The 144,179-nt window shown below is 44.9% G+C and overlaps 1 protein-coding gene across 1 annotated transcript; it reads right to left on the bottom strand.

Annotated features, from left to right (window-relative positions):
- Positions 1–10,485: 10,485 nt before the first annotated feature.
- LOC147882952 (uncharacterized) lies at positions 10,486–119,077 on the bottom strand. Its single transcript, XM_087400765.1, has 9 exons — positions 118,520–119,077; positions 93,406–93,467; positions 92,730–92,784; positions 88,399–88,497; positions 48,757–48,843; positions 41,045–41,161; positions 22,681–22,773; positions 22,539–22,569; positions 10,486–10,804 (listed from the first exon to the last, which is right to left on the bottom strand). Exons 1-9 carry the CDS (start codon positions 118,826–118,828, stop codon positions 10,599–10,601), a joined length of 1,059 nt encoding a protein of 352 aa, XP_087256891.1. The 5' UTR covers positions 118,829–119,077; the 3' UTR covers positions 10,486–10,598.
- Positions 119,078–144,179: the final 25,102 nt, after the last annotated feature.

Below are 144,179 nucleotides of genomic sequence, written 5' to 3' on the forward strand. Positions count from 1 at the left end.
GCCCTAGCCATGGGATACTTTTGCACTTTTGAGCCAAGGCTTGCCTAAAGATAGGCATTTTCCTCCATGTCAATGACAATCATGCTCGTTGTGTAATGGAATCTCCTACTATGATCACAACATCAAGAGCATTCCTTAGGGATCCATAGATGTTGATATGTCAGTCTTTTCCAAAAGGGATTTGGATTCAAATTTCTTATTTTCAATTTTTTTATCAGCCTTTTCAAATCTTGATCCCCCATCTACTATGATGCCCTAGATGTTTTTCTTCTTTATCTTGATGGTGAGAACCGTTGTCTACCATTTGCATCTCAACCATTAGGAAGGTGGCTAGTGAGTCAACCATTGGTGTGTGTGGATTAGATCTTGGTGCAAAATTCCTTTCAAAGAAATTGTGAGACAATATGGGGCTAGCTATAATAATAGTTTCTCTACTATTATGCTAACATTCAAGTCTCAGAAGGTCTACGTGCTTGTGTTGCTTTTTTCCTTGGATCTTTCCTTGACTTAGCTTTACATTTTGTGTAAACCTTGGTGATGTGGTCATGGCTTGTTGTTTCTTAGATTAGGTTGGATTTGCTTAGATCTTCACAAGTCCTTCAAAAATTATCCTTGCAAAGAACTTGCCAGGCAGTATGGGTCTAGCTATAATAATAGTTCCTTCCCCATGCTTGTGTTGCTTTTTAACTTGGCTCTTTGCCTTGACTTTGGCTTTAGTAATTGTGGAAAGCTTCATAATGTGCTCATGGCTTTTTGTTACTCATCCAAGGTTGGATTTGCTCAAAGTTTTTAAAAGCGCTTGGGACTACCTTGTTTTTCAAACTCCACTACAAAGATTTGCCCTTTAGTTTTTTCTCTATCTTGGTTGCAAATTCTATTTAGTCCTTCTAATTTATGTCCTTTCCTCCATGTTGTGCCTTATCTTGTTGAGGGGTCTGTCCTTTGGAACGAGTCACCACATTGGCATCTTTTGTGAATATTGTGTGGTACTCCACATCAGGGTCCACTTTTCTCCTTTTAGATTTGTTATGGAGAAGCTTGGTATTTCTTGCTAGAGCTTGCACATGGCCCTCTTGATCATAGAAGAAGCATTTGACCCTTGCTTTTCCTTTTGTCTTAGTGAGGCTCTTAGTCTGGATCACTACTCAATGAGGCTCTTAGTTTGGATCACCACAGTTCCTTGGGCATGGGCCCCTTCCTTCTAATGGTGGCCCATCATCTCTTGGCCTAGATGAATCCTGTGTGACTTGATTAGCATTAACCTTGCACTTGTTGTAGTACCAACACTCACATGTGTCACATTACTTTGTATGGCATTTTGCTTCTATGTAGCCACCACATGAAGTTTTTTGGATCTCATTGGTTCTAGGTCTTCCTTAGATGTGCTTAACTCTTGTAATACTTTCTTGACCTATGTGGTTATCACTTCTTTACTTGATATGGGAGATGGGTTGCCTTCTTCTTGCTTTCCTTGGACTTCTTCTTTGGGTTTTGATTGAGTGAACCACTCCTCTTTAGAGAAATATCTTGCTCAAGTATCTCTTCATAGGTCCTTGTTGGATTCACAAGCTCCAATTATTGGAGATCCATCAACATCCTGCTTAATAGCCAGATATGCATTGTCTTATCATCTAGTAGCATACTCAATTGGTTTATCAGAGCCCTCATTTGTCAAAAATGTCCTAAATTGACTCTCCCTTCTTTTTCTTTAGATCATTGAGTTTGGTCCTGGCATCTTTTCACTTGCCTCTTAGAAAAGCTGCCTTAAGAGGACTTATATCAAGTGTTGCCAATCCTAGAAGTAGCCAATGGGATATTGGTTCTGTATGTTGCTTTGCATAGGGCTATAGGGGTCTTTGTCTTCTACCCCTCGAAGACTTGGAGATTTCTTTTGAGGGTACCTTTGGTCTTTTTGTTTTTCCATTCCATCCCACCTCATCTTAAGTGATCCTCTTGTTAGGTATCATACCTTTGACATAACTTAAAACTCATTTCTAACATTCCTTTGCCTTCAACAAATACTCTCACAACTAGTTGTTTGCACTTGTATATTTGTAGTCAATCACGCTCTAAGAAGTCACACGTCCTCACTTGATACTAGTGTCTATTGCTTGAAGTAGGACACACATCTCAACAATATGCACAACTTGTGCCTTGGCAACATGAACCATCATGAACTCAACTCATAATTATGCTCTCAACCCACAACCATCATGCACTCAACTGACAACTCACAACTATGCTCTCATGCATTCATTTCATGATTGTACTCTTGTGGCTAAATGATTCTATGCTCACTCCACTCAAGTTACACTATTCTTTTATAGTAGTCCCACCAAGATTGCCAAATGTTGATGGTCTTTTTTCCTCAATCACTTAGACAATTGTATGGCATACTACCTATTCTATATGCTAAGTGCTACTAAGGTTACAAAGGGGAAGTGGGGGAGCTGAGTGTCAATGTATTATAAAGGTTGCTATAATATGGTCATAGATGTTATATGGAATGAACACTTAAGAAATAGACATGTCACCTAAGGAAGTGCGGAGTCCTATTATGAATAGGGGGCTTTGGGCCCAAGTACAAACAACCAATTGCTACATGAATAGTGCTTCCACTTGATGAGTGTGAGGACACCAACCTCTCAATCTCATGCAACAACACAAACTAAAACTAAGAAAAACTCTCTACTCATACTATGGGCTTCATCAAAGACTTTTGCATCTCCTTAGCTATTAGGGAGGCTTTAATCTCCTTTGTGGTCAAATTCCTTAGAATGTAGCTTCTTCTCTCTATTCTAGCCTCCTTCTAAAGGGCTCACCTATGCATTCACCACCTTAGCCACAGTTCATCCTCCATTATTGTGCCACTTTGATTGCACTTTCTTCTTGAATATCTTTCATGCTAAGAGTTCTTGCATGCTCAAGTCTGGTGCACTAATTGCTTTCCACCTTAACCACGTTTGCATATCTTGACATGCAAGTCTTTACATGTGGTTACTAAAGATCAACACCCAAATAATATGAGGGAAGAATTATTTTAAATTGCTCTTAGTAGGACTTTGTTGGTGATTCGTCTGATTTAGTAATGTGGCTTAGAATTTGCTGGTGCTATTTCTTTTATTATGACATCCATGATTAGGAGGAAGAGCTTATATATGACATGTTCTTTCATTGAATTTGCTCCTTGAGAAGAAAATGATGGTAAGATTTGATAGGATGCATTATATCCTAGTTTGCCCTAACGTGAGCTAGGGATGACATATGTGATTTTAAATTAAGAAATAAACTTAAATGCATACAGATATTGCGTATGCTATAATAATGAATTTTTCTCAAATGCATATGTATAGGCATATGCAACTATGTAAATAGGGGTGCAACCTAAAAGTATTAGCTGATATTTTTATTATTGTAGCAATTATGTGTTCTCTTACAATGAATTGATGATATACTACTTTTGGGAGCTAATGGGCTTTGGGCAAATATAGTGACATGGATGAAGGATCGAGCAAACTCTCTATCACTATTGGGTAATTAGATGGGGTAATTAGATGCTAATCTCCATCCCTAGTGGATACTAGGATGCTAACTTATGCATTATTTTCTAAATCAAAAGGTATGCCATACATATTGCCATTGGCTTCAAAATACTACAAAAACTTGTAAGTTCTCGCAGAAAACTATATAACGCTACCATAAAAGGATAATCAAATTAGGTGAAAAGCTCATTTTCAAGGAAACATAGACACAGTATTAATGTTGGTAAGTATGCCAAGACAATAGGTACCATTGATGTGTGTGTGTGTGTATGGATGCATGCATGTATGTATGTATGTATGTATGTATGAGTAGAGTATTAATGTGTGAGAGAGAGTATTAATGTGAGTAAATATACTATGATAATAGGCAAGCACCAACATTATTATAGAATTGTGATATAGACTTGAAATGTTAATGTAATTCTTTCAATAATTATTGAATATAATACAATATCTTATTGAAATGTACTAGAATAATGGGTATCATTGAAGTGACACCAAAATTTTTATAGTAACATTATCTACAAAGAATTTAGAAATTAGTGATGCTAGGATAATAGGTGTCTTCTTTGTCATGGAAATAAACTTGTACTTTTTTTAAACCTTGGCTTGTATTTTTCCTTGTTACCTTATTCAAAATTAAGTGTACGTAGCATTTTATGTTTATTTAGTACATGGTCTATAATTTCTTCGTGCTATCTTATGAACATGTCAATGTAATTTAGTTAATAATTGAATGTATTGAACTTAATTTTCTATTAAGAAATTAAGAGCTAAACATTAGATTTTTATCACTCAAAATGATAAGGATTGCAACAATGGTGAATTAATACAATAATATAATAAAGGAAGTTACAAATTGCATGAAAATTTATTTTGCAAAAATTTTAGAGGTGTTGGCATAAGAATCAAGGATTGTCTATGTTTTGGTAAGTACATGCATACTCGACTCTTTGTTTTCATATGTACAAGTGTCTATGGTGGGGCAAATTATGTCATAGATCTACCATGGTATTCAATTAACTTGCTTGGGAGATTAAATGGTAGCTTTATAACCATGTAAGGTCCTTGATTGGACAATGTTTAACAAAGCTAGGTCCATAAATGCCGTAAGCAAGAACATGACTACTTATAAGCTCATAGAAAGAGTAGTACATATTAAGCAAGCAAGAGTCAAGGGGAAAAAAAGAAGTCAATATGAAAATGCATGTTGGTTTAAGGAGGAATTAGCCAAGTAAAAACAAGATTGCATATACAAGAAGATGCTACTAGGTGATCCAAATGCATCAAATTTATGTCTATCAACTTCCTAGAAGGTGGTTTCAGGGTACAAGGCGTGAATGGTTTCATTTACAAAGTTTTTGTATGTATCATCACCGTACTTCTACTAGAGCTTTATGGGATTTTGATGACCTCTGCTGCCTTCTCTTAGAGGATGAATCTATTTGTCTATCTTAAGGTAAGCTATGGATCGCCTCGGACGGTGTTGAAGCACGTACAATAGTGCAAAAGAAAGCACAATGATAGTGCTATGCTTGTGGGAAGAGATATCACCTAGGTAGTTAAAGGAAAAATGCATATCAAAAGACAAAGATGAGATTGATGACAAGTACAATGATCCTAGGGTAGCACATACTCAAGATACTCAGATTCTTCTTACTTTCTAGCACTGAGGAATGGGTGCCCCCTATGCACCACACCTAGAGAGGGTTATGGACAAGAGAGCGGGATGACTACAGCTCCACAAATTGCTATCTGGTAGGCAAGGAAGGCTCAAGTTACACAACTATGAAAACGAGATATGTCCACCAGTTCATTGCTTATTAGTTTTGCTAGAGACTAAGGATAGGATGCATTTCGAGTTCATCGATTACGGTTCCTAGACATGATTTGTTACCTAAGGGATATTGGGCATGGTTTGTTCCCCCGCTCATCATTTCTTCAATTGGAATTCACTACCAATTGGCATGGGAAATCAAAGGCATATAGATCTCTTTCTTGTTCATGGTGACATTCTACATTGAGGACCCCAATTATTAGTTGTTGTCACCAAGATGAATCCAATAATTTGTGGTGCCAAAGGGTCCATGGTTGTATCTTCATCAGCTTTCTTCTTTGGAAAATGTGCTCACTATGAATTGCAGAGAGGGTGTTAGAAGTTAGGGCCTCTCATGAATGAGGGCTTCAATGTGGGTGTGCCTGCCTAAATAGGAGTAATATTTTTGATTAGTTGAGGGTCTGATTTTGGTTGGATTTGGGGCATGTTTCCCAAGGAATAGGGCCAGATATTAGAAAACCTTGCATCTGAACTAGCTGGGTCAACAAAGAATGGGTTGACATACAAAACACTTCAATGGCAGAATAAACAGCTATAATGATTTTTCCACAAGAAATTTAAGGTCTAGCCAAAAGTCCAACCAACAACATCAACATGGAACCTAGCTATTCCATGGCTACAACAATAGAAATATGTGCACCTAGTTCTTCAATAATTGAATATAGATCCTTACCTTCACACTATGAAGAGATCACTTAGAACCCCATTTATGAGCTTAGACATCCTCTACCTAAATGAAACAAAACCCATGGCCCATTAATTTACACTGACCAATCACATTACAAAACACCAATAACATATAACTCCATGGCACCCTCATCAAAGGAGTACAAATCAAGATCTGTGGTAGCAGTGGGGTAGAGGAAACATAAATCATGAGGTATAATTTAAATGGCCTTCTTTATTTGTTGGGCCATGTTTTAAAATAATTAAATACTACTTTAGATAATTATCATGTAAAAGAGTACTTGTTCATATTTTCCTTTGAAGGTATTAGTGTAAAAGTGCTCAGAACTCTCAAGCTGGTACAATCATCATGCAAATCCAATGGTAACTCATATCTATGGGTCTTCCACCTTCTGTGATACTAGAGTACATAAAATGTATACATTAACTAATGTAGTCCTCATAACTACATTATCCTTACATGTATGGCATCCAAAATGAACTCCTTTTTTACACCCATTTTGCACTCTTGAAATTTTCCCATGGGGCAAAGGATCTCCTGATTTCTAATCTATAGGTTTGCACAACCAAGTATCTTTATCCTATGCATTTTAAATTACAAAAGCAACAAAAAACAAACATCTAGTGGCATGAACCAAGACAAGCTAGCTAATTTAAAATGTTAATTTTCATGGCAATCAAAAGATCTCTCATCAAATTATCTAAATAACACTCTAGTGGCATGCAACATGTTTTCCAAGTGGATGCCCAAAACATCTTTTCATGATAGCAACATATAGGTAATATTGCCCCAATGTAATGGCATGCAACATATTTTGCAAGTGGATTCCAAAAACATGTTTTCTCCATAGCAGCAATGTACCTTCATCTTTACTAGTGGCGATGATGCCATTAACAAAAGGAAAAAACTACTACAATCACCCATTCCAATAAACTCTAGAAACAAAAACTACCGAAGGGATTAAAATCTACAAAATGAGAGAACCTTTCAACTAGAACACATATAATTGTACGGTCTCCTTCAGTGATTCAAAGATGGAAGAGGCACATCCTTTGCAACAAGCTCACACTATACCCATGCAACCTCTTTATCAATCTAGAAACCTAGATTTTCATTATTTTGAGTCTATTTTGTCTACAAAGAAAAACTATATAGGTGTGCGAGGACTCATCACAAGAAGTTATTGATGACCTTTCTCTATGCAAGTTGGGATCTCAGTAATTTAAGGGGTTGTGATTAGATGCTAGAATGTGTCTGGCATCTTCTAAACAACTATGGGCATGGACTTCCTTCGCATGTGATGTTGTTCCATATATACATTGACATAATGAAACGCATGGTTCATGGTGATTTTCAAGGCCTTTAAGCAACATATTGCTACATTTTAAAGAACATCGGAGGAAACTTGCTCATTATTTTGGAATTCGTATTTACATTGAAGAAAAAGTTGGAATTCATATTTACATTGAACAACAAGATGGTGGACAAATTATTATATGGCAACACTGCATTAGGAACATTGTAAATTACATGAAGCTTTCCATTATCTAAAAAGCCCCAATAATGTCAAATGCAACAAATTGATTACATATATTGATACTAAGTAAATCTATTAAGTACATTTAGTCAATCACATATGTTCCATTGATCACATACGTGCTAAGTATATCCAACAAATTGATTACATATATTGATACATGCTAAGTATATCCATTAAGTACATTTAGTCAATCCCATACATTCCTTTCATGAATTATTATGCTTGCTAAAAGTTTAATTACTATTGATTCATTAACATGCTAAGACGTAAGCCCCCTTGAGTCTTAGAGCTTTATTTCATGTTTACATTGATGTTACATTTGCCACATTTACACTTCTTTTCTCCAAATTGCCTACATCCCCCTTATATGAAGTTGTGAACCAAGAGATAGATCTACCACATACCATGTAAAAGACTTATCCCAAAGTATGAACATGACTATAGTGTTGTGTGTGCAAGATATGCATCATAACACAAAGCCTATTTAGATTTGAGAATGATAGGAGAAAGAGTGGTCTATAAAGAAAGTACACCAATAGTTGATCTTTTGTTATGAAAAGAATATAGACGAATCAATTTACTTTTTACTTTGGTTTAGAATCTTGTTTTGATAACCTAATGCCTTTATTGCAATAAACTTGCAATGGAAATAGAGATATTGTTTAACAAGAGGGGCATGATAGAAGTAGCCATGGTTATGCATTCATCAATATCTGATTGCATTGGAGAGTTGTAAAATCCCAAAAAAGTATGCATGCACCCAACCTATTCACCTAATGGAAAAATAGAGCTTGTGAATAGCACCCTCCTCTAAGCCACTTTTTCGACATGCATTTTGTTAAGGTAGGAAGAAACTCTTGTTATGCTTGGCCAAGCATTTGTAAGACTTTAGTTAGCAATGGTAGTGATGGGTGGTTGGTGCTAGCATGAATGTACCATTGTGCATGAATCCTCTAAACTTGAGGTTTGAGGGAGAAGTTTGGAAGATGCAAAGAAACACAAACTAATATGATTGTAGATTAACATTACATATGCATAACGCCACATCTAAATTGATATTATGGTTTTCCATTACTAAATACGTATAGATATCTATGCATTTAAGATGAAATTATGTTTTCCAGAATCTTCATGTTTAACATTTTATATGTACATCATGACAATGAATAAAAAAGTATACTTTACAAGAATGTTGCACTTTATTTTTTATGCATAATTGAATCATCTCACAAGCATGTCTAGCTAGCTAATGCCCTTATAAGCATGGTTGCAATAAAAACAGTACAAGGACACACCTTTGAGACCTTGAGCCCAAATGTGTGCAAAACTGATTGCAAGACACCTGTGCTAAAGGCACTATACATGGTTTTATATTCTGATTAGTGGCACAAAAAGTAAAATCTTAACATACATGGTAGCCTAAATGTTTCAATTCTCACAAATTGGAGTGTTAAAATATAGATTCACGGATCCTTGAAGCAAATGCATTTCCATAATTGACTACTCACAGTTCAATATCTCCCACATATTGTACAAACATGATAGTTTTTGTGATGTAGCTTATGCAAGTGTCCAAAGATCCAAGGGTAGAGGTCACTAACACTTTATAGATCAATATGCTTGCTCATAGAGTTACTATATGCATCCTCATCCTAGACCTTGCTACCACGCTTAGTGCATGCATGCACAAATGTGCACATGTGTGTGTGTGCACATATGTGCATGCATGCACTAAGCGTGGTAGCAAGGTCTAGGATGAGGATGCATATACTAACTCTATGAGCAAGCATATTGATCTATGAAGTGTGTGTGCACATATGTACTTGCATGATAATCCTGTAGGGGATGGTGTGAGGTGCGCTCTACTATATTTTAGTATATTTGGGGGAAAAACTTTTCAAAGTGAAATAGTGGACACTTTTTTGGCGGTAGTGGAGAAAACATAACACTACTTTTTTGGGAGGGGTGGGGAGGGCTAGCCTCGTTAGTCCTTGACCAATTCCCTGTAAACATCTTTTTTAGTCAATATCTCTTGTACTGTGTGCCTTTCAAAACCAAGATAAGCTTCAAAGTCAAGCAACGAAGTGTGGTCTAGGTTGCAAAATTAATATTTCATTGATTTTCATAATGCATCTACATATATTCAATGGCAAGACTTTGATTAGTACTTGTTAATGTACTTGTAGATCAAAGATAGTAGGACTTAACTTCTTGGGAGGAAAGCTCTATGAAGGTCTTGTGGGTGAACAATGAAAATGATGGACAACAATAAAAACATGCAATTATTTGGTGGTAATGTGCATGCCGATAATTACAATAGATTGGAGCGTTTCACCACGTTTGCAATCAAAAAACGTCTCCCTTATGTTCTTGGATTCAAGAAATGCTCAAAAGCTTAGTAAAGCAAGCGTGACTGGTGGGGGTCACAAGGGTGGTGTGGACGGGACTAACCACCATTGCTCAATTTAAGGCTGATGACCCTGCACATAGGGTGTGCCATAAATTGTAAAGCATTCACATTCTTTTTAATGTCAAGGCCGATTCACTCCTACGAATGCCCTTCCTTGTGATGGCAAAAGGGGTGCATAAAGGACACTCGCTCATAAAAATTCCATTGACATTGTACATTTTTTGTCATAGAGGCACATAAACAACACAATTCTCACCACCCACCCATTCCAACACAATAACATTATCACAAATAAATTTTGCAATTCATCAAGGGGATTTTTTCCCCCCCCAAAGAATTACATACGATGTTATGTTCATGTCCTTCTGCATGACTTTGACGTGATGCATACTATAGAAACTTAAAAAGATAATCAAATGAAAGGCAATATTAGAAAAGAACAAAAGAAGGAAAAGAAACCGTAACTTTGAACTTTATATATAAATATGCACAAATTCCATCTGGTATGAAGACAATATATAAATTCTATGTACATGCTTTGTATACAAGGATAGGAAAAGACTGCTTGGCCAAGAGTTTCTTCAATTCAATAAAGGATGTTCCAAATTTTTACTGTTGCTACAGTGTACAGGATCTATTCTGATCATCAATGGCTGACGCACATCTGAGGCATCCCCGTTTACAGACGGCGTCTCTACGAGAAGACTTGTACTTTCAGCTTCAATCTCAAGCATGGCTTTATCCAAAGATTTCCTAGCTAATCGGGAGGCCAGTACTATCAGCACCACTGCATACAAAGTAGGCACTCCGTAAGACTTCATAAAATTACGACAGTACCATGCAGGTTTTTCGCGATCAAAGCCACATAAAGTACAGCATCCTTGAAAATTAAGTTCTCTACTCGCAATGGGAGCACCTTACACGAGCAACACAGACATAAATACCTGCATCCGTGACAAACAAAATGCATGCAACCTTACCTATTCTGATATTGATGCCGACTATACATGCTACAATATCCACACAGCATCACTTGTCTTAAACAGGGATTGTTTGCTTGGCTTTACCATACTTGCTGAGCTCTAATCAGCTCTGCAGGGTCTTGTCGAATGGAAATTGCAAATGTCTACAAAAACGACATGCTTACAAAATGCCATTATGCACACATACACATGAGTATGTGCACAATTACATGTCTCACACAATCTGCATGTGACAAGCAAATCAAGATGTTCCACATGTTTTTAACCTATAGAGAACCAAGTCAATCTTTAGAATCAATGTGGAGATATAAATCGAACAAAAGCTTGAACCATGGTAGCAACTAACCAGTGTTGGCTTGATAAAGCCCTCACTTTGATTAAAAAAGCAGACCACTGTGGGGGAGGGCCGTGTATAGTGTAGGGCTATGAAAGGATCTCAGGTTGGATGCTCAGGAGTTTCAATGCTGTGACTTTTTTACTCTCGCAATTACTTTCCATGCAACCTGATTACATTTTTCACATGCTCGTGCAATTCTGTAGTTGAAAAGATGCTTAAAATGTGTGTTCCCATGCTTAAATCCGTCTACTCGTCTATGTTCTGTCTGCTCTATGCTATAGCTGTTTGCCTTCAATTTCTTCTTCAGCTCAGTTGTGTGCTTCAGCATTACCTAAATCATTTAGAATACAGCAATAGGGAAGACTGTATCATTGTTATTCCTCTTTGCCAGGCTGCTGTTGCATAGATGAATATATAAATATAATATAAATAACTAAATACTAAATTAAAAAATATATAAGTATGTCCCTTGGAAAGTGAAGTGCCATTTTCGTGACATGCACTACATATGCATATGTATATGTATACACGCATGCACAGTACATATGTATATGTCTACACACGCGCGTGCGCACATACACACACATGTTACACACACACAAAATTTCTCCTATGAAGAACCCCTTTTAAGGTGAGCCAATAAAAGTATTCTAGCTAAGATAGTGCGCATATATATCTATGTATGTATGTATGTAGACAATATGTGTGTGTGCAATACAAGCGCTCTTATTTTATATGGTCCAGGGGGATTCATCTTGTGGAGGATGTATTGGATGACACAGGTTTGGTGATGCCCTTTCCAATGGTGGCTCGTTGTTTTGATCTTGGGATGCATTATCGCCCCTACTAGCGTTTGCTTGCTCAAATGCTTCAAGAATTTCAGCCAGTACCCCACTTCAGCTTCAAGATCGCCTTTGGGACTGGGTGTTTGTTTCAGACTTCATTGCTTGACGTCCTCTACCTTTGGCTTCTCTCAAAGTTGCCAATATATAGGGTTCTCTTGTCTCTCCCCTGGATTACAGCATGGTCAAATCATGTGTGGTCTATGAGGTGCAATGCAAGGTGGTGGAGGGCTAGACTGCGTCACCTCTATTGCAAACTCCCTCTGCGCCAACAGGTTATTCTTTGGAGGATAGTTGTGGGTGTTTTTCCTTCTGGCGTACTTCTGGCTTGAAGGCATATTGGGCCACCTACGTGTCATCGATGCTTAGCTGCCAGAGAATCAGTGTCTCATATATTTTGGCATTGTCAGAAGTCACAAGATTTTCTTATATTTTTGGAAAGGATCTTGCAGGCTCGCTTTTCACCGGCTGTCTTTGTCAGGCTCTTTTGGCTGTTTGGATTGCATCCTGACTGGCAGGGATATGATATTTTCTTTTCTTGGGTTCGCTATTGGGCTTTATGGACTCTTTGGAAGGACAGAAACTATTGGCCCTCCTCTAAATAAGTTCTCTTTCTTCAGAGCGTCCATCAGGCAGTCCTTTTATGACTGCCTGCATGCAGTACCTGGCATATATGCAAGTTTTCTGAAGATGTCATTGCTCTCCTTCTTGGAGACAATTTTGGCTAATATAATTATCTAGATTTCACCCCCAAAAAAAAGCATGTGCACAATACAAATGGCTTTCACAAAAGAAAAATGAGTGTGTGCATGCCGATGGCTGATGTGGTGGATGATCGAGGCCTCACACTGTCTTTTCCTCAAGCCAGGAGACAATTTTGCTAGGGAATGCATAATTGGCCCATTTGGCATATTCTCATCACTAGCTGTCCCCCGCCTGTTTTCTACGCTTTCATTCATGGATTGGAGATTTGACCGAGGCATTGCAGGTTATTTGACCTTTTGATTTGTAGATCTTACTGCCACAAATGCTTATCTTCTATTACTCCCACAGCCATGGATTCGGAAGCGTGGGCTTCTTATTTGGCATCTTGACAAACCTCTAACTTGATGGACCTCTCTTTGCCGCATTTGTCATAACAAACTTCCTCTCTGACAATTATGGTGTAGTTTGGTCGGCACATTACTGGTAGGCTCTTTCTTGGCTGCCAAGCGTATAGCACCATCGGCTTGCCCTTCTTGTTCCCATCCCAGGGAGACTGTTCTACACCTGCTTTGGACTTGCCCAGTTGGTAGAGATTTTCTTCCTAGATTGGGGTTTTATCTTCATACTCGCTTTCCTGGCGTCTCTTTTGGCAGGAGGTTCTCATTGTTTGGGAGATATGCCTCTATACCGGATTATGATTACTTTTTTGCATGGTGTCGCTATTGGGCTTTATGATCATTGTATGATGCCCGGAGCTCTCACCTTATGGATTTTCCTCTGTAGATCTTTATGGTTTTTTTCAATCCACCCTGCATTGCTCCCTTCAGGATGCACATGCACAAGGATATCTTCCTATGGCCCAGTTAGAGGCTTTTCACTATTTTTAGTTCGAAGTAGAAGCTGCTCCTCTTTGGCACAACATTTTCCTTGGTTTTTCTTTTCATCTTTTTCAACTTTATGAGTAGTAGTTGTCTCCATATACCAACGATCTAATATGCGGACTGCGCATTATGTTGGAATGTATACCCAAGAAGCAAGGAGCGTGTCTCTTTCCAAAGGTCAACAAGACCAAACTGGGCATGTAAAAGACTCCATTGTGATCTCTCAAAGGCAAGCATATGCGTATGACCAGATGTGTTGTCATTTCGCTGTGGTGCATTATTGAAGTCTCCACAGAGAAAGGCATTTTGCCTCCAAGGATGTTGCGCCAAAGCAAAGCTATGTGATGCATTGTGGGGCGTAAACCAAAGCAAATTCAAATCTCTCTCCTTGCACTAAGGGTTGCACAATAACCCAACGACCATCCCGATCATTCAAAGCTACAACTGGCTGAAGGGCATGTTTCACAAGAAGAACTACCCCCGAGAAGGAGTTATCTCCCGCATAAAATTTATTATATCCTGCAAAATGCCCTATCTGGCCAACATAAGCATGCTGGTTGTGCTCCTGCAAGGCCACTATATCAGGCTAAAATCTCTTGACATAAGCTGAGACAGTCCTCCATTTTCCCAAATCACATAACCCTGTACATTGTATGTCCCCACACTGAATTTTTGGCAGCATATTCACATATTTACAAGTATGTACAGATCCTCACACACCAAGATAGTAATCAAGACTGCTTGTCTGCCTCAGGATCCAGAAGACCAGAAGACCCAGGGGTATCCTCATTTGGTACAGGAGCCAGCATAGCTTCATCAGGAGGCATTTTGTGTAAGGTCAGAGGGCATTGCAAAGCCTTATGACCGAATTTCTTGCAATCAAAACAAGCTCCTGCAAAGAAACCCCATTTGAGCTTGTATATTCACCATGACCGAATACAAATCTAGCATGGGGACATCTGTGTCCCACAAGATGCAAAACCTGTTTGAGTTTTCATTCTGCTTGGGTGGACACCATTTGCTGCCCATAATAAAGAGGGAATATTCTAGAAGCATTTGCTCATGTTGTTCATATGCCATTATCACTTCAAAGAACCCCCTGGGCTGCATAATGAACTTTTTGAAACAAAGCATCCACCCAAAGTACGAGTCAGCCAGTTTCCCACATCCGCAGCAACTGGCATCCGTTCCAGCAAAAAGATTATCACTTGCATTCTTAGCATATGTCCCGACTGGATCAACTATATCATCCACCTCCATGGTGATACCAACCGAGGGAATAGGGTCTTTCCAATCCTTTTGGGTATATTCAAACCCTACATGCATGACTTCATAAACTAACTGTGCCTCATGAGAGGCATTAAGAGGGTCATCCTGACCCATAGCCTGCTTCATCTTCTTTTCCAGAGCTAATCTCTCTTTGTTGTAGTTTGTGTCGTACTGATAGACAGCCATCTTTACACAGCCAAAGATCTCCAAAACTGAGCTTAAATCCTCATAGCAAGGTTTATCAACAGCAGGCAGAAAAGCCCCACAGGGGTGGGGAAAAAGCCAGTAAAAAACAGCAAAAAAAGGCCCTTGAAGAGGTGAGACCCGAAGGGATAAAACATGCATGGGAAAAAGAGAGGGCCAAATGGCACAAAAACACACAACCAAACAGACTGTATAGACAAGGGAATAGAGGTAATTATATAGCAGCAAGGGGAGGATCTATGAGCAGAGAAAGGAACAGAAGAGCAAGCATCGTGCATTGGCGATGAATACATTGGAGAGAATGGGTGCAAAAGGCTGAGAGAAGTCTTCAGGAACACACACATACACAACCCATGCAGAGGGCACAAGAAATTGAGGGTTAGAGGGTCTTAATTTCCCTCCACGATAGCCGTCAGAGCAAGGTGAAGTGGTGCAGAGGTTCTCACGAGCAGAGAGAACCTCCAGCCAGGCCACTTGCAAGGAAAACGGACCAGGATTGAGGTAAAAAATCTGACATGAGGCCTGCAACAAAGCTTAGGAGAGGTCACAGGAACAGAGCTGGCAGCAGCTGGCAGGAAATGCAGAGAGCCCTAGAGGGGGACACAATGCAGATTCTGCTTGAGAAATTCCACTACAAAGGGCGTGGGATATGAGGAAAGGTGCGCAGCAGCCCTAGAGCACAAAACTTTTTTTTTTTTGGTGAAATAAACTTTTATTGAGAAGAATGTACATTCATAGCTGTCAATATGACGCCTTCACTTTTAATATGTGAGCTGATTATGCTTTTCCACATTCAAATCATGCTCCAGTCAGCTATAACTTTATGATATACAACAGGATATATGCTAGATAACAGGCTGCTCTTGATTAACAATAGCTATTTGTAGCATGAGCTATACAAAAAAATGGTGCAGGATGCTATTGCTCCCCTTTGGGCACAATGTCAAGTAGTTGCCGATTATGCATGGACAGCCTTTGTGATCCATATGCAACATGTCATTCGTGACTATGGCAATAATTTTATAGATAATCTCAAAGAGGCTGTTGCCTCAGCTAAAAGTACATGTCAATGATTGGCTGAAATTAGCCATTTTTGAAAGCTATCTCAAGACGAGGCTGTTTGTCTTTGTCGTGCTACTCATTTCCTTAAAAGCAATGACCGTTGGAAGGTGAAGAAATAGAACCCACGGTCAAACGGAGAAAGAAAGAAAGAAAGATATATTAATGTCCACGGGACACCTCGCGGGCCTATAGGACAAAGTGCACAGAAAAGCGAACTCATACAAGCCTCAGTGGGCTGAAGCAAAGGGTACGCTAGGACCCTTGCTGAGTACTAATCTATGCCAATAGAATCATAATCATATCAATCAATCTATCTAGGCACTGGGACGAAACCAAAGCCTGGTACAGTGATGGCTCTCTGGTGGGCTGCGAAAATATCTTGTATCTGCGTCTGTCGAGTTGTCTCGCGCTGCGGTGGGGGGCGCGGTCTCCTCGCTCTCTGGACTCTCTGGGCTATGTCTAGAGTGACCCCTCGTCTGTGTCGGTCTCCCCTGAGGAAAGCTGTGATAGGTCAGACCTCAATAGAGTGTACTCTGGGGACTCTTTGTCGCACATGTAGTTTCTGCGCCCCTCTTGACGGTACTGTGCCGGCTGCTCATCCAAACTGATCTCATATCGGCTAGCTCCTCTTCCTCCACTCCACTATGTCCAGGGGCTGGCTCAAATGTATAGAAGTTTGTGACGTGCCCTATGCCCAGTCACCCTCTATGTCCTGTAGTGGTCTGACCATCCCCTGCTGCTCTCTGATCTGTCGTAGAAGCGCCTCATTGTGTCGCCGCATCTCCATCAGATAAAGCCCGATACAAACTTGGTCATGAAAATGGATCAGTCGTGACAAAGGACCAAAGCCATTCCCCTCTAGGTAGAGACAGTGGTAGCGCCCCCGAATCTCGTAGTAGGCTGGGCAAACACAAAGAAAATGCTCCTTTGTCTCAACCGCCCCCAACGTACATTGCGTGCAGACCCGTTGCTCTCTAGGTATACCCGCTACTCTCCCTGCCTCAATCCTCAACTAATGGGATGAAACCCACATTTGACCAATGGCGATCCTCAGTGCATGAGATACTCCTCTATCCTCGAGATACTGGGGTCTGATAATGAATCCCTCCTCTGATACTCTCAGGAAGTGGTCGTGATAAAACTAGGTCTTGGTGGGGAGTTCCTGGTCCTCCCCCCAAGTCTGGGATGTGTGAAGCTGGAGGAGGTCTAACAATATAATACGGTTGATCTCATCTCGCGGGATCGATTTAGGAGGTGCATCCATGCTGTATTGAAAGGGGGGAAGCCTATCCATCTGGATACCGTGTCTGACAAGCCATGTAGATATGCGTGCATACCATGTGTTTGCCCCACTCTCTGCAAGTCGACAGGACGACTCTAGGGCCAACCTCTGAAGTCTCCAATGGGTTAAGTCTCACACTATGTGGATGAAAGTCACTGTCTGAAAGATGGCATCAACCTAGAGAGGTGTCATGGCGAACTCTGCCTGTACTCTCTCATGTGAAACTGAGGGCTTGCATCGGATCATCTTGGATCCCATCATCACCTGTAGACGCTCGAAGCTCCTCCAATCTATCCTCGGAAGATCGCACCCCTAGAAAGGTGCTGCATACATGACAGTCAGCCGCACTAGTGTGTTGAAAAGCCAGCCCTTCGTTGGTGGATCCTGGAAGTGCGCCTAGAAACACTGCCGCTCTAGTCTAGCCAAAGCACTACGCCCTCGTGTGAGTCGTGCCTGGGCTGCATGTTTCATCATGAAGATGGGTCCTATGAAGACTACTCCCAAATATGTGTATGACTGCACTATCTCCACTGGTTCACCACGATAGGTGAAAGTGAGTCGGTTAGTCACTGCTCGGGAGGTGTTGAAGATCATAATCTTAGTTTTCCCAAGGTTGACCGTCAGATCTCTCTCTCTCTGCAAAACACCTCTAAAGCCTCCAGATCTCTCTGCAGCCCCTCCGCTGAAGAGGATATAAGGACTATATCATCAGCATATAACAATATCTGTATGAGGAGATTCCCTAGTAATGAGCCCTCGCCACCTAGGTGATCTATGAAAGATGTGATCTCATCAATGTGGAGTCCAAAGAGAGTCGGTGAGAGAGGGCAGCCCCACTTCACCCCAATGGTGCTCTCGACCCAATCCAATAAGCCGTCTGGGGCACAGACACTGCCTCTGACTGACTCATATAAACTCATCACACCCCAAATCAACATCTCTGAGATCTACATCTCCTGTAGTCTCTTAATCATGCGGGATCGTGGAACAGTGTCAAAGGCCTTTCGAAAGTCTACGAAGCATGTGTAGACTCTCTGATGTCTGGACCTCGCCTCCTCAATGATAGCCCTCAAAGTAAAAATGTGGTCTAGAGTAGAGTGCTGCCTCCTAAATCCTGCTTGCCCTAGTGCTCGTTGTTCCCGTGCCTCTAGATTACTACTGATCTCTCTCTCTAGTACCGATCCATAGGTCTTGGCCAGTGTGTGGCCAATCATGAGGGTACGATAGTTCCCGGTGTCCATGGGGTCTCCTGCTTTGTGTATCGGTACGATAGTAGTGGTGCTCCACGTTGGTGGGAAGCCGTGACAAACTGCAAGGTTAAACATATGTGCAAGGACCTCCTGCCCATGTGCGAAGTGCTCTGTCCGAAGGGTGTTCTCTCAATTATCGTCTACTCCCTTGCATTCCATCCCCATTCCATTGCTCCTGCACCCAATAGTGGTATCAGAGCAGGTTTTTGCTCCTTCCTCTCTTCCCCCAACTCAGTTTTGCAAAATGTTTTGACCAACTTCAACTTGGTATTATCTTAGCTGCCTTCAGTCACCATTTGCTCTAGCCTTTACTCTTGTATTGCTCTTGTACAAGTGCGTCAAAATCTGACGTACATCGTTTTGCAAATCTGCACTGTACGCGACTGTTACCAGTCGTTACCAGCCCATAGTTTGCTGTACAGTTCCCTACAGTGCTGGTCCATATGCAATCTGTACAATCGTCTACTCCAATACTTTACACTTCCATACAACACTGTACAATTCCTGTTTACAGCTCCGTACATACATCCGTATAGCATGGAGATTCAACCGTACATCCTTCCAAAATATGCCATACAACTTGCATGCACTGTCCGTATACAATTGCATCGATAGGTTTCTTTCTTGTTTGCAGGATGTACGACTTGTTATCACGCAGGCACATTTGATTGCAGCTTGATGGTATTAAGTAACAAAGGGGACAGCATGGATGCCTACCTCACACAAATTAAGGGTGATCCTGTGCTTTCCGGTTGTGGAGCCGGCGAACTGCAGCCCGCACATTCTGCGTAGTGAATAGATGACAAGTAGTGGGCCTAGGCATAGTGGACATGTCTGGCGTTGTCTGCCTTGGGACATCATATAAGGAGCATGCATAAGTGTGCCACACGCTCGGATCAATGATGGGGATAGGTGGCTTTCCCTCCACAAGGAATCCCCACCCAGTGGTTGGGTCTCCTCCGCGAAATAATCTGATAATCTCATCCATCCTATGTGTGAGGAAGGCTCGTCTCTTGTGGTGTGTCAACCGCTAAAAGATCCTACGTGCCTCATGTGACATCAACTGACCCAAGGCTCGATCCCGTGTGAGGTGGGCTCGCATTTCTCTGCACTCATCATCAAACCAAGGGTTTTGAGACATCTTCCCATCTCGTACCCATGACGATCAGGTCGTAGGAAAGGATCTGGTGGCAGCATCCTGTATCACTGTGACAAGGGTGGCTGAGGCGTGGGCAAGGTCTAGATCAGCCTCCAATAAGGCCGGAAGCTCTCTGGCTAAGTGGCACACATACACTGGATCAAAGGCACGGTCAAAGTGGATCTAGGTACGGGTAGTAGTAGGAACTCTCCCTATGCTTGGTGTAGTAGCAAGAACATCAAAGGCCAGATATGAGTGGTCGGCTCCAAGTGGGGAGGGGGATATGGTGAGGTCATGTATCCGTGAGACAAAAGCCAATGGGCTTAGTAGGGAGTCCAATGTGCTAGTCCCGCCTCCATGTGGGAAGCATGTGAATCCCTCAGATGATGGCCATCTCTGAAGGCCATTGTAGATGATGAGGTCATGGACAGCTCCCAACTCAAGCAGGTGTTGCCCGTATGCTGTCACATGTGAAGTATCTGCAGAAAGTCTCTGAATCCCAAGTTCTACTACATCTAACTCTAGCATCATGTGGGGATCTCTCTCATATGTGAAGTCAAGTGAGCCCACTTGCCTGTCCCTCATCCTTGCATTAAAATCCCCCAGAAGGAGGGTGTCTCCCTGTTCAGGAGAACTCTTATGATATCCTCATGTATCGCCTCATAAGGGCTGTGCCCCTCTGTAGTGACATCATGGGCATATGATGACGTGTGTGGAGGGAAATAGCATACTGCAATGAAGATCCATCGGGCATCTAGTGGCTGCACTCTTATCCACATGTGACGTGCATGTTCCTCTCTCCGTACCACAGATATGAGTGGTCTCAAGTGTGTTTTGAAAAGGACAGCTACACCTCCACAGCCTCGTACTCCACTATCTCTCCTCATTTCTCTCCTACGTGCAGACTCCTAGGTGTACCCTGTCACTGTGGACAGCCCTCTCTCTGGGCTCTCATGTGTCTAAGTGTAGAAGATGATGTCTCTGCCTGTGTATGTCTCCGAGAAGCCACCTGGGTCGGACCAAAGTGTGCAATTACAGTTCCATACAGTCATACTCAGCTTGTTTTGTGCACTCTTCTCCCGGCTCTGGCACCGTCATAGTTCACCCTCTTCCTTCTCCCCTTCTCCCTTGTCACCTCTGTCTACTCTTTCTTAAATAATCACTTTGCCATCCCTGTAGGCAGCCCATAAGGGGATGCTCCTCAAAGGAATTCTTTAAGGGCTTGCATTGTAAGAGGCCAATGGGAAATATTTTCCAGGTTAAAAATTTGGATGGTACTTGGAACGCAGCTTGCTAAGGCATATGTTACCCATTTTTCTCAGCATTTTGGACTGGCTGAGTCACCATCACGTGCAGTTACGTCTACTAGACAGGAGCTTCTGCAGCATGTAAGTCCAATTTTGTCTCCGCAATATGCTATGCAGGTTTAAGTTCCTTTTCAAGAGAGAGAATTGAAAGATGCCATCAGAGCATGTGGGAGATGGAAGAGTCCGGGTTGGGATGGTTTGACAGTAGAGCTCTTTCTGCAGTATTGAGATGCCATTTCACCTGCATTGCTATATATGTTAAACCATGCATAAGTTGGAAAAAAGGATTAGTGAAGCTTTTCCCCAAAAAACATTTATGTGAGTAATTTGTCGATTGGCAACCTGTCATCTATAAGCTCATTGCTAAGATGATAGTGACTCGTATCAAAGGTTATATGATGATGGATTGCACCCTACTCAATATGGTTTTATTCCCCGTAGACGTATCACACATAATATTGCCAATGGCTATGTGGGAATTGAATATGCAAAATATATAGAGCAGGATGTTCTCTATTGCTAAAGCCTTTGATACTATACAACGGGATTTCATCTCATAAACCATGAAATCTCTTGGAAGTCGGGGAAAAAATGCAGCATGATCTATTGACTATATAAAGACAACAAACAAAGTTGTATATTGATAGGTGATGTCACTGACCAATGGACCCTTTTTTAATTTGTAGAGTAGGGCTGTCCTCTCAATGCTTTGTTTAATGCCAAAGCTACTCACCCTATGCTTCGACATATGGATCATTTAGTAGCTTCTAGAGCTTTGCATGGCTTGGAGATACATGGCAAATGATCAAACTTTATACCACTTTCTATATAACATCATTCTTGAAACTTATAATACAGTCACATTTGAGTTTTGAATTCTAACACAAATATAAGGCTAGATCACATGCTTCATTGCCTTTCAAAGCTTAATACAACAATAATGGGCCTGAAACAGAGAACTCAAGCTTTCTAAAGCATAAGCAAACAAGATGCCCTCTTTTTCTCCTGAAAGTTCAGTTTTGCATGCAGGGAATTGTTTCCAATATCACGTGTAGGCAGCTATTAGTCTTTCATGATCAAACTTTTTACCACTTTCTATATAAAATCATTCTTGAAACTTATAAAACAGTCACGTTCGTGTTTTGAATTCTAACACAAAGATAAAGCTAGATGACACGCTTATCATCGCCTTTCAAAGGTTAATATCTTTTTTTCCAGAGAAATTTCAAAGGTTAATATATGGAAATCAAATTACACTTACCAGAAGCTGCCAGTCCGATTGTTAGAAGAACCTGTTCAAGCCCAAAAGAAAAATGAGCTGATATGGGTATGCTCTTCAGTTCCAAGATCGCTTGTGATAGAAACCTGTGAGCTTTAAATAGCATAGCGTTCATGGGACTCACCCATTCAAAAGTAGTAAAATGACCCCAATGATGTGTAATATCAGATATATCCTTGATAGTAGTTCCCACATATACAAGCGCAAAAGTAATTGGCTACAAAGAACACAAAAGATTCAGGACAGTCCTGGGTAAACACGTCTAGCAAGAATCTTGAAATCATTACTTAATCATAACTGTAAGAAGAACATAATTTACAGGAAGGTCAAAACCAATTAGCAACAGTTCTCATAGCCTAAACTGTTAGAAACATTGTGGGGAGAGAGAGAGAGAGAGAGAGAGAGAGAGAGAGAGAGAGAGAGAAGGTTATGGTGTGAGGAAATGATGCTCAAATGAAGACATGAAGAAGGCTTTCATTCCTTCATCAAGTATGACATGATAAGTGAAAGACAAGCCTAATATAGGCTAAGCACACACACACACATGTACCAATTGTATATGGGATAACTCCAAGAGTGACATGTGGCACTCACACATGAGACACACACATGGACTAGTACTAGAACTCCTAGTACTACACACCAACACATCACATCTCACACACACTCTTTGGCTAAGATATCCCCAACACTCCCCTTCAGAGCAAAGAGTGTGAGACCCAACACACAAAGAGCAGATTGATCCCCCTCCACCGCAATACTGCAAAGAGCAAGTCCAACTATCCAACACGTCCCATGTGATAGTGACTTCTTACTCAGCTTGCGATTGGCAAGAGAAAACCACCACTCGTCACCCCCCCTTACTCTGAACTGGGTGGTCAATATCATCAAGTCAAAGTAAAACACAATACATTCATTTTTGGGGGAAAACCCAGGGGAGAGTACCTCTTATTGACTCCAAATACATTCAATTTAGAGGGAGCACTCAAGGCTGAGAACCTTTATTGACTCAAAATAAACACACATGGCATAGGGGGCCTAGAAAGCCCAATCCTGGTCGTAAGGATCCTCATCCTCAAGAGAGAGGCTGTGAACCTCTACTATAGCTGCATGTATCTCCTCTGGGGGCTCTTCAGGTTCAGCTTGTTCTTCAGCAAGGAGATTGACATGGTGCTTCTCTTGTTCCTGTTCCTTCTTCTTGAAGCAATAAGCTTCAATATGTCCTTTCCTCTTGCAAAACCTGCAAATAATGTTCTTGTTGGTCTTCTATTTGCTTGTGGAAGCAAATGCTTGATCACCAAGAGAGGCAAGAGAGGCTTCCTTATTGCGACGGTCCTTCTCAATGAGTAGTGCCACCATATCATCAAACGTAGTAGTGGCAAGACAAAGGACTTCAAGAGTTTGCTCAAAGCAAGAGATTCCATAAATACTCTTCATAAGGACATCCGTCTTATCTTCATCATTTGGCGCGCTTTTCAAACTTGAGAGTTGTTGACCAAGAGATTGAAACCATGGTAGATGATGACTCAACTCATCACTCTCTATCATAAAACTCGAGCTTCAGAAAGACTTTAGGGTTGGTAATTTTATTACCAAACAATGTCTCAGGCGATCCCAAATCTCCTTAGCTGTTGACTTGAAGTCCACATGATGAATAAGAGTCTCAGCCAAGTAAAGACCAATGAAAGCAATGGCCTTAGCATTCTGCTCTTCCAAATCCTTTGGTGTTGCTGATTAAGTTACTCATTCTTGTCATCCTCGACAACATCCCAAACACCTTTGCGCATAAGAAGCAGTTGCATCTTGGTTTGCCATGTGGGAAAACCTTCCTCTTTGAATTTTTCCACGAGCAAAGAGCTAGAGGACAATGGAGTCATGATGACAAGGAGCTTGATGAAAGGGGACAGCAAGTCCAAGATGCAAGAAGGAGGCTAAAGAGACCAAAGGAGTACTCCAAAATGCAAAGTAGTGACCTAGAGCAGCCCCAGGATGAATGAGAGGCTAAGAGCAGCTCCGAAAATGATTGTGAAGGAGGTGGCTCTCCAACAACCCTAAAACAGCTCGCAAATGCAAGAAGCTGCTCCAAAATATGTCAGGGAGGCTTCCAAATCACCCGAGAATCTGCAACCGACATGCATGAATGAACAGCTCTGCTGCAGTGGCCTGGAAACCCTAAATACGGGACTGAAGCTGCTATGAAATAGCTTGGAATTTCATAGGTGCAAACCTGGTATGCTCCGCAATGCACACAGCCCTTGGAAAATAAATGTTCCGAAATGTGGAGGATCGCCTCTACGCACTACTAGCAGGGCTGGAACGGCTCGAAAACACCTCCAAAAGTTAGAAAAGGTGGCCAGAAGTGTGCAATGCCACAGGGCGGCTATGTAGCAGCAGCAAGGTAGCAGGAGGAGGTGCTCAACATGGGTGCAGACAGCAGGGAAAAGGAGGCGAAATGAGCACAAAAGGAGATGGCTATGGAGGTAGGCTTTGGTGGAGCTGAATGGGCACAAAGGAGGGCAAATGGCTGCAGGATAGAGGCGAAAATGAGCAGGGCTGAGGTGAAAAAGAGCAGGGCTGAGGCGGCTGCAGAAATAAAATCTAGAACATAATTAGGGTTTTGGATTAGGGTTAGGTCTAGGATGACGTGGCAGCTCTGGCAGGGTGAACCTGCTCTGATACCATGTTAGAAACATGGTGGAGAAAGAAAGAAAGAAAGAAAGAAATTTTATTAAAGGTCCACGGAAGGCCATACATGGCCTATGGGACACAAAATCATCCGAAAGGAAAATACATCATCAACGATGCGCCAACTAGGTGGCCTCATCGTAATACCGCTAAGATGCCAAAAATGGCTACAAAAATCCTAGATACAAAATGAAATGAAATAGAGTACCAAAAATGCCTAGATACAAAATGTAAAATATGAAATATGAGGAACATCGTCTTCCCTAAGGGGTCTGTGATCCAAAGAAATGATGGAAGTCATGGCCATCGACCATGCCTCCTGCCATGAGTGTGAAGATCTGGGCAAGTGTCAAATGGGCTGCTGGCGGTGCCAAGTCTCCATGGAGCAATCTCCTCCGAAAATCTGCCATCATCCTCCGTCGTCTAGAAATAAAGCGACGGGTACGGCCTCTGTGTAAGATCATCCTGCGGTGCTGCCGGATCATGTCATATGTACATCCTCGGGGTGGAACCATCGGTGCTCTCTGACAAGATGGGCTATCTCTGTGCTCATGGTCCTGCGCCTCGTCCTGCTCCTCATGAATAACCAGGTCTCTGGCAGGGATGCGACGGTGCTCTCTGAGGAATCTCTCTCTGTATCTGGTGATCTCCCTGATGAACAACGCTAAGCAATACTGATCCTCATACTCCATAATCCGAGAGAGAGGTCCAAATCCGTGCCCAAATAAACAGTGAAATCTGCCACGGATCTCATAATATAAAGGGCATCTGCAAACAAAGTGCTCCTCAGTCTCCACCTCCCCCATAGTGCAACAAGGGCATATCCTAGTCTCTCGCCTGGGTCTATGTCCGGTAGCTATACGACGCATCCTGCCGGCCTCAATGTCTAATCTGTGGGAAGATACCCTGAGCTGGCCCAAGGCAATCCTGAGTGAGTGCGACATATGAACGCCGATATATCCTGGGGATATGATGAAGCCATCCTCTGAAATCCTGAGAAAATGGTCACGATATGTGGCCATCTTTGTAGGAAGCTCCGTGGGATGAACCCAAGTGCGAAACGTGTGTAGCTGCAACAAATCTGCCTTGATAACCTGGCTGAGCTCATGTCGAGTGAGAGGGAGGCGAGGGGCATCTATGCTGTATCGAAATGGTGGCAGCCTATCCATATCCAAGCCCAGCGAGGTGAGCCATGTGGAGAGTGTGTGGTACCAACAAAAAGTATGACCTCTCTCCGCTAACATCTGCGAGGATGTCAGTGCTAGCCACGGTAATCGTGCTCTGCCTGCTGCTGAGTCTCCGAGCGCCCTGATCCTATGCAAGTATGTAACTGACTGAAATGCTGCATCTAGCGCTAGGGGTGTAGCTCCGAACTCTGCGAACGTAATCTGATGCGGTACCGTGGGCTTCGCTCTGATCAATCTGGAGAACACGATGATCTGTAACCTCTCTACTCGTCTCCAATCTGCAACACTGAGATCTCCTGCCCAAAAGGGGCTAGCATACATGACTGCAGGTCTCACCAGCGTATCGAAAAGTAAGGACTTCGTGTCGGGATGCTGAAAATGTGACTGTGCACACTGCCTCTCGAGAAGAGCCAAGGCGGCATACCCTCTACTGATCCTATCTCGTGCTGCATGCGTCATGGTGAAGACTGGACCTCTAAATGTGGCACCCAAATATGTATACTCCCTGACTAGCTCCACCTCCTGCCCATCAAATGTGAAAGAGAACTCGCCTCTCCTATAAACCTGGTATGACGTGTTGAAGACCATGACTTTGGTCTTCCCAAGGTTTACAGACAACCCTCTGTCCTGACAAAAGCTGTGGAGTGCATGGAGATGTGCCTGTAAACCCTGCTGGGAGGAAGAAATAAGAACCACGTCATCTGCATAGAGGAGAATCGGTATCGTGGATCCTGCCAGTAAAGAACCTGTACCACCCATCGTCTGTATGTACATCTCTAACTCATCGATATAGAGACCAAAGAGTGTCGGAGACAAAGGACACCCCTGCTTCACCCCTATCGTACTGCGTACTTCCGCCGACAGCCCCGCCCGTGTCCTGACTCTACCTGTGACTCTCTCATACAAGGCCATGATCGCCCATTGAATCTCCCCATTGAATCCCAAGTCACGAAGTCGCTGGAAGAGTCTGAAACGCGGCACAATGTCAAATGCCTTTCTGAAGTCCACGAAGCAACAATAGAGCCGTTGCTTACGTGACTTCGCCTCCTCAATCAAAGCCCTGAGTGTGAAGATATGATCTAGAGTCGAGTGCTCTGCACGAAATCCTGCCTGCCCTCTAGCTCTCATGCCTGTCGCCTCGGCATGGTCATTTATATGTCCTTCTAGAATGGTCGCATAAATCTTGGCCATGACATGGCCAATCATAATGGTCCTGTAGTTCGACGCCTCCAAAGGATCCCCCGACTTGTGTATGGGTACTATAGTATTTTCTAGCCAACTAGGTGGAAGACCTGTACAAATGGACTCGTTAAAAAGACGGGAGAGGACTGTAGCTAAGGCATCAATCCCATGGATTACATACTCCGCTTGCAATCCATCATGGTCCTTAGCTCTCCCAGTCTTCAAACGATGAGCTGCTGCTCGGACACTATTGGATGAGAATAAGGCAGAGGAGGTGGGTCTAGGCACATGGGATAAGTCGATCTGTGGCTGGTCTGGAATATCATATAAAGTGGAAGTATAGGCAAGCCAAACCTGCGGGTCTGTAAGAGGAGTTTGAGATTTCAAGCGAAGGAATTTCTTCCAGAATTCCTTGGAATCACAGCTGAAAAGTAAACTTCTCAGCTCCTCCTCATTCCGGGCTAGAAATTGGCACTTTTTGCGTCGCACCAAACGCTTGTAACTCTTCTTGGTCTCAATGAGGAGGGAAGACTTATCCTGTGTCTCATGGCGAAGCTTCCTGCGGAGTTCTTTACACTCCTCATCATACCAACCATTACAAGGCACAAGACCGACTGGTGGAGGACTGGATGTGTGGCAAGTGACGGGGAAGGACTTGTGGGCTGCCGAGATGATGGAGGTATGTACAAGGTCCCACCGATCCTGTGTGGAGGGTAGGGCATCGAGAAGGTGCGGACAGAGAAGACCACTCAGGTGCTGGCTATAAATATCATCAAACTAGTGGTCAAAATGAACCTCATAGTATTGCTGACGCTCATGATGTCTAGAAGGGGGGGCATGAGGAATCTGGGTAAGAATAAAGTGCAGACGTGCATGATCGGCTGAAGGCATAAAAGGATCGACTGTGAGGTTATGTACAAAAGGGATTAAAGTCGGGGGACCCAAGACGTAATCAATGACGCTCGTACCACCACCCGCGAAGGGAAAACATGTGGCTGTGGATGAATGCGGCCACTGTCGAAGTCCATTATAAATGACCATGCCGTGCGATGAGAGAAGCTCCAATAGGCGATGTCCCTGATCTGTCACCTCTACCCCTCTATCTGAAGATAAGCGTGGAAAACTCTCATCTGGGGCAGCTGGAACTAAGACTGGATCCTCAGCAAAGTCCAAAATCTCTGCCTGTCTGTCTGATGTCCTCGCGTTGAAGTCTCCTAAAAGGATGACCTCTCCGCGGCGTGAGTACTCCAATACATCGGCTGACAAATCCTCAAAAGGTGACTGTCCTGGTCCATCTGAGGCATAACGAGACTGTCTCGGGGGAAAGTAGCATACTGCAATAAACAAGTCTCTCAGGGGGGGTCTCCTGATCCGTACCTAAAGATATCTGGCCCGATGGTCTCTCCTCATGACTGTGAGTATCGATCTGAGATGCTCTCTATAAAGAACTGCCACACCGCCAGATCCTCTGACTCCTCCTGATCGTCTAGTCTGCTGTCGAAAGACAGACTCCCAGGCATACCCTGTCACCTGCCGCAAGCCTCTCTCTGGGCTCTCATGGGTCTCTGTAAAGAAGACGATGTCCTGATCAAAAAAGGCCTCTCGTAAGTTGCCCGGCTGAGCTGTGAGGGAACCATTACAGTTCCAAACTGCGAAACTCAAGCTATCTGGCAGACTACGTGTCCCATAGGCCTCGTGTCGTCAACTGTGGGCTCCAGCCGGTCTAGATCGCATAGCTCCTATCAAAAGTCTGCCCTCTCTGATCACGGCCCACTTGCCCTCACGACGGGCAACATCCCTCTGTGCAATGAGACGTCTATGCTCCTCCCACTGAAGAGCTGTAAGGTCCTCATCCATGTGAATCTGTGGATGGTCCCTCAATCTGGATCTCCTTCGTAATACTGCGAGACGGGCCTCAGCATCTCTGAATCTGATGATAAGTGGCTGGTGCCGTGCTGGATCCCGGCCCACTCGATATGCAGCTACTATGCCATGATCCTGAACTCCGAGTGTCCCAGATATGAAATCTGTCGCCTGATCCATGGCTGATCTCGTATCTGATCGCTCAACTCCGCGGATGCGGATGTTGAGGGCCTTCTGAGCTCGCCGCTGACTCTCGGCAATAGTCTCAGAGACTGTGGTCTGCTGGGCCTGTGGGGCTCTACGCACAACGTCCACCCACTCTGAGGTCTTCTGTACCTCTGTCTGCAGTGTGGCCAACCTCTCCTCAACTGCTGCACTAGCTGGAGGAGCTACATGCAGCTGCTGGAGGCGATCATCGCATGCCACAACATGCTCCTGAATGCGTGCCTCCAGCTGCACTATGCGCTCAGCATGTGTCCGTAACTGGATGTCCCGATCAATATCTCTGGTATGAAGCTGGCAAATATGGGAGTCCTGATCAGATCTATGACTCTCAACTGTCGATAGCTGATCAGTCAGTGTGTGTATCTGTGCTGTGAGAGACTGAATCGCAGCGCCCTGAAGTCTGCAAGTCTCCATGCACTGCATATCTAAATCTCTCAATCGCAGATTATCTGCCAGGACTGCTTCCGCTGTGGAGGGTGAAGGGGAGAGGGGGTACAAGGATGAGGGGGTAAGAGGGTAAGAAGGTGAGTAAAGGAGAGGTGCAGAAAATGGAGGTCCTGAAGAGAGAGATCCAGTAGAAGGAAGTAGGGAGTCAGGGACCGAAGAAGAGCCTACACTAGGGGAGGAAGGGGCTGAAAGGGAGGCTCGGTGGGGAGAGGTGGGAAGAAGCTGGGTAGGGACTAGGGGAGGGGAAGAAGAGGAGGGAGGAGGCTGGGTAGGGAATAGGGAAGGGAAGGAAGAGGAAGGAAGAGGATGGGTAGGGACTAGGGGAGGGGAGGAAGAGGAAGGAAGAGGATGGGTAGGGACTAGGGGAGGGGAGGAAGAGGAAGGAAGAGGATGGGTAGGGACTAGGAGAGGGGAGGAATAAGCAAGGGAAAGGGCTAGGGAGGAATGAACGGGAGCAAGAGGAGGAGGTGAAACTGAAGGAGGGAGAGGAGGAGGATTGAGTAGAGGAGGTGGGTAGGAAAGGGTTGGGATTGAGGCAAGGGAGGTAACCGGAAGTGATGGGGGAGAGAGAGAGAGAGAGAGAGAGAGAGAGAGAGAGAGAGAGAGAAGGTTAGGGTGTGAGGAAATGATGCTCAAATGAAGACATGAAGGAAGTATGACATGATAAGTGAAGTACAAGCCTTATATAGGCTGAGCACACACATACATGTACCAAGTGTATATGGGATAACTCCCAAAGTGACATGTGGCACTCACACATGACTCACACAAATGAATTAGTACTAGAACTCCTAGTACTACACACCAACACCACATCTCACACACACTCTTTGGCTATGATATCCCCAACATAAACCAATAAAGATGACTACGCACACACCTTAAAACGTTGCCCCTATACAAACAGCCAACCTCTTAAAACAATCTTAAAAAAGCAAGGCTGACCTTAAAGAAACAAAAAACGATCTTTATAAAAGCAAGGCTGATATGCAAAAAGAAATCCTCTTACAGAAACGCAGATGTCATAGTTAGAATTGGAAGCAATAACTAGACTTATAAATACAAGCAGAGGGCTCTTGGGAGAGAGAGTTTCCCAATGTGTAGACTTGTCAGTTGGGAGTAGTAAACTGATGGAAGGTTCATGTAACATCAAGCAGACTAGCTACCTCAAGGGGCATGTTGTTCAAGACATCTTGGGAGAGGTAGTTTCCAAGAGTATAGACATGTTGGTCGGGAGTAGTGATGCTATGCTCAAGTTGAGATAACATGACCTCAGAAGGATCAGTGGACATTTTCCTTTAGGGGACCAACTTTCGGATTATATTTCATTGTACTTCAAGTATATGGTTAAAGGAATCATTGTCAAGGTCCTTGGTGAGGGCGAATTGGCACTGACAAAATGGTTCTAAAGGTCAAGCATCTAGGTGCACCAAAATGTGTAATTGCCAAGGGGGAAACGGAATTAAAGGGTACTCCAAGACAGGGAATTAAAGGGTACTCCAAGAGAGGGGTAAATGAAACGTATGTTGTTGAGCGTACATTTGATAGTCCCTATTAGAGGAGTCGCACTAAACAAGGTGTCTCCACGAAAGTTTGCAGGGCGAAGTCTTCACGCAGCGTATCCATTGCCTGTTAGAGATGTCGATGAAGACTTCTAGTTTAGCTACCAGCCACACTAACAATGACAACTGTGCAATCGTGATGGAAGATCACGAATCTGCAAATGAGCTGAAGATCTCACGGCGACTCTGGAACATGCCAAGCAAGTCTAGCGTGGGAGCAAGAGTTAATGTTTGTGAAGACTACCATAGCATTGGATTATCGGTAGGAGATGATTTTGTTGGTGATCGTTTCATTTGGTATCAATCAATCGCAACGATCATTTGTTCAGTAGCAAATTGACCACGAGGGTTTCATAGTTGAGGTCAAAGGAAACTTTTCCCTAGTCGTTGTTGCCCGATGTAGTCTTTGTAATAACAAGTTATAAAAGGTATGGGAAATTGCGCCACCACGTCAGCTTTCGATTGCGGTTCACTACGTTTGCAAAAACCTGCAACGTGAGATTGAAAAGAGAGAGAGCAAATTCACAACATGCCGAGTTGTGGGGAGCTCAAGGGTCTAAAGATAAAAAACGGCGCTGGAGTGACCAGGGGGCACTTATACCTTTCTGATTTCAATTTGGTTATGCTGTTAAATTTGTTTGGATTTCATGTTATTGTGGAATTGCGGCTTTGCAGTTGGAAGAGTGGATAGTCGCATGAATTTTAGTTGCAGTTATTTGGGATTGCAGTAGTAGTTTTTTTTTTTTGTTACTAAGATTGCAGATATTTTCCTAGTATAGGGAAAAGGTATTTGTTTTGGTTGTGAGTATTTAGAGGTATGCATGTGTAGTAGTATTGTGTTTTAACTTATACATATTGTAATTTTAGCTGAAAACATTGTTTTAAAAAAAAAAAAAAAAAACACCAATCGACCTAGATGGAAGTTGAAGAAGACGCTTCTACAGTGGATCCCGTAGAATCGAGAGTCCGGCCGACCCCGTAGGTGTCGCACCTAGCACGCCATACACTGTCTGGTAGAATTGCATTATTGGAGGATGCCTTGCAACGGATTCTGGCTCAACAACTGTAACCAAATGTAGGGCAATCTGAGCTTAGAAAAATGGTTAACCTTATGTCTACTAGACCATCTCATGAGGAGAAAGGTTAAGCTCCAATGGAGCCTGAAACCATTGTTCATATGGTCGAGCCTAGGAGGGATAAGGTACCTAATATTGCCAATTATAGGCCTGAAAAGTATTCTGGTCGGATGTTTGACCGTAGTTCCAATATCATAGAGACCTGTAAACAAATGGGATGAGGCTTTCACCATTTGTGAAATCAGGAATGATATGGAGAAAATCTGCGAGGCCACCCATAAGTTTAATGAGGTAGCGGATAGATGGTGGATAAAACAACAGAAGGATGGAGTGGCATCTACTACTTGAGAGAGGTTCAAGCAAGAATTTAGAAAACACTTCTTGCTTCCTGACGAAGCATCCCGAGCTTGGGATCAGTATAGAAACCTTCATCAAAGAAATTTATCAGTGGCTGAATACACTGATAAGTTTAGAGAAAGAGTAATGAAAGTTTATGAACCTCTACCTCAGTCGGTACATGTTAAAGATTTTATCTTCAGACTGAACGATCGGATCAAGATGGAAGTTCGGGCTAAGTACGCGAACACGCTAGATGAAGCAATTGCCATAGCCTTGAACTATGAGGATGCCAAAGAAAACAGACCAAGTGGGTTTATGCAGGTTGGGACTCGGTATGAGTACCCGAAGAAAACTAGGTTTAAGAAGTGGGTTAGTAAAGGAAGTGCCTCATAGCCTAGTGGCCAAGCCAAGCAGGTGAAGCCAGTTGAGACTCCTTCTAAACCAAGTACCACCATTGGAGTGAAAAGAAAAGTAACACCAATGGCAGCCCGAGCTTGGTCAAAATCTTCTTTGACCCCAAAGCAAAAAGAGAAAGCGAGGAGAGAAGGTTTGTGTTTTGGATGCCTTCAGCCTTATCGATGAAAAGATTGTCCACGAAACAAGGATCGTCGGATGGCTGAGATGGTGATCTCAAAATGCGACATGGAGATGGAGGAAAGTCCTAGAGCAGAACAGATGCCGATTCAGCTAGCGGGATCTTCTCAGAGGTCAGTACCTCTTTTGTTATGTGTGTCTGTTGCTAAGCTAGCAAACAGTGCACCTGATAATATCTTGTCAAAGCCCGCAGCAACGGGGTATACAGCCCTCAACGCTACGGAGTTAATTAAGATAAAGGGGCAAGTAGCCAATCATGACGTCATTGTGTTGTTTGACTCAACGTCAACGCACAATGTGATTAACTCCAAGCTTGTAAAGAGGCTCAAATTAAAGACTAGCCCATCTGACTATGCATATATAGTTAGGATGGCCAATGGAAGTGCAACTGAAGTATAGGACCAAAGGGTTACCCAGTTGGAACTTTGAATTCAAAATTATGTGGAGAAGCTTGATTTCAAAATGACAAAGCTTGCTCACGCAGATATAGCCCTGGATAAGGCTTGGCATTCTAGGAAGAATCGAGTCATTGATTGAAAAAAGCACCTTTCTCAGTTAAAGATGAATGATGTACTGTATGTCTTACGAGGTGAAAAAAATATACCTTAGGGACCGTTGGTTTCTATAATAGATGTTCGAAAAACTCAAGAGGAGTTTTTGTTTCTTTGTATAGTGTCAGTAGAGCCGATTGATGGTCCATTGGCTAACCCTAATGTTACCCAAGATGGGGAGATGGCCAAGTTGGCTGATCAAATAGCAGAGGAATTCTCTGACTGTTTTAGGGATGAGTTGCCTCCAGAGCGGAATGTTCAGCACAAGATTGAACTGATCCTGGGGGGCGGAACCTGTAAATAGATCTCCCTATAGATTAAGTTTTACTGAAGAAGCGGAGGTGCAAAGACAACTGGAAGAATACCTCAAGTTAGGGCAGATTTAACCCAGTTTCTCTCCTTTTGCTTCGCCACTGATATTGAAGAAAAAGAAAGACGAAACTTTCCGCCTTTGTATAGATGACAGAGCACTAAATAATATCACTGTTAAGCACAAGTATCTGATGGCTCGAATTGATGATTTGCTAGATGCATTACATGGGGCCATAATTTTCAGAAAGATAGATCTTGAGTGTGGCTACCATTAGATCCGCATTAGAGATGGGGATGTGCATAAGACTACTTTTAGAAGCAGGTTTGGACACACTGAGTTTTTGGTAATGCCGTTTGGTCTTACCAATGCCCCAGCTACATTCGTCATGCTTATGAATGATTTACTACGCTCATATATCGAGAAGTTTATAGTACATTTTATTGACGACATTCTTGTTTTCAGCAAAAGTATTGTTAAGCATCACGAACACTTAAGAATAGTATTCACTACTTTGAGGAAAGCCAGTCTATATGTAAATAAAAAGAAAATTGTGCTATGCATGGTAAGAATTGAATATTTAGGATTCATTATTACTCCTAAGGGGGTGGAAATGGATCCAAAGAAAGTGGCTGAGACTGACTTGGCCTATCCCTCAGAGTTTGGCCGCTTTGCGATCATTCTTGGGATTTGTCCAATTTTATCGAAGGCATATCAAAGGATATTCCGAGATAGGATAGCCATCGATTGATCTGACCTCAAATAATGTACCTTTTATATGGGGACAGAATCAATAATAAAGTTGTAACACCATAAAACAAGCTGTGGTCTTGGGACCGGTGTTAAAAGTAGTTGATCCCCAGAAACCGTTTTTCATAGAAACCGATGCGAGTGGCATCACGGTGGAAGCAGTTCTCCTCCAAGATGGAAGGCTAATAGCCTTTGAAAGCAAGAAGCTTTTTCCCTCTCAACGAAATTGGCCAACTCACGAATTAGAGTTGTATGCTATTGTCCATGCTTTGAAAACATGGAGACATTATTTGTATGAATCAGACTTTTATGTTATGTTGATCATGATACTTTGAAACATTTCTGTAAACAACCTCACTTGAGTGGCCACCAAGCTAGGTAGGCAGAACTCATGCAAGAGTTTAGCTTAACGATTCGGAACCGAAGAGAGAAGGATAATAAAGTTGCTGAGACGTTGTCACCCATTATGCATAATATGAGTTTCATGGTATAAGAGAGTGCTCTAATGGCCGAGATTAGAGACACTCAAAAGGTGGACGAGTTCGTCGTCCAGAGCCTTTGGCCTAAGGCTCATGTGCTTAAACCCGAGAAAAAGGGTGACCTGGCTTCCAGGAACAGTCAAACTTATGCAAGATATACCATAAGGGATGGTATGCTGAAAAGAAATGGCAAGGTAGTAGTACCTAATCAAAATGATCTCAAGCAGAGAGTCATTTAACAGTGCCATGATAGCCCCATGTGTGGGACATCCAGGAGTCGAGAAGATGTATGATCTCATGGTACAAGATTTCTTTTGGCAAAAAATAAAAAAACATATTCATGAATATGTGGCAGAACAGGTAAAGCCACCAGGACTTTTACAACCCTTGGAAATACCGCTAGATAGATGGGAGAGCATTTCCATGGACTTTATAGTAGGTCTACCTACGACACAAAGTGGATATGATTCTATCCTTGCAGTGGTTGATCGTCTTACCAAGATGGCTCACTTCATTCCGACTAGAGAGTCTGTTAGTGCCCCGCAAGTGGCGGATTTATTTATTAAACATATATTTCGTCTGCATGGATTACCCAGATCCATAGTGTCAGACAGGGATGTTAAATTTACCAGTCATTTATGGGCTGCAGTGTTTGAAACACTAAGTACTGAGTTGGGAATGAGTAGTGGGAATCATCCAAAAACGGATGGTCAGACGGAAATAGTCAACCAGACTTTGAGGATATGCTTAGAGCATATGTTTAATTGAGACAACATATGTGGGACAAGTGGTTGCCACTGTTAGAATTTGCCTACAATGATAGAAAACATTCCTCTACAGGGACCAGTCCGTTTGAGCTGAACTATGATTATAGACCAGCAAATCCAACTACAGTTGGAATATCTCAGTGCCGAAAACAGATCCGTTAGAGAATTTAAGGAAGGAGATAAAGTTTTTCTCAAAATTCCTTCACACTTTAAGTCTTTGACTACAGGAGAGTGTGCTAAGTGTTTCATGTTTCATGTTTCTTGTTTAAAGAAGTTTTTACACGCAAGGGACTCACTAATCGAGGGCGTTGTTTTGTTTCAAGAGATAGAGAATAATGCAAGGCACAAACCAACAAGAATCTTGGACCGAGGAACAATGCAAGTATGCAATCCGAAGATACCCACGGTGTTGGTTGCATGGCATGGTTTACCTTTATCTAACTACTTTGGAATCCGTGTATCAAATGCGGAGAGCATTCCCAAATTTTATCATCGAGGACGCTAATGCCTGAAGAGGGAAGGAATGCTATGCTCAAGTTGAGATAACATGACCTCGGAAGGGTCGGTGGACATTTTCCTTTAGGGGACCAATTTTCGGATTATAGTTCATTGAACATCTAGTATATGGTTAAAGGAATCAATGTCAAGGTCCTTGGTGAGGGCGAATTGGCACTTACTAGATAGTTCTAAAGGTTAGGCGTCTAGGTGCACCAAAATGTGTAATTGCCAAGGGGCAAATGCAATTAAAGGGTACTCCAAGAGAGGGGTAAATGGTGCACTAAAGAATGGCCCTAGGAATGTGACATGTGGCATGTAGAACCATCTAGGGATTTGTGGGCTTTGTGTATAGCATGCAGGTGAAACACACGTAAAGATTAATGACTTTGAGCTTGCTAGCACAAAGGTTGGCTAGGTGGATAATCAGAGTGCCATCGCTTGTGATTTGCATTTAGTTTAGCACTGGTTCGTTTCAAGTGAACTGGTGGAAGGGGCATGTAGTACATCAAGCGGACTAGCTATCTCAAGGGGTATGTGGTTCCAAGCACGTAACCTATGATCAAAAGGTGAGCTTACTAGCTCAACCCTTTGGGGCTTCATTCTCACATTCAATTACAATAGCATATGAGATTAAGCCCCAACGCACAATTGTAATATGTATATAACCTTTTGATATGATAATATAACCCTCATTTTTTTTGGGGGGGGGGAGATTAAGCCACATGGAGGTCCCACATTAACCTATATCTAAAGCCCTTGTGTTTACAATTACATGTTTGAACACCCTAGAGATATCCACACAAAAAACTCTATCTAACTAGCTATATATAAATATTAGTGCTGTTAAAATATAAAATGCAACCATCCAAGATGAAGTAAATTTCAAACTTCTCAAAACCATGAATGAGCAAGGGAGTACAAGGATACCCCCCCAAAAAAAGACACGTGCAAAAAAGGCATCAATGTTGTACAAGGATATTACGAACGAGATTCCCATTCGTGATATGTCAAGATCAATGTTTTATCTATACCCCCAAAAAAGGCATCAATGTTGTACAAGGATACGGGATGTCTACATATAGGGAGCTGAAATTTCTTTCAATTTTTATTTCTACTTTTATTTTTAATTTTTCCTTGTTATGTTTTTGCAAGAAACAAACTTCTAGTAAGTAGGACCAAATATATGAAAACAAAATAAAATTCTGTGAAAACCTTCAAATACATCACGTAGACATGAAGTGAGGCTGGTGTAAGCAATCCCAAGAGTGGAGCAGTGCCCTTGTTGCTATGAGTATGAAGCATAAACTGTGGTTCCATGAGGCTGCTCTCCTGGCCACTGTTGCACGTGAGGAATCCTGGACTCTGCTCCAAGTGGCCATGACGGTATGTATGATATCTTGCAGAAGGCAAAGGTTAGGGTCCCATTCTGGGCCTCTTTGCATCTGGCTCTCCGAATCTGCCATGCTATGAAACTGGCAATGACCTCTCAAGTGGAGTCTATAGGGAGGCCCTGATGTTTAAGGAGGGCGGCATTGCATCTACACTAATAAGCTGAGGGGTCCCCATAGCTAAGAGAAAAGAACTGTTTGAATCTGCTCCCTCATAGAAGATTTGTGGGCTGGACTGTGTGAGCTGAGCCATAGATCCCCAAATGATGCAAAGGATGCCTCTTGTCATCCTACCGAGCAAGTATGCAGTGTCCAGCCAGATCCTCTGGGCCTCTCTGCATTGAGTTGCCTTGTTTGACCAGGACTATTAAAGACTAGCCTTGCTGAGCAAGAACTCATCCTCAAACCGATTGTCACTACGTTTCACTTGAGAATATAATCCTCTCTTTGAGGCAAAGATATTGCGTTCCATTTGCTGCCGGGCTGTTGAAATCCCCCTTCAATGCAGGAGTCAGCCATTGGCAGCCAAGTAGCGACCTCCTTCCAAAAGGCAACTTGATCTCTTCTCAAATTCGGTGCATAGAGGTTATGCACCCCAATCCCAATCTAAGAGCTCTTCAAGAGGAGTATGATCCAGTAAGCCCTTGCTGGAATCAAGACCCATGTGACATAACAATAGGAAGCAAGGAGGATGAAACTGAGACACATACCCCACCTTGTGATCCAAGGGCACCAAACCAAAAGGTGTGCCCCGGTAAGAGTTTACATGTCCCAGCACAATATTTGTTGATGAGCTTATGCTCTTGGAGGATGAGGATGACAATCGATCCATGCGTGACCGAGAGGTAGTGCTCATCCATGATAACCTACTTCTTGCAGCAGGTGAGGATCCCATTCCATCCCTGGATGTTTCAACTAACAGCTTCCATAAAACAGGGAGAGATCGTTAGAAGGTCTACCTAATCTCGTCGCACATTGGCTAACATCAACCAAGGAGAGGCAAAAAATCTATAAGAGAAGGAAAGAATTGTAGTGAGAGTTCTCCAAACTGAAGCTCAAGCAAGTGGCTGCAAGGTATAGGAAGCCTTCTCTAAGGTGTGCAAGCTTGAGGATCTAGCAATGTCATTATCACATCACGGATGGCAAGGAAGCAAAAATGGGTAATGAAAGGAATAAATCTCTTGTCTTTATTTCCTACCATGATTTATGAGAACATAAATCTGTTTTAGGGAATGATTTATAATACATTCAAAAGGAACTAACTGTGGCCTAGATAATATGGTTTGATCTAGGATCAACACCAATCTAATCTAGAATTCAGAGGAATCTAGGGTTTGTAGATCGACTAACCCAAGGTGGGTAGCAATCAAGGTTGACATTAGGCTAGCCCAATATTAGTAGAGGCCAAGCGTTTTGATGTACCTTAATCAAGGGTTTGGAATAACCCAAGTTTGAGGTTGAGATAACACACTAATACAAGAAAAGGAGTCCTTTTTTAATAAAATCAACTAAACAATCTAGAGGTGGATGCTCACAATTTTAAAGTTACTCTTATAAATACAAGACAAGGGCTCATTGTTCATACATCTTTGGAGAGGTAGTTCCCGAACGTGTAGACCAGTTTGTCAGGAATGTAGCATCATGCAATGGGCATGTGACATGAGGTCCAAGTTCTAGCTATCTAGTGGATTGAATTCCTCCGAAATCTTGATTCCAAGCATAGCCAGGAGGTGAAACCCTATAGGCTTGATTATAGTGATCGTGTAAGATTTAACATTGTTTGACAGATTGACAGATTTCTTACTCAAAAGTGGTGATGCTGTCTGTGGGATCTAATACTATTCCAGACAATCAGCTGTCTTTATGTCCTTCGTAATACTTTGCAGTGACCTACCCGCTTAGCCTGACCCTCCTCTCGTGGTCCTCATTTGTCATCTCTTTCAAGAACTTAGTCTAAGCTACCACTTTGCCTATAAAGGTGCAGCAAAGTTGTACATCTATGTCATGATAAAGGCGAGGGGTGTGCAGCATGCTTATAGCAATTTCTCAACCCATGCAGATGACATGCATGCTAAGCAATGTTACAAGCAAGAGGATGAAGAATCAAATGTACATCAAGTAAAATTCAACCTCTATTTGCATATGCAAATCCTTACCCCTTACAACCACACATGCAACTCAAATACAAAGGATGTCACCCAGGTTGTAGTTTATTCCGATAGTCAAAGTGAAAAACAATCAAATATTTTGTCATTGTTTGATACAAGAGAGATTTTACACATAGCAAAAGTAACTGTGTGTGCGTGCACACACGTGCATGTACATGTGGTCTTGCATAGTCTACGACCTTAGTCAAAAGCATGAACCACACACTAAGGCTTCCATCATGTGACATGGATAAATATATAGACATATAGACAATATATATTTTCTTACCTTAGCACATCACTTGTTGGTAAGTGCAGTTCCATATCATCAAACTAACAGTTCCTGTTTTCCCATTAAATTACTATCTTTCTCTTAAAAATAAGTATACATGAAGATGTAACAAAAAACAGGGTGTTTTGTTGAAAAGTAAAACATACCATCATGCCAATCCAAGATCCGAGCATGTACTTCCCAACACCAACAGGTGTAATTGAGAGCAGATAATTCAAGATGTTGAAGGGTACAATTGGTACCAAACGGAGTAAAAGTACAAACTGCATTACCAACAGGTCTACTTGAGAGCAGATAATTCAAGATGTTGGGGGGTACAATCGGCACCAAACAAAGTAAAAGTACAAACTGCATGTTAAGTTGCATCTTGTAAAACCTCTCTCTCTCTCTCTCTCTCTCTCTCTCTCTCTCTCGTTTTTCAGGTCTTCAGTTAGCAGCAACAGGGTTGAGGTCCTCAGTTCGCAGCAGATTTCCACCTTTGAACCCCCACTCCGAGCTGGGCTGAACCAGCCCCCAGCCCATCACCGGGGGTTAACTACAGCAAGAGGAGTTGTACAGGATGCAAGATGCCCAAGATCAAGGCCTTTACACCTACAAAGCCCTGTATTTGTATGTTGCAAGTTTTGCCCTGACTCCTAGCCCATATGCAACGACCTATCAAAAAATGAGGCCCCTTGATCCAAAGAATGTGTCTACTACTTAGAGCTTGAAGTTCGAGAACTCAAGCTTTGGCTTGCAGCTCTTGAAAGGAAATTCCACGATATGGAGGGCAGTTGAAAGATCAAGGAGGTGCAGCACAATTGTAACGTATCCCCACCAACACCACAGCTGGTTTCTAAAGTGCAAGAAATGGTCAACACTCAGGTGAACTCTATGAAACAAGAGATGGCAGTAGAAGTCAACAGTAAAGTAAACAAAACTGATCTTTATAGGGAAGTGAAAGAGCAAGAAACCATAGAAACCAACAAGCTGATCCTACACGTGAGGGTATTACCAGAGGGCTGCCCAGTCACAGGGACATACACGGATGACAAATTCAACTACCTCAAGGAGAAGATACCACAAGTGGAATGGGATCTATATGTTATCTAAAATATCCAGCCAAAAAAGGGGACACTGATACAAGTCTCACTCAATGAAAAGGCAGCAAAGATCAAGATTCTCCAACAAACACATAAGTTGAAGGGCACAAAGATATCGATATCTGAGGAACTCACTCTGACTCAGCCCAAACAAAGATCCATTGAACTCACTAAAGTGGAAGAACCCAAAAAATGGGCAGTCTACCATGAAGGACAAGCATTGATTAGAAAATTGAAATCCAAGCCCACAGACTCTCATTCTTAAACTGATGTACTGAAGGTCACACTATGATGGTACTAGATTATACGTATGCTCTATAACAACTGTGAGCTGCTTTATGCACTCCTTAGGAGATGCCTTGTGCTCTCCCTCTCTCCTCGGAGATGTAATAGTTTCCTTTTTTTGGATATGTATCTTGTCTCATGGGCCGGTGAGGCCTTCTACAAACGTTAATACAACTCTCTCTCTCTCTCTCTCTCTCTCTCTCTCTCTCTCCCCCCCCCTCCTTGCTTCAGCCCTCCATCTACTCCACCCTCCCTCCTTGCTTTAGCCCTCCATCTACTCCACTCTCCCTCCTTGCTTCATCCTCCCTCCATTGCTTCTCCACTATTCCTCCTTCCCGCTGCCCCACTTTGCTGCTCCAGCCCTCCATCTACTCCACTCTCCCTCCTTGCTTCATCCTCCCTCCATTGCTTCTCCAGTATTCCTCCTCTCCTTCTCCTTCTCCTTGCTGCTGCTGCTGCTGATCTCTCTCTCTCTCTTTCTCTCTGCCTAGCCTTGCTGCTCCGCCCTGCTCCGCTCTCTGCCCGCCCTGCTCCAGTCTCTGACCGCACTGCTCCCTGTTCGCTGCACGCTGCCCCTCTGCGTGCACCTCGGTTGCCCCCCTCTGCTCACTACTACACCTCGAACCTCCTTGACCGCTTCTCCACCCGCTGCGCACCCTCCTGCATCCCCGCCCCTCCGCCTTGCTGCACCTTCCACCCGCAGCCCTCCTATCCTCGACTTCCTCCTGCTCACTCCAGCCTACGGCCTCAGTCCACAGCCCCCCTCCCTGCGCTACCTCCTCGCCCTACCACTTCGCCATTCCGCTCCAGCCCCCCCCCCCCCCAAAATGCTGCAGCTCTACTCTAACCTGCTCCCTCCGCCTCGACCTGCAGCCCCGTCTATCAAGCTCCCCGCTCTCTCATAGCCTCTCAATTCCCCTTCTTTTTCAGCCCCGGACTGGGTGTGCCTCTCACCAGGGGGGGGGGGGGGGGGGGGGGGAGGCTCCCGCTCCCGCTCCTGCACTAACACCTACACCGAACACAGGATCAGCAAAAAAGAATGGGGAAAGGTGGCAAGGATACGGATAAAGCCACCAAGAAAGACGACGTCAAAACCAAGAAACAAACACAATTGAAACTCGAGGATGTGAACACACGCTACAACCGAAGTGGACTCAGAGTTGACTGCAAAACGAAGCTGGGGTCCACCTCAGCCTTAGCCTCAGCTTCAGCTTCAGTTTCAACCCATCTCAGCTACATTCTCATCCTCAGCCTCAGCTTCAGTGCCAACCTCAGTTTCAGCTTCAGCGTCAGCCTCCGTTTCAGTTCAGCTCCAGTTCCATCCACAGCCTCTACATCCGCAACTACAGCTACTACTGGCAGTGATATACCCATACCCATGACATAGTTTGCTCCATCCTACCCTGGGATAGAGGGGTTGACATTGACATCATCTCTTCCATCTCTCCCTTCGCCTGCCGCTACGGTTTTCTCACCGATCATGACACCTACTTTGGAGGGTTCATACACTCTTCTGCACTACGCCTCAACCTTTCTCTCCCGTCTACCTCTCAGTCAGCCCACGTTCCCACGCCCTGTTGGAATCTCCTCATCCATGCCACTGTCATCTCCATACAGCACTCATCTCACCAAGTCATCACCCAGCCTCCAATCTCATCCTCATCACACTTTCATGCCACAATCTTTTCAATTCCCACTAGGGCACAGACGAGCTGACCCATTAGAGGCTTGGAAGAACCTACTAATGGAGGTACATACTATCTAGAAGCGTGAGATGGAGTACAAAAACGCTTCACCCAGGGGCAAGCATGCCTCATACAGGAGTAGGCCCAGGCTATCTGAGACCAGGCTGACCTTATTCGGGGACTCAAGCAGGAGATCTCACAACTCTGACAAGATGTCACTGCTATACGCACAGTCCCAAGGAGCACCCTAGTAGTGGAGGCACAGATTGCGAGCATGCAATCTGCCATGGAGGAGACGTCCAGATGGGTCGACGTAGCCAAACGAAACATGCAAGGGTAACCGTTTCGACTACCCTCTTGGAGCAGTAACAAAGAGCCAATAAGGCTCTTAACATCAAAGAGCGTGGGATCCCACGCACTGAGGCTACACTGATGGTAGATGCAACGGTCTTCGTAGCCACTACTCTGGGGGCGATTGAGCACGAGATTGAGAGAGCATGGCGGGTCGGGAGGGACCCCAACCAAGAGCAACCCTTGATCATATGGTTTCACGACGTCCAGGCATGACTTTCGGCTTTACGTTGTAGGTCAACCTTACGAGACTAGCCAGCGATCTCCATGGATGAGGACCTCACTCCAGTACAGGTTGATGAGGAGAGGCGCTTCCTATTGCAGCAGCAGGATCGGGCCCGCAAGGAGGGAAAGTGGACAGTAGTACAAGATGAACGACTCCTTACACGCCCCCGTCGGGCACCCACCTCCCCTCCCACATAGGGAAGCGGGGTCTATGAGACTCAGATATCCGAGACCCTATCCAGCACCATCTGGAACTGTAATGGTACCTTATGGTCAAAACCAAGGAACTTCTCGGAATCCTATATAGGTCATGGCATAGTCTTTTATATAGAGACACATCAAAGTCCAGAGCGTCCACTACCAGTAGTCAACGGGTATACATGGGAGTCGGCCTATAGAGATGAGACGAGGGATACAAGAGGGATTCGAGGGTCAGGAGGAGTCACAATCCTTTACAGATCCACACTTTTGAGGGCCATCTCAGTAGAGCAGAGAGATGCACATTCCAAGTTTCTTTGGATCCGGGTTCGGCACATGGACAGCCAGGATCTATTTATTACAGTGTGCTACTTCCCCCCTGAGACCTCTCATTTTGCCAAAGATATCCGAGGCGAGGATGAGACATCTCCATTTGCTGCTCTATATCAGTCCATTGTTGACTTCTCTAGCCATGGAGAAGTCCTCTTAGTTGGGGACTTCAACGCGAGGACAAGCGCTCGTCAGGCACCACTCCTCGACTTCAAGGATGATTCCACTCTACTGCCAGACATTGACCTTGAGGAGGCAGGTATGCTACGGGTTTCGGCCGACAGACAAGGACCGTTCACATCTTATGGGTAGGCCTTGTTAGACCTCAGCAGGATGCATGATCTCATTATTTATAATGGTCTTGACAGATGACCAGCCTCAGGTGGTTTCACGTGCTTTCCACATGGGGGAGGCTCCAATGTTGTTGACTACATCATGGGATCCCTTGCCTCCACATCTCGCATCAGTGACTTTACCGTAGCACCTCTGCCACCAGGGGCTGATCATACCTATCTTTTCTTTAGCATTTCCACTCCTCGTCGCGTAGCACTTCCCACCTCACAGAGTTCTTACTCCACCTACCATGATATACGCTTTCATCGTGATCACGCACCTACTTACTATGGCCGTCTATGCATACTTCTCTCCTACATTGACTTCATACCCCTATTAGAGGACCGTGATGTCCTAATCATCTGCTCACTACAAGAGGCTGCTCTTCACACTTTCCCTCACACCACCCGCTCTACCCGCCCACCACCCCCTGGGACCGTACCCTGTAATAGCTAGTACGATGATGAGTATAAGGCTCTACGCCGTAAGCTCAGATTCGAAACGAAGAACAGTCTTTCGAGAGAACCAGAGATGCTATGCGAGTACCGTCGATTGGTACGCAGAAAGAAACTAGACTTTGTTCGTCGGAACGAAGAGAAGCTACTGAACATCTTGTTTAGTAACAACCCTAAGGACTTTTAGCGGAGATTTCTAGAGGGACAGTCCCCCTCACCACTCACTCACACTCAAGTCTCGTTCGATTATGCACGCACACTCTTATGATATCCTAGAGACACTACGCGAGTACCGTCGACTGGTACACAGAAAGAAACTAGACTTTGTTCGCCGGAACGAAGAGGAGCCACTAAACATCTTGTTCAGTAACAACTCTAAGGACTTTTGGCAGAGATTCTAGAGGGACAGTCCCCCTCACCACTCAATGACACTCAGGTCTGGTTCGATTATGCACGCACACTCTATGATATCCCAAATCAGCCAGTCCCTAACCTCTCACATATGCTACGCCCCACATCTTGCACCCTCTTCACTGGGGGGGGGGGTAAAGGATGCTGCAATAAAACCTCATAATGGCCGAGCAAAGGATCATGAGGGACTATGCATTGCCATACATAAATGATATATTTCTATTTGCAAGATGAAAGTGGCTTGGAGAGATACGTGAATGCCTTAAGTATGTTCAGCTATTTTTCTACCATGCTAGTTTGATAAGACAAGACAAAGCCCATGCCCATTGGACACTGCACAAATGAGTTGCATTCACATTTCGTGGTTGAGCTGGCCTCTTCAGCTTCTTGCTTGGAGGTAGTACATCCACTAAGGCTTTCAACCATAAGAGCACCATATCAAGCACCAACAAATATTGATGCCTTTGCCTCGAATTCCCAACAGCTGAGATTGTACTCTTGCAGAACTTCCCATCTTGGATTGCCCACAATAGGGACATGTCCACTTGCGTGATCCTCCTGCAAGCTGCTCTTTAGCATTCTCATATCAACCTCATTCCACTAAGGGGATTGAGCATCAGGGCATGGAGGGCCCATCACACTCCAAACTTAAAACTGTTCAGTTACTGTAACTGGTATATATAGAAGTTTGTATTATGTAGGAATCAAAGATTGCTTGCACTATGCAACCTGGTCCCTGGGTCCTATAGGCTGTGTAATATGAAACATGCAAATACTAAATGTTTGTACATTAAAGCAGTTGTCAACATCAAATTTGAAAATATTAATCTTAAATTCAATTGCCAGAGAATAGAAATTATTCTCTGGTTTACACTTACCAAGTAGGCAGGTATGACAAACTGCTAGGTAGCAGCCCGCGGTGCTGAACAAGTATGTAGCAGCCAGCTTTGACAAACAGGTAGGCAGCTGGCTGCTGTGGATACAGAACCCAGGCAGCAATGACGAACAGTAGGGCCTATGGCCGCCCTAGGCAGTGGTGCTGCTGTGGTTAGTAGATGCAGGTAGGCAGCAATGATGACGCTAGCACTAAGCAGCATGAGGTGAACCATGAGCAGCGTGGATGGTGAGCAGCGTGAGGTGAGTTCAGATGTAGAAGTAATAGACCAGGCTCTAGCAGCGCTGAGCGTAGGCTGCGTTGACAGTGAACCTTGATGGCTGAGAGCGACGGCAAATCCACATCGAAAACTATGCCTTTGACCTTGGCCCCAACTCTGTACCTAAGCAGAATGTTCCATAGGCATTCCAGAATGCCATGTAGTCATACATAGCGGCTGGTGTACCCTTCGCATGCCACAAAGAGAATGCGTTCCCAGCACAAAGAGAATGAGTTCTGGCAGTCCACATGAGTGGGATCCTGTTCCCTGGTAGCACTGGGTTCTCAGCATCACTGCCTCAAATATGTGAATAGCAAGCTGTAGTTTAGTGATGGGGAGGCAGTAGACTCGGCCTGCAGCCACCCTCATCATCATATGCCATGATATCATCTATACTTTGCGAGCCACTTGGAAGCATGATACAGAGGGGTCTAGGAAGACTACGGAAAGGCGGAAGTGTTTTATGCAAGGCATAGCCTGCAGGCACTTTTTACATTCTCACAAATCGAGCTTTCTGGTGGTTGTATAGCCCTCCACCCTGGTTGTTGGCACCTGATTCCCGGATATACTAGGCAGTAAGCTGGGATCTTGCGAAGAAGGCTGCATAGCAGGCAGCTCTCTTTTCTGTCGTCAAGTGTCTCATGGATTGCTTATCTGTATCGGTTTTAAGAACCTTTCTAATAGGCAGTCCTTTTGTCTGTTTTTAAAAAAAGGAAGACTAATTACAGTAGTTTGTAACTGACTGCTAGATTCTTGCCCAGAAAATGTCCCAAATATGAGAACCTGGATGGGTGTTTGAGCATGACTTCTATCCCCGCCAACATAGGAAAGCAATAGCTATTATAAACATACAGATTTTCTGCCACACCCTAAGAATAGGACAGTAAACAATCTGAAAGTTCAGGTTACTTCTGATGATAAGGTCTGGGCAACAACACTATACCAGGACCACCAAGGGAAATTTGAGTCTCATTATTGCAATCAAAATGATTAGCTAAAATATGCAAAGCATGAATGGAAAACAGTCAACACAACATCAGACTCTATCCCTCCAGTACTACATTGAGGAGAGTTATCAAAGAAAGTATCGATAAGGCCTTGTGCACACTTGTGAAATAGTGTTACATTTCCAGGCTTTATTGACAATTGTTTGAAAGCATAGTTTTCAAATAGTGAGCTCTAGTCCAAGGATATAATGTCAGAAATTCCACAAATCTATAAACCAGTCTGATTCTCTGATGCATAAAGGTCACAGAAATCCAATATACGAGATTCCCCTGCTTTATTGTCATCTTCTTTTTACCCATAAACTGAACAAACACATGCTTGAGGTTGGCCTGTAATCAAACCTTGAATGCAGACCGCTGAATAGCGAGAGATACAACTTCAAACTGTGGGTAATCCTTCAGCTTTGCAGTCACTAGCGGCCTTCCAATCTTCACAACAAAATAAACAAAATCAATCCATTTCGAACACTGAAAAATAGTGATATATTCTCATATATAAGAGAACTCGCTCTCTCTCTCTCTCTCATAAAGCACTTTCTGATTTGGGTGAGATTGGTTTCCATACTGCACTTTCTGAGGGTCTTCATACCAAGCCGAGGACACCAGAACATAGATGCAAATTTGAATCCTACATTAAATACATAAATCCTGAGTATTGGAGTTCATACCCCACATGCAAACCCAAAGCCTAAATGCATATCAGGAAACCAGCTCAGACCCACAGGAGCAAATCTACCGCTTACAGCAAGAACCAAGAGAGCTCAGGCTCAGCTTGCAGCCCTTGGAAGAAAGGTGAAGGAGATGGAGAGTAATGGCAAGCAGGAATCATTGCAGAGGTCACACACAAATGTAGCACATCTCCACCAGCACCAATGCTTGTCTTCATGGTCAAGAAGGTGAGTCCAATTTCCTTATTTAGGGATTTCCATTAAGGCTTACTATAAAAGGCCTAGTGAGAATACTGCAATCAAAGGGCGGGGCGGGAGGGGGGCAGAAGAAAAGGACTAATGTAGGACTGCTATCGTGAGAGTTAGAGGAGATTGTGGAGGGGGCTAAAGTCTTATCCCCTCCCCTCCCCTCCCCTACTCTTCAATTCCACCTCTCTCTCTCTCACTCACACACACACACTTTTTTTTTTTGTGAAACCAGTAACTATAAAATTAACATGAAATCAATGTACATGACATTAGACTCCAAAAGAGAGCCTAATGAAAGAACTCAAAAACAGTGAGAAAACACTTCAAGGCTAGTAGCATCCAAGTCCCTCGCAGCATAACTATCATATAAAGATTGCTTGAGGGACATTCTGAAGAAAGCATATGCCTGAGGAATATCCCATCCTTAAATGTAGTCTCTGTGTCCAAATAGTCCATAGTACCCAAAAGCGAGCCCAGTGAAAGAAAAGGAGGAATGGAGACATCTGAGATGAGAAGCATCCAAACATCCAGAAGAGTTTCCCAAATCTGATAGAGGGAAACCGAAGCTGCAGCAAATGAGAGACATGAGTGATCAATATTCGAGAGTGCGGGCAAGACCATAACAAATTTTTTTTTTCCGAAAAAACAGTGCTGATTATATTACTTCGAAAAAACAAGATACATGACGTTTTGCAGCTGACGGGTCTGCGTTCACAAATCGGACGCAGCCCTAAGAGGAAACAAAAGCTCTCTCTCACGGAGAGATCAGGCGGGTGTGAATAAACAGCCAGAGAGGCGGTGAGTAGCACCACTGAAGGCCCTGAGAAGTATGCTCGAAGAAGAGGCCCTGCGTATCCCAATCTCGAAGGAAACGTCTCCGCTTCTCCCGGCCAGCTCGGGGATCCCCCTGGATCTGGTTCCACTGGCCTCTGAGCGTGTGGATAATCTCGCTCCAGATGTCGGCCATGACCTGGGCAGTAGAGAGAGAGGTACCTCCGAGGATCTGCGCGCAGCGCGAGGTCCAAATGTGCCATCCGACGATGCTGCTAATAATCTCCCAGGCTGGCTGCCTCACCTGAGATCCTGTGTCCGCCTCTGCCAAGTGCTGCGGGATGCCCTCAAGCGGCCCCCAAGTCCCCTGTGTGATAAGGAACATAGGGTCCTGCGGCCCTGCCTCGAACAACTAATGATAGCCAGGTGTGGTGCTGCACCAGCAGAACGCGCCCCAGGTGATCAAACCTAACTCTGGTGCTGCGCGAGTAAGGATCCCGAAGGCCCACCTCCACACGTCCTGGGCGCGAGTGCAGCTCCACAGGCAGTGCTTTGGTGACTCCTCGTCCTCATGACAAATCTGACAGAGACCATCTTGACCAATCTGCCGCAACCAGCTCCCCACTGGAAGACCCTTGTGGGCGAGTAGCCAAAGGAAGTAGGAAATCTTCCGCGGCTGCCAGCTCTCCCACAAGGCCTTCTAGAAGGCCTACAAAAATAGCCTGGAAATACCCTGAGAATACCAACTGGGCCGCTGGGTGGGTGGTCTGCTCTGCATCCTTCCGAGAACGCTCCTGCCCAGTTTCGTGCTGTAAGCGAAGAAAGGGGTCGGCCCCTGGTCTGCCACAACCTCTGGCCATCTCCACTCTCCTGGGTCCCAATCGAGCTCTGACAGGACCCGCCCCTCCCAAAGCCAGAGGCGCCATAACTGCAGCTGATCCTGCTCTATACTAGGATCGATCCGCCAAACCTTCCCCACGAGGCCTACGACACGAACCCTCTGTCACGAGAGAAAGGGGTCGATGAGCGCACCCTCTCTCCTGAGTCGGCCGTCTCCCAAAACAGCGAAGAAGGAAACAGAGGTGTCGTCCAACCGGCCTGCAACAACCAATGGGATGCCACGAGGGGTGAACTGTCCAAGCCAACGGGCATCACCAGGCATGAGGATCTGAATCTCGGGTGGAACCAACCAACCGGTAGGAATCGCTCCATCTATCTCTGTGCATCTCGCCTGAGCTCCACGGATACCTCCGGCTGCGGCTGCTAGAGCAGCGGTCTCCAAGTGTCTGTAAGTGTCCCTCCAAACTCGAAGGGACCGGCCCCCACATCCAGCCGTCCCACAAGATATGCGACCTCTCTCCCAGCTAAAGGCCCAAGGCATCTCTGACCTGATCGTTCCAGATGAGCGGCTGGCGGTTGATCTCCTCCTGGCTGCTGGGAGGCGACTGGAGGAGACTGAGACGGAGTCGCCTCCAAACCATGAGCAGGCTACGAATGAGCGGGGATTGGGGGCAGGTAAGCGGTGCAGAGGTGAAGATCCATCTGAAGGACGGTAGCCACTCTCCTCCTCGGCGCGGGGTGCAAGAACTGATCCCCTACTGAAATAACATCTTCCACGTTTGCCCCCCCCGGGGTCAAGCCGCGGATAACTAACTTGCCCAGCAGGGCCTGACTCTGAAGCTCACGATCAATGACCCCCAAGCCACCCTCAGTCTGCGGAAGAATGACTATCTGCCAGGCTACCCTGGCTCTGGTATCTCTGAGACCATCCCCCCCAGACCACAGGAAATTCCGGACCATCCTCCTGAGCTGTGCCACGTAGGATCTCGAGAAGCACCAACAAGAGGCCACATACCAGGCCGTGGCCAGGAGAACCTGGTTGACTACAAGAGCACGACCTGCAAGAGAGCTTAGCAGTACTCCAAAAAGCCAGCTTCCGTCGTATGGAATCTAGCACCGGGAGAAACTGCTGAGCTGGCGTGATGTCTAGGCCGACCTGAAAGCCGAGATATCTAGCAGTCTGCCCCCGTGGGATCCATCTGAAACCCAAAAACCTCCCCCACTGTGAGCATGCCCCAGGGTTTGTGAGAAAACCAACTGATTTGTTCCAGTTGATTTTCGCACCGGCTGCCGAACAGAAGACCTCTAAGGCCAGCCTCACCCTCTCCAACATCATCTCATCATCCTGAACATACAGCGCTGTGTCATCTGCATACTCCGAGTCTAGGAGCTCCGTGTCCTCCTTGATGGGAAGGCGAACACCCCAGATCCCTGTCGATCTCGCCCAAAGATAGTGTGTCATCGCCTCGGCGAAAAAGAGAAACAGGTAGGGAGCGAGTGGGCAACCCTGACGCACTGATCTCTCCAATCGAAATCGCTCTCCTATCCTGCCGCCGATGATGACCCTGCTGGAAGCTGTCCTGTATAACGCTGAGATACCCTGAATCCATCCCACTGGGAATCCAAGTCTCTCCAAAGTACCCTCCAGGAAGGACCAGTCCACACGATCGTAGGCCTTCTCAAAGTCGAGAAGTGGGATGGCTAAATGTGACCCGCTGTGTTGAGCCCACTCCATCGCCTCTGAGAAGGTGAAGACATTATCCAGGATACTGCGATCCTAGACAAAGCCTGTCTGAGTGTCATGAATGAGGTCAGGGAGTAGTGGCCGAACTCTAGCGCTGATCATCTTGACAAGGATTTTATAGGCAGTGGTGAGGAGAGTGATCGGGCGCCACTGACGGATCTCCTGTCGATCTCCCCCCTTCGGGATGAGGCAGATCAATCCCGAAGAGAGGCTCTCTGGCATATGTCCGCTGCTGAAAATCCTCTGGAGGGCTGCTAGGAGGGGCTGATGAATCTGATCCCAGAAAGTGGTGAAGAAAGCTCTGGAAAGCCCATCCTCACCAGGGCATTTCTGCCCATCGATGGCCATCAAGGCCTCCTGCATCTCGACAGTGGTGAACGGTGCCATCAGCGTTGTCTGCATGCTGGGCTGAACAAGGGCCGGGATGTGCCTCCACACCTCCTCGCGGGAACGTCTAGTGCGGGGGGCAAGCTGCTCCTGCTGGAAAAGAGTCCTGTAGAAGTCAGTAGCCAACCCCAAGACCTCCTCCTGATCGGTAATGATGTGACCCTCCGCTGTCCTAAGACTCCGGAGCTGGTCACCTGCTGCTCTCTGACCATGCGTCCTGAAGAACTCTTTGCTCATCCGGTCGCCCTTCCGAGCCCAGTAGGAGAGGGAGGCGTGATAAGAGAACTTTGAGCGACGCTGGAGAGTCTCCTCAAGAAGGGCTCTGGCTCGAAGGGCCTGGATCCGAAGCTCCTCCAAACCCGGAGCTACCTGCTGGAGCCGCTGAATGGAGGCGAGGTCCCTACGAAGAGCTCTCTCTCTGCCCCATCACTCTTGGCGAACCTGAAGGGCTGCAAGCTGGCAAATCTGGCTGGACTCCTGCAGAGCCTGCGCCACCGACTCTACCAGATCCACGCACTTACCCCAATCTCTGTCCCAAAGGCTACCCATACTACTGCGCACCTCCTCCCTAGAGAAGATGGAATCAGGAATCCTGCACGAACGGGTAGGAAGAGACTGAGCTACCGAGTCTAGTGACAAGAGCACTGGCGCGTGGTCGGAGAGCGTCGTCCCTAGCACTACACCCACCTGACCACCTCTGCTGATGGCCCAATCACTGACATAGAATCTGTCCAATCTCTCCAGGAGTCTGTCCCCATCCCTGGGAAACCCCATGAGAAGTCCAAGCTCCCGTGCCATCGGCGGAAGGACGGGTCTCTCCAGCTATCCCTACCTCCTGTCGCGAAGAGAAAGGAGTCCCAAGCAGACTGCTCTGCCTAAGCTATATCTGTAAACTCTGGTCCTCTGCCCTGCTGGTCCTCCAAAGTCTCCAGATTGTTGAAGTCACCTCCAACAATCCACGAATCCATGTCTGGGAGAATCTCTGTGAGTGTCCTCCAGAAGGTGGCTCTGCGTCGGAGGTCTGTGGGTGCATAGATGTTGAGGATTCCTATTTTGGAGCCCTCCAACTCTAGGCCAACCCAAAGTGCACGACCTGGGATCAACGTACCATGGCCAAAAACTCCCTTGGCAATCGACTCGCAAACGGAAGTGCAGACACCGCCACTCCTCCCCTGTACACCGATCGAGGGCTCCCAATAAGTGTGAAAGCGTCCAAGGAGGATCTTCCCGCAGCTACGGGTATGAGCCACTGACAACTTATGCTCCTGGAGCAGGAGTATATCCAAGCGACCAATCACTGCTGGTTGAAGTTCCTGTCTCAAGATGAGCTTCCTAGGACCACGGGTGCCAGAAGAGTGAAACCCGTTCACGTTCCAGGAGACAAGGTGTAAGCTCATGATGAGTACTGGTAGGCTGTGAACAACTGTCTGCTCGCGGCCGAGGTCGATGAAGAGGCTGGTAGTTCGGAATGAAGGCGCTGACGCTTCTGTGAGGGTTTGGAGGGGGAGGCGGGGTCATCCTACCCGTTCTTCAAAACTTTTAGCAAAGGCGTGAGGCCTTTGGTGCCATGGACAAACGCTTTCTCGAGCCAACTCGAGATCTCTGAGGTAGTCATCCCGTAGAAGGCACGAAGTTTCTGTGGTGTCCAAGCTCTGACATCCTGGGGGAGGGGCCACGACAGAGGGGGCCTAAGGATCACAATCACTCTGAAGCGCTTGGTGGCGCATCGCCACCGTAGGCGCACGTCACCCTCAGACCACTGGGTCTCGAGAAGCTGTCCACCCGTCGAGCCTATCCAGGAGCAAATCTGAGCGTGCGTTTGCTCTCTGAGAGCCTCCCAGACCGAGTCGTCTGTCCAAATCTCGGTGCCGTCGCTGAGAAAAGTGAAAGCAAAGCTGGGGCCATCCCTCGGGGCCAAGGCTGCGATCTTCCCATCCGCCCCTTTACGAAGCAGGAAGATACTAATGTCGAGGCAGGCTGGGAAGGTCCCGAGGTCGGCCACATCCAAGTAGTCCCAGGGACCGGATTTGTAGAAGTCGCGAGGGAGCTCTCTCTCCTGGAGCTGAGGCCCGCCAGAATCTGCAACAGAGGGGGCCGAGCTAGCAGACAAGGAAGGCTGCTCCAGGGGTGGTGCAGTCTCGGGGTGCCCTGCCTGGGGTGTGGAAAGGGAAGGAGGCTGTGGGTTAGGAGACACAGACTCCACAGAAGCGACTAGCGGGGGGGCCGGAGGTAGGGGAGTGGGGGCTACACGTGGCTGAGAAATCACCGGTGAAGCTGACACTGCGGAAGAGCTGAGAGGGGCGGGGGAGGAGGGATGGGGCTGGGGCTGGGACTGGGGCTGAAGAGGAAGAGGCGGGGGCTGAAGAGAAAGAGGCGGGGGTTGAAGCTGAGGGTCGGAAGAAGGGAACTGCGGTTGGGATAGGAGCTGGGGCTGGGTGGAGGGGAGCAGGGGATCAGGAGAGAGGGGGACCTGAGGCTGCGGAGGGCGGGTTACAGACGAGGAAGCAGCTCTCCCTAGACCTTGGGGCGGCTGCTTGTCAGGTCTCTGAGACACTGCTGCAGGCTAAGTAACCTCTGCCTCCTTGCCTTTATCAGAAGTCTTCTTATTCTTTCCTCTTTTCCTTCTGACCTCGGTCCAGCCGCCAGCCACCTCTGGACCAGACTCCGACTGCCTCTACTCCGCCTGACGTGGCTGCCTGAAGGGAGGGGGAGGGGGCTGCGGGAGGGGAACGGGGGGGGCCGAGAGGGACTGGAGAAGCGCGGACAAGCAGCAGCCAGGTGCCCAAAGCCATGACACCTCAGGCACTGGCCAGGCTGTCCTGTGACTACCATGCTCTGAGTAATGCTGCCAGCATCTGTCACAATCTCAATCATTGCAGGGAGGGACGCAGGATCTGCCACAGCCACACGGACTCTGGGAGCTCCTGCCGCAGCAACCGCGTCGACAAAAGTGTCATGCATCACCCAGCCAAAGTGGGAACCCAGGTCCTTGACTATCGGCCGCAACTCAGCAGCAAGGCCTGGAAATACTAGCGTCACTGGGTGGCGAGGTATGCGGAAACGAGCATCAAAGTCCGTTGCGCTAAATCCTTGGTACCAAGGGACTATCATGATGATCTTTCCATCCACAGATGTGGGGGAACCAGCAATCAGGTTGCTCGCAGCTTTCGCAGTGGATAGTTTAAGCCAGAAGATGCCCCTTCCCATGAGGGCCACCTCCTCGATGGGGCTATCCTCTAACATAAGAGTGGCTTGAAGCCAATCCCTGATGGCTGACCTGGAGGGAGAGTGTCCAATGACTCTGCCATAGACTCAAGTGTGGGCAGAGTCATTGGCAACCTGTTGTACCCGAGACGACTGTTGCTCTGTCAAGATCACGCGATAGGCTTCTGGAGAGGGGGGGTCCGACTGGGCCTCCGGTTCCGGGCAAGGAGCCGCCATACTGCCAAGACAAACTGCGAGAGCTTCGATGAGGAAGAGGCTGCCACCAAAAAGAGGGGGGCCTAGACGAGGGATGGAGCTTGGGTGTGGATGAGAAAAAGGCGGGCGAGGCGACGGCGAAGCGGTGGCGAGACGAGGCTGCGGGGGATAGTGGCGAGGCGAGGTGGGGCGGAGGAGGAGGTGAGGCGAAGCGAGGCGAGGCGAGGCGAGGCGGGACGAGGCGGGCGGGCTGTGGCGAGGCTGTGGCGAGCGAGGTGAGGCGGAAGAGGATAAGGCGGAGCGAGGCGAGGCGAGGCGAGGCGGAAGAAGAGGCGGTGGCGAGGCAAGGCGGCGGATAAAGGCGGAGGCGAAGGCGGGGGCGTGGCGAGGGCGAGAGCGAGGGCGAAGCGAAGGCAGGGGCGAAGGCAAAGGCGAGGGCGAAGGGCAAAGGCGAGGGCGGAGGCGATGGCGAGGCGAGGTGAAGGGCGAGTCGACGGCGAAGCTAGGCGGGGACGAAGGCGGTGGCGAGGCGATGCGCTGGGCGAGGGGCGAGGCGAGGCGGAGAGGAAGGTAGGGAGGTAGAGGCTATGGCGAGGGGAGGCAAGACCATAACAAATGGAAAACTGTCTCACGGTGATGAGAGCAACGGGGGCAGGAAGAGGAAGCAATACGACGTGCTTCCAATTTCACCCCAATGGAAAAAGCTCCCACTATACATCTCCAAAAGAAAAGCCTCTGTTTCAATGGCAATTTAGCTTTCCAAATTTTCCTGAGTTTTGATTGCCACCAAGATAAAGGCCTATCCAAATTCCAAAGAGTGTTGGCATGCTTATCAATCCATGGCGGTGGCAGAAGAAATCTGTAGACCATCGAGGATGTCAAATTATGCATTGAAAGTGAACAGGTAGCAGGAGACAAGGAAATCAGATTCCAGTCTAGTAATCTGTCCTGTACAAACAGCGGAGGAACAGGAACAAATGGCTGCAACATAGTTGTAAGTATTCTCCAAATGGGCCTATGATGCAGACCCAAGGGGAATGTCCTGCTAGCTTGTGGAAATGAAAGCACGTAACCATGTTGATCCACCACATCTCCGACAAATCTTATGCCCAATTTCATAAGATTAGATGCTTTAATAGGTGCCTGTAAAGCAAGAGGCAATTCAAACACCTTGCTCCAATGGATGCTTTCCAAATGAAGAGAGTTACCATGATGGGAGGAAGCACCTGACCATTTAGCATAAGAGAGAATTCTCTTCCAATCATGAATAAAAGCAGTAGAAACAAGACAGCCAGGAATTTTCCCCTGAAATGAGGTCATGACTGCTTCCCAGTGATCTGTAATCCAATGCCCATATGCATGGGACTTCATGTTTCCACACATAGCTGCTAACATAATAGCCCATGGCTGTTTTTGCAGAAAGAAATCAGCAATCATAGTGCTCTTTCTTGCCAACATATGAAACTGAAGGTTGAGAATATTCAGTCCGCCATGAGTCTTAGGAGAACAAACAGACTGCATGGGAAGTAGTCGCAAAGCCTTTTTGTGAGATTTGCTTTTCCAAAATATCTCCATAGCCTGGGACATATAGGAAGCCAAATGCTTAAAAGACCAATGAAGAAGAGGCAAATAAAATTGCACATATGACATAATGATAGATTGTACTATCCGAAGTCAAACATGTAGAGGCCAAGTTGACAAGTGCCAGTATTCCAGCTTCTTGTTAATCTTTTGAAGCACCCATTTAAGCTGTTGTTGAGGGGTAATATTCCAGCCAATGGGATACCCTAAATGCCTCGCAATGGTATGGGAAGAAATAATGTGGCATGGCCAGAGAAGTGCATGCCAATCAGCTTCTTTCAATGCTAGAAGATTCGATTTCTGAATCATCAGCATATGCCTGTGCAAGAAACGGCTGTGCCCCTGGAATTTCCAAGCCATGAAGCTGTCCTGTATCTGCAAGATGGTCCATATGCAACAATAACGGATGAGTAGCAATGGCATACAGTAGCGAACTAAGAGGGCATCCCTGTCTCACTGAACGGGTCATAGTCCATGTCCTTGACAACCCACTACCAAGCAGACACTGTGCAGTGGCATGAGAATACAACCAGTAAATAACATGGACGAGCCGAGGGCCAAATCCGAATTTATGCATAGTCTGAGAAATAAAATCCCAATGGACAGTATCAAATGCTTTCGCAATGTCCACTTGTAGAATGAGAACATCTTGTTTAGAATATTTGGCATACTCAATTGCAAGCAAAACATTGGAGATATTGTCAGTAATCTGCCTTCTGGGAACAAACCCATACTGCCTGGGATGAAGTCCTGCTTGCAAGATAAATCGAACCCTAAGGACAATCATCTTGGCAATGAGTTTATAGATGACTGGCATAAGAGATATGGGCCGCCAATCAGCCATTGTCTCACACAACCTTTTTTTGGGGATCAATTTGACAAGGCCATGTTCCAAGAAGGGGGAAGAGATTGTTTTGCCCAAGCATGATTGATCATAAGAAGAAGAGTGTCCTTGAGATCACCCCAAAATGCACGAAAAAATTCAACAATCAATCCATCCCAACCAGGAGAGCTGCCTTTACGTAAATGGCTCAAAGCATCATCTAGTTCATTAAGCATAAATGGCTGCTCCAATGCATGAGCCTGTTCTCGAGACAATATAGGCTGAACATGCATAAGAAATTGAGACCTAGCTGCATTCACTTGCATCGAATAATCAGGCTGAGGAGAAAAGAGATGCTGGAAATGACTAGAGCATTGCGATTCCAATTCTGATTTGGAGGTGGTCCAGGTGCCATCATCCTGCCTGATCCTACAAATATCCTCCTTTCGCCTGTCCGCATGCAGGCTTTTAAAGAAGGTCTTGGAGGAGCAGCCCTTATCCAAAAGGGGTTTCATGCGAGCTCGGATTTGCCACTTCTTTAATTTGCGAAGATCATTTTGATGGATGATATGAACCGCATAAGCGCAAGAATCCTGTTCAGAGGAGGTGAGCTGCCTATAAGAGCTGATTACATCCATTTGTTGCTTGCGAGATTGAGCCCATTTCAGCTTAAGCCTGAGGTTTTCCATGTGACTTCGTCCATAATCTTGAAAAACAGCCTGCAAGCGATGGGCAAGACTGATCCAAGTAAAATCCATGTCCTCCTGAGCATGTAAGAGGAGGGTGCGGACAGCCACTCTCACCATGTTCTGAAATTGTTGATGAAGCAAATAAGCACTATTAACATGGAGTAGGCGACGACCAAAAAAAGGCATATCATCTGTCAAACATGCTATTGATAATGTCAAGCATACTGGAAAGTGATCAGATAGCAAGAGGGAATGATCAACCCATAATGCACATGTGAAACTAGCATACTACTGAGCATGCAACAAATACCATCTGTCAAGTCGAGCCCGGTAATGAGTAAAAGCATTGTGACGGTATGTATAACCCATATCTCCATCCCTTGTTGAGAGCCATAAATCTTCTGCATGCAAGAAAGAAAGCATATCCTCCCAATGTCGAAGCTCAGTGGGGATCATGTGAGAACGATGAGTGGTGTTGTCTTGCATGGCAGGCGAGTTATTAAAGTCTCCACACAAAAAAGCATTAGACAGCCATGGATATTGCTTGAGGGAGGTCCACATTTGAGCTCTTGTCGCAGAAGTTTGAGAGGCATAAACCGATGCTATTTCATAAAGATCGGCATGACAGATGCATCTGATTACCATCCATCGACCCTGGGGGTCGTTGTGAGCAACCGTGGGCTGCATATCATGTTTTACCAGCATGCATACCCCGGAAAAGTGCATTGTACCAGCATAAAATATGTCGTAACCAGCAAAGTGGCCTTGCTGGCCAGCCAAGAAGTGTTGGTTGTGTTCCTATAAGGAAATTACATCGGGGTGCATTCTATGTACATAGTGCCAAAAAAGTCTCCACTTATTGACATTGCAAAGACCTTGAACATTGTATGTAATGCGAGTAATTGAAGCAGACATAGAAGATATGTACAGTCGAACCAAGAAACATAGTAAAGGTATAAGCTGTCAGGCCTCAACCATGACATCGACGTCCACCTGGCCTCCTGGATCAATAGCTCTATCATCCTCATCATTGTCACATACAGGAATGCCCTTCTTGAGCACATCAACCCCCCCTACCCCTTATCCCCTCCCCTACTCTTCACTTGAGAGTTAGAGGAGATTGTGGAAGGGGTTAAAAGTCTTATCCCCTCCCCTACTCTTCACTTCCACCTCTCTCTCTCTCTCTCTCCCTCTCCAACAACAGAATTAATAAAGCAGATCTTTATGCAGAAGCAAAAGAGCAGGAAGCCATAGTACAACTTGTATCACTCAAAAGGGAACACAAGTGCAGATTTATTTCAGAGAGAGGGCAGGAAGATTTAAGATTCTCTAATAGAAAAGGGGGTACTAGGATATGGATATCTGAGGAGCTCACTCTGACCCAGCTCAAACAAAGGAACATTGAACTTACTAATGTGAAGGGGCGCATGCAAAGCGGGGGAATGGGCGGTTTACCGAGATGTACTAGCATTGATTAGAGATTTCAAATGTAAGCCCAAAGACTCTCTCTGATAAAGGCCACTATGTGCAATTTTTGTGGAATTGTCCCTGCACTGTATTTCTTCTCACAATCACACTCTGAACTACAAATACTTGCTTCATTCTCTCTCTCTCTCTCTCTCTCTCTCTCTCTCTCTCTCTCTCTCTCCCTCGTCGCTCAGCCTCCCCCTCCCTCGTCGCTCCTCCCCTCGCCGCTCAGCTCCCTCCCCTCACCCTCCCTCGTCGCTCAGCCTCCCCCTCCCTCGTCTCTCCTCCCCTCGCCGCTCAGCTCCCTCCCCTCACCGCCGTTCAGCTCCCTCCCCCTCACCGCCGCTCAGCCCCCTCCCCCTCACCGCCGCTCAGCCCCCCTCCCTTGTCACTCAGCCCCCTCCCTCACCGCTCAGCCCCCTCCCCCTCCCTCGTCGCTCAGCCTCCCCCTCCCTCGTCGCTCGCAGCCTCCCCCGCACCGCCGCTCAGCTCCCGCCCCCTCACCGCCGCTCAGCCCCCTCCCCCTCACCGTCGCTCAGCCTCCCCCTCCCTTGTCGCTCAGCCTCCCCCTCCCTTGTCGCTCAGCCCCCTCCCCCTCCCTCGTCGCTCAGCCCCCTCCCCCTCGTCGCTCAGCCTCCCCCTCCCTCGTCGCTCAGCCCCCCCCTCTCCTGTAGCTCTACTCTGCCCCCCTCCCGTAGCTCTACTCTGCCCCCCCCCCCCCCCCCCCCCGTAGCTCCACTCTACTCCCCCCCCTCCCGCAGCCTCTGCACCACCCCCCCCTCCCGTAGCCTCTGCCCCACACCCTCCCGCAGCCTTCCCGTGGTCTGAGGGCCCTTGTCTGCTGCAAGCCTTGGCTTGCACTGGCCTTGCGGAGGCCTGCGCACCCCTACAGCAATGCTGAACAAGATCTGCCTCCCCTGGAAATCGTGCACTTGAACAAGTCCTACAATGGCCCACAAACCCAAACAGACTCCGAAGCCAATTGTGGGAGAGATCACAAAGCGCATCTCCAGGAGTGGATTAGCAATTGACAGCCAACCAGCCCTGAAAACATCGGGTGCAATGGACACCAATGCAGTTCTTTCTCCCGCAGCCATCATCTCTACTCCAATCACTGCCCCCCCCACCACTGTACCACTCAGCCTGCCCCCCACAGGAGAGGGTCACAATCCCTCACCCCCCACACAGCTCCCTTCTGTCTCCACCACTCTTATGTCCCCCCTTCCCCTCACCCAGTAGCCTTTCTCCACTCCTCTGCCATATACAGCTAGCCTATCGCCCACGCCCCCACAGCCATACGCCATGTCCCAGTTCGCACCCCCCGAGGTCCCACCTAAGACGATAGATTACATCTTTATGGAGCTACATCGACTACGGGATCATACCGTAGCACAAGACCAGCTTATTCAGAGCATGCGCCAGGAGATCACTCACCTCCGTCAGGAGGTTGTCTCTCTCACTGCTACAGTCACAGCGGCCCCGCGCACTACACCAGAGGTAGAGGAGCAGATCGCTACTATCCAGACTGCTATTGCGGAGACTCCAGATGGGTGGACGTTGCGAGACGAGCACCCAAAGCAGCAGTCTCAGCCACCATCGCCGAGCAGGAACAGAGGGCCAGTAAGGCTCTCAACATCCGAGTACGAGGTATCCCCCGCGCAGATTCACTCACCCCCTTAGCGGACGCGACTACTTTTGTGACCTCTACCCTCAGCCTCGTCGAGCATGGGATCGAGCATGCATGGCGCACAAGACGGGACCCCACGCGCCCACAGCCACTCATCATCCGATTCAGGGATACTCAGGCTCGACTTGCAGCACTCAGGCAGCGTGCTACACTACGGGACCACCCTACTATCTTCATGGATGAGGATCTCACACCTATGCAGGTGGAAGAGCGGCGCACCCTGCTTCAGCAGCGAGATGTAGCCCGTCAGGAGGGGAAGTGGGCTGTCGTCTGAGATGGCCGACTGTTAGTTGGCCCCCGCCGCTGAGCCCCACCAGGTACTCCAGACACGGTAGCAGACTCCACCCCCAAATAGGGAGACATGGTCTATGAGACTCAAACTCAGCACACAGTACCCTTGGCATGCACCGTATGGAACTGTAATGGTACCCTATGGTCTGACCCTGGGAACTTCTCAGAGTCATACACTGGACGCGACATCGTTTTCTATACAGAGACACATGAGAGCCCCGAGCGCCCTCTCCCCTTGGTCAGTGGCTATACCTGGGAGTCAGTATTTCGTGAGGAGACCAGATATACTGGGGGGGTCTGAGGGTCAGGCGGAGTTGCAGTACTCCTTCGCTCAGCGCTCACAAGCTTGACATCCGTGGTTAGACGGGATGTCCATGCCCGTTACCTATGGCTCCGATTCCGACGCCCCTCCACACGCGACCTCTTTATTGCAATCTGCTACTTTCCTCCTGAGACGTCACATTTCGCACGGATGCTTCGCGAGGATACGGGGGTATCCCCCTATCTAGATCTCTACTCAGACATTGTGGAGTTCTCCAGACGCGGAGAGGTCCTCCTAGTTGGGGATTTCAACGCAAGGACAGGTGCACGTCAGACATCACTCCTGGACTTCCACTTAGATCCGGTCCTATTACCTGAGATGGACACAGAGGACTCGGGCTTCCCTCGCTCCTCGGCTGACAGTCGCGCTCCCGTTACTGGGTATGGGCAGGCTCTTTTGGACCTTGGACGTATACATGATCTGGTCATCTACAATGGACTAGATCGGTGGCCTGCCTCCTCTGGTTTCACATGTTTCCCACATGGCGGAGGAGCCACTGTCGTCGACTATATTCTGGGATCTCCTGCTTTAGCCCCACAGATCACTGACTTCCGCACTGCACCCTTACCCCCAGGAGCCGATCACACTTACCTTTTCTTTCATATACTTGCGTCCCGAGCCCCTCCCAGCCACACCCCGCACTACACTACCTATCATGATATACACTTCGATCATAACCTCTCACCTGATTACTCAGCCCACCTAGCCTCCCTCCTCAGACACATAGGCACCATACCCTCTCTAGATCACCGAGCCACCCTTATCACCCACTCCCTTCACAATGCAGCCCGCCACATCTTTCCTTCCACTACTCGGTCCACCCGCCCTCCACCCGCTGGCTCCACCCCTTGCAACAGATGGTATGATGACGAGTGCAAAGCATTACGCCGCACACTCCGACTCACGACCCAGCGGAACGCTAGGGCCAACCCACGTCTCACCAGGGATTATCGTCGACTAGTCCGTCGCAAGAAGCTAGCCTTCCTGCGCCAGAATGAGGATACGCTACTGAACATTGTGTTTAGTAGCAACTCCAAGGATTTCTGGAGGAAATTCCTAGAACGCCGATCCCCCTCCCCCCTCACGGACACTTCCCTCTGGCACACCTACGCACGCACACTCTATGATATCCCTGATCAGCCTCCTCCCGACCTCTCAGCCACCCCCCGCCCCAATTCTTGTATCCTCTTCACAATCTAGGGAGTCACCCACGCAGCGCATAAGCTTCATAACGGTCGAGCTAAGGATCATGAGGGCCTATGCACAGAGTTTGTTGCCTATGGCATCAAAACTCTAGCCCCCATCCTGGCAACGCTGTTCAATGAAGCTGTCTACCACGGGTTCCCCAGAGCCTGGACCCTGAACACTATCACACCCATCCACAAAGCAGGAGATCCCATGGATCCAGGGAATTACAGGACCATCATGGTTGGACATGTTATGTCCAAGATCTATGCATCAGTGTTAGATGGCGAGGTCAGTGCTCGCGCAGAGATACAGGGGCTCAGGGCATCCGGACAGGCCGGCTTCAGGACGGATCACTCGACTTACGATCACATTTTTACACTTACAGGGATCATTGAGGAGGCCAGACACAGGAGACAGAGAGTATATTGTTGCTTTGTGGATTTCCGCAAGGCATTCGACACCGTTCCCCGCGCCCAACTCATCAGACGTCTGCAGGAGTTAGGCTACGACTCGGCGATTATCTGGACAGTAGTAGCTCTCTATGAGCGGGTGACAGGGCAGGTAGCTGGACCCCAGAGATCACGAGCACTATCGGAGTCAAACAAGGATGTCCCTTGTCCCCGACTCTATTTGGCCTCTACATCGACAAGCTCGAGACCACCATCAGGACACTCGGAGGTGCAGGCTGCTCTCTTGCGGAGACTCCCATCCAGATTCTCCTATACGCAGACGACGTAGTACTACTATCCTCTTCTGCTACTAGTTTTCAGCGACACTTGGATGGACTTCAGGTCTTCTGTGATACACATGACTTGAAGGTCAACCTTGGGAAAACCAAGGTGATGATCTTCAACACTTCCAGACCCGCTATGCACCGAGAGCAGTTCCTCTTCGCCGGCGACCCTGTTGAGATAGTTGACTCCTACACATACTTGGGCGTTGTCTTCTCAGGCCCGATCTTCACGATGCGCCCGGCCATGCAGGCCAGGATTAGCTGGGGATACGCCGCCCTTGCCAGGCTGGAGCGACAGTGCTACCACTCCCACTTCCAGGACCCGCGGACCAAGTCTCTCCTTTTTGATTCTTTGGTCCGCCCAGCAGGCATGCACGGTAGCCCTTGGTGGGGAGTCGACCTTTCAGACACAGAGTGGGCTCGAGTTGAGCGCCTACAGATACTGATGTTTGCTCGGATGATCCGTAGCAAACCATCGGTACCACACCAGATCATTCTAGCAGAGTTCGGCGCCTCACCCCTACAGCTTGATGCGGCTTTTCAGGCTATCACCTACCTCCACAGAGTCAGGGATTTTGGCTCCTCCGCTGACGGTCGCCTCCGCCTACCTTGGTTAGCCCTATCCTCCTCTATGGCCTTATCCGTTGATGGGGACCAGCGATGCTGGTATAGTCATCTTTCCAGTTGGTTCACCCGACTGGGCCTCGACTTAGACCGGTTGCCTCCTTTTCAGTACAGCCTCGACGCTCCACCATCTCCTCTCTCCCCCACTGACCAGGAGGTCAACCGGCTCATTCGGGCGGATCTGCTCCAGCTCCACACCTGGCGGACATGGTTTCTTCACTCCGAGCTTCCTGTGAAGCTCGACTTCTACCGCCGACACTGCCTCCAGATCTCACAGGAGGGCTTCATCACACCTCCGGGTTACACACAACTTCATCTACCACATGCGCTCTGGATCTCCCTCAGTCAGTTTAGGGTCTCGTCACACCGATTACGGATCGAGAGTGGACGCGCAGAGGGTATCCCACGAGAGGACCGCCTTTGCCCACTTTGCGACTTACAGGAGATCGAGTCGGAGGAGCATTTTGCTTTCAGATGTCCTACCTATTATGCCATTCGAGGCCGATACCACTGCCTCTTCCGCAACGGATTCGGCTCCCTCCCACACATGCTACAATTCCCGGATCAGCGGTGCCTAGCCACTTTCTTACATGAGATGACCCGCCACCGAGATACTTCTCTCCGAGCACGGCGACACGAGCAGCACACACAGCGTGAGGACACCCAGCGGCCTATCACTGACTTCTTTCAGTCACAGGATACCTCTTCTCAGTCTAGCCGACGATGCGGACGTGAGCCAGAGCCAGAGCCACGACAACTGCGTCAGCGGACAGACTCACACATCCAAGTCCATGGCATCTCGTCTCTGCTCTCGGCCCGCCCCACTAGGGTTACCGTTGCCCTCATCCACAGGGCCACCCGCCGCCCCCAACGACCGAGCTCGACTAGGCCGCGTGACGTCAGAGGCCAATCATCTATCGCAGGGTTTTTTCCGACTTCCCATTTGACGGCCCCTCTATGATTGGTCTCTGACGATCACCACCTACACATGTATACTGTATCTCCCCCCTCTGCCCCATTTTTGGTGCCCCCCCCTTCTTCTTCTTTGTATCATCTGGAGGTAGACACATATTTTTTGTATCAGGACTAGACACATAGTCCTTCATAACCTCTTTTTTGTAGAAACGGTTGGTTGGCCCGTTTTGAGACCACCACCGTTATGCTCATTGTATCAGTTATCTTTAGTCTCATAGACCTTCACGGTCTCCCGAAGACTTTAATAAACTTTCTTCCTTTTCTTTCTTTCTCTCTCTCTCGCCCAGGACAACCCCCTGAAGGAATTGTCATTCACAGAAAAGAATTACAGAAAAGAATTACAGAGTACAAGATCTCAGCTCACAGACTGAACTCTAAAACCATACGTGAAAATTTTTTTACAAGAGCCCATGGCTCATCATCTTTGGCAACATACCACTTGCAATATTAAAACTACTAGCTAGATTGCATGCCACCAAAAGGCAACTCTAGAGCTAGACGCCTCCCGGCGGTTGCTTGCTAGGCTCCATAGAAGTAGGGCAATAAACCCCTTCTAATGCCTGCAACAAATTAATGAGACATACCACCATTGCACCCATTAACTGTTAGCGCTTGCATGCAAATAAGAATCTCTAGACTAATCCTAGTCACTATGGGCGTCCCCACCAAGCAAACATGTGCACATAACATAGAAAATACTCTGGTTGACATAGGTCAACCCTCATGACCGTGATTAAGTGGATTTGACCAAGCCAAAACTCTCTGACCGGAGTCGAAAGTATCTCAGTTGACTGAAGTCAACCCTTGGCTAAAGCCAAGCTTTGTTGGCTCAAGCCAACACTCTCTCTGACCGTAGTAACTCTGAAACGCTCTGGTAAACCATACTCAACCCTCTTGGCCTAAGCCAATCTCCCTAACCAAGGTTAGGCTTACTTAACCGGAGTTAAGTATCTTTGACCAATGGAAAATAACTCTTTGACCATAATTAAATAAATGAAGAGCTCTATAATTATGATCAAATAAATGATCAACTGAAAATTTGACTTGAAGTATTTACAACTTGGTGACATGCCCTCGTCTTTTATTCAGTTGACCTCAACTGAAAAGCTTCCTTGTAAATATCCTAGAGCTATGGATAATCAGACAGCATGTCTTCATCTATCCACTTAGCATTCAATGCTAAATAGTTCTTGAATTTTACAAGGTACCTTTAAAATTTCTTGACGTGAGGGCCTTTGCGTACAGTATGGTACACAATTTGGCTGAAGAACCTCCTCCAGCTCATCCACTTCCGATGGATCTTCCATTATAAGTTCCGTAGGCTCTGGCCCTTCATATTTCTTTAGAAGACTCACATGAAAGACATTGTGAATCCTCCAATGCTCTGGCAGTTCCAATCTACATGCTACCTCATTAATCTCATCTAAAATCCCGAAAGAACCATAGCACCTAGGAGATAACTTGGCATACACTTTCTCTTTGCCTTTAAGCTTGCAGAGCTTGGCTTTTTCAAACTTCAAAAGTACCCCATCCCTCGCTTGAGATCTGGCTATCTCCTGTGCTTATCTGCAGCTTTCTTATGCTTCTCTTGAGACCTTTCTATTGCTGTCCGAACCAGCTGTCTGGAGGTCTTTGACATACTGATGAGCTGCAAATATCTCGTCTTTGGTCCTCAGGATAGGTGGCAGAATCACCTTTCCATAAATGACCTCAAAGGGGGCTTTCCATGTGGAGTGGTGAACAGTATTGTTATATGCGAAATCCTGAAAGAACCATAGCACCTAGGAGATAACTTGGCATACACTTTCTCTTTGCCTTTAAGCTCGCAGAGCTTGGCTTTTTCAAACTTCAAAAGTACCCAATCCCTCTCTTGAGATCTGGCTGTCTCCTGTGCTTATCTGCAGCTTTCTTATGCTTCTCTTGAGACCTTTCTATTGCTGTCTGGAGGTCTTTGACATACTGATGAGCTGCAAATATCTCGTCTTTGGTCCTCAGGATAGGTGGCAGAATCACCTTTCCATAAATGACCTCAAAGGGGGCTTCCCATGTGGAGTGGTGAACAGTATTGTTATATGCGAACTCCACCAGTGGAAGGTACCTTTCCCAATCTGATTTTTGGTCAGCCATGTAGCATTTCAAAAGATCTAACACTGTTGAATTTGCTACTTCCCTTTGATCATCTGTCTGGGGGTGGAAAGAAGAAGGAAAATTCAAATTCGTCTCCATATTATCAAATAAGCCTCTCCAAAATAGGCTGGTCATTATTGCTCAAATAGAGATACAAGACCAAGGTGCAATGCACCTTTCAAAATTTGACTTAAGCTCTTGAGAGAGAAAGAAAGAAAGAAAGAAAGTTTATTAAAGTCTTCTGAAGACCGATGGGTCTATGAGACTGTGAAAAACCTGGTACAAACGAGCTCTGTAAGTGGAGCTACTAAACGAGCATCCACACCAATGCAAAATGCAAAAATGCAGAAACAATTGAAAACAAGGGATGCTCAAATTGAGCTTTATACAAGAAATGAATACTGGCAGGGGGTTTAGGACTTACGCCAAGTGGAAATGGACACTGACAAATATGAGTGCCCAGACCGAGCAGGGGTAAAGGAACTATGAGATCATACACATGTGTAAAAACGCTAGAAACCCCTTCAAGTAATCCACTACTTGTCCCTCCCTCCATGTGGGAAACAAGTGAGACCCCATGATCCAGCCATGTACTGCCCTAAGCCATGCTGGGTCCATCTCTACTACTGTGATATTGTAAAGTCCAATAAGCCCATGTATCTGCTCCCCATCCAATATCCCCCTAGAAGAAGGGTTTCCCTACCTGTCAAACTCCAATATCTCAACCTGTATCATCTCATAGGGATCGTGGCTCTCTATGGTAACCTCATGCGCATACGATGATGTGTCCAGGAGGAAGTAGCATACCACAATGAATATTGGCTATGTGCCTACATCATGTGTCTGAACTCGTATCCACATGTGTCGTGCATGCTCCTCCTCCATACCATTGATATCACCGATCTCCAAGACGTGATTAGAAGAGAACTACTACTCTGTCAGATCATTGAACCATGCTATCTCCCCTCATCTCCCTCTTGAAAGTGCACTCCCACGCATGGCCATCCACTATATGTGGCCCTCTCTCTAGGCTCTCGCATGTCTCAGTGTAGCTTATGACATTGCTGCTAGTATATGTTTGTGAATATCCCCATGGTACTAACTTTAAAGTGCCATTGTGTTTCCATCTCAGTGTAGCCTATGACATCCCTGCTAGTATATGTCTATGAAAATCCCCCTAGTTCTGACTATTAAGTGCCATTGCGGTTCCATACAGCCATGTTCGTCTGTGATGTACTCATGTCCCATGGGCCCTACACTATTGTGCAATGTCTTTCCTTGTCCCTAATGATCACCTTGCCTCCTCTATATGCCTTCCTGTGCTCCTACTGCAACTCCACTCTATGAAAACAGCGTCGATGTCCTTCTCTTTAGCTGGCTGTGCAGAAATTCTTTGTTAGGAAATCACACCCTCTCTCTCTCTCTCTCTCTCTCTCTCTCTCACACACACACACACACACACACACACACAACATTAGGGCAAAAGACAATCATCGGGCTGGACCTCCCCGAAGGTCTTTATTCATATAATGAAAACTGAGCGCAGATTACCAGATTACATATCAGCTCATGGGCTGCTTGTAGGAAATCTACATGAATTCATTTTACAAAGAGCTCTCAGCTCATTTATTTTGGCAACATGCCAAGTGTCAAAATACCTAACTAAAGTTTAGTTACATGCAGGGCAAAACTCCTCGGTCTTTGTAGCCCTCAGTCACATGGGCTTCTCCTGGCTACCCATTGGGCTTCATAGCGAAGTGCACATAGCCATGGCACCCATTAATCGTTAGCAAATAAATTCTAGACTAATCCTAGTCTCTGTGCGCATCCCCACCAAGCAAACATGTGCACATAAACAACTAACTCTATGGTTGACCGAAGCCAACCCTTCTAGCCATAATTAAGGACTTTGACTAGGGATCAAGGCGCTTTAATTAATGCCAAAACTCTCCGACCAAAGTTGGTAATGACCTAGGTTGACTGAAGACCAAAGTTGGTAATGACCGAAGCCAAGTTTTGTTGACCAAAATCAACTCTTTCTGCCCGCCGACCAAAGTCGGTAATGACCTAGGTTGACTGAAGACCGAAGCCAAGTTTTGTTGACCAAAATCAACTCTTTCTGACCGGAGTCAGAGGTTCTTTGGTTAACCTCAGTTAACCCTCTTGGCATACGCCAAGTCTTCCTAACCGGATTACTTAACCGAGGTTAAGTATCTTTGACTGAAGTCAATACTTTGACCAATTAAATATAACTTTTTGAACATAATTAAATAAACGAGAGACTCTTCAATTATGATCAAATAAATGGTCCATTAAAACTTTGACTTTGGAGTATTTAAAACTTGGTGACATTTTTATTCAGTTGACCTTAACTGAAAAGCTTCCTTGTAAATATCTAAAAGCTGTGGATGATCAGACAATACGTCTTCATTCATCCACTTGGCATCCAATGCCGAATAGTTTTTGAACTTTACAAGATACCTATAAAATTCCTTGCCATGGGGACCTTTGCATACGGTATGATACACAATTTGTTCTGGCTGAAGGACCCCCTCCAGCTCATCCACTCACTTTTTGCTTGCCCTTTAGCTTGCAGAGCCTAGCTTTCTCGAGCTTCAAAAGCACCCAATCCCCTTTCTATGCTTATCTGCAGCCTTCTTATGCTTTTCTTGAAACCTTTCTATTATTGTTCGGACCTGGCTGAAAGTTGTCTGGAGATCTCTGACAAACTGACCAGCTGCAAATATTTCATCTTTGGTCCTTAGGATAGGTGGCAGAATCACCTTCCCATAGATGACCTCAAAAGGCGCTTTCCCTATGGAGCTTTGAACTGTATTATTATATGCAAACTCCACCACTGGTAGGCACTTTTCCAAGTCTGAACTTTGATCAGCTACACATGAAATGAGCTTGCTCGTTAAATCTATCAATGATAGTCCAAATCCCATCATTCCCTGACTTTGATCTTGGCAGATCAAAAATGAAGTCCATTGCGATTTTTTCCCATGGTGCCTGAGGCACGGGAAGAGGCATAAGTACGTCAGTTGCCTTCCGTCTATCATATTTAACCTTCTAGCAGGTAAGGTATTCTATAACAAACTAATGTATGTCTTTTTGCATCGATGGCCAAAAGAAATACCTCTCTAATGCTTGAGTTGTTGCTGTAATTCCTCTATGCCCAGCATAGGGAGGTGCATGGCTACAACGAGAATTGCTCGCGGAACCTATAGATCATTGATTAACACAAGGAAAACTATACACAAAAATATGCACGATCTTTCAAAAACTCACAAAACAGAAAAGATAACAAGCGCACTGGGTGCAATCCCCCCATAGGAGTGGTGCTCGTCTTCCACTTCCTATGTATTTGATTGATTCAATAATTTCGAGCAATAACTGATACAAGCTCATGTACCTCTCCTCCATGCACAAACTGCAGATAAGCCATACGCACACCTTCCAAAATAGCTTGCCTTTTCTAGAAATAGAGTTTGCTTTTCCCACTTTAGTTATTATGCTTAAGCTAAGCCTCTAATGTTCCAAAAATTAAGATATGTACATGAGCATTTGTAATTTCAAAAACTAGGCTTTCTGAATTAAGCCTTGTTTATCCGTCACATCATTGGTTCCGCCTTACGCACACAAAAATATGGTGAATCATGCTTGCCGCCAATAGCCATCACCCAATTAGTTACTCTTCCCCTGAATTCACAACATCCATAAATAATGCAAATATTTCAAGCTTAAGAAACCTTGGAATCAATCACCATTGCTGATTTGGCCTCCTATCAAAGTTTTTTCTTTGCTTGTTTTTCTCCCTTCTTTGCACTTTCTAGAGAAGAGGAATGGACAGACATAGGTGGGAAGGGATGGCAAGATTATCCTATGACGGATGGACCTACAACATACTAGATAAGATGGATGGATCTGTGACCTAGACCAACGATGGGCAGATGGTTGGACTTACTATCTACACCCACCAATGACCAACGATAGACGGACTCGTACCTATGACCTAGCCCAGCAAATGAACGAACAAGGACAGACTTACTACCTGCGCGACAATGACCAATGACCAACAACACCAACATGACCAAACAAACACCAACAAACCAATACACACACAATGAGCACAGATTGGCACACAACTGACGGACACAAACACAACATGACACACCATATAACAGACAATACCAACAACTATACGACAAACATGCAACCACACGACAGACCTACAACCTGTAACAAAGGTGAAATTCATTTAGTAGTTTCTAGCATAAGCAACCTTTAAATGGCTTGTAAATAAATAGTACTTAGGGGGAAGCCAAAAGTTGCCACGTGGCATCCTAGGAAGGCTATCCCTTTTCATTTAGGAAGTTTGTCAGTGTCTAGAGCATTCAACTCCCACTAAAGTCTTCTAGACTAGGAGTCAACACTCTAGCCTATTGCTTGTTCAAGCAAAGGACTCTCACATGGATTCCAGGTACTCTTTGATGATTATGTATATGATTACTTGCTGTCCTATCATTCTACTCCTTGGTACTATCATTTCTGCAAGCTGTACCTAGAGATTAGGGCAGATTTAACTAGGCTGTTGCTAGCTTAGTTAAATTGGTATCAAACCCCTTTTCATGAAAATTTATGTCACGGCCAGGTGTCTCAATCTTCAGTTTGGCACGTGGCAGCCCTAAACTATGTTGAATTTCAAAGCGGACAGATCAGCATGATTCTTGTATCATTGTGTTCAGCTTGATCAGCAGATCAAAAGCCCTCAAGAAATTTCTGGAAATTGAGTCAGCATGCTGCCAGTTTTACGGATTCTGCTGCAATTCAGGGTTTTATGGGACCAGGTGGTGGTTTTCCTGCATATTTGGATTTGCCCCGGCTGATTACACCCCTGTACCAAGTTTGAGACTGATCAGAGTTCATTCACTCCTGAAATTGCCTCGAAATTTTCTCAGCCCAACTACCATCTAATTTGGGGCTTTTCAGTTCTTCCTGCATAATCTGAGTTGCCTCAGCTGCTGCAAGCTTTGCACCAAGTTTGAGGTCCATCAGAGGTCATTTTCCCCTTCAAATACCTCGCAGATGCATTTCTTTTTTTTTGCAAAAAAGAGACTTCTATTAAGTATTAAAGAAAACCGTTAGAGCAAGCTCCATACGGGAATACGGGATACACCATGCAATGCATGAAAAGCTCAAGAGCCAAAAAGAAAGGATTGGGGCTGGTAGAGCAGATGCATTTCTGGCTTTCTACAGTCATGGTTTCACTGAAATTTGGAGTTTCCAAGTTTTCCATGCTAATTGGTTCTATTCTATGCTATATAAACCTAAACTGAACACTGGGTTGGAGATTTGAGCTATAAATTTGTCAATTTGGCCAAACTGTGAACTGTCCAGTCAGCAAACTGCCACGTGGCAGAGAGTTTTCTGCCCTGGACAGTTATAATCTACTGTTCCAACAGTGTTCCACACAGTGCTTCTGTTCAGTGTTTGGCAAAGGAATGGGCTATTCAAGCAATTTCTAAGTCCTACATTGTTTATAGACAGCTTGGCCTAAACAGTCAGCAAACAGCGCTTCTACAGAGGATCTGCCAGTAGAATCTGTTCAAGCAGTGTTTCTAAGCTTCCATAGTGGGTAGACAGTGCTTTGCCAGATCATATACCAGTGCAATAATGCCTCCTGATAAGTCTTCCAATCAATTAAGAAACAACCAGTTGGAGATTGAGATCCCATTCTTGAAATGGAAACTGTTGCTGATGGTAATAGATCTGGGGGTGTGGCTATTCTTGCATGGGATCAAGTGGAGGGGATCAAATCGAAGGAGCAGATCCTAATGAAGTTAGCACTATGGAGGGTCCTTCACATATGCCCGTTTCCCAAGGTTTCGATCAGGAGGGTATTGGACCATTGAATCCTATATTGCAGGCACTAAAAGATATTACCTTGGAGATCAAGGCCAATGGGATGAGAATGCCGAATCCTTTTGCTACTATGACCAGGAGACTTGACCAGCTCAGGAAAATTCAAGTTCAAGAAGGGAAGAAGTTCAAGGAACAGGTCAGAGAAGATTCAAATGATGATGATGTCTATCTTGCTGAACCTCAAGGGAATCCTACTGGTTTCATGTCATCAGCCAAGAAGGCCTTCTATTCTAATGGTGTCACTGCTCATAGAAGTAAGGAGCCACCAAGGAGCAATGCTCAAAGGGATGCTAGTCTAGAAGTGGATGTCCTATGTCAGCGATTCAATGACTCATGTGTTGATGATGATAGCCTGTTTTGGGACACCCAATTTGATCTGTACAGCATCTCTCCTAAGGCATTCATGGGAGCTCAAAGTGCCCAAACACTCAGACTAAAAGGGGCAATTAATGGCAGATTTGTCCATATCTTGGTGGATAGTGGGAGCACCCACAAGTTCATAAATTTCAAATCTGTCCAAGCAGTCAGGTTGCATTCTAGAGGTCACCTCCCTGTCTGTAAGCCCCCATATGAGGAGAGCATTGGGGGGGTGAACCTGGGGTTTGAGAGAATGCCACATTGGCTGCATCGTGGCTACCATGGGGGCAGGGATCAGACAAAGAAAAGAGAGGATAAGGGACTGCCACATGGACAGCATCAAGGCTGTCATGTGGGCAGCACTTCCTGGCTGTGCAGAGCAGCAAGACAGTGTGGAACAGAGGTGCAATGCCACATGGCAGATCTGGTACTGACATCAGCATCAGTACGGCTGCAATGCGGAACTGGCAGAGGTCCAGAACAGGGCGGGGGCGGATCTGTAGAACAGGAATGTACCATGGCTGGGCAGGAATATGGCCTGACAAGGCGCCTACAAGGAGCTGGTAGAGGGGCCCTGGCAGCAGCATAGGGAAGGCCCTTATATAGGGTGTGGAGCCAGCCAACCAGGCCGACCAGCAGGTCAGCTGGTTAGGGTTGGTCCAGCCAACCAAGTCGGCCAGGGGGGGTTAAGTTGCTGAGTCGGCCAGTTTGAAGGGCCCTTTGGGCCTATAAAAGGGGGCACTTGGGCCCCCATTACATATCATCTGGAAAACCTTGCTCAACTCCTTTGCTTGTGCACGCACTTGCTCTTGTAGCTGTGTCCCCATGTGCTTTGCTACAAGACATCGTATTGATTTATGGAGCTCAATATAAAAGCAGAGAGGTAGGTTTGGTTGTAATTAGGAGCAGCCCTCAGAGCAGACAGGAGCAGGAAGACCAGCAACAGTTGGGCCTACAACCAGGAGGTGAACCAAGCTCGAAGAAGACCTGCAGACTGAGCTTGAGTTGCAGCCCACCTAGGCTCAGGCCCCGGGCAGCAAGGTTGAGAGATCCTTTGGACAGAGAGTCTACATACGCTCAGTGAAGCACGCGAGCTCAGAGATCTAGAGGTGTTACGCATTTAGTAGGAGATTACCCTAGAGTTCAACCACATCTATATGAGATTCTTCCATAAAGGTAAGGAGATATTTTTGAAAGGGCTATGAGGCACCTAAGTTGGCTGTCATTTCTTCCAGGAAATTGGCAAGAGACCTTCAGAATGTTTGTGCGGTTTATGCCTTCCAACTCTCCAAGTATGAGGACACAAAGGATTGTTAGAATTATAGAATAATTCAGCAGTGACCAATGTAATTTAATAAGCTAGTTAGGGGCACTTTTCCCTCTTTAAGAGGTTTTTCCCCTTAACCGCAGTTAGTCCACTAACTATGGTTAGTGACTACTAAGGTTTTGTCACAATGACAAAACCTTATCTCTCTTTTTCAGTTGTATCACTCTTACACTCTTCTATTGCAACTAAGCTCTCAAGCTTTCAAGCTCTCAGCTCACTCTCTTGCTCTCTCTCCACTCACACTCACATTTGGTATCAGAGCAGATCGTGCTCTTGGACCTGCTCCCTGCTCCCGGACTCTAGCTCCCTGCGAGCTCCCTTTGCTGGCCGTACCTTCTATCTGCTGCAGTCTCGTCATCCTGTATAGTGCCGTACATTCCGTACGGCCCTGCTACTCCAGCACGTACTACACCTGCGCTGATCGTCCGTACCTACCGTACCTGCTGCTTTCGTACTTGCTGTACTTGCTGTACCTGCATTCTCGTCGTCCGTACCTGCTCGTACCTTCGTCAACTGCAGATCTGCCGTACCTGCTCATACCTTCGTCAACTGCAGATCTGCCGTACCTGCTCATACATGTTGCTTCCGTACTCCGCGACCGTACGGCTGTACAGCTCGTCGCCGTACAGCCTTCAGTCCCGTACGTACCTGCGCCGTACTAACTGCTCCGTAGATCTACTCGTCTGTACATCCATACCTGCTCGTCCGCACGTGTGGCACCAACCTACATCGACCGTACAGTACGGTCATCCCTTCTCTGTCGTACAGTCGCCGTACCAGCAGATTTGGTGGTATTTGTGCAGACATTTGCAGTCTTTTGCAGTCATTTGGGTATTTTCGGGTTCGTAGTTGCCTGTGAAGCAGACATTGCAGGCAGATTCAGAGGTTTAGCCCAAAAATTTGGGGCTTTCTGCTGAAGTTGCAAAATTTGGGGCTTTCTGTGCTTTTGCCCCTTTCTGGTTGCAATTTCAAGCTCGAAATTTGGGGCTTTCAGTTTTGCAGTACAATTTCTTGTAGAAATTTGGGGATTTTGTGATTACACTGCAATTTCGCAGTAAGATTTGGGGCATTTGCAGACACAACGCAATTCTTGCAACATTTGGGGATTTTGATCAATTTGCCCCTTTCTGGTTGCAATTTCAGACCTATTTTGGGGCTTTTGTGTTGGGAGAGCAATTTTGGAGATTTCAGTTCATACTGCCTTTCTTGAAGTGTTTTGCAGCACTTTTGGCACATTCTGGAGAGTTTTTGATGCTTGGACAGATTTCTGATAGTGCAAGTGCAGAAATCTGAGTTGCATTTACAGCCAGTGCTTGGCTGTGTTTTTTGGGAGTTGTGCATTTCATTCCCAGTAAGGGAATTCAGTTTTGTATCTGCTAAAATCTCTTTCTCAGATATGGCCCAGCAAAATCATAATGATTTCCAGTTCGGTGGTCTTTCACAGGAAGACAAGTTGGATGGTACCAACTACTCCCTCTGGAGTTTTATGGTACGCAATATTCTGATTTCTCGCAATTTATGGGATTATGTGAATGGGGGTGAGATCGGACCAGCAGGTATGGCACCTAATACCCCTCCCCAGCAAGAAGGTGGAAGAGGTCGTGCACAGGGTGCAGTTGCAGGGGACAGGTTGTTGGTGCAGCTATAGCCACCACTCCAGAACAAAAGGGATGGGATTCAAGGGATGCCTTAGCTTTGTCATGCATCTCCCTTTCAGTGAAAAGATTTATCATTCCGCATATCCGGTCGTGTAAGACCTCGAAGGCAGCGTGGGATATCTTAGAAAGCATGTATGCAGCACGGAATGATGCAAGGGTATCTTTCTTGAAAAGAGAGTTAAGTAATTATGGATGAGGGTGACTCCACGTCAGTCCACCTCACAAAGCTACAGGATCTCAAAGAGCAATTATTGAACATTGATGAGATTATTCCTGATTCAGAGATGATTACCACCACTCTGATTCTCTTCCTGAGACTTATCTCAGCTTTCATACCTCATTGAACTTATCATTGAGGGAGGGGGCAAATCCTCTCACTTTTCATGAGTTGATAGGACTTCTGCTTCAGGAAGAGCAGACTTGGAAAAACTTGGCCTCACATGCAGGTAAACAAGCTATGCTCTCAAAGTTCAAGTCAAAAACAAAGGGACAGGCAAAGACATCAGTAAATCAGCCTTCCAGTGGGTCAGGACAGCCTTCACAAAAGGCTAAGAATGATGCAAGTAAGCCCAAGAAGAAGGGTTTTTGTCATTACTGCAAAAAGCCAGGTCATCACATTGCAGAGTGCAGGAAAAGACTTGCAAAAGAGAAGAAAAACAGCTCCGGTATGGCTGTTTCAGATTCAGCTCCTCATGCATCTGACAGTGGGGATGCTGTAGCCAACTTTGTTGGACAGGATTATGCCTTTTTATCTTGCATTTCAGATTCTAGGCTGGCTGCTCCAGATGCTCGAGTAGTACAGCCACTTGTAATGATGATACATATGCCTTTTTGACTTGCAGTTATGATCCTTCCACGAATGCATCAGCTTTCAGTGTCAATGAAACACTGAATACTTGGTATTTTGACAGCGGTGCCTCCAAGCATATCACTTCTAGGAAGTGTCTCTTCACTTCCTTGCATCCACCTCCCGTTGGTAAGAAAGTCACTTGTGCCAACAACTCGTCATATTCAGTACGTGGTACAGGAGAAGTTGAGCTTACCGCCATTGATGGCTCAGTTTTCAGACTTTCAAATGTCTTGTATGTGCCTGGTATCACCAAGAATCTTCTTTCAGTGTCCACTCTTAACAGGGCTGGATTTCAGGTCATCTTTGAGGATGACAAATGTGCTATTCGAGACAGGGAAAATGATTATGCCTTGAGATTATCTGGTACTCTGCTGCGTGGGCTTTTTCAACTTGATCTTTTTGAGAAAAGAGCAGCCCATGCTCTTGCAGTTTCTACTCCTACTGCTGCCATGCAGAATGCAAAGTTATGGCATGCCAGATATGGCCACATGCATTACAACAGCTTGATGACTCCACATGCTTGCATTTTAGGCAAGATGCACAGATTCCCCTTCAAAAAGGATGGTTCAGTTAAAGCTGTCCAAAAATTACAGCTTATACACACTGATGTCTATGGTCCCATGAGGACTCCATCATTGGGTGGTCATCTCTACTTTGTTACTTTTATTGATGATTACTCCAATTTCACTTGGGTCTTTGGGCTGAAGCGCAAATCAGAAGTGTTCATGGTGTTTAAACACTTTTCAGCCATGGTTGAAAATGAATCTGGACTCAAGATACAAACATTGCGCACAGATAGAGGTGGGGAATACTTGTCTGCAGATTTTGATGCTTTTCTGAAAGGCAAGGGTATTGTGCATCAGCTCACAGTGAGGCTGACCCCTCAACAAAATGGCAAAGCTGAGAGGAAAAATAGAACTCTTATGGAGATGGACAGATGTATGCTGAAAAGCAAACACATGCCTCACAAATTCTGGCTTGAAGGTCTAATGTGTGCCAACTACATCTTAAATCGGTCTCCCACTAAGGCTTTGAAAACAAAAACTCCCTATGAAGTCTGGAATGGGAGAAAGCCTTCAGTGGATCATTTCTGTGTCTTTGGATGCCTTGCATATGCTCATGTGCCAGTTGAATTTCGGCATAAGTTGTCAGATAAGGCAATTAAGTGCATATTTGTTGGGTACAGTGCAGAAAGCAAGGGGTACCGTCTCTACAATCTTGCTACACGCAAGATCATTGTCAGTAGAGATGTGATATTTGCAGAAAATTCAGCTCACATTCAAGCTGAATTTCATATGCCTTCTTCTTCAGAGGATGTTTTTGAGGGGTTGCTACCCATTGCCTTGGGTTCCCCTGCTGATACTTCTGATGCAAATCAATATTTACAGCCACCTCCCGATGCTCCAGTTCAGCCACAGGATGTCTTGCCACCTCCACAGGCAGTGGAACAGGTGGTTCAGCAAGAAATTGCAGACATGCATGCAGCAAAAACAGTCCCAAACTGGTTGTTACATACTCTCAAGGAGAGTAAGATTGATGCTCCATTACCTGGCAGGACTCGTAGTGCAGTAAGGCACATGGAAGGTGCTAATTCAGTGGAATCAGCATATGCAGGTACTCTTCTCGATGAGGAGGAGCCTGCAACATTCGAAGAAGCAAAGGACAATGTTGATTGGATGAATGCCATGCACGATGAATTGCAGTCCATTCAGAAATATCAGACTTGGGATGTCGTAGACTTGCCACCACGTAAACATGCCATTGGTACACGATGGGTTTTCAAGGTGAAACGGAAGCCAGATGGCTCCATTGACAGATACAAGGCAAGGCTGGTTGCCAAAGGCTATGCTCAGAAAAAGGGCATAGATTATGAGGAGACTTTTGCTCCTACATCCCTGATGACCACCATCCGATTTGTTATTGCAATGGCTGAACATTTTGAGTGGAATGTTCATCAGTTGGACATTAAAACAGCCTTCCTAAATGGAGACTTGTTGGAAGAGGTTTATGTCAAACAACCTCCAGGATTTGAAATTTCAGACAATGCACTTCAGGTCTGCAAGCTAAATAAAGCTTTGTATGGGCTGAAACAGGCCCCTCGTGCATGGTATGCCAAGATTCATGCCTTTTTGACTAGCAAGGGGCTGCACAATAGTCCTACTGAGACCACCCTCTACATAAAGAAGGATGGGGGGGAAATTTTAGTCATCATTCTTTATGTCGATGACTTACTGCTCACAGGGTCCAATGAAGATAATATTGCAGATTTCAAAGCTGATTTGCAGACCAACTTTGACATGTCAGATTTGGGGCTGCTTCACTTTTATTTGGGAATCCAGTTCTCTCAAGAGAGACGTGGCACTGTTATGTCTCAGTCCAAGTATGTGCAGAAACTCTTGGACAGATTTAACATGCATGATTGTAAGCCCATAGCCACTCCCATGGAGCCGGGGCTGAAACTCACAATGCATGATGCAGGAGAATCAGTTGATGCCACATTTTACAGTCAAGTTGTTGGATGTCTCATTTATCTCTGCAACACTAGACCTGATATTCAGTTTGCAGTATCTCAAGTGAGCAGGTATATGCACAGCCCAAAAACTATGCATTGGCAGGTAGTTAAGCGCATCTTCCGTTATTTGCAGGGCACGAAGTCTTTTGGCTTGTTATTTCCTAGGGGGGGTGACTTGCAGATGCATGCCTACAGTGATTCAGATTGGGCTGGTGATTATGACACTAGGCAGTCCACTAGTGGCAATTGTTTCTTTTTGGGTAAAGCTTGCATTTCCTGGCTGAGCAAGAAACAATCTACAGAGGCTACCTCATCATGTGAAGCTGAGTACAGGGCAGCTTTCACAGCAACAATTAAATGTGTCTGGCTGCGTCGTCTATTTGCTGATCTTCATCTGTCATTGGAGGGTCCTTCTCCAATTCTCACTGATAGTCAGAGTACCATTGCAGTGGCAAAGAATCCAGTGTTTCATGCTCGCACGAAGCACATTGAGGTTCACTATCACTACATCAGAGAGAAGTTGCATGCAGGAGAGATCAGTATGATCTTTGTGTCCACACATGACAATGTTGGAGATATTTTCACCAAAGCACTTCCACGTGAAAAGTTTGAGGCATTTTGCAATGCCCTGAACTTATATCCGTTTGGTGATTAATCGTCCTTGTACATGACATTGGCACTGCAGGGGGGGGTTAGAATTATAGAATAATTCAGCAGTGACCAATGTAATTTAATAAGCTAGTTGACACTTTTCCCTCTTTAAGAGGTTTTCCCCCCTAACCGCAGTTAGTCTACTAATATGGTTAGTGACTCCAAAACTTCTCTCTCTCTTTCAGTTGTATCACTCTTACACTCTTCTATTGCAACTAAGCTCTCAAGCTTTCAAGCTCTCAGCTCACTCTCTTGCTCTCTCTCCACTCACACTCACAAGGATGTCCTGGTTAAGGACCAAGAGATGAAAGAGCTGTTACAGCAATATTCAGATGTCTTTGTTGATCTACCCCATCATCTCCCACCTCAAAGAGACATTGACCACTCCACCACTCTTGAACCAACCAGTTAACAAACCCCCCTACAAGTTGTCAAGAGTGGAGAGGGAGGAGGTGGCTAGGCAAGTGAAGGAGCTACTAGATAGAGATTTTATTACTCACAGCCAGGCCCCCCTTTGTCTCACTTGTCCTTTTGGTGAAGAAAAAAGATCAAAATATACAGGATGTGTATTGACTATAGGGACTGTGACACTTCATATTTTTGTATACAAATTTTTAGTTATGTCAGTAGTCATTTGTCCATTTTTAGGTTTGAAAATACTAACAAATGATTTGAGCTTTAACTATATATATATGTGTGTGTGTGAGTGCATGGGAGTTGTTTTGAGGCTTTGCAAGTTTAATGGAGGGTCCATCTTTGCAGGTTCTGGAATGATTTGTTTGAAAGGAGCTAAAGTGTATTACTATAATTAGAATGATCCAAGAATGGGCGTGAAGGGCAAGAAAAGCAAGTTGTAGTGGAAAAAGCAGCTAAAGGTGGGGAAAATCAGGTCGCATCTTCCTAGGACAAAAACAACAATCACTATTTTTATCATTACTTTTGATCCAAAATTCAATTGAGATACTCTCTTTTTAGTTGCAAAGCTGAGATTGAGATCTATAACTTTACAGAAGAGCTCAAAATCAAATTCGGTGATCTATTAAGTCGAAAACTCAAAATACGCAAGGCAGCATATCTGAGAAGCTCTGAGATTGAGAGTGAGTGCGAGTGAGAGTGAGATTCATCTTCCATCTATCATTGTTATCATCTTGAATGAGAGTGAGATTCATTGCAACACCTTGATGTGAGTAAAATTGAGAAATCTTGTGTGAGTGAGAGTGAGAGTGAGAATAGCTCAAGGATGGTTGGGCGGTTTGAGCTCCGTGTGACGCTTCGTACTACGATTAAGATTGAATTTATATAGAGAAGTAGAAAACTGAAACACGATAGAAAGAGACTTTGTATTGAATCAAAATCGTTTACAATTAATTTTGGATACACAGTACTAGTACCATGTAAGGAGCTCGAACCGCCCGACCACCCCCGAGCTATTCTCACTCTCACTCTCACTCGCATCAAATTTCTCACTCTCACTCACATGAAGGTGTTGCAATGAATCTCACTCTCATTCAAGATGATACAACAATAGATGGAAGATGAATCTCACTCTTACTCACACTCTCACTCTCAATCGCAGGCTTCTCGGATATGCTGCCTTGCTTTCCACTGCGTATTCTAAGTTTTTGACTTAATAGATCACCGAATTTGATTTTGACCTCTTCTGTAAAGTTACAGATCTCAATCTCAGCTTTGCAGCAAAAAAAAGAGCTCCTCAATCTGAATTCTGAATCAAAATTTATGATAAAAATAGTGACTGTAGTTTTTGTCTTGGGAAGATGCGACCTACTTTTTCCCACCTTTAGCTGCTTTTTCCACTTTACCCTGCTTTTCTTGCCCTTCACGCCTATCCTGCCCATTCTTGGATCATTCTAATTAAAGTAATACAGCTAAGCTCCTTTCAAACAAATCACTCCTTCCTAAGGCTAATTCCTCCATCTAGGGCCTCCTTTAGATACTGCAAAGCTAGACCCTCCTTTAAACCTGCAAAGCCTCAACACAACTCCCATGCATATATATATATAATTAAAGCTCAAATCATTTGTTAGTATTTTCAAAAACCTAAAAATGGACATGAAAATAAATTCCACAAATGACTACTGACAAAATTTTAAAATTTTATACACAAAAATATGAAGTAGGGTTGATGATCTCCTAGATGAATTGAAGGGAGCCAAGTTCTTCACAAAAATAGACCTCAGATCAGGGTATCATTAGATTAGGATGAGGGAGAAGGATGAGCCTAAGACAACCTTCAAAACTGAAAGGGGATTGTATCAGTTTAAGGTGATGGCATTTCGCCTCACCAATGCCCCAACTTCTTTTCTGGACCTCATGAATAAAATATTGCAGCCTTCCCTCTTTAAGTTTGCCTTGGTATTCTTTGATGATATTCTCATCTACAGCAAGTCAAAGGAAGACCATCTCTCTCATGTGAACCAGATTTTGGAGGTTTTGAGAACTCACCAACTCTATGCTAAGCCAAGCAAGTGTACCTTCACGGCAAATGAGGTGGAATATTTCAGTCACATTGTGGACAGCAAAGGAATAAGGGTTGATCCCAACAAGGTGAAATGCATTATGGAATGGCCACGGCCTGCAAATGTCACTCAGCTGAGAGGCTTTCTTGGCCTTGCCTGCTTTTATTGGAGATTCATTAGGCACTTTGCCAAGATTGCTGCCCCTCTCACTAACCTGCTAAAGAAAGGTTCCTTTGTATGAACATTAGAGGCAGAAAAGAGCTTCCAACAATTGTCTCCTCAACACCCATATTGGTATGCCCTGATTTCTCCTTACCCTTCACCATTGTGGCAGATGCTAGTGGGAGAGGCATTGATGCAAAGTCCTAAAGCAACCCCATGGAGTAGTTGCCTATGAGAATAGGAAGCTTAATGCCAAGGAGCTCACTTTTCACATATATGACCAAGAAATGTTGGCCATTGAAAAGTGGCATCATTATGTGTATGGCAGCCATTTCAAGGTGAGAGCTAATCATAGAACCCTTAAGTATTTCCTCTCTCCCAAGCAAAAGAGGTGGCTTTTTATCATACAAAACTATGATTTTGACATTGAGTATAAAGTTGGAACGAGAATATCATGGCTGATTCTCTATCTAAGATATGAGAATGTACCTTAAGCTCTATTACTGAAGTTTATAAGGACTGGATCCATGCAATCCAAGAAAAATATGCATCAGATCTAGAGGCTGCTATCATTTTCCAGGACTACAAAATCATGCTAGTGAGGACCATCCCATTTACAAGTTGTCTAATGGCTTATTATGGGTACAAAAGGAGGAGTTTCCTTGTGGAGAACTCCATCTACAGGTTGCTGGTTATGCAGGAGACGCATTCATCTTCCATGTCTGGCCATATTGGTCTATTCAAGACCTATGAAAAAAAAAAGCAGAGTTTTATATGGAAGGGAATATAAAAGGATCTAAGTTTGTCCGAGGATGCAAACCATGTCAGCAAAACAGAGATCTTAGACCAGCAGGTCTTCTCCAGCCATTGCCAATCCCTGAGGGTAAGTGGACTCATATATCCATGGACTTTAAACTTCGTTTCCCTGTGACAGCTAAAGGATCGAATAGCATTTATGTTGTGGTGGATAGGCTTACCAAAGCAGCACATTTTATTCCCACAAAAACACAATACTCAGCTTCTATGGTTGCATCACAATTTATGGAGCATGTATTCAAATTGCATGGTATGCCACGAGATAGTGAGTGACCATGATGCAAAATTTATAGGACAGTTTTGGCAACAATTATTCAAAGCAATGGGTACTCACCTCACACAAAGTACAGCAAACCACCCACAAACTGATGGTCAAACTGAAAGGATTAATAATTGATTAGAGGAATACCTCATGCATTATTGCTTTGATACTCAGTCCACTTGGGATAAATGGCTACATTTGGCAAAATTTCGCTATAAAATCACTAAACATTCCTCTATAGGGACAAGCCCATTTGAGGCTATGTATGGGTACAAGGTTCATGTTCCCACTACTGTTTTGGATGCAGCCACAATTAATCAGCAAGCCATTGATGATTTGGCACACATGGAAGCTGTACTTCAGCAATGCAAGGACCGTATGGTTAAATCCCAAGCACGCATCAAAGCAAATGCTGATAAGCATGGGAGGGAGCTTGCTTTTGAGTCTCGATATGCATCATTGAAAGGGAACACAAACACTAAGCTGGCCTACAGATACTATGGACCTTACAAGGTGTTGCAGAGAATTGGTGAGGTGGCCCATAGGTTGTAGCTGCACTCTTCTTCTAGGATTCATAATGTGTTTCATGTATCCCTTTTGAAGAAGTACTTGGGTCCCATAGACCAGGTTATGGAGGAGCTGCCTCCCATGGATGAGGAGGGACATATTCCATATATAGATGAGGGTATCATTGGATTTAGAGATCACATTCTCAATGACTGTGAACACTATTTCATCCTTAATCACCTCTGAAGTCATATATGTGATCCACATATGTAAAAATAACCAGATAGTCCAATATTCCCTAGTGACTTTAATGTTGAACAATGAAGGCATGGCAAGGATACGTACCATGTCGTGGTTACAACTTTGATAAACTGATTAGCGTCCAAGTATTCATGCCCCATGGTGGTTATAACTTTGATAAACTGATAAGAGTCCAGGTACAAGGCATGTCCTTTTTACTGAGCATGGCTTTGAAGATCCTGCATAGAGTACTACATCAAATGGAGGGGATTACCAGATGATGAGTCTTCTTGGCAGCCCTCTTCCGTAGTGGAGCAGTACCCCTACTTGCTCAGCTGATGTTTGAAACCAGACATGATCATTGCACCCATGTGGAGCTGCTGAGGCTTGACCTACCCTACCTACTGCACCACCATCTTTGCTACAGTTCAGTGGAGGATTTTAGTCAAATACAGCAGAGATTGCTCACTGTTTACACCTACATACCAGATATGAGCCTCTTTCCATACTTTGGTTGTAATCCCTTGTTACAGCCCCTTGCAAATTTGAGGGCAAATTTTCTTGTAGGCAGGGAGGACTAACACAAGGGAGATATTTATTTGGTAGTTTCTAGCATAAGCACCCTTTAAATGGCTTGTAATAAATAGTACTTTAAGTAGGGGGAAGCCACAAGTTGCCACGTGGCATCCTAGGAAGGCTATCCCATAAGCATAGGTGTATTTTTGCCCTGGCCTATATCTATATAAGGGGGGGGCTGCTGTCCTTTGTACTCATCAATCACACATTTCATTCTTGAATGCAAGATAATAAAATCTCATTGACAGCTGAGCCTTGTTTGCTCCAAGCTGAGCTAGGATATCAGCTCCTAGACAAGGAGTCAACACCCCAAGCCTGTTGCTTGTGCAGCCCCTCACAAGCCACGGACTCTCACATGGATTCCAGGTACTTTTTGATAATTATGTACATAATTACTTGCTGTCTTATCATTCTTCTCCTTGCTACTATCATTTCTGCAAGCTGTACCTAGAGATTCGGGCAGATTTAACTAGGCTGTTGCTAGCTTAGTTACACAATCCTACAACGTACCTACAGCCATACGAGAGAGAGAGAGAGAGAGAGAGTCATACAACAGACCAACAACCATATGACTGACCTAAGACCGTACAAGAGAGAGGGACCCATAGGCAAGGTCACAAAATCTAGAGACCAAAACTCAACAATGGAAATGAAACAAAAACTCAGTGGATAAGGGGTGATAAAATGACTATGAAATTTTAACAAAGTGCCATGAAAACATTATTGCTTATCCATTCTCTCGTAAGCGTCGATACACTTGGCAAAGCAAAAATTTGGAGCTACCTTTAATCCTGGCAGCTTCACACATGGCTTCAATTAAGACATGCACACCACCTTACCCAGTAGCCAAGCATACCAAAAAGATTCAGCACATCACAACATAAGTCAATGCAAAATTTTGCATTTAACTCATATCTTTTAAGTGAGAAGTCTCAATTCTCAAGAAGCAGCTCACTTTGCAATTCAATTTTTAGACACAACCAATATTTGACTTTGTCTCTATTTACATGTAGCTTTACAAAGGTAAAAGAAGTATGCTCAAGTGAAAGGTAGATTTCTTATCCCTTTAAAAACGCACCGTTCTGCCCACAAGAAATGCTGCAGTTGCCCCTAGTGTAGCTCCGATTGAATCTGCAAGGAACCCAATAGGTAGGCCGAACAAGTAGCCACCCCCAATCTGAAAATCCAAATCAATCTCAAGCATTAAAGAAGGAGCTTGTAATTGCACATTTCCAAAGCAACATGTACCAAAAATGGCACAAACAAAATTAATAAAAATTGAATGACTTCAGTAAGCAGTGAAGATTGAAATCCCATGTGCATTTATTCGCCTCTTTTCCATGCTAATCAATCCTGAACAACTACCTTTCATTCGTAAGCAAAAAACTTCGGGATATGAATGATGGCAAAGGATTTGAAAGAGGGAGGTGACATGACTCGAACATGAACGTTCATTGTAATTGTGCATTTCCAAAGCGTACCAAAAATGGCACAAACAAAATTAATAAAAATTGAATGACTTCAGTAAGCAGTGAAGATTGAAATCCCATGTGCATTTATTCGCCTCTTTTCCATGCTAATCAATCCTGAGCAACTACCTTTCCTTCTTAAGCAATGATAGCAAAGGATTTGAAAGAGGGAGGTGACATGACTCAAACATGAACGTTCATTCCGTTTGGTCTTCCTATACAGTCATGCATGCTTTTTGGTTCGTGCTGGACATCACACTCCATTTCCAAATCAGTCTATCACTTTTATAGTCATGAATCACTTTCAGTTCATGCTTAACATCACACTCCATTTCCAAATCAATCAATTCGTATGCCAACCTGAAATGCTCCTTTCAATGGTGATAGTACATCAACTTCTAATGATGTAGATTGGTCTAAGTTGTTACATGTAATGCAATTTCATAGTTTGGAATTATTGAGACACGCCTACGAAACTACCCTCCACTTGGTCATATGTCAAATCTAAAACACTCATTTTAATGGTGATAACACCTTTCCATGATGATAGTACATCATCTTCTGAATCCTAATGATGTTAAATAGGTCTAAGTTGTTACAAGTAAAGCGACTCCATAGTTTGGAATTAGTGGGATGCTTACTTCAGCTACCAGATCACCCTCCACTTGGTCATGTAGATTTGTTGCGAAACCATATGACCTAGCCTGTAGATCGGTTGCTCACCTATCTAAGGACATGCGTGTCCATAAGACTTTTCATGCCCTCATTACATAACCAAAACCTTAGTGCGCTTTAAGAGTTAGTCTTGACATGTTGAGAGTATACAGGATTAATGAGGCAACAACCTGAGGCCACATAGATACCCTGGTAAATTAATGAGGCAACAACCTGAGGCCACATAGATACCCTGGTAAGTGTACTATATATGGCCTCCATAATTAATAATACTGAGATATCTAGTCTAGGGTTCAGCTTTAGGCGCAACACTTTGAACTTTCATGCGCTTAGATGGGATACATGTGCAAACTTGGGTAAATTCTTTTAAGCCTGATCAATCCCTAACTTTGACTTTCATTTCTTCCCTAACCAAGCTAGGTACTTTGCCAATATTTGGAACTGTTGGGTGCAAAATCTTGCTGAATTACATGTTGGAATGGTCACCTCCCCATCTGTAAGCTCCCATATGAGGAGAGGTCCTGAACATGGCACGGACCTGTACGGCTGCATGGCGGGGGTCTATGGGCAGGTATGCAGCCTGCAACAGGGTCTCCAGCAGCAACAAAAGGGCAGCCTAGCAGCAGCCCAAAAGGGCTGGGCTAGGGCCCTTATATAGGGCTGGTTGGACCAGCCAACCAGGTCGGCCAGCAAGCAGACTGGTCGGTCCATTCAAGGCGGCCTTGTGCCCTATAAAAGGAGGGCTTCCATGCCCTCATTCCATATCATCTGGAGCAGCCAATCCACTAGCAGAAGGAGCAGCAGCAGGGCTACCTTTGGGCCTACATTCAAGAGGAGAAAGAAGTACCTTGTGCTGCAGACCTAGCTCACAGGAGGCTGCCCACCTAGGCTGGTTTCCAGACAGCAAGATGGAGAGGATCACTCTAGACAGAGAGTCTACATTTGCTCGAGGTGGAGCATGCGGGCTCAGAGATCTAGAAGTGCTTGACATCTAGTAGGAGAACCTTTTGGTATTTTATCACTACTTTGTGGACAGACGGAAATATAAAGAGTTGCTTCTATATTTGTTTCTGAGCATTGTCTATTTACTGGCTTGCACATCTTTGCACATTAAGTTAAGAAGTCTATGATTTCACACCCCACACGCACACTGTGTGAGCTCCTGGGCATTACTATCAGTCTTCCGCTGTGCATAGCCTCTGTTGGGTAATTTCTAACATTACACCTGCAATTATGTAACTAGATTGCAATTTGCTTTCTAGGTTGTTCTTACTACATTCTAACCTGTGTGGACCTGGAATCTGCAAATCACAGATAAAGATATTCACCTCTCTTGGGCAACTCTATTCCCTTTGTTGATTTGGTGGATCTTGGAAACTCACTCGACACTCTTCTTTGGAAACTGCCTATAGGCCATAGCCAAAGTTATTTTCTGTTGGATCTGGGACTGCCACTGTGCTAGATCATTTTACATTCAGATGCAGTGAACTGTCAAAATCTCAATCAGAGATAGAGGCCCTAGAGTTCTGTCCAAAAGTCTTATCATACGATTGGTTCACCGATCACAAAGGAGGGATGTGTGACCTATGTTGCACCTAGTCGGTTGTCCATGTCGCTTGTCCTATGTTTCTAGTTTCCGTTCTATGTGTTTCTATGGAACTGTGGAGTGGTGTCTCGCATTCGTACTTCCCCCAATAAATAAAGAGAAATCTTTTATATTGACTTTGGTCAAATAAAGTTGACTCCAGTCAACTAGAATTGGTTTCGTTTCCTTTGAATTGCATTAGTTAGTGAACACTGTGCCTGCCAAGTACAGCCCAAAGAGCCCTGTTTGAGGGCGTATTTATAGGCCAGGCCAAGTCGTCCTGGTCAGCTACGGGTTGGCTAAAATGGCCAACCCATTGCCTAGATGAGGGCGCCCCTTGCAGGTCAGCCATGCAGGCAGGGGGCCGACCCCCTGCTGGTCAGTTTTGTCAGCCCTGGACAGGGCCTATATAAAAGGCACCTCACTCCTCGATGCCCTCATCCGCTTGACTAAGGCCTCTACCCATGGGCAGCATTCTTTGAGGGAGGAGATCTCTGAGATACTCAGCAGTTTTGGACAGCACCCTTGCTGCCTACTTTGTGCTCATCTAGAGCTTGTTTATCCCACACTCTATGGAAGAATGGTCTGATTTTTGTCTCTCTCTCTCTCTCATGTGCTGTTCCAGCAAGGTTTCATAGTTTATGTGTGATCATCTATCAAGAGGTTTCTAAGTGTTGTATGAGCTGAGATCGGAGAGAGAGGTGTGACACAACATGGTATCAGAGCAAGGTTTCCAACTCTAGAAGGGAGTTCCTCAGCAAGAAGGCGACTCCAATCGACACTCAGGTTTGCTGCGTGGTCAAGTTTTCTACTGCAAGTCCATTTTTCAGTTTGCTGTGTGCTATTACAGCGAAGATGGAAGAGAAAGAACCATCTATAGCCTCTTCATCCAATGCTCGTCCTTCGTCCTCCTTTTCTCATCTTCCTTCATTCATCCCTAATTTTGGCTAGTTTGGGAAGCTGGATGGGACTAACTATCCCATATGGCAGGTCCTGAGCCATCTCGTGGCTCGGAAACTCTGGAAGCTTGTGGCGGGTGTTGAAGAGAGGCCGGAGGAGTGCTGGACAAGAAGGAGTCTGTTTGTTGGCAGCGAGTAATCAGCCACCCCAAAGGATACCCAAGATGACGAACTAACTGAGAGGGTGAGACAATCTCCCCAAGCCATAAAAGACTATGCCAGTCTTTAGCATGCAACGGTAATGGCCCCAGTAGCCAGCCCATATAAAGACAAGCCATGCATAAGCAAGGAAAGATCACACACACACGCATTCATAAGATCTATAATATATCCAACCTTACAAAAAAAAAATTTTTTAGACATGCAAATGAACAAAGGAAAGATGGGAGTTTGTATGTGTCTTTAGACAAAATTATGAGTAAATCAGAAAAATAGAAAATAAAAATTATAGCATTTTTCATGAAGGTCTACCAGCTTCCTTTGGTTCTTGTGCCAGAGCAACCTAGATAGAGTCTGATTTTGGTTTCATAGGATAAAGGGTCTAAGCCCAGAAAAAAGGGGAAACCCTTGTTTATATTTATATTTAGTGATCTGTGATAAATAAAAACCTAGCAGATTTTAAACAATTGAAAAGATGGTTACGAAATGTGTAAGCAAAAGACCCGTGAGTCCTCTAACAAAGCAACGGAATACACATGAAGCAAGAAAGAAACACACATACCGTAAGAATTGATGCCGGAACAGCCAACACAGTCAAAGGTATGTAGGCTAAGGTCCTGTACGGCACACCACACAAGTAACATAAAATAGCATTTTAACTCTATGATGTACATCTCCATAGTTGCAAAGACCCTATGAAATCAATCCTACAAACAAGTGCTTAGTGTAGAATTTCTTGAAGTAGAGGAAAGCTTTTTGCCTCTATTTCACTAAAGTACAATCAAGAAGACAGTTTTCTGAACTTTCATCATAGTTTATTTTGCTGCCCCTTATTTTCATTTATCAAAAACATTTTCTTGGAGCTGTGACCAATTCAAGAGATGACACCCACAAAAAGAGTATGACAAGTGACACCATTTCAAATGTTGCATTTGAAGACTTTAAACCTTTCATAGTTTTCCACCTTTCACAATCACCATAAGGGAACTCTGAGTGTAAGTTCTAATCTGCTACATGCTCATACTAGCTCACAAACCCTACACAGTATACAATCCATATGAGCTTCCTGAAAAATCACACGTCATTCTATGGTAGTTCGTAATTGATTTTTTAAAACATATCTTTTAAACAACCAACATCAGAGCTCTTTAAAGAGCTGTGTCAGTCTAGACTATACAGTAAATTTGCTTGCGTAAAGACAAACAGCAAAGGTCAAGGGCAAAAGCACAGAGACTTACAATGCAACAGGTCCCCATGGTCCAAGATCTTGATGAATCCAAATCAAAAATCCATTTAAAATCTGCCACACACAAGGAAGTCACAAGTTTGGAGCATTACACCAGTTTAGGGAGATAAATCAGCACGTGATGATGCTATTATTGACTAACTAATTTTCACATAAAAGAGAGAAGAAGATAAGATAACACGTACCTAGAAGGAAAAAGTATCTTGTATTAAAGCTTTCAAAACTATCCAACCAGTCAGCAACTCATTAAACGTTTAAAGAGGAAAAATCGCTATCGTGCAGCTTGATTCTTTGGATCCTAGCTCACCACCTAGGGTATTCTAGAAGTACTGTGTGGAGGATTATGTAACCAATGGATATATCTAGATGAATCTAGGAACATGCCCAAACTCATCCTCTAAAAACACAACATAGTGCAGTTTCAATGTCATGATAGTCACTCATAAGGCTAAAACCACAAACTCCATCACGCATAGCAGGGACTAGCTACTATGACATCCCCACTGACATCATCAGCACCCAATAGAGGTTGTAGACCATAGTATAAACATATGCTCTCACACATACAAATCCACACACCCACACATACTTGAGTATTTATACAAAGGTCTTTGTACTCGGTTTTTGTCGGCACTCCGAAGGTGAAGGGCAAACCAATGGATTCCTCGATCTGTGAAAATATAAAATTTATCCGCAAGCCATGTCCTATAGAAACACACGTTGCTCGTTGGTCTTGTTGGACCTCTCTCTGTAGATGGCACACAAGGTGTGGATGATATCATCTAGATGTTGACAAGGGTGGCAACAGGACAAATCTATTACTCCCCCATCATGAGGCTACAACACGTGACCCAAATGTTCCCACGCACTGATGCTTACAACTCTCCTAAACAAAAGAACTCGGTGCCTTGTGGGGAGGGTGGCATAGACCTTGGATCTCTTGGCTCGTTATGGCCCCCCGTCTGCTACATATGCAACAGAGACCATCTCTATAGAGAAAGCATTTCACATTTTTGAAAGCTAGGTTACCCTATCCGATGTGAACAGTGATTGGATCCACACGTCCTCACAACGATCCGGAGTGAGAATTGCCATATCATGTGTTGAAGGGCAGTTCAATAAGTAGTGGACAATCGTCTCTTGGCCCCTACTGCAAAACAGGCGCATGTATCTACTATGCTTGATTTGCTCTAGACATTACGCTATTGACAGGTCACCTTGAACAACTATCCAGAAGAAATTGGAAATCTTTCATGCGGAAGGCTGGTTTATTGTCGAGGAGAAAAGTGGGTATTTCCACCTAGTGCCTCTACATGAGGGGATCCAAGTGTTTGGTGTTTTGTTCTTTTATGATATTTTGAAATCAAAAGTAGCATTGTATGTTGCGAACTTCTACTCCCTACATTTAAGATTGATTGTCTGAAACTGTGGGATGGCTAGATGGTTACCATATTATAAAGATCCTAGAGTGGTCGATTAGGCTTAAGGAATAATAAAGGCCATGCATGACATCATGACATTTTATTAATGAATATTTAATTTATGGACAAGGAAGGAAAACTTGTGCTAAGCACAGGACATGAACTACGTTGGAACTTGCTTATGTGGATAGATCTCATTGTCCCCATCTCTCTCTCATTGCTTCTTCCAATCATCCAATTGAAAAGATAACTAGTCTGTGTACTTTTTACTTGCAATCTTTCATTATCCATTTTGCTTTTTTAATTTTAAGGAGCTACAAGTTGATGTTAGAAATTACCCAACAAAGGGTATGCACAGCGGAAGACTGATAGTAATGCCCAGGAGCTCACACAATGTGGTGTGGGGTGTGGAATCATAGATGTAGACTCTTTGTCTATATCCCTTCCACCTTGTTGTCCGGAAGCCAGCCTAGGTGGGCAGCCCTTTCTCAGCTTTGTCTGCAGGCTATGATGTACCTCTTTCACCTCCAGAAGATAGGCTCAAGGTAGGTCTTACTGCTGCTCCAATCTGCTGACTCTTGGCTGCTAACAACCTTGCTGCCCTGAATGTCAGCCTAGGTAGGCAGCCCCTGCCAAGCTTTGTCTGCAGCACACAGGTCCTCTTGGTCCTCCTGAATGTAGGCCCCAAGATAGCTGCTAAACTGCTCCAACCTGCTTGTGAATGGCTGCTCCAGAAGATATGATGATCACAACACCTTGCTGCCCTAGAAGACAGCCAAGGTCCAGCCTCTAGGGAACTCAGTCTGCAGCACACCTTCCACTCTCCTTCACCCCTAGTGTGAGGCCCAAGGGAGTGGCTTCTGGCTGCTTCGGCCTGCTCCTTTTCTTGCTGGATAGTTGGATGTTTGTATGAGGCATAATGGCCTCCTTTTATAGGCCCAAGGCCCTTCCCAAAAACCAACCAGTCTGGCCGACTTTTAGTGTCTGTTTGGGCCGACCTCTTTTCCAAGGGCTTTAGCCCTCCTTCCAAGGCAGGGTCCCAGCCCCTTGTCTGCCTATATAAGGCTTGGTTGGCTGGCTCCAACCAGCCCAACCAGGATGGCCGACCCTGCTGCTGGTACACCCGCCTCTACTGCGCCCCTTTCTGGCACCCTGTCCTGCCTACACGTGTGCACCTTTGCTGTGCCACATGTCGCCTCAGTCTGCCCTCCTGTGCGCCTCTGTTAGGGGCCTGTTCCAGCCCGTACGGACAGTCCTTGAAATGCCTCTGCCAGGCTGCTGTGCTGCCCAAATGGCAGCTCATGTGCTGCCCATGTGGCAGCCCCTTTTGGCTGTCCTTTCCCTGTGAGGTGCTGCCCATGTGGCAGTCCCCTCCCTTACCTTTTCTTTTGGGCACATGCCCTAGGTCTCGCTCCCCCATGCTCTCCTCATATGTGGGCTTACAAATGGGGAGGTGATCTTTCCAATAGTTAAAACACGGCCTCAATTCGTTTGGAAACTTGTTATGGTGTATGCTATTGTCATCTTACCATTAACATGTATGTCATCTATGCCAAAAAATGATTTGGCAGTTTTAACACTGTGAGACCGCGTATGAACATTATTGACCATTTGCACGTAGTCATAATGAAGATACGAGTGTTCAACAAGGGAGGTAGATTCTTGTAAAGGCATGATAACAAGAATCTCTTGGTTATTAGGTTAATTGTCACCACAATGTAAATATCCTAAGTCAAAGTACAGTTGACCATTTATCTGATCATAATTAAAGAGTTTTCATTTATGATAATTATGGTCAAAGAGTTCTTTTAATGGTCAAAGAATTGACTACGGTCAAAGACACTTGACTTTGGTCAAGTAAGCCTGATTTCGATAGGGGAGACTTGGTTTATTACCAAGAGGGTTAACTGCGGTTAACCAGAGAGCCACAGAGCTGACTACGATCAGAGAGTGTTGACTTCGGTCAACGAGACTTGGCATCCGCCAAGGGGATTAACTACAGTTAACCCAGTTGTGCCAACTTCGGTTGGAGAGATGTGCTAGCTTCGGTTGGAAAGACTTGGCCATAATTAAGGCGCCACGACCATTGGTCAAAGCCCCTTAATTACGACCAAGAAGGTTGACTTTGGTCGACCAAGAATTGTGTGTTGAGAGTTCATGCTCAACATCATGTGATCAAATGTGCATAGCACCATCATGTGATCATATGTGCATAGCACTAACCTTATAGAGTGCTGTAAAGGAAAGGGTTAGATCCCCTAACCCTAACCCTAAATGGGTTTGTATATATTCTATTTTTTCAACTAAATCTAGTGTATAGTTAGTCATTTGTGGTGTGCTCTCTAGCTGTGCCCTCTCTCCTCATCTCCACTCTTCTCCTCTCCCCTCTTCATATTTTGTCATGATATCAGAGCTCCCTTGTCTTTCGTTGAGACATTGCGGTCCATATGCGAGAGTATGAGAGAGTGTGACAGTTTGAGAGATTGAGAGATCGAGTTTTCACTTCCGTGAAAGAAAAATTCCGTTGAGTGATAGAGAGAGTTCTTCATTGAGAGAGATTGTGTGAAAGAGAAAGATAGATTTCTGCTGAGAGGAGGAAGAGATTTCTGTCCATTTCCATGTATTCATTCAATTCTTTGAGAAAGGTTTCATTTTATGAGTGATTCTTCCATACTATCCTCCTTGTGAGAGATCTTCGAAACGTAAGCTTAGCCTTATCACTCCAACAATGCCTCTACAATAGGTCTGGCAAAGCTCCACTTACAAGGGACTCCCTGCAATAGTATAAGCAGCGGCCTCTCTACAACGACTTGGCTGCTCCAACTTCTGCTGCTACGACCCATTTTTTAGACCCTCAAGGGCCTTTAAATCACAGTGTGCTGCCTTTTTTTTGGATTCAAACACGCTGCCCTATCCAGATCCAAGTGATGCAATCACCGGCTTCAGCTACTACAAAGACCAATTGTTGGGGGACTTCCGACTCTTAACGACGACCAGCAACCATCGGCAGTCTTCACGTCAATGAGCATTTTTAGCTTGCAATGACAACAACCAACGCTCCAACAACTATGAACTTGTGAGGATGACCACAGCAACCGCCTCACCTGCAACCAGCCCTCGACTCAACGCATTTGTAGCCACCTGCGACTCCAACGAGCTCCAGCCCATGCAAGCTCCCGTGAGCTCCTAGCCAGCGCCTACACTCCATCAACGCCCGACGCAACCTGCAAAGCCTCTCCAAGCAGTCCCACAACAAAGCTCTCCACAGCCCGACCTATGCCTCCAGCAACGACCAAGGCCACAAAGCTCCTAGTAGTGCGCTCTCCAACGACTACAACTACCTTACCTCCAAGCGACTGGCTGCCGCGACAACTTTCAAGCTGCAGCGTATCAAGGCTTCTGATCAAGCTAGCAGTACCACCGACCGCGCATTATGGTTACTGGTCGCCCAAATCAGTATCTGAGATGCCATGGCTTCGGGCACCAAGCGCGCTCCTGCCCTCGCTTCACGAGGACAGAACCTCAGAAGGCCCCCATCCAAGCAACTCAGGATCCCCCCCACCAGGCATCGACACCCCCTCCCGAAGGGGAAGGCTGGACTGAGGTCAAAACAAAACGGAAAGGAAACAAAGCACGACCAAAAAAGCCTTCCCATCTACAGCAAGAGCCCCCCCCTGTGGTCACCGATCAGTAGCAGCCCGGTAAGGGGAAGGAGAAAGGGAAGGAGAAGATCAGCCAGCCTCCCCCTCATCCTTCACCCCGCCCTCCTTCCCCTCCCCCCTCCTCCTCGATCCCCCGACCTCCATCCCCTCCAGGACCCCCCCCAGCACTGGCGGTTTCCGCTCCCCTCTCTTCCTCGAGCATGATCCAAAGGGAACCCCCCTCTCCGCCTGAGCCACCTGCAGCCCCGAAGCCAGCACAGACCTCCCCCGCGCCTATCCCCCCTGGCCCGGTGGAGGGGAGAGGCCCTTCCCCGCAAAAGGCCAGCACCACTCCAGCTTGTTCAACAGCCAGCACCCCTCTCTCTGGTTCAGACTCCTCATCCTCGTCCCCACACCCAAGGGCTGCTCCTAGAGCTCTACCTTTGGAGTTCTACCGAGCAGGACCTTGGGATTATCTGAATGCAGCGGGTATTGACTCCTTCCCTGCAGGCCTAGACATCAGCATCTTCTTCCTCCGCAAGGGGGCGGAGGGTAAGGTGTCTGTCCTTGCCCCCCACAATGGTCCTAGCTATTCCTTCACTATCACTAGTGATGGGAATGAGCAATGGACGAATGAAAATGTTTGGGAGACGATTCGAGATCAGTCCCAGGAACAGGTGCAGGACTGGATCGGTAGCAGAGCAGCGGAGCCTCTTCAGCAGCAGTGGAAGGAGTGTGACGTTCGTCTGAGATGGCGCCACAATGCCAAACGATTCCGCCTTTTGGTCATTATTCGGCCACCTCTGGAGTGCGTCTACGCGGAAGGGCTCCATCCGTGGAGGACCTCAGAGGTAGCGGGCTTCTACACTATTTCCCTCGCAGAGGCATCGAGCTGGTTAGAGAGAGCTTACCACCATGGGACGACGGGCCTCTCCGCTCTGTTGAAGGTTTTGAGGATGGGTCCAATGATCCGGCCTCTCCTTCGAAACCCTCACACAAGCGCCTTCGTCTGCACACTGGACATCCTCCGACCACCTCGACATCGACCGCAAGCAGACAGCTGTTTGTGGCCCATCTCCCCTCTTCATGAGTATACGCAGTATCTCTTATTATGTCAACGGGTTCCACTCATCAGGAACCCGCGGCCCCAGGAAGATGGTGCTCAGACAGGAGCTCCAGCCAGCCTTGGTGTAGATGTGCTCCTATTGCAGGAATACAAGCTTTCGGCTTCTCAGACCAGTATTTGTGGGAAGGTCCTCACAGGACGCTCCCACACCTACTGGGAACCTTCGATTGGTGAGCAGGGGAGGAGCGGGGGTGTCTGTACCTCCATCGACGCTTCTCTAGTTCAGCATGTGTGTGGTTTTGGCACTCTAATCCCAGGACGTGCGCTTTGGGTGGGCTTGAATATTGAGGGATCCCGTATCGGCATCCTCAATATCTATGCCCCGATCAACCTCAGACAGAGAGCTGCTTTTTGGAGCTCTTTGACAGACTTGTTGCCAGAGATGGATTCTTGGATTGTTAGGAGGGGACTTCAACAACCTTGAGACCCTAGAGGATCAGCGGGGACGAGGCCCAGAGTTCCTCGGTATAGCTCAGGCAGAGCAGGCAGATTGGGACTCCTTCTTGTCCGCAGTGGGAGGTCGGGACAGCTGGAGAGAGCCTTCCTTTCCCAAATGGACAGGGAGTCTGGACTTCTCTTAGGGTTACAGGAGGGAGGGAGGCAGACTTCTGGAGCGGCAGAGGTGGAGAGTCATGAGTGGTTCCACGGATGACACTCTCAGACCATGCCCCAGTCATCCTAGTCCTGGACTTAGCCTCTCACTCCTCACCTCCACGCTCATGCTGGATCCCAGACTCCATCTACTCCAGAGCAGCGGTTCGCAGCAGGATAGTGGACCTGTGGGAGCACGATTGGGACCCCATGGGGGATATGGCAGCACAGGTAGCTCAGGCGCTTGCCGAGTCTAGTCTCATCTGTCAGCAGGAGGCGATTCAGGTCAGGCAGCAGTGGTGGGCGAAGGAGAGGAGTCTCAGATGAGATCTCGCCTCGATTCAGCGGATGCAGCAGTCTTCTCCAGGCTCTGAGGAGCTCAGACGACAGGAGGTTCAAGCCCGAGCCATGCTAGAGGAGATCACCCAGCGACGCTCAAAGTTCTCGTTTCATGCTTCCAAGTCCTTCTGGGCTAGGAAAGGCGACAGGATGTGCAGAGAGTTCTTCAGGACTCATGGCCAGAGGTCAGCAGTGGAACAGCTCCGATCTGTTAGAGCGCAGGATGGTAGTGTCAGGACAGATCCAGACGAGGTCCGGGACTTGGCGACAGATTTCTATAGATCCCTGTTCCAGCAGGAGCCCCTAGACCCTCGTGCCCGCCTATGCAGGGAGGAGGTGTGGAGGTATACACCACTGCTCGTGCAGCCTAGCATGAGTGTTTCCCTTCTCGCCCCTTTCACCGTGGCAGAGATGCAGGATGCGATGAACGCTATTGATGGGCAGAAATGCCCTGGTGAGGATGGCCTCTCCAAAGCTTTCTTCACCACCTTCTGGGAGCAGGTCCACCGGCCCTTGCTCGCAACCTTCCAGCATATCTTCTCCAGTGAACAAATGCCAGAGAGCCTTGCGACAGGCTTGATATGCCTCATCCCCAAAGGGGGGGACCGTCAGGAGATCAGACAGTGGCGCCCTATCACCCTCCTCCCGACTGCCTATAAAATCCTCGCCAAGATGATCAGTAGCCGCATCCGCCCCCTGCTACACGACTTGATCCATGACACCCAGACTGGTTTTGTCCAAGATCGCAGCATTTTGGACAAACAACATCTTCACTTTCTCAGAGGCGACGGAGTGGGCCCAGCACAGTGGCCAGCACCTTGCCATACTCCTTGACTTTGAGAAGGCGTACAACAGGGTAGACTGGTCCTTCTTGGAAGGTACACTCTCTCGATTCGGTTTCCCGGACGAGTGGATCAGAGGTATTGCTAGCCTCTACAGGTCAGCCTCCAGCCGGGTTATCATCAGCGGCAGGATGGGGGAGAGATTCACCCTCGAGCGCTCGGTGCATCAGGGCTGCCCGCTTGCGCCCTACCTCTTCCTATTTTTTGCGGAGGCCATGACCCACTTCCTACGAGCCCGTACCACTGGTCTTCGCGGGATGCGTCTCCCTATTCGAGACGATGCAGAACTTCTGGACTCCGAGTATGCAAACGACACAGCCCTATATGTGCAGGATGATATCGAGTCACTAGAGCGAGTGACACTGTCCTTAGAGGTTTTTTGCCTAGCCGCTGGGGCGAAAATCAATTGGCATAAGTTAGTTGGTTTTCTTACGGATCCGGGAGCCAGCTCACCGTGGGGTATTTTCCTGGGGTTTCGCTAGATCCCTAGAGGACAGACGACACGTTACCTAGGATTCCAGGTAGGCCTGGACATCACGCCGGCTCAGCAGTTCTTACCGGTCCTAGCCTCCATACGACAAAAGCTAGCCTTCTGGAGCACGGCTCAGCTATCCTTAGCAGGCAGGGACCTTGTGGTCAACCAGGTCCTTGCCACCGCTTGGTATGTGGCCTCTTGCTGGTGTTTCTCGAGATCATGTGTAGCCCAGCTGAGGAGACTGATGCGGAACTTCCTTTGGTCTAGCTCAGATGGTTCCGGCACCACCAGAGCCCGGGTCGCCTGGCAGAAGGTCATTCTCCCCCAGATAGAGGGCAGCCTTGGCATCATAGATCCAGAACTGCAGAGTCAAGCACTACTTAGCAAGTTAGTCATCCGCGGTCTGACCCCAGGAGGGTAGACGTGGAAGCTCTTGCTTCAACATGGTCTCGCGTGTGTACCCCCCAGAGAAGGGGTGATTGGCAGCCATCTATCCGGTGGATCTTCACTTCTGTCCCATTGACTCAGCCCTGTTCCCCCTTCCTCCGTAGCCTCGTCTCGGTCTGGAGGAAGTTGCGACACAGCCTCTCCCAGGTTCCCCCTAGCTGCCGAGAGGAGATAGACAGATAGCCACTGATTTGGAGCAGCCAGGTGACAGATGATACAAGTCGCCATCTTGGAGAGAGATCCCATATCCCTTGGGCGCTCTGGGCGCGTGGGCTTGCACGCTCGCTCTGGGTTTGGAGGGACGTCTACAGCTAGCTGAACCCAGGCGACCTAGCAGCAGCAGTAGGTACGGCACGTGGGATCCAGGCTCGGCCAGTGGAGATCGATGCTGCCATTCCTACAGGTTGGAGGAATCCCATGGTCACCAGACAGCTCTTCCCGGGAGATGAGAGGTGGCTAGGGCAGTTCACACCCCGAGGCATTCCTTTGGTGGTTGCAGGCCTTTTCTCGAACTCCTCGATCCACTTCTTCTCCGTCGCCGATGATAGCCGCCTCCAGAGCAGAGAGGCCGTGATCGACCCCCAGCTTCCCTGGCAGCGCCTTCGCATCATAGGGCTGCAAGGGAAAACGTGGCATATAGACCCCCTGATTATGCAAGACCAGGACTGGAGACTCTGGATATGGGAGGGCCGTTCCTTGATAGAGGTGGAGTGGGACCCAGGGGAGTGGCGCTGGCCATCATTGGAGACCTCAGAGAACCCTACCCCCTTCATCTCTTACAGTGCGCGTACTGGTAGGCGTGCTCTTGGGGCTCTCCAGCATGGGCTACCCATACAGGCACATAGTTGGTATGCCCAAGGGATATCTCTCGTCTTTCTTCGCACATTCTGGAAGACTCTTTGGGCAAGCTGGCGGCCGAGGAAGATCTCTTACTTTCTTTGGATGGTGGCACACAAGGGGCTACCAGTTGGCAGCTAGCTGAGGCAGATGGGGCAGGAGGGGCACTGCCAGATGTGCTTTCAGGAGGAAGAGTCCCTGAAGCACTGCCTTTGGAGCTGCTCGCATGCGCAGACAGTTTGGAAGGGAGTCATGGGGATCTTAGCGAGGGCTGCACCCGACCGATCACTTGGGGAGCTGTTTGCTGGTGCAGCACCGAGATGGGACATCACTTGGCTTATGAGTTCTCTAAGTAGGATCCAGTCTTCTTCATCACGCAGGCCACCTGGGCATACATGGACAGCTTCCCATGGCATCTGACAGAGACAGATGCAAGAGCGATGACTCGGCACCCAGTTTGGGAGATCATAGGGAGCATTGCAGGCTGATGCGCGCAGACCGTAGGAGATCAGGCTTCTGCTGCTACCCAGACCCTAGCAGACATTTGGAGCACGATCATTCACACGCTCAAGGGTCAGTGGGACCAGATTCAGGGGGAGTCCCGGGCAAGGAAGGAAAAGAGACGGCGCTTCCTTCGCGACTGGGACCACCGGGAGCTGCTCTTCCAGCACTCTCCTCAAAGTCTTCAATGGCATTACGCCCCCCCACCGTGGCTGTTTGTCCACTCTCCGATGATTATGCCCTGAGAGGCTTGTAATTAGCATTTTGGCTCCTCGGGCTGTATCCATTTCGTGATTGCAACCCGCTAGCCTTTAGGCCCTCTTGTACTCTCGTTTTCAAAGTAATATAACTAGCACTACTTTTTGCGCCCCAAAAAAAAAAAAAAAAGGCCTTCTGAATAGGGTTGGTTATATTAACCAAGGTCGAGTTAACCCCGATCAAGGTAAGTCACCAAACTACCACGTGGCACCCTATCAACCACCTCAGCAAGTGCCATGTCATCATCGACCGCCACGTCATCTGCCACATCAACATTACTACGTCATCTCGCCACGTCATCTTCCACGTCATCTGCCACATTATCATTGCCACATCACGTTTGTTCACATCATCATCTGCCACATCATCAGTGCCACGTGGCACGTTGATCCTCTGCAGGCACACACAATGCTTCACAGTCACTGCATGTGACCACTCCTGCCACCTCAACACAGGACTTCACAGGCACACCTCTTACTAGGCACAATGCCACATCATCACTGCATGTGACCCACGGTGACACATCATCATTGAGCACCATTTGCACTCCTTTTGTCCCTCCACCTAGATCAAGTCGTATCTCTTGATCCTGGAAGAATTTGAGGGCGCTCCAAAAAGTAAAGTCGCTTGATTTTTCGTGCTCTACGCACTCGTTACATCACGCGCACATTTCGGTGCAAGTTACGCTCACATTTAAGCCTCGCCAACAAAACCACTTCCTTCACGCACATTCGCCTCTACATTGACGCATCTGACCCATCACCTAAAAAGAACAAAAGAAAAGAATTTATTTGTTATTCTTTCTTCGATCAATGGTTGGTATAGATCTTGATCAGAGTAGACCATGGTTAACACGTAAAATCACGTTGGATGCGTACCATTCCATATTAGTACGGTACTAAACGAACTAAAAAATATTAGGCATACATCCAATGGTACATTCGATACCCAAAAAAAAAGACAAGATTTTAGAGTTTTGGAGTAGGTACTTATACAAGCTTTGAAACTTGTACAAAACATATAATATAGGTGCTTGATGGAAATAGAGGGAGAGAGATGAAGATGCTTGATGCAGCTTGAGCCTCGTCACTTGTTGGAGATGGAGAAAAGAGAGACTCGAGACTGAGAGTCGGAGGTAGATGCTTAGTGTGAGACCATAGTGAGGAGAGGGGGTTTATATGGAACCTTGCCATTTGGGAGGCCCAAAATCCGTTTGGCAAAACCACCACCAATAACAAAACTAGTCATCCAAAACAAACGAACGCAAAAAACAAAAATAAAAACAAACAAAACAAACCAAAGGGGGGGGGGGGGAACGTACGGATCGTACGGCACCGTACGGAATAGAACGGAACATACAGAACGTTCTGTACGTTGAATGAAGGCAACCATGGAGTAGACTAGATTGCCATAGAGGAGACGCTTTGAATTTCCCCAAGTTGCCAATCTAAGCCATGCCCGAAATTCCCGACTAGTATCTACTCGAAGTCAATCCATACGCTCACATACGGTTTCACATCATTACATTACCTGAAACCTGACGTTCATTGCAGTTCTATCTTCACCGACGATTCAGAGATTTCACTTGGCACAGTCAGTGTATTTGCAGTTGATTCATACAGAGATTTTCACTACACTTTTGAGTATATTTCTTACACCATGTCTACGACTAGCAACCTCAATCTGATGGCATCTGCTAAGCTAGACAACTCCAATTACAAGACATGGAAATACCAAATGGAGACCATTCTTGTACTTCAAGACAAATGGGAGTATGTCGATGGGTCTACACCTAGACCATTAGACGATCCAACTAGCGGTAGCTCTACTCCACCTATTGTCACAGCACCAGCAGCGTGATCAAGAAGAATGTGCAAGATATCATGCTAGGACAGCTCAACACAGTCAAGACATCGAAAGAAGCATGGAATATGTTCGCAGCTCTCTACGAGTCCAAGAACACATCCAGGATTCTCACCCTGAGAAACCAAATCAACCAGAGTTTCCGCAACAGCAGTGAAACCGGTCATGCTTATGTACTCCGGATAAAAGACTACAACAATCAACTTGCAGCAGCAGGAGAGACTATGAACCCCGCAGAATGGTTCAAGTCATCCTGAATGGACTAGGAGAGGGATACGAGAATCTAGTCTAGAGTATTGCCATCCAACGGCAAATTCTCACACTGGAAGAACTTCAGTCAGTCCTACTTCGTGAAGAACTCAGAACTCAGGCAATTCAAGCCCGAAAAGGTCATTCTAATGATCACGCATCCACAGCTTCAGACAGAGGCAGAGGCAGATCATACCAGAGAAGTGGTCATCATCAGCAACAAAATCAAAGTCAGCATCAACATCAGTCTCAGCAACATCAAAATCAGCAAAAAGGAAATCATTCCAACCGAGGAAGATTCCAAGGACGAGGGAATGCATCCACCAACGTGTCAAACATCCAATGCAACTAATGTCACAAGTTTGGACACTATGAAAGAGATTGCCACAAGAAGCAGTACGACCAAGGCGGTCAATCCAGCAGTAATCGAGGGAATTTTCGAGGCAGAGGAAATCATCGTGGTGGACATTCTAGTCACAGTCATTTTGCAAATGAACATGGAAATATGTTTCTTGCAAACGAGGAAATGCAGCAGACTGATACAGTGTACCTAGACACTGATTTCAATCCCAAAAAGGATTTCACCTACCAAGTCGACCAAGTGGAATAGGATCCTTGGTATATCGGCAGCGGTGCATCATCTCACATGACAAATCATCAGGAATGGTTCACAGAAATGAAACCATTAGAAGGTCAGAAAAATGTCATCTACACAGCAGACAATGCATCGAATCCAGTTCAAGGAACAAGCATTATCCCTATGAACAATTTCACAGGTACGAAAGGATTGGTGAAAGATGTGCTCTATGTTCCGAAGCTCAGCAAGAACCTCTTGTCAGTAGGTCAAATGACGGAACACAACTACAGAGTCATCTTCGACGGAGATGAATGTACTATCAGAGACAAATCCAAAAGATGTGCTCTATGTTCCGAAGCTCAGCAAGAACCTCTTGTCAGTAGGTCAAATGACGGAACACAACTACAGAGTCATCTTCGACGGAGATGAATGTACTATCAGAGACAAATCCAAAAGATGTCAACTAGTAGCAAACGGTGTCAAGGAAGGACGCTTATACAGAATGCTAGCTAAAGTACCAGATAAGCATGCCATGTCAGCTCATCCGCAACAGATGCCACTATCTGCAAAATGCCACAAGAGATATGGTCATGTCAATTGCAAGTACTTGTTAGATCTCAGGAATCAGAATATGGCAATTTTGATTCCGAAGCTACATTTTCTTGAAAAAGTTTGCGAAGCATGCTGCTTTGGCAAACAAAAGCGAACCAACTTTGGCAAAAGTACCTCTCGTGCACGAGGTATTCTTGATTTGATACATACAGATGTATGGGGTTATGCCCATACCCGCAGCATCAATGGTTCACTTTACTACTTGACTTTCATCGACGACTACAGCAAATATTGTTGGGTATACTTTCTAAAAGAGAAATCTGAAGTGTTTTTCAGATTTCAAGAATTCAAAGCCATGGTAGAAAACTAGACAGGCAAAAAGATCAAAGTCATGAGATCAGATAGAGAAGGTGAATACATATCTTCAGCATTCATGAGCTTTTGCAAAAATCACAGCATTCGAAGACAATTCACAAGTGCAGATACTCCTCAGCAGAATGCAAGAGCTGAAAGAAAGAATGGGACTTTAGCAGACAGTGCTAGAGTAATGCTTAGTGAAAAGCATCTTTCAAATCAGTATTGGGCAGAAGCAATAGCCACTGCAAACTATTTGCTTAATTGACTTCCTATTGAACCGATTCAAGGTATGACTCCTTATGAAGCATTTACTGAACATAAGCCACTGTTAGAAACTCACTGTGCCCACCTGTGAGCCCCCGATTTGAGGGGACAAGGGGCAGTGAGAGGTAGGAGGGCTGGGAAAGAGAGAGACTCAGGCTGACATCATAGGCAACCAGCACACGGGCTGGTTGCTGCCTGCAACAGCAGAGAAACAGGGGGCCTTGGGCCTCACTTGGAGGCGCCTGCAGCTGCATAGACTGGCTGCACAGGGCACCCTTAAATAGGGGCCTGTGGCAGGCAAAGTCCGCCCAACCAGGGCCAACCCTGGTCGGATTTCCAGGGCCATCTGGTCGGCCACCAGACGGGGTACCGACCCTGCTGGTCGGTCAACCCAAAGGGCCTGGGCAGTGCCTATAAAAGGCCCACTCCTTCAGTCATTCTAGAATCCAGTGCAAGACTGAAAGCCTCCTTCCAAGGCTGTGCTGTGCACTCAGAGCTGGTTCAGTTTGTGAGAGAGAGTTCCATCAGTTTTCCCCATCACTTCGCTGAGTTTTGTATTGCTCCCTTGGAGCCAGTTTCTGCCCACCTTCCGGTGGATGAATATACTCTTTCTCTCTCTGTTTAAGTTATCTCTGAGTGAGTGTTTATTGCATCTGTGATCATCTATCTGAGTTGAGTGTGTGGAAGAGTTGGAGAGATCTTGGGTGGAGGTTTGAGTGATTCATTCCCTCCTATTCTCTAACATGGTATCAAAGCCAGAGGCTCTCAACTCTTCTTACTCTCCGAAGGAAGGAGTCCCTTGGCAGAAAGGCGATTCTGTTTTCAGCTCAGGCTAGCACGGGAGGTCAGTACATCTTTGTTGCTTCAGTTTTTCAGTTTGCTATTCACCGACATGGATCAGCCTTCAGAACCCTCTACATCCATTGCTCGTCCTTCCTCCTTCTCCAGTCATCTTCCTTCTTCATTTATTCCCAATTTTGGTGAAGCTGGAAAGCTCAATGGGACAAACTATCCAATTTGGAAAGTCAAGATCCGAAGCCATCTATTGGCACGGAAGCTGTGGAAGATAGTGATTGGGACCGAGGAGAAGCCAGAGGACATTGTGGACAAAAGAGGTGAAGTTATAGTTGAAGCAGATGCGGATGAACTAAGTGCATGGGAGGAGAGGGATGCTCAAGCCTTAGCAATGCTTATTGGCACGACAGCAAATGCTGTGATTCCTCATATCCAGTTGGCAGAGACGTCTTCAGAGGCGTGGGCCATACTGAAGGAGTTGTATGAAACCGATAATACAGCCCGTATCATTACTCTTCAGCATCAGCTTTATAATCTTGATATGAATGAGGGTGATAGTGTGCATGATCATCTGACAAAGGTGAAAGTCGTGCGGGACCAGCTCGCAGCGGTTGGTCAAAAGGTGGACACGAGTCAATTGGCGTTGCTCACACTCCACAAGTTGCCACGGAGTTTCAAAAGTTTTGTGACTACGGTCTATGCGGGTCAACAGACTAAGCCAATCACCTTTGAGGAGCTTGGCCCACTCCTACTTCAGGAGGAGGCTCGAGAGAAACTCTTTAAGCAAACCGACGAGAAGGCATTAGTGGCCAAAGACAAGCCTGGAAAAGGCAAGCCAAAGGAGTCCAAGAAGTCAGAGGACGCTGACCACAAGAAGAAAATGAAGTGCTATTACTATGAAAAGCTTGGCCACTCCGCCAAAGAATGCCGAAAGAAGAAGGCAGATCAGAAGCGGAAGAGAGAAGCCAAGAACAAAGAAGAGCCTAAGAATGATTCTGCCAATGTGACGACTAGACAGTTGTTTTTAATCAGTGAACATTGTTCAGCATATGCAGTCAGTGCACGTAAAGAGGGTTGGTATGTTGACAGCGGTGCTTCCAAGCACATGTCCAACAAAGGACTTGGTTCAAAACCATGAAAAGTACACACCCGGATTTTAAAGTTTTCGTCAGGGATAGCCAGGCGTGTCCAGTGAAGGGCATCGGTAGCATTCCTTTCATTACAACCGCAGGTGAGGAGAAGAATATCTCTGGAGTACTTTATGTACCAAACCTTTGCAAGAATTTACTGTCTGTAAGTCAAATGGACAAAAACAACATGGCAGTTCTCTTTCAAGATGGCAAGGTCACCGTGACATCCAAAGCAAATGGACAGATGGTGGCTCAAGGAGTTGAAGAGAACGGACTGTACCGTCTCAGTGCAACGTTGGTTCATGAAGACAACGGAAAGTCCAAACTTTGGCATGACCACTTCGGTCATGTCAACTATGGAATCTTGGCTGAAATGTCTAAGTCGAAGATGGTGGATGGACTTCCACCAATTACAGGCAAGGATGATGTCTGTAGGGCTTGTCTAGAAGGCAAGCAGCACAGGGATAAGTTCCCACAAGAGGCCTTGTTTCGGGCCAGCAAACCACTTGAGTTGGTTCATGCCGACATTTGTGGCCCAATGTCTACAGCATCATGGGCAGGATCCAGGTACTCACTTCTCTTTGTGGATGATTTCAGTAGAATGACCTGGGTATATTGTTCGGCTAAAAAGTCTCAGGCTTTCAAAAAGTTCAAGGACTCCATGGAAGGCCAGAGTTGAAAAGGAGACAGGGGAGGATGTCAAGACATTCCGCACAGACAGGGGGGGAGAATTCACCTCAAATGAGTTCAACACATTTTGTCGCAAGCATGGGATCAAGCAACAACTCACCACAGCACATACTTCTCAACAAAACGAGGTAGCCGAGAGGAAGCATAGAACCACCACAGAGATAGGGCTTGCTATGCTCCGAGGGAGAAACCTTTCTAAAGCCTATTGGAGTGAAGCTATCAATATAGCCGTACACATTCTCAATAGAACCAAGACGAAGGCCATCAAGGACAAGACTCCATATCGGCATTTTATGGTAAGAAGCCCTCTATCACTCATCTTCGCATTTTTGGTTCTAACGCATGGGTGCATGTGCACAAGGAAGACAGGACCAAGCTCAATTCCCGAAGCAGAAAATGTATCTTTGTTGTGTATAGCGAAGAATCCAAGGCCTATCGACTCTTCAACCCAGTAAAGAAGCACATCCTTATCAGTCGAGATGTTATCTTCGAGGAAAAGGAACCTGAACCCCAGGAGGAGCCTCAGACGTGATCGAGCTTATCAACTGCCCGACCGCCGATAACTTGTCCAACCTCTTCATGAAGGCACTCCCTCGAGAACAGATGGAGCACCTCATCAAACGCATGGGGATTGGCCCATAGTTGTGACATTGAGGGGGGGTGTTAGAAACTCACTGTGCCCACCTGTGAGCCCCCAATTTGAGGGGACAAGGGGCAGTGAGAGGTAGGAGGGCTGGGAAAGAGAGAGACTCAGGCTGACATCATAGGCAACCAGCACACGGGCTGGTTGCTGCCTGCAACAGCAGAGAAACAAGGGGCCTTGGGCCTCACTTGGAGGCGCCTGCAGCTGCATAGACTGGCTGCACAGGGCACCCTTAAATAGGGGCCTGTGGCACGCCAGGTCGGCCCAACCAGAGCCACCGACCAGGGCCAACCTTGGTCGGATTTCCAGGGCCATCTAGTCGGCCACCAGACAAAGTACCGACCTTGCTGGTCGGTCAACCCAAAGGGCCTGGGCAATGCCTACAAAAGGCCCACTCCTTCAGTCATTCTAGCATCCAGTGCAAGACTGGAAGCCTCCTTCCAAGGCTGTGCTGTGCACTCAGAGCTGGTTCAGTTTGTGAGAGAGAGTTCCATCAATTTTCCCCAGCACTTCGCTGAGTTTTGTATTGCTCCCTTGGAGCCAGTTTCTGCCCACCTTCTGGTGGATGAATATACTCTTTCTCTCTCCGTTTAAGTTATCTCTGAGTGAGTGTTTATTGCATCTGTGATCATCTATCTGAGTTGAGTGTGTGGAAGAGTTGGAGAGATCTTGGGTGGAGGTTTGAGTGATTCATTCCCTCCTATTCTCTAACAACCACATATTGAGCATCTCCGCATATTTGGTTGCATAGCATATGCCCACATACAAGATGATCATCGCAGGAAATTGGATACGAAGTCATGCAAATGCATCATGATTGGCTACAGTGAAGAAAGCAAAGCATACAAATTGTATGATCCCATCAACCGCAAGGTCATTATCTCCAAAGATGTAATCTTCGATGAGGAATCAGAATGGAAAACCTCACCTACACAGGAGATAGAAGCATCAACTTCACAGTCATCTATAGAACAGGTTGATGAAGAAGAGCAAGAATTGCCAGCAACACCCCAAGCAAAGCCATAGCAGCTTAAACGGTCTACTAGACATGTCAAGAATGCATTTCTCAATGATTACCTAGACGAGGAAGTCTACATGCAACAACCAGCAGGTTATGTTGAACCAGGAAAGGAGAATAAGGTTTGCCATCTCAAGAAAAGTCTCTACGGCTTAAAGCAAGCACCGAGAAGTTGGTACAGCAGATCGACAAGTATTTTGCTGATCTGGGATACATGAGATCCAATGCAAATCATACTCTCTACTACAAAGTTCAAGGGGAAGACATTACTATTGCACTTTTGTATGTAGATGATCAGATTGTGACTAGAAGCAAGGATAGCTTCATCAAAAAACTAAAACAAGACTTATCTGCACAGTTCGACATGAAAGATCTTGGACTTATGCATTATTGTCTTGGAATTGAGTTCTGGAGAGATTCAGATAGCACATTCATGAGTCAACTCAAGTATGTTGTCAGTCTCCTGAAGAAGTTTCATATGGCAGATTGCAAGATTGCAACCACTCCCATGGAACATAGTTTGAAACTTACTAAAGATTCAGAAAAGCCTATAGTCAATGACAGGTACTACAGGCAGCTCATTGCATCTCTTATATATATCTGACTATCACTTGGCAAATATTTGTTATGTAGTAAGCTCACTAGCACAGTTTATGGCAAATCCAAAACAATCTCATTGGAATGCAGCCAAAAGAGTCTTGAGATACATCAGAGGTACAAGACAGTTTGCGATAGAATACAGATGGAGTCATCCACGGTTGCATGGATACTGTGATAGTGACTATGCCGAAGATCATGAGACCAGGAGATCGACATAGGGATATGCATTTTTCCTTGGTCAAGGTGCTATATCATGGTTGTCAAACAAACAACCAACTCTTTCTTTGTCTTCGACTGAAGCAAAATATAGAGCGTGGCATGTTGCCATCTTGGAATGAGCTTGAAGCTCTTGTAAAAATGGATTCACGTTTGAATTTGTAACACACAGCTTCCACGCTGAACTCTTGTAATCATTTTTCTCTCAAGCAATAAAATCCTTTGCGGGGGTCCAGCCCAACTGTTGTCCTGGGCCCTATTGTGTTTGTAGAGAGAGGGAGAGTGTAATAGAGAGAGAGCTTGAATCAAGAGAGTGTTTGCAAAAGATTCCACATAAAGGAAAAGAAACGCACATCACCATCTGGTTGCATTAATTCAGCCATTCTTGCTGAATTGTGTAGATTAACAAATATTCTCATATTATTATCTACTAGTCTTCTAAACATGGGCACACCTTAAGCTATCATCACGATATTACAAACACATCAATCTCTTGGGTTTCAACAACTAATTAATCAAGGTGATACTGTATTGGTTTCTAGCATGAATGAAATTTAGCAACATTGTTTCAATTGAAATTTCAACTTAAAAACTTTAAACCAAGTAAAATAGAAATGAGATGTAACTGATTTGTCTAATTTGCTTCAAGGATTTAAGATCCATTTTCCATGTGTGGGTCACGCATTTTAAATTCCTTATGAAGCCTTGGTTGCTCATGTAGCCCATGAAGCTGGAGAATAATTGTATGTTACAGTGGTATGGTACACTACGGCATGCAGTTACATGTCTATCCTCAAGTTGAGTCTATGGAAGAAGTAATGTACTTCTTGTGAAACGGTCAAATCGAGAGGAGCTTGATACAAATGATAAACAATATCCATCTCTATTAAAAAGTTATCCCTTGCTTTATGACTACATAAATATACATTTGCAAGACTATAATATATTCAATCGCACAAATTCAGATTTTTGTCGTTAATTAAATCCTCTTTTAACAGGGGAATAATGTTAAGTCCTAAGCTACGTCTTGTTAGCTTGCACCTAACTTGGGGTATGCACTAACCTAGGCATCACTGGTATTAGCGAAGGTAGTTAACTCTTGCAGGCTAGGGACCGTTGGTCCAACCCCATAAGAGCTAAGCTTAAGGTTGAGGTGGATGTCTCCAAGATCCCATACAAATACAAGCATAGTCTAACTAGGGGTTGGCAACAACCACGGGCTTTGAATAGAGATAGCATGGACTGAGGTCTAATTTCCGTAGGCAGGGCTTTTCCTGGATAGGCTTACTTCAGGAAAAGCATGGCTATTCTGGCTATAGCTAGCTTAATCCTGGCTTTTAGTCTTATGTGCTGGTTATAGGAGGGCCTAGCTTATAAATATAAGCAATGGGCTCATTATTTAGGATTCTTGGGTAGCGTTCTCCCAAGAGTAACCTGATGGGCCTTGGAAGAGTTCCGGTCCTAGTTGTGAGATCCAATGGTATGGGAGGAGTTCAGGTCCTACTTGTGAGATCCAAGTAGCTCACTGCTAGGGTAACCATCTCTTGGGGGTAGACCAGACGTCAAGCTCAGGGGTAGTGCTCATATCTAAAACCTATGGCTGTGTGGTGGAGCAGCTAGCTCTCCTCCAAATGGATTATTCATTATAGAGTGTATCCTCTGTTAGTCGAATCCATGTTCTAGGATTTCCCATTGTGCTCTCTTGAACTGTGCAAGCTTGTTGGCTTTATCTAGGTCACCTCCCACTTGTGAGCCCTCAAATGGGAGTATAGGGGGGATGTGTACCAGCAGGGATTTAAAGAGGCCACCTGGGCAGCCACGGGGGCAGAATGAGAGGGGCAGAATTGAGAGAATATGCAGGCCTGCCACATGGGCAGCATGCAAGCTACCATGTGGACAGCATGGACAGCATATAGCACTGTCAGATGACTGCAACTGGGTCAGCACCAGTCTGGAGAAGAGGAGACAGTGCAAGGACAGACTGTAGGGTCGTCAGGGCCATGTCAGAGGGCAGCAAGCAGGTCTGCAGACCTGCGCAGCAAACACGAGCTGGTTAGAGCTGATCTGCAGGTCAGGGCCGGCTGCAAAGTTGTGTCTGCAGGATCAGGTCAGGTCAGTCTGTAGACTGGTCTGCCAGTCTACAAACTGGGTGGGGCAGATTTCAAGAGCTCCAGCCCTATATAAACGGGCCCCAGGGGTAGGCATTCCACATTTACTCTGCAGTGACTTTGGTGCCTCACACTGAGCGGCCAACACAGCAACAGGAAGGTCCAGAACACTTGCAGAAGGTCGTCAGACTGGGCTGCCTACACAGCAGCAAGGAGGTAAAGGATCAAGCAGCAAACACTAGCTTACTATTGGCTGTACACTGGAGCAACAACAAAGTGTGTTTGTGGGGCATCACTATGCAGCCCACTGAAGCTGTGGCAGAGCACGCAGGCTGAGAGTGTTTTGAGGAGGTAGGAGGACAGTCTTGGAGTCACAAGGGTCCACATCTAGGCAGCACCCTGCTGCTAGATGATGGCACACTGTGCACACATTTTGTATATGGTTTTGGTCATCTTTGCGACAATACATATTGCTGTTTCTATCTCTCTCTTGAGCATTGTTCAATTACTGTCTGCATCTCTCTCTCTCTCCTACACAATCGTACACATTAAGGAAAAAAGTTGGATTTGAATTAGCACTGTGTGATTTCTGGGCACATACATTTTCATTATCTTCCACTGCGGGGAGCGTTGGCTATAGCAAGCAATGTCCACCTCTGTTTTCTAACAAAGCTGTGATGTAGGAATGTCACATTCCTACTCAAGATTGCCTTTACGCCCCTCTCACAATATTCTGCTAAAACCAGTCAAAATACAATTCCTCCAAGATCAGTCTTTCATTCTTGACTCCTCATACTTTCCCTTCTCCAACCCAAAGAAAAATTTGTATGCCTTGAAGTCTATGTAATGTACGAGTAGGAAAGGTGATGAAGTCAACCATCCCTCCCTAGCCCTCTCCACGGCCTCCAGCTAGACATGACTACCATGCTCCACAATGCAACAGTACCTATTGGAGGTACTCCATTACGCAACTTTGCTTTGAAGTCTATGTAATGTATGAGCAGGGAGTGTCCAGAGTCAAGTGTCTAGAGTCAAAACATGCATACCTTGGGTTCCTCTCCTGACATTTAGCTTCATGTCAGCATCTAACGGGATTATTACAAAGGGGCAATGAGCATACAGAAAAAAAGGAAATTTTGGATGTCTTTGAGCCTCTCTTAAACTTGGAAGACATACCATGGATTTTAGGGGTCTCCTCCCCAACTATAAGCCCAAGAGGACATGGGGGAGGTAAAACAGCAGCATATGAGAGATGCCATGTGGGCAGAGAAATGGGCTGCCACAGAGGCAGATCTGAGGGGATGTGCAGGGCTGTCACATGGGCAGCATGCAGGCTGCCATGTGGGTGGCATAAGCGCAGAACAGCCCACACGTTGGGGCAGATACCAGGACCAGAACAAGCAGCAAAGGCTGCTGTCATAGGCTTTGGAGCTGGAGTAAATACCTGTGCAGGAGACAGCAACAGATGGGATGCTGCAGCTGCAGGTCAGAGCAGAGCAGAAGACAAGCACAAACAGCAAGGCTGCCATGTGGCAGCAAGGCGCACAATATGGTGCCACCTGTATCTGCAGAACTGTATCAGGCCAATCTGCAGACTGATTGATTGATTTCTAGGGGCCTCCAGCCCTACATAAGGGGCCCTAGCCCTGGGACCCATCCATTCTACATAGCCCCTACTACTGGCTTTCTATCAGGGCAGCAGAGAGGCTAGGGATCATCGAGAGATTGGGTAAAACAGTCTGCAGATCATCTACAGGGTGAAGAGCAGTACCCTGCACACAGGGTTTACAGGTTCTCAAATTGGCTTCTCAAATTGGCTATAGTTGCAGCAGCACGCACATGTAGATAGGTGGAGCACTCAGTCTACAAGCAGACTTCATCAGGAAGAGCAGTGTCCATAAGCAATACCACTATGCAGCCCACTGAAGCTAGAGCACACAGGCTTGAAGAATGAAGGTGCCAGCAGGAGCTCGATGACAGTTTTGGGTGATCAGGACTCCACATCTAGGCAGAACCTTGTCTGCTAGATGGTGGCACACTAAACCCATTCTTTTGTATCAGGTTTTGACCATTTGTTTGGAGCATTCTATAATTACATGATCTACTGTTCACTCTACTGTTGCATTGTTCAAAGATCTAAGTCTGTATGCATCTCTCTATGCACTTGTACGCATTAAGAAAAAGTGAGATTTGAAATAGCACTATGTGGTTTATGGGCATGTGCTTTTACAAGCTTCCACTCTGCGGAGAGTGTTGGCTGTAGCAAGCAAGCTCCACCTCTCTTTTCTAACATGGTATCAGAGCCCTGCTAGACTGCTCAATCCAAGCTTTGGGGAATCGGATAAGCTTGACAGAAGTAACTACCCTCGCTACAAGATGAAGATCCAGAGCCACCCGGTGGTTTGGATGATCTTCACAAATGGGAGTGGAGCTAAGGCCACAGGATATAAAAAATGTGGCTAACCACACTGTATTGACATCAAAGTGCTGCCCACTAGTACTGGATCTGAGGCCACATACTGTTACCCTAATCCACTACTCTCACCGTCTGCTGCACATCTCTGTTGAGGACTTCAATGGCTGATATAGGAGGCTGGAGCCCAAAACTCTTTACCAGCACACACCCGTTCTGCCAAGAGATGGTCTGCTCACTGGATGAGAACAGGCTGAAGGCTGCTACTGCTGCTGTTGCTGCTGGTGCCTTTGATACTCCACCATCTCTAGTGCTCTGAGCACTTCTGAGGCTGGAACAGATGCTGAACTGTTGACAGGGGCAGGGCTGGCCCTCTGTCAGAGAATTAGGGTCAACTCCCCGTTTGTAAGCCCCCAAATGAGGAGAACATGGGGGAGTGACACCTGTTGCTGCAGTCTTAGTCGGCTCCCACCAGGGCCCCTTGCTGGCCCTATAAATGGCCCTGCCACGCCAGCCCATCTGGCTGCTCTACATCTGCAGCCCCTGATTGTACTGCCTTCATGGCAGCCAGCCGTCACCCTCAAGGCAACCTGTTCTGCGACCCCTCAGATCCAAAAAGGATTATCCATCCACAGCAATAGAAACTGCGACTTTGAAACAAGGACCTCAATTCTGGCTACAGAAGACGCTGCAGGCATCATAGCTCTGAAATTGAGATAAAAGTCCATATTATTATCGAACTACTGTGGCAGATCAAGATGACCTCCATTGCTCTCAGGTCATCTTTCAGTATCCTCATTAGTAATGCCTCTACAAATCTGCTATTGTAGGTCATCTCGAAAGCCTACCCTGAGTTGTGACCGTTCTGCACCACAGATCACATAACCGTGTACCTCACTGTTTCCATCTATGATTTTACCCATGCTGTATAGGGAACTCTTGCACTATGATTTTACCCTCACTGCTTCCATCTATGATTTTTCCCATGCTGGATTGAATGGTGAACTCTTCTGTGCGCATAAGCAGGTGTTTTGCCGAAGTAATAGCATAAATCGTTTGTAGCTGACAAGTGCACTTATTTACAAATGGATTTAATTGCCTGCTGTACTGGAAATATCATTCGAAGTTGCAAATTGCGTAAAGCAGAAAGTACTTTGTCAATTGGAAGAGTCAGACACGCGATCGCTATTGCCACCAGAAGAATGATGAGCAAGGCCATCCGGCACGCAGTTCCGCAAGAAGCTGCCATCCGCGTACGTCGTTGCCAGACCTTTGAGACCCCACCGTCAGCAAAAATATGTCTGCCGTACGTCCGCGCCCGTAATCCCTTCACTTTTGAGTGTCGCCGGTCTGAAGCCAGATTCAAGTCTTCTTCGGCCTCACGAGATGATGAACCGACCCGAAGGCCAACATGGAGATCCCTATCGTCAAACCTCCCGACAGCCTCCTTCGGCATACACATGCGGTTGGGCGCTCACGCTGAAAGGGGAACTTGAAGCTGCAATTGCTCTTCGGATTGTTCCAACAACTCCAACCAGGCCGCACTCCCAGATATAAGAATGTCTTGTGTAGGCGTGCAAAGGTGGCAAAACTACACTCCTGCAAATAGCTTCCATAAAATATGCAAAAGTAAATTCATTAAAATTAAGTCAAAGGATATCACGGACAGGAGACCAAGTCAAAGGATTCATGGAGGAGAGAAATGGCAAATTAGTGTGAAAATGGAAAGACCCATAAAGTAGGGAGGGGAAGTGCAGCCCCTTAGGTGCCCTTACAAGGATAAAAAGATGAAGATTATAGGGGAGCTCAAAGTCCTACCTTCGTGAGATCATGTAGAATTCAAGCATGTGAAAGTTTTGTATGAAATTTACAGGCTAGGCTATATGTAGTTTCTTTGAAGCTTTTTGTTTGAATTACCATCTAGTTTCATAATAACATAAGCCTAGCTTATCCTTTTTATCATTTTTGGGAAAATTGCTTCCCCACCAGCATCTCCACGTGTTGCAAGACGTCAATAACCTATGTAGCATTTCTAGTCCCTTTTGGTTATCGCGCAAAGATGGAGAGCTAGAGCCATAGTCTTTTGTATGTTAGAGTTAGTCATCTCCTTGCCATCAGCTTAGGGAAAGAGGGCTTCTATGTAGGAGATCTCAAGGGTGGGACCTCTTTTGTAGGAAACTTCTTGGGGCTCTCTACACTTTTAATAGGGAACATCTTGGGGTCTCTGTACTTTGTGTACAACAAATCTTGGGGTCTCTATACTTTTTGTAGGGGATCTCATAAAGTGTATACTTTTATTCTTTCTCTCTTTAGATTCTGATTTTGCAAGTATGATCTGATATTTTCTAGAGAGGATTTTGGCTATCCCCATTCTATTAGATTCATCAAACCATCTTTCAAGCTCAATATGTTACAAGCAAAACTTTGCCACTACTCAACACACATAATGATTTCATCTTGGTTGCTCTGGGCTATGCTTTTGGCCCTTGTTTCCACAGGGTTAACAACTCTGCTGCAATCAGAGTTGTGATGCTAACCATGTTACCCAGCATTGGTGGTATGTTGGCACTGGCATCTGATTGGGCAAGCTTGCTAGCAATCTTTTCCTTGTAGTTCTCAACTCTAGTGTTTTTGCTCAGTATCTAAAAAGCCTGTGTCCACACTTTCTTTGAATAAATAGACAAATCTCCCTTCAAGTGATATGGCACATTGGAAGATGTGACCAGTAGTTTTAGCATCTATCTGTTTATTTGGATTGAAGATGAGCATGGGAACATGATATTCACTTGTGAGGGACACTTCCACTATTATTGCCAGTGCTTTGTTGGATTTGGAATTATCCTTGAGGGTTTTATCATGGATGCCTGCATTTGTAATGCATGTTTGTTGTCCAAGGCTTTTATGAGTGTTTCTTGGACTATTCATTCACCTTATAGTATTTCTAAATTTTTGATCAATTACGAGGTGCATCCTCATGTTTACTTGGCATCCCTCTTGAATCAATGGGATACTACATCAAACATGGAATACGTTTTGAAGGAAGATGGTGCTTTTAGACACTCAATGAGATATCTTTCTTTGAGATTTGGTCTATTCCATGCAAGTTGTAGCTCCAATTTGTTTCTGATGCATGAGGGATTTGTTGTTGGCAGAGGTGCATGGAAATTCCTATGATGTTCCATCCTCTTCTTGACTACTTGTCAAGGTATTGCTTCCAAAAGTCTTCAATGGGATTATAAGGCATGGGAATTCAAACTATGTACACTATATTACTATCCAAATCCCATGTGGGTGTTCAAGTTGGATTATCTAGAACTTGAAGCTGATAGTTAGAATCATTTTCTACTCCTTCCATTGGAAATTCAATGGGTGTTTTAGAAATATGTGATCTTAAAGGAAAGGATGAAGGTAAAGGGGATAGACAAGACGTGGAAGCAAGTATAGAATTAAAGAAGAGGGGAGGTAGGAGAATAAGGAAAAGTGAAGGAAGAGTAGGGCAAATGGCTTGAGCTACTTGATAGTCCTATAAGGTAGGGTTCTCAAGAGGTGGAAAAAAGTTAGGCATTTAAGTATGATCGTTTTGAGACTCTTGGATTAATTGGAAGTCGCAGGATGCATGAGAAAAGAGGCATGGTAAGGAACAGTGTTGGTTAGCTTGGATTTTTGAAAAGGTCAGGAGTAAGGTACTTGAGTCATGGAGGGATGTGAGGAGATTAGTGAAGAGTGTGGTAGGGCACATTGGATTTAAGGCAAACCACATATTATTCAGACAGGCATTTTTAAATTTTGGACGGCATTGTCAGCTTCATGACACCTATTAGATGGGATAGCAAACTATGTCTTTGATCCAAATGGGAAATAGTGTTCAAAAACATGCAGTCTACCCTCCATCTTTGCGCTTTTCTTTCCTTTTTCCAGAGATTCAATTGGATATTATCTAACTTCTCTCCACACAAAACGCACGATTGGGGGGGCATTGAATTAAGGGGCTTGGGCATGGGTGTAAGTTGTGTTTGTGCAGCACCTCCCCCACCTCTATCATCTATTGACTTTCCAGATGTTATTTCTCTAAAGGGGATGTTGTAAACTTCCCCTTTGAAGATTCATCATCATCAACCTTTGAAGAACTACCCTCATCCACCTTTTGCCTCTTTGTTCCCCTTCCATCCTCGAGAGAGAAGTACATCACTCTTCTCTAATGTCTAAAATGCCACGAAAAACATCTCAGGACTTACTAATTCCTCTTGCACATTCCTTCATCTTGATAATTAATTTGCATGAACTCAAAGGCCAATGGATCAAACTTATATAGTATACTCTGTAAGAAAACAATACAACGTCTGTGCTCAACAGATAACAAGATCTTGTATGCAAGAGAGAAAACAGATAGTATGGAGAATCAAAAATTTGATTACTATAAAACTGATACAATAGATGGTGCTACCTCCCAGCCGTGCGCTCTTGTGAAAGAAGCTTCGATGGCGAGCTGAAAACAGTAGAAGACGGAGACTGGATGCTAAGGAATCAGGGTTGCTATAGCCAGTGATGAAATGGGCTTCACGGGCTTGCTCTTATATAACCACCACAAGTAGTCGGTTAGACCTAATTGGGTGACCGACCCAGTCCACCCAAAACGGTCGACTGGGGATCGGTCCCAAAATAGGCCACTGACCACACGATAGAACGGTGCATAAAATAGAGCAACTAACCTAGGGTTCCGTTCATCCGGGATCATCTGAGGCTCCAAACGGGCCCCGCAACTCGAGAGTGGGCGCCCCGAAAAATGCTCCATCTACCCTCAGTGCGGTCAATCATGGGATGCCTTCCCGCACTTGCATGTAGCCTAGTTGGCAGTGTGCCAACTCTATCTGAAGCCGTCCAACCATCATGCCACACATGGCCCCCATTTGGTGTCCAAACCAGGACCTATCGGATAACCGAGCTACTCAAATGCCTTCTCCTCATATGGGGGGCTTACAAGTAGAGTTAGTTGGTTTTTGCATAGTTACACGAGAGTGGAGCATTGATATCTAACATACTCTTCCCCTTCATCTTCACCACGTTGCAAGCAACTCCTCCTTTGCCCACAATCCCTCAGAGAAATCATCCACAATTCTAGCTTGCACAAAGCTCATTCCAAGCTCCTTGAGAGATTGTGGCCATGTCTTTATGAGGTGTCTAAACCTATCATTGAGGGATTTCCTCATGAAAAAGATGCGAAAATTTTTTTGAGCATGTGGCCCAAATTTTTTAGGGCAATGCTCTCCTCACCTTGTTTGACCTTGTGGTGAAATCTTTATGGAGAAGAAATGAGCTTGTGGCCAAATCTTTATGATGGTGTTCCCCTCACAATTGTTGCCCACAAGGTCAAAACTTTTCCGCATCTTATTCATGAGGTCGTCCCTTAAGGGCAAGTTTGGACACCCCCTAAAAGAAATTTGACTTTGTGGCCAAATCTTTAAGAGGTGTCCAAACCTATCCTCTAGGGACTCCCTTTTGGACAAGATGTGGAAAAGTTTTGACCTTATGGCCAAGGCAACATTCTCCTCACTAAGTTTTGACCTTGTGGCCAAATGTCTATGGAGAAGATCAAAGCTTGTGGCTGTATCTTTATGAGGTTTCCAAACCTATCCTTGAGGGACAACTCATGAATAAGATGCAGAAAGTTTTGACCTTGATGCCAAATCTTTTTAGAGCAACACTCTTCTCACAAATTTTTGACCTTGTGGCCAAATCTTTATGGTGAAGATTTGAGATTGTGCCCAAATCTCTTTGAGTTCACAAGATTTGGCCACAAGTTCAAAACTTTTCCACATCCTCTTCATGAGTTCATCCCTCGAGGAGAAATTCGGACACACCCTCACAAAGTTTTGACCTTGTGGCTAGATCTTTATGAGGTGTACAAACTTATTTTTGAGGGATTCCCTCTTGAACAAAATGTGGAAATTTTTTGACTTAGTGGCCAAAGTTTTGGAGGGCAACTTTCTCCTCACAAAGTTTTGACCTTGTGGCCAAAACTTATGTAGAATATTTGAGCTTTTCACTAGATCTTTATGAGGTTTCCAAATCTATCCTTGAAGAATTGCCTCATGAACAACATGTGGAAAAGTTTTGACATTGTGGCCAAATATTTTTAGGATAACACTCTCCTCACAAAGTTCTTACCTTGTGGATGGAGAAGATTTGAGATTATGTCCAAAATCTTTATGAAGTGTTCAAAACTATCCTTGAGGGATGTCCTTGTAAGTTTGACCTTGTAAGATTTGGACACAAGGTCAAAACTTTGTGAGGAGAGTGTTGCCCTAAAAAGATTTGGTCACAACATCAAATTTTTTTTTGCATCTTATTCATAAGGAATCCCTCAAGGATAGGTTTGGACACCTAAAAAAGATCCAGCCACGAGCTCAATCCTTCTCCATAACGATTTGGCCACAAAGTTGAACCTTTGTGAGGAGAATATTGCCCTCAAAAGATTTAGCCATGAAGTCAAAACTTTTCCACGTCTTCTGCAAGAAAGAATCCTAGTTTTGGACACCTCATAAAGATTTTGCCACAAGGTCAAAATTTTGTTAGGGGGTGTCCAAACATGTCCTTGACCCCATGAAGAGGATGTGGAAAATTTTGACCTTGTGGCCAAATCTTATGAGAGGAACACTCACATAAAGATTTGGCCACAAGGTCAAATCTTCTCTATAAAGATCTAAACTCAAGGTCAAACTTTGTGAGGAGAGTGTTGCACTAAATATATTTGGTCCCAAGGTTAAAACATTTATGCATCTTGTTCATGAGGAATCCCTCAAGGATGGTTTTAGACACCTCATAGAGATTTGGCCACAGCTCAATTCTTCTCCATAAATATTCGGCCACAAGGTCAAAACTTTGTGAGAGAATGTTGCCCTCAAAGGATTTGGCCACAATGTCAAAACTTTTCCACATCCTATTCAAGAGGGAATCCCTTAACCACAAGTGAAAAACTTTTTTGCATCTTCACATGAGGGCATCCCTCAAGAATAAGTTTGGACACCTCATAAAGATCTGGCTGCAAGCTCAAATCTTCTCCATAAATAATTGGCTACAAGGTGAAAACTTTGTGAGGAGTATGTTTCCCTCAAAAGATTTGGTCACAAGGTTAAAATGTATCCGTGGCATGTTCGTGGGGAAACCTGTCAAGAAGAGGTTTGGACATATCATATGATATAGCGAATTAGGTCAAATATTGGGGGGAAAAAAAAATCAAAACTTTGTAAGAGGGTGTCCAAACCTATCACAAGTTGTGAGGTCATTGCCAAATCTTTTCACGGAAATAGTCTCAAAAAGTTTTGACCACAAGGTCAAATCTTCTCTAGATGAAGTTCTAGCCATGTGGCCAAATCTCCAAAATTAGACCACGTGGCCAAAACTCTTGACAAATTCAAATTTCAAAATTCAATTGAGTGGAAAGTTTGAATTTCAAATTCCAAGTTTCAATTGAGCGATAAATTTGAATTTCAAATTCAAATTTAACCTTACTGTGTTATTGATGAATTTTACTAAAGTAAGACGATGATAATTCTAGCTAATTTTCTAGCTTCTTGTCCCTTTTTGGACTTATATTAGAAATTCAAATTAGAGAGAGAGAGAGAGAGAGAGAGAGAGACAGAGACAGAGACAGAGACAGAGAGACAAAGAGACAAAGAGAGAGAGAGATGTGCACCCTGGCCACATATCTTACTCAAAGAAGCTCTCTTGGAATCAAAACAATAGAAAAAATCTTGAGTGGACTAGAAAATATAGATGTATTACTCTAGAAAGAGGAAAGCAGGGGGCAACCCCTCAATACAAGTTAGGAGGACACAATGGCATCAACTAGCTAAAGAAGAAGAAGAGCATGTATACCAAAATGAGTCATCTACTGCAAAAGGAAGTGAATAATCTCTCTTAACCCCTCAATTAAGGTGAGAGGGCACAAATAAAGGCTCGTCAATGTGGGTAGGAACCTCTTCCACAATTAGCCACCACCAATTGGACCAAACCCTAGATTGAAGCAGTATGAGTTTGGCAATATTCCAAGAGATCCCAAAACCATCCACCAAATCCTTACAATGAGGATGTAGAATCCAATGCAAGCTTCATTTCCTATGAATATAGAAATCAGATCTAATCGTGCAATTGAGTTTTAGTCAAGGTAGGTCTAAGTGACCCTCTATAATTACAATCATGGACCATATCAAGCCTTATAAATAATGATTCTAGTGATGGATAAACATCATTACATCCCTTCCTAAGTTTCAGGTTGCCCACAGTCTCAAGCAAGTGTGGGAATGTGGAGGTAAGAGCCTCCAAATCCATCCAAACATCCCTGGAAGGAATCTGTCCTTTTCTTCCCTCTAAGTACAACTCCTTGGGTCCTCTTTTTAGGGTTTTGGTCCTACCAAAGTATCCTCAAGAAGGGCTATTGAAAATCTATTATAACACAAGAGGCAAGAGAGGGCTAGATTGTATCCAAATCATCTAAAAGGAGAGGTGGATAATAAGGACCTTCACATCAAGAGAATTTTGCAATCTCTCCTTGGGCAAACATAAGTAAACCATATCACTTTAGTCAAAAGCCTAAGGCTTCCTATGCTTGTCAACCTTAGTCAAAAACCTTATGCATGTATGTGGTGTGAGTTTTTGCCAAGGTATGATGAACTAGCTGATGGAGATCCTGAAGGTGTTCAATATCTCTAGCAACCTTGGAGGAAGAGGCATTGAGCATCCTACAAAGCTAAGTCAATGGGTAGAACTGGTTAGAAACCATGGCAAGCTCAAGCAGACTCTGCCTTATGGTTGCATAAATGTGGAAGTCTATTGTAAGCATGTTGCATGTATCCAAGATATGAGTCCCAACTCTCGAGCTTGTGTTGGCAATAGAGTCTTATGAGCTAAGCTAAGACCCTATTACCCACCTCAATTTGACCATTAGTGGGAGGGATGCCAAGTTGTGGAATGTTTCAACTATGTGTCCATAAACTACCACAATATGGTCTAGAAAGTGGAGAGAAACCTTGAATCCCTATCAGACACAATAGAAGAAGGCTGCCCAAAATGGACCCAAACATGTTGGAAGAAAAGATGGGTTGCTTGGACTACATCACATGTCTTCAATGTTGGAATAAAAATAGACATTTTTAAAAATCTATCCACAACCACATCGTTGTAGTCATGTCCCTTCTTAGTTGTGAAAAGCCCGAAGAGAAAATCCATTGAAATATGTTCCCAAGGCCTTGAGGGAGCTAGAAGAGGGGTGTACAACCCATGATTAAATTTGGGGTTTTTATTTTATTGGTAGGACCCATGAGCTTTGACGAATTTCTCTACATCATGCCTCAAATGTGGCTAGTAGAAATGTCTCTACAAATTGAAAAATACTTATTTAGTCCAAAATGTATAGCAGTAAGAGAGGAGTGATGTTCCTAATGAGCTGGAGTCTCCAATATTCTTGGGGGACACACAACTTGTCCAATTTGTAGAGATAGGATTGCTTGATTGTGTACTCCAGAAAAGCTCTTTGTTTTTAGTAGTTGGATGAGTTACCAACCAATAGATCTGTGAGAAATCTCTATCAATAGGATACAAATCTATCCACTCAAAAAATGCTAGGATTTGAAGAGAAAAATGGAGAACATAGCATGAATTCAGGGCTTGGATAAACAATCAACCTATTTGTTTTAGCAAGCCAAGCTTGTACATGATGAGTTGAACTTGTTGCATATAGGTAGCCCTTTTTTTAAAAGCAAAAGAAAGGACTATATTATATTGATTTAACAATAAAAGTTTTGCATTAAAATATCTTGATGATCAAACTTTGGCAAAGTTAGCAAAACAAAGATAGGCCTCATTTGATAAATAGAAACAAAGAGCCAAAGTAGAGCAACATGTGAGCTTATTCTATGTCAAAAGATGTGTCCTAGATGGTTCCTTTAAAAACTGACATTCATCATGGAAAGTTCTCTGGTATTCTAGCTCATGCTCAAGGATTTCTTTGAAGAGTAAGTCAATTGTTGTCTAATCTCATGCCAGGACTTCTAGCTTAACCAATCCTTATCCTAGAGCTATCCCCAAATTTGCAACCCCTTTTTGAAGAGATAATAGGCCCTACTGAATTCCTCATTGTTTAAGAAAGAGTTCAGTCAATAAACATAAAAAAAACCTTTACCTGAGAATTTGATCTAGCTCTTGATAATTTCAAGGTAGACCACAAAGATTTCCACATTTGATTGCCTTCGGAAGAAGAACAAGGTTCAAGGCAAAAGACAGCTGACATATGTTGGGGTAAAGGCACTGGCCACCCTATGTAACAGTTTTTAGTCTAGTACTGCTAAGTACACTAAGTATGCATTGTACTTAGTGCCTAGTGGTCCTAGCCTTATCCAAAGATATATATATACTACTGTGTGTACTTGGGGAGGTACCACTCATTGTTTATCCCCACCTATTGGTGTCTACTGTGGGTGTGTCTCCTCTCCTCACTCCCAAACTCCTACTCTCTCCCTCTTCTACGTCAACTGGTATCAGAGCCATTGCTCTACTACTCCTCTCCCGATCCCCTCCATCCTCTCCATCCTCATGGGTCATGCTTGTTCTCAGCCAGCCAACGGGCAGCGTCTTTTCCATCGCGAAAGATTCAGCTCGCAGCTCTCTCACTTAGCCAGCCAATGGGCGGCTTCACCATAGTGAGGGAGCAGACATTCAGCGCTGCATTCAGCAGCTAGTAGCTAACAGCTAACAGCTGACAGCCAACCATTGTTCGCAGCAACAGCACGCATATGTGACAGGCAAGCGAGCAGCAGCACGCATATGCATCCAAGAGGCGGCAACAACCAACAGGTAACAGCTGACAGATTGCAAACGTGTACGATAGACATCGTGGGAGCTTTCAGACACATCATTGCATAGGTATAAGCGTGGGTGGTGCAAGGGCATCGAGTGCCTAGGGGCATGCATTTCTGCGTTTTCTCATATCTCGAGGGAAGCACACCTTCTTGATGGTGATCTTTTTTTGTCATCATACGTGGAGGATCTTCTACTGAGTCCTACTTGGGCTCATATATCGAGGAGGGGAATTTCTTAATTTTTCATTGTCTACGAGACAACATTACTCTATCACATTTTGCCATTGGCATTTGAGCCAGGGGTTCTACTTGTGGTAGGGCTTTTACTCACACTGAGGCTTAGCTTATGCTGCAAACAGTGTCGAGACAGGTCTATCACCTAGCCAGTGATTGTACGTCAATGAAATCATTCGAGTACAGCCATTAGTGCAGTGTATGCATTTGCATGATCTGTTGATTAACACTTGCAGTGTATGCCTTTGTTGGATGCAATTCAAGGGATTTGCAGTCACATGCCTTGTATAAGCTGTGGAGGACATTTGCAGTGTTTATGAATGGAATGTGCCATCCCAACATGGGGCTTTTGATGCTACAGTGATTTGAAGTATTGTTGTATTTTTTATGCGGAGAGTACCTTCACGCAGTGGGCAGATTTCTTCAATTTTGTCCAACTTTGACTTTTGTCAAATTGGGGCTTTTGTAGCCTGACCGACAATTTGTCCAGTGGGAGTACTCAGGATGAATTCTCTTGTCTCGTGGAGCGCATCTATGCCTTGAAAGTGCAAAATAAATTTGGGGCTTTTAGTCAAAAGTCAAATTTATCAGGTTTTACGATCAAATATCTGATTATCTTCACGCATTCAGAGGGCTTTTGAGCCACTTCACCTCTAGACTGTATATTCAGTTGGGGGGGAAGTTACTGGAACATTTGGAGGTCTAAAATCAGGGATTTTCATCAAAAATCAGAGATTTCCTATTTTTTTTTAACAGTCCGGGACTGTCACACAGCAGGTTTGACCAGTTTTGACCATTAGAGAGCCAAAAAGTACTTTTGTTTTTTATTCGAACTGTTCTGGGATTTTTTTGGAGCATCTTGACGCAGCTGTACCGCACTTTCGCCAGTGAAAATCACAGGAACAGCTTGCTGTACCTTTTCTGCAGCAAGTGGGAGAAAGACTTTAAGGTGGTTTTGTGCCACTGAAACAATGAAAGATCACTTTCAACTTCACTTCCGCTGCGGGAGATTCATTTGGAGTGACTTGTGCTTAAATTGCACGCCTATACAGGGAGTCAGGCAGTTCCATTGAGGAACAAACTCTTCTTTCTTTACCATGAGTTCTAGCAGCGACGTGTCGTCCTTGTTCCAGATAAAGAAGCTTGAAGGAGCTAAAAACTACGACATATGGAGGACACAATGCTACAATGTGTTGATGCAGAAGGACCAGTACAAACCTATAAAGGAGAAGGGTGTTAAGCCCTCCAACATTACTGATGAGCAGTGGAAGAAGATGGACAACTTGGCCATGTCAACCATAATGCTTACAGTTGTTGATTCACTGGTTGTAGGCATCAGAGATGAACCTATTGCGTGGAGAATGTGGCAGCGTCTTGAGGATACATATGCCAAGAAAAGTGCCACGGGCAAAGCTTACTGGTTGAAGAAGCTTGTTGGGCTTCAGATGAAGGAGGGGACACCTATGTCCACTCATATTATTGAGTTCAATAGCATTTTCAGCCAGGTGATCAACCAAGGGTTGAAGCTCGATGATGAGCTGAAGGCTATACTTATCCTATGTTCTCTTCCTGAGTCATGGGATACATTCAGGACTTCTACCAGCAATTCGAATACCATACTGTTATTTGCAGAGGTGGAGAGCGCTCTTCTACAGGAAGAGATGAATAGAAAGAATAATGCTGTTGGGAAGTCAAATGCCTTGAATGCACGCAGCAGGTCAAAGACACGTGGTAAAGATAAAGAAAGAGAAAGGAGCAAGTCCCGCTCGAAGAAAGATCTTGTCTGCAATTATTGTGGCAAGAAGGGACATGTAGAGAAAAATGTTTTCAGAAAAAGAACGACGAAAGAGCCAAAGAAGGCAAGGCTCAAGGCAAGTTAAAGGGCAAAGAAAAAGAGGAGCTGCATGTTACTTATGTTAGTGACAGTGACAATGGACGTGAGGTATGCTTCACTTCATCTCACTGAAGGCTCATACACTTCATGCTGGAGATGGATCAGATATGCTTTCTTGGATTATAGATTCAAGTGCTTCCTTTCATGTGACACCCTACAGAGATCTGTTTGTTAGATATGCAGGTGGGCAAAAGGGAGTTGTTTTTCTTGGTGATAATCATGCATGTTCCATCATTGGCATAGGTGATGTCAGGCTTGTTCTTGAGAATGGCTAGCAGTTAATGCTCAAAGGGGTCAGGCATGTTCCTGAGGTGAAGAAGAACTTGATTTCCACAGGGTTGTTGGATGACGATGGTTATCATACCACCTTTGGTAATCAGAAGTGGAAAATCAGCAAAGGGGCAATGGCTATAGCCAGAGGTCCTAAACTTGATACTTTGTATTCACTTCATGCAGGACATTGTCCGCATTCCGATGTAAATGCCGCCGAGCTGCCAAAGATTTCATTGTGGCATAGCCAGCTTGGCCATATGAGTGTTAAGGGAATGGAGCAACTGGCTCATTTTGGTTACTTGCCGAGTCTAAAATTTTCAGATTTAAAGAAATGTGAATTTTGTCTCTACGGTCGTCAAGTACAGATTCCTCATAAGAGGGCATCAAATCAGAAATTACAGCTCTTGGAACTTGTCCATACCGATGTATGTGAGATGCCTACTGTATCTTTAGGAGGAGCAAAGTACATTTTGTCATTTATAGATGATGCCACCCGCAAAGTGTGGGTTTACACTCTTAAACGAAAGAGTGATACCGTTACTGCTTTCACTAAGTTTGTTGCACTGGTCGAAAATGAGACAGGCAAGAAACTAAAAGCTTTGAGGTCTGACAATGGTGGAGAGTATTTGTCCAAAGAGTTCTAGGAATTCTATGAGGCAAAGGGCATTCAAAGGGTGTTATCTGCACCGTATGATCCACCACAGAATGGTACCGCTGAGAAGATGTTCAGGACCATTCAAGAAAAGATCAGATCTATGTTGTCACATGCTGCGTTGCCCCACACTTTTTGGGCTGAAGCTGTAAAGACAGCTGTGCACCTTATAAATAGGTCACCGAATAAGAGATTATGTGGTGGTGTGCCTAAAGAGGCATGGACGGGTAAGCCTCCATCTTACAAACACCTACGGGTCTTTGGTTGTCTTGCGTATGTGCATGTATGTAGGGAGGACAGGACTAAATTAGATCCAAAGTATCTGAAATGCATTTTCCTAGGGTATGGTGACAAAGGTGAGATGGGCTATAGACTATGGGATCCCACAAACAGAAAACTTATACGCAGCAATGATGTCGTGTTTGATGAAACCATCATTTTCAAGGAACCTGTTGTACAACAGGGACCTTTAAAAGTAACTATTGATGATGACAGGCATCATGGGCAACACAGACCGGCTGTAAATCAGCCACAACAGCAGCATAATCAGCCATTAAATGATGCTGCAGCAGGTCCAAATGGACAGCCAGATATGGCAGATGATATCCCAATGGATGTACCACAGTTAGATGATCTTCCTGACATGCAAATGCAGCCAGAACTGGGTGATGAACAGGCTGGACAGCCACCTCATGATGATGGTCATCAGGTTAGAAGGTCAACCAAACCGACACGGCAACCAGACAGATTTATTCCTGGCTTTGATTATCTAATGCTCACTGATTGTGGAGAGCCTTCATGCTACAGAGAGGCTAGGCACAGGGCAGACAAGGTTCAATGGGATCTTGCTATGAAGTCTGAAATGGACAGTCTTCACAAAAATGGCACTTGGGAATTGGTACCCTTGCCTACTGGTAAGAAAGTACTACCATGCAAATGGGTTTATCGACTTAAAGTCACACCTGGTGAAAAGCCAAGGCATAAAGCCAGACTGGTTGCCAAGGGGTTCAAGCAGGAATATGGTGTTGACTTTGATGAGATATTCTCTCCTGTCGTTAAGATGACAACTCTCAGAACTGTATTAGCATTGGTTGCACATGCAGATATGGACTTGGTCCAAATGGATGTCAAGACGGCATTTCTTCATGGTGATTTACATGAAGAGATTTTTATGCAGCAGCCAGAAGGTTTTATAGTGAAGGGAAAGGAGAAGCTTGTGTGCAGACTGAAGAAAAGTCTTTATGGTCTTAAGCAGGCACCCAGAGAATGGTATCATAAGTTTGATACATTCATGCGAACCCAAGGTTATAGGAGAAGTGACATTGATCACTACCTGTATACCAAGAAAGCTTCAGATGGCAGTTTACTGATCCTCATTTTGTATGTGGATGATATGTTGATTGCTGGAAAATCTCATAAGGAGATCGATGCCTTGAAGAAAAGATTGCACCAAACCTTTGATATGAAGGATCTTGGTGATGCCAACCATATACTGGGCATGCGGATACTTCGGGATAGGGAAAAGCAGTTGCTATACTTGTCTCAGAAGGAATACATTGGCAAGGTCTTGCAGAGATTTCACATGGAGGGGGGGAAGAGTATTGGTACTCCATTGCCTCCTTATGTGAAAATCAGTGCTTTGGACAGCCCTCAGACAGATGCCGAGAGGGCTGAGATGTCAAAGATTCCGTATGCATCAGCGTGTGGAAGTCTCATGTATGCTATGGTTGCAACCAGACCCGATATTGCGTTTGCAATGGGAGTGGTTAGTAGATACATGGCTAAACCTGGCAGGAAGCATTGGGATGCAATGAAAGGTGTCATGAGATACCTGAAGGGTACACAGCACCTGTGTATATGTTTCGGCAGTCAAGATGCAAAAGTGCAGGGTTATACAGACTCTGATTATGCCGGTCACCCTGATACCTGGAAGTCTACTACCGGATATGTTTTCACTTTCACTGGAGGTGCAGTGTTGTGGGTATCTAGAATGCAACAGTGCATTGCTCTGTCTACTACAGAAGATGAATATATTGCAGTCACTGAGGCATGCAAGGAAGCTATATGGCTATCTCGACTAGTGGCAGATTTGGGCTACTCTAGTGATACTCCATTGTTGCATTATGACAGTCAGAGTGCCATACAGTTGGCACGAAATCCTGTTTTTCATGCAAAGACGAAGCACATCGACGTGAAGTATCATTTTATCAGGGAGGTGCTTGAGAACAAGCAACTTTAGCTTGTGAAAGTTCACACTGATGACAATCCAGCAGATCTGTTGACCAAAGGATTGGCTGCTGAGCGGTTTGCACATTGGAGACGGCTAATGGGTATAGGTTAAGGCCAGTCTACTGGTCTTGTATATTATGATGTATATGCTGTTTTTTTTTTTTTTTCTTTTCTTTCTCTTGAGGGCACATTGCCTTTAAGTGGGAGGTTGTTGGGGTAAAGGCACTGGCCACCCTATGTAATAGTTTTTAGTCTAGTACTGCTAAGTACACTAAGTATGCATTGTACTTAGTGTGCCTAGTGGTCCTAGCCTTATCCAAAGATATATATATACTACTGTGTGTACTTGGGGAGGTACCACTCATTGTTTATCCCCACCTATTGGTGTCTACTGTGGGTGTGTCTCCTCTCCTCACTCCCAAACTCCTACTCTCTCCCTCTTCTACGTCAACATAATGGGGTAGTGCTTCCATTTAATAGCTCTCATAAGCCTAAATGCACAAATTTTCTCTCAAGAAGCATGCCCCAATCCATCTATGGGTTTAAGAATGCTTTTATGATCCATGCTGCAAAAAGCTTGGCTGCTACAATCTTGATATCAACCATGCCTAATCCTCTCTCTAGATTAGATCTAGTATAGAAACTCCATCTAACTTTAGCGATTCTCTTGTCTCCACCCCAAAGGAAATATCTACACTTTTCTATTAACTTCTCAAGGCCAGTGCTATTGGCATGCCAATAAGACAAATTGAAAATTGTGATGGGATAAAGACGGTCGTTGAGTATCCTTTTTCTATTGGCTAGATTTGCTTGATATCCTCTTGTCTTGTCATTTAGGACCCAACCTAGTGTGTCTACTGCAATTACAAAGAGAAGTGGGGCAATAGGACACCCCTGTCTAATAGACCTCCCTCGATGCATACCTTAGCTGAGGCATTAGTGAGAGTAGAAGCTGAATGTATGACACAAAGATGGGGCCAAAGCCCATGTCTTTTAAAGCATAAATCAAAAAATCCCAGTCAACGTGATCATATGCCTTATCAAAGTCAACTTTCACGAAGCATATGTCCTATCTAGTGTCTTTAGCATAGTCACAACCTTCCTAAACATTGATGATTGCTTCACATAAATGCCCCCCTTTTATAAATCCCTTCTACTCCTACAAAATCTATCTATCCATTTTGTTTAGTATTTTGAGCATCTATGCCTTAGACAAAAACTTGTAACTACAATTGAGCATCGTAAGTGGCCTCTAGTTCCTAACGACATCCTTCCTACCTTCTTTAGGGGTTAGTTTTATGATACTTCAGTTAATGTGTTCAAGAAGTTGTCTAAGAGAAATACTCTCTTGCCACACTACAAGCAGCTTAGGGCTGACAACCTCCCAAAAAGTTTTATAAAACTCCATTGGGAGACTATCTTTCCCTAGGGAATTGCTATCCTTCATGACCATAACAACTTCTTCTGAGTCCTTAAGGAGAGAGGATTTTCTAGGCTTTGGTTGTCCGAGTTTTGAATAGCTTTCTTTCTGACATCATAACATAACCTTCTAGCATGATGAACTTCATGTGAAACCTGTAATGAAGTTGACAATAGCACTTTAAAGTGTTTGCAAATGAATTCAACATTCTCAGCATCACTTTGGTCCCACATGTTCTCCTTCACCTGAAAAAAAGGAAATTCCTCATTGGCCCTTTTTCTATAAATTAGCTTGAAGGCTTCCTTGGTTGGCCCATCTAGCTTTCCTTCCCACTATTCTCTGATGTATAACCTTGTGCTCAAAAAATTTGACTCGCTCTTGCTTAGCTAGCACTTTTTTGGCTAGAAGTAAATCCTTCTGAGCCTTAACATTGCCATATCTGGCCTGACTTTCCAACATCTCTTTTTGGCATTTTATCCTCCTATTCCTAATTTTATCCATGGTCTTTCTACCATACTTGAGGAACTTTTAAGTGGAAATAACAACCTTTATCCAGAAGTTGGTTGCAGATTCTCCTTCTTCTCTGGTGTAGCTCCATACTTCTAAAATTATGGCATGCACAGTCTTGTATTATAAAAGTCTAGGGTCAACTTTGAACCATGAAACTACTCATTTCCCAAGACAAAAATCACACACAACCATCATTGGCTTGTGATAAAAAATGGCAAGAGTAGATAAAGTATACACCTAAGTTTTAATGGAATAAGAAATTTACGTGAGCCGAACCAAGTGAGCAGTCACAATTTAGGCGAGTAGACCTAGGCAAGCGATTGTAGTTTAGGCGAGTGGAACATAGTAGCCTGAGTTCTCTTTTTGTATTAGATCTTGAAGTATAGGGTTCAATGTTATCATTTATACACACGATTTATGAAAAACTTCCCCTAAAAAATAATGGAATTACACACAACATATGACTAAAACTCAACCTCAAGCATTTACACATATATAACTCTACTTTTATCCATTTCTACTCCATTTGGTTCATGTACCTGTCATGGACTTATTTTAATTAATGTTTTTCACATTTGTCTGTACATTGCATTAAACTCTGCATCCATACTGACAAAACATTCATGAAAACCAACAAAAATCTGCCTTAGTTTATCAAATCATGTAATACCATCCAATCATTCACTTCTGATCTTGTCCCATAGTCGTAGTTGTCACAAAACTATTGTAGCTTTGGGAGAGCTTCTCTAGCAATAGCCTAGTCATCCTGGTCGAGCTTGCCGCTTGACCTATCGTAGCCAGATTGTTCTGAAGTACCTTCATCTTCATGGTGTGCTCCTGAACCGAATCTCTCTCACTCATGTTCATGCCATAAAGCTATCTCGAGGTCTAGAATCCTCACTTCATTCCTAAGTTCATGCATATAAGGCAAAATGGTCCATGCCTAGAGTTGTCTGTAGGTGAGGAAGTACCTCGTCTGCCGTGGTGCTCACAATGATAGCTAAGGCCTCTGCATCACGTGTCTGCCAATCTTTTACTGCCTTCAGATCTACAGGTGTCATCACGGCTACCGCAGAAGATGTAGCTAGAGAGACCACTATGGGTTGAAGCATCTGCTCCACCTCAGTCTCCCAGGACTCCCTCAATACCATTGTGTCCAAAATTTTTGAATAGTGGAATGAAGAATGATGCACTTTTCAAGGGTCGATTGGGAAAGAAGTGTAATGTTGGCATGGTGCTCTTTGTCAAGGATGGAGGGTACCTGAGGTGCGATTTTGCCAAGAAAGTACCTATGTGTATTAGTGTGTGCTAGAGTACAGCTCACTATGTCATGCCCCATGATGTGGCATTCACTCAATTGATGATACATGGAGGCATGCATGCACACAAAGAACCAGTTGGAACAGCAAGGAAGAACTTGATGAAGATAACATCATTGGCTATGCAATCAAATTGCACTGCTCGAACAAGGAAAATACAAATGAATGTGACACAAAGACTAATAGAGGAAATGATAATGAATTCTAAAAGGCCTCTGGAGTCTCATTTTGGCGATGTTGAGTTGTACATCATTCTGGAAGAATTGGAGCCTCTAGCAAGAATGTGCAGGTATCTCAAAATCATTTGTTGTTTTCTTTCTTAGTGTTTGGAAGTTTTCGATGATAAATGGGGTTTCTGCCTTTATTTGGAGAAGTCATGCACCAGCAAAGTAATTTAATGGAAAATATTCAAATGCAAGGTTCGATGGTTCGGCTTTGGAACGAGCTCTCTCGTAGTACATTCCTACAAGATAACATTTATGAGTACTTCAAGCTTGCAAATTTATGTCAAACCTTTATTCTTGGCTCAATTGAGGATGAAAGGTGTCTTAGTACTCTCGGTTACTTGAAGAATAAGCTTCGTAATAAACTAGATGATAACTTAGATCTTAGCTTGAGATTATATCCTTGTTCTTATGATGTTAGTAGCTTTTTGTATGATAGAGCATTAGCACTCTAGAAGTCAAGCTGTAAAAGAAAAGGCTATAATTAGCTTTTTTGGACTATTTAAACTAGACTTTGAGAATTTTCTTCCCCCGTTGGATTTGATTATCCTGTCTAAAGTGGTCTCCCTTGAGGAAAGCTATGATAGGCTAGACCTCAATAGAGTGTGCACTAGTCCCTCTCTGTGTTGGTGGTTTGTCTCCAATTCTTATTTAAGCAAGCTGGCTTGCATGCAATTTTCCCTTGCTTTTATGTTTTACAATGCTTTTCATGATTTTGTAATCTCTCTCTCTCTCTCTCTCTCTCTCTCTCTCTCTCTCTCTCTCTCTCTCTCTCTCTCTCTCTCTCTCTCTCTCTTTGAGGAGCAAAGACAGGAGCAATGTACCCTGGTAGACTCTTCTCAGTGAATGATCATTGAGTTTTTCCAGTCGGACCAGATAGGCTTCCACCTTCTAGGCCTTCGACACGATCATGACCTAGAGCCAGTGACACGATAGCTCAAGTAGAGGGTTGATGCACAGATTACACTTGGAGACATTCCCTCCTTGTTTAGAGTTGGAGTGCGAATGATAGGGGTCATTGTTTCCCTTGCTAGACATACAGGCTTGATCAGAAGGCAATGCAAGACTGTGCGCACAAGCATCCCAGAGCACCTCCCTCTCTCTCTCTCTCTCTCTCTCCCCTGTGAGGGCCTTGCCTTGTGGCCTGCCATTAAAATTCTTCTTTTTCTTCTTCTTCTTCTTCTTCTTCTTCTTCCTCTCTCTCTCTCTCTCTTTCTTAGAGGGAAAGGAGCAACGTACAATGGTAGACTCTTCTCAGAGAATGATCATTGAGTTTTTCCAACTAGACTGGACAGCAGGCTTGCACCTTCTAGGCCTTTGACACGATCGCAACCTAGAGCTAGTGACATGATAGCTCAGGCAGAGGGTTGATGCACATATTACACTTGGGGACATTCCCTCCTTGTTCAAAGTTAGAGTGCAAAATGATAGGGGTCATTGTTGCCCTTGTTAGATGTACAGCCTTGACCAAGAGACAAAGCAGGACTACGCCCACATGCATCCTGCATCTCTCTCTCTCTCTCTCTCTCTCTCTCCCTCCCTCCCTCCCTTGTGAGGACCTTGCCTTGTGGCCTGCTGTGTTAAAATTCTTCTTCTTCTTCTTCTCCTCTCTCTCTCTCTCTCTCTCTCTCTCTCCAAGAAACAGGAGCAACATACCATGGTAGACTCTTCTCAGAGAATGATCACTGAGTTTTTCTATCTGAACCGAACAGGCTCCCACCTTCTAGGCCTTCGACCCAATCACGACCTAGAGCCAGCGACACAATAGCTTAGGTAGAGGGTTGATGCACAGATAACACTTGGGGATAGTCCCTCTTTGTTCAAAGTTGGAGTGCGAATGATAGGGGTCATTTTTGCACTTGTTAGATGTATAGCCTTGACCAGGAGACAATGCAGGACTATGTGCATAGGCATCCCGCAGCATTCTATCTCTGATTTCATGCTCTAGCTCCCTTACCCTTTATGAGGGGAGATAGAGGTGACCTCTTTTTCATGACACTAGACCATATTTCACTTTAAATCTTGATGACAGATGATCTAATGATGATGATAATAGTGATGATGTAGAGGATTGTTCTAAATCCTGATATGACTATGTAGCATTTAGCATTTTGCTTTTTGCATGGGTGTTGATGCTCAGTTAGTAGCTCCACCCTTTCAACTTGCTTCTACCAGGTTTCTCACAGTCTCATAGATCTTTCAAAGACTTTAATAAACTTTCTTTCTTTCTCTCTCAATTCTCAGCCTCACCACTTGCCCAGCTTCATGCACCAAATGTTTGGCACCTTGCTCTATGGATCCAAGAACTCTAATTAAATGATTCTCTCCTATGAAAGTGATAGCCCTTTACTTTGCAAGGTGGAATCTCATACCACACTCACACATATAAGAGCATGCTAAACAAAAGGTGACTCTCTCTCTCTCTCTCTATCATATACATACGTGAAATCTTGAAAGGGCTCCAAAGTCCCCTACTTGCTTGTAGAATTTGAAAGAGAAAATCAATGGGAGAGAGTGTCTACTATGACACCTATGTGAGAGAGAGTGTGTGAGTCTGTGTGTGCATGCATGCACGCACACGCGCACACACACACACATGAGATCTTGAAAGGGATCCAAAAACCCCTACTTGCTTGTAGAATTTGAAAGAGAGAAGCAATGGGAGAGAGTGTCTACTATGAGGTGTGGAGGCCGAAAGAGAAACTTGCAAGAGAGAGGAAGGGAGTAGGTTGAAAGAGAGAGGAAGAGAGGAGGTTGAAAGATACACACACACACACACACACACACATAAATACATACATATATGAAATCTTGAAAGGGCTTCAAAGTCCTCTATTTGCTTGTAGATTTTGAAAGAGAAATTTGAAAGGGATCCAAAGTCCTCTACTTGCTCGTAGAATTTGAAAGAGAAAAGCAATGGGAGAGAGTGTCTAGTACAAGATGTGAAGGCGACTTTGCAAGAGAGAGGAACGGAACAGGTTGAAAGTGAGAGGAAGGAAGGAGGTTGGAAGAGAGAATGAATCACACACACACATGCTTAGCAAATGAAATCTCTCTTTCTTTCTCTCCCTCTCTCTCTTTGCACATATCTACTAGAATAAAATAAAATTTAAAAGATTGAAATAATAGACCTATCTATATCTTGAAAGTACTCCCAAATAGTTTCAATGAAATCTTGAAAGCATTCCAAATTCTTTGCTTGTAGAATTTGAAAGAGAAAAGCAATGGAGAGAGTGTCTAGAATCAGGCGTGAAGGTTGCAAGAGAGAGGAAGGGAGGAGTTTGAAAGAGAGAGGAAGGGAGGAGGTTGAAAGAGAAAATGGATTATACATACATACATACATATGTACATATTATATATTTATCTATTTATATGCTTAGCAAAAGAAATATCTCTCTCCCTCTCTCTCTCTCTTTGCACATAGCTACTAGTAGAAGAAATAAATTAAAAAAAGATTGAACTAATAGAACTATCTATTTCTAGGGAGTACTCCAAAATAGTTTCAATGATCTTAGGCTCCAAAGTCCCCTACTTGCTTGTAGAATTTGAAAGAAAAAATCAATGGGAGACAGTTTCTAGTATGAGGTTTGACGATCGAAAGAGAAACTTTGCAAGACGGAGGAAGGGAGCAAATTGAAAGAGAGAGGAAGGGAGGAGGTTGAAAGAGAGAATTAATTATACATACATACATACATACATACATATATATATATATTTATTTATTTATATGCACTTAGCAAGAGAACTCTCTCTCTCTCTCTCTCTCTCTCTCTCTCTCTCTCTCTCTTTCCCTCTCTCTCTTTGCACATAGCTAGTAGAAGAAAGCAAATTAAAAAAAGATTGAAACAATAGACCTATCTTTTTCTTGAAAGTACTCCCAACAAATAGTTTCAATGAAATCTTTAAAGGGCTCCAAAGTCCTCTACTTTCTTGTAGAATTTGAAAGAGAAAAGCAATGGGAGACATTGTCTAGTATGCGGTGTAAAGGCATAAGAGAGAGGAAGGGAGGAGGTTGGAAGAGAGAGGAAGGGAGGAGGTTGAAAGAGAGAATGAATTGTAGACACACACACACATACATGTTTAGCAAAAGAAATATCTCTCTCTTTCTCTCCCTCTTTCTCTTTATACATAGCTAGTAGAAGAAAGTAAATTAAAAAAAGATTGAAATAATAAACCTATCTATTTCTTGAAATTACTCCCAAATATTTTCAATGAAATCTTGAAAGGGATCCAAAGTATCATGTCAAAAGCTACAGATAAGTCTTGTTTTAACTTCTTGATGAAGCTATCATTACTTCCTGTCACAATCAAATAATCTGCATATAAAAGTGCAATTGTAATGTCTTGCCCTTGAACTTTGTAGAAGAGAGTATGATCTGCATTGGATTTCATATATCCAGTCGTACCAAATTTTGGGTGCTTGCTTTAAGCCGTAGAGATCTTTCTTGAGAAAGCAAACCTGATTCTCTTTTCGTAACCTATTGGTAGTTGTGTGTAGACTTCCTAGTCTAGGTAACCATTAAGAAAAGCATTCTTGACATCTAGCTGGTACACATTCTAGTATTGGTTTTGTACAAAGCTTCCATTTCTTCATCCATAGTAGTTTGCCATTTTGGCTTGTCAATTGTGTCTTCAAAGTACACATGCTCTTCTGTGGCTATCATGGTAGTCATAAGAGCATAACTGGTAGTTTCCATCTAAATTGCTTTTCCTTTCTGAGCATATGTCAATCTGGCTGGTGGTCTGCTTTCCCTACTAGACTGTTTGAGTTGCTGCTCTTCTTGGGGTGTCTCTGGCAATTCTTGCTCTTCTTCATCAACCTTTCTGTAGGTGATTGAGTAATTGGTGTCTCTACCTCCAGAGAATTTGATGTTTTCCATTCCGATTCTTCATAAAAATTATGTCTTTAGGGATAAGGACCTTTTAGTTTATGGGATTATATAGCTTATATGCTTTGCTTCCTTCACTGTAGCCAACCATGATGAATTTACATGACTTTGCATCTAATTTTCTACAATGATCGTCATGTATGTGGGCATATACTATGCAACCAGAAATGTGGAGATACCCATTTCCTGGCTTGTGTCCAGTGGATGCTTCATAAGGTGTCATACCCTATATAGGTTCGGTTGGAAGCAAATTAAGTAAGTAGTTTACAGTGGCAATTGTTTTTGCCCAATACTGTTTGGCACCGTTCTCTATGGATCTAGTGCTCCAATTGAATTATTCTCTCCGATGAAAGTGATAGCCCTTTACTTTGCATGGTGGAATCTTACACCACACTCACGCATATAAGAGCATGTTAAACAAAAGGTGACTCTATGTGTGTGTGTGTGTGTGTGTGTGTACACACACACACACACATATACATACATACATGAAATCTTGAAAGGGATCCAAAGTCCCCTACTTGCTTGTAGAATTTAAAAAAGAAAAGCAATGGGAGAGAGTGTCTACTACTATGAGGGGTGTGTGTGTGTGTGTGTGCATGCACATGCACACACACACACACACACACACACACACACACACACACATACATGAAATCTTGAAAGGGATTCTACAACCCCTATTTGCTTGTAGAATTTGAAAGAGAAAAGCAATGGGAGAGATTGTCTACTATGAGGTGTGAAGGACAAAAGAGAAACTTTGCAAGAGAGAGGAAGGGAGCAGGTTGAAAGAGAGAGGAAGGGAGGAGGTTGAAAGAGAATGAATTAAACACACACATACACACACATACATACATATATGAATCTAGAAAGGGCTTCCAAAGTCCTCTACTTGATTGGAGAATTTGAAAGAGAAAAGAAATGGCAGAGAGTGTCTACTATCTAGCATGAGATGTGAAGGCGACTTTGCAAGAGAGAGGAAGGGAGAAGGTTGAAAGAGAGAGGAAGGGAGGAGGTTGGAAGAGAGAATGAATTGCACACATGCACGCACACACACACAAACACACACACACACACACACACATATATGCTTAGCAAAATAAATCTCTTTTTATTTCTCTCCCTTTCTCTATTTGCACATATCTAGTAGAAGAAAATAAATTTAAAAAGATTGAGACAATAGACCTATCTATTTCTTCAAAGTACTCCCAAATAGTTTCAATGAAATCTTGAAAGCCCTCCAAAGTCCTCTACTTGCTTGTAGAATTTAAAAGAGAAAAGCAATGGGAGAGAGTGTCTAGTGTGAGGTGTGAAGGCCAAAAGAGAAACTTTGCAAGAGAGAGGAAGGGAGTAGTTTGAAAGAGAGAGGAAGGGAGGAGGTTGAAAGAGAGAATGAATTATACATACATACATGTATATATGTGAATGTATATATATATATATATATTTATTTATATGCTTAGCAAAAGAAATCTCTCTCCCTCTCTCTCTTTGCACATAGCTAGTAGAAGAAATAAATTTAAAGAATATTGAACTAATAGACCTATCTATTTCTTAGGAGTACTCCCAAATAGTTTCAATGAAATCTTGAAAGGGTCCAAAGTCCCCTACTTGCTTGTAGAATTTGAAAGAGACAAGCAATGGGAGATAGTTTATAGTATGAGGTGTGAAGGCCCAAAAGAGAAACTTTGCAAGATAGAGGAAGGGAGCAGATTGAAAGAGAGAGGAAGGGAGGAGGTTGAAAGAGAGAATGAATTACACATACATACATACATACATACATACAAATATATGTATGTATGTATGTATAATATATATATATACATATAAAGAACTCTCTCTCTCTCTTTCTCTTCCTCTCTCTCTTTGCACATAGCTAGTATAAGAAAGCAAATTTAAAAAATATTGAAACAATATACCTATCTATTTCTTGAAAGTACTACCAAATATTTTCAATGAAATCTTGAAAGGGCTCCAAAGTCCTCTACTTTCTTATAGAATTTGAAAGAGAAAAGCAATGGGAGATAGTGTATAGTAAGAGGTGAGAAGGTCGAAACAGAAACTTTGCAAGAGAGAGGAAGGGAGCAGGTTGGAAGAGAGAGGAAGAAAGGAGGTTGAAAGAGAGAATGAATTATACATACACACATACATGTTTAGCAAAAGAAATATCTCTCTCTTTCTCTCCCTCTTTCTCTTTGCACATAGCTAGTTGAAGAAAGTAAATTTAAAAAAGGATTGAAATAATAGACCTATCTATTTCTTGAAAGTACTCCCAAATAATTTCAATGAAATCTTGAAAGGGATCCAAAGTCCTCT

The sequence above is a fragment of the Dipteris shenzhenensis genome, chromosome 29 (assembly GCF_047967505.1).
Source record: "Dipteris shenzhenensis isolate YYH24624 ecotype China chromosome 29, Dip_SZ_1.0, whole genome shotgun sequence".
NCBI lineage: Eukaryota > Viridiplantae > Streptophyta > Polypodiopsida > Gleicheniales > Dipteridaceae > Dipteris > Dipteris shenzhenensis.

Coding starts and splice junctions, on each gene's coding strand:
- LOC147882952 (XM_087400765.1), bottom strand. CDS start 118,828: ATGTGTATGCCGAAGGAGGCTGTCGGGAGGTTTGACGATAGGGATCTC. Junction 93,468..118,519: donor TGACTCTTCCAATTGACAAA/GTACTTTCTGCT, acceptor TGTGTGTGGCAG/ATTTTAAATGGATTTTTGAT. Junction 22,774..41,044: donor GATCTTGGATTGGCATGATG/GTATGTTTTACT, acceptor TGTTCTTTGTAG/CCAATTACTTTTGCGCTTGT.